Genomic DNA, 144,179 nt, shown 5'->3' with positions numbered 1-144,179 from the left:
CTTCCCCCGATCTATCCCCATCACTCCTGTCCAAGGTCTCTGAATGCCTCACAGCCATCTCAGCCTGGATGACCCAACGCTTCCTGAAGCTAAACATGGCTAAAACTGAACTTCTAATCTTCCATCCCCCGAACATCCCCTCTTCTCCCACTATCTCCATCAGTATTGGTGAAACCGAGATCACCTCCACCGACCAAACGCGCTGCCTTGGTGTCATCATTGACTCCTCCCTCTCTTTCACCCCCCACATTCGTGCTCTCTCACAGTCTTGCCGCTTTCACCTACGCAACATCTCACGCATCAGACCATTCCTCTCCACTGACGCGACCAAAATTCTCATTCACTCTCTTGTCATCTCCCGCCTTGACTACTGCAACATCCTTCTCTCCGGGCTACCTCTCACCCGCCTCGCACCTCTCCAATCCATTCTTAACGCTGCTGCTAGGCTCATCTTCCTCTCCCGCCGCTCTACCTCCGCCTCCCCCCTCTGTCTATCTCTTCACTGGCTCCCCATTCCTTTCCGAGTTCTCTTTAAACTCCTCACCACCACCTACAAAGCTCTCTCCTCCTCCACCGCTCCTTACCTCTCTTCACTGATCTCTATCCACACTCCCTCCCGTCCTCTTCGCTCCATCACTGACCGCCGACTGACCTCTCACCTAATCACCTCCTCCCACTCCCGTGTCCAAGACTTCTCTCGCGCTGCCCCCCTGCACTGGAACAACCTCCCGCCACCCATCAGGCTTTCTGATTCCCTTACCTCCTTCAAGCGCTCCCTCAAAACCCACTTTTTTCGACTAGCCTATCCCTCCTCCTAACCTCTTTTGATCCTCTTATCCTGCCTCCGTTCCCCTCCGTTCCTACTTATCCTATTGTTTTTCGTTCGTCCACCCACCTATTTTTAGTATGTTAACTCTTATGAGTAGGGCCCTCCTTCCTCACGTACTCACCCTACCTCTTTACCTCACCTGTGCTCCTGTCCTGTTCTTCCCTTCCTCTACTTCATCTTTAGTCTCCTTGACAATTTTGACACCTACTTCTGAACTGATGCTGATTTTAGTTCTACCAGCTATACCCCCATTTATACTGTATTTTTCAACACACCCTGTACGTTACCTCGTCATTTTTTTTTGTTTGCTATGTACGGCGCTGCGGACACTTTGCGGCGCCATATAAATAAACGTACTACTACTACTACTACTATCACAATATCTATTGATGGCACTACTATTTCCTCTAGCCCCCAAGTGCACTGTCTTCAGATAATCCTTGCCTCTGCCCTGTCTTTCAAACCACACATTCAGCACGTCTCACAGACCTGCAGATTTCATCTCAAAAGTATTGCCAGGATTAGACCCTTCCTCACCCAGGATCACCCAGGATGCTACTAAAGGTGGCCCTCATATGGGCCTCCCTACCAAATGCCTCTCTCCATTCCAATCTATCCACAATGCTGCATCCCGGCTCATCTTCCTCACCCAATGCACTACGTCCATCCCCTCTTCTACATGCACTTCACTGGCTTCCTTTCCCTTTCAGAATCCAATATAAGCTTCTCATGCTCAATTACAAATCTCTCACCTACTCCTTTCCCATTTACATCTCTGCCCTCATTTTCCTTTACACTGCTACTATCCACTTCTCTCTACTAATGCATTCCTACCTAATGATTACTATCTCCCACTACTACCTCTAAGATTTTTTCAGGTGCTGCTCCCTACCTCTGGAATTCTCTCCCTCTCCCTATCAAATGCTCCACCTCTCTACAAAATGTAAAACAAAATTTCAGGTACTTGTGTATTATAGCGGCGCCCCCGATGTTGGTCGTACAATGTTTTTATCGCATCGCATGCCATACAACTGATGGTATGCGATGCAACGTGATTTTACACCAGTATTCGATTACAAATTGTACAAGCACCCTAATGGGTGATTTTAAGCACCCTAATGGGTGCTTACAATGTAAAATGCACCCCCACGCCACCCCCCACTATAAACGTGAACCCGAAGCGTGGCGAGCGCAGCGGCGGTACGCGTCCTACGACCTTTTCATACCCCCACTATCCACGTCGGCATGGAGTTGATTTTATATAGTGTGGTGAGCGCAGCGAGCCACCGAGCCCGAGGCGTGGCGAGGGGACGCGTATACCTGTGAAGTTATGCGCGTCCGCTCGCCACGCTTCGGGCACGGTGGCTCGCTGCGCTCGCCACACTTTCTAAAATCAACTCCACGCCGACGTGGATAGTGGGGGTATGAAAAGGTCGTAGGACGCATACCGCCGCCCCTCGTGGGCTCGCTGCGCTCTCCACGCTTCAGATTCACGTTTATAGTGGGGGTGCATTTAACATTGTAAGCACCCATTAGGGTGCATTTAACATTGTAAGCACCCATTGGGGTGCTTATACAATTTATAATCGCATCCCATCGCATTGTATGGCATTGTATGCCATATACAATGTCATAACATTTTTAAATTGTATGTCATTGTACAACATCGCGCGATATCGCATCGCATACCATCGTATGCCTTATGGTATACGATGCGATGGGCGCCGCTATAATACACAAGTACCAAATTTCAAACAGGCTCTCAAGAACCACTTCTTCACAAAACCCAGCCAAATCTGTTCCATGCTCATTGTCTACCCCTTCTGGTTACTGCCTTTCTACCCCTCCCATGTGGAGTATACGTTCTTAAAAGCAGGGCCCTCTCTCCACATGTGATTTTCCTTCTGTCACCTACACCATTTTTGATGGCATCAAATCTTGCCACACTGATACTTATTCCAGCGTCCTCTGCTGATGCATCCATGTTTATGTACCCTTTACTTGTCCACTATCAGTAGCGCACGCAGGGGGGGTTTCTGAGTACCCAGAACCCCCCCCCCCAGGAGTCTAAGGGCCGTAGGCTGAAAGCTGAGGGTCCCCTCTCTCCATGGGTACAAGAATTTTAAAAATCGGCCCATGGGAACCGGAGATATCTGACTTCAAAGCAGTGGTCCCCATCCAAGCCTGTTAATTGCTCTTCCCAGAGAGATATTTCAGGTTTTCTCTGACGTAGAGTTTTTCTGAGGGTATATTCCAAAAGCTGGGATACTCCCCCTTTGAAGGACACTAATAGCTTGTCTCTACTGTGCCCAGAACCAGAGATATCAGCCTTCCTGCAGCTGGTTACTGCTCCAGCTCCACACACCTGGTATGTAGTTTTATATGCTCGTTGGCAGATTGCTCTGCCTCCTGAACTCTCATCCTCTAGTCCCCAATACCATTTGGTAGGTGGGATTCTCTAGTTTTTAATTCCATTAAAACCTTAGAAATCTATTTCTGATAACTGGAGATATCTGCAGTCAAACAATCTGTCCTCCTACCAGAAAATTATGAATAACAAGCCCACTCCACTATACACCCCTCCTCTGCATATTAAACATCCTCTACCAACCTGGAAGTTATGTATCAGGGCCCCTTCATTCAGCCCAATGCCCACTTCTCCCACCATCTGTCCAGTAAAGGGGTAATTAGTGGAAATGATCCAGGCCCTACATGCTGAGCGGTTGATATAATTCCCCTACCACCCGTGGGACATCAAAGCTTCCCCCACCCCTACCGCTGGAGGATCGGTAGGTGCCCCAATACATTGCTATGCCTAGGGGTGTACACTGCTGTTGACGCCCCTGTATGTATATATATGTATGGTATGTATGTGTATATATATATATATGTGTGTGTGTGTGTGTCTATATATATAATATATTTTATTATTATTTATATACATTTGGTCTATCTATAATACTTTAACTTACCCGGCATATACTGGGTCACTTAAGTGTCCATCTCCGTGCTTTGCTCCGCCCCTCTGGAAACCCCCTTCTGAAAATCCTGCGTTTGCCACTGACTATTGATGTAATTTGTTGTTGTTTTGCTTATTTGTGTATGTATTCTGTAATTGGACGCTGTGTATCCCTTTTGCACCATATAAACAAAGCATAATATTAAAGCTGGGTACACATTAGATGACATTTTAAACTACGGTACTTGGCCGATTCCAATGGGTTTGGAACAACAAAATAATGGCTTATTTCTTGCAGGACCCAATGCTCCCCTCCCCTATGCCTTAGCAGCACAGATTGAGTCTAGACAATGGTGGCACAGGGTGAAGTGGTGGGAACTCAGCTGGGTGGCATTTAACTGCTTGCTGGGCTCTAAACAATCACAGCCCAGGTCCGAATCCGGTCCATTGCTGGAGGAAAATCATTTACTATAAACCGTCCAGCTTTCACTATTTCACTAAGGGCCTTATTCTGATCGGTGCGGATTTTACCGCATGCGGACGTCCCGCCGATGTTGATCGTCTGCGCATGTGCAGAGGTCACTCTGCGCATGTGCAGGCGATTTCGCCGCACGTATTCTTTATACGCCGCACAGGGGGCGTAGAGGGGCGTGAGGGGCTACTTAGCCTCATTACCCTATGCATACGCCCCGCGTTTCATGGGCGTTCCCATGCAAACGCGGGGCGTATGCATGGTAATGAGGCCGTGACGCGTGTGTAGGGGGCGGGCATCTGACATCGCCGGATGTCAGCTGCCCGCCCCCATACATGATTTCACACGGACAAGTGTCCGTGTGGTCTTGTGTGGCGGGACCTGGTGGAGCGTGCGGCCCTGCATTCGATGTTCGGCGACCATCGAATGCAGGGGCTGCTCCCAAGACGGAGGAGGCGTATCCCCGTCCAATTTCATGCGGATCGCCACATATCCGCGTACGGACGGAGGTGGCGATCCGTATGGAAGGCGGGGATTCGCCTGCACGGAGATGACCGCAGATTTCTGATCGGGCCGCACCGATCAGAATAAGGCCCTAGGTCCGAGTATAGCTGGGTGACTATTTTACTATTCCCCTTTTACATATTGGCTTTTCATAATGGAGATTAATTGCATTCAGAGCTCATTACTCACAAACAGCATATTCTGTAATTACTGAACTCACTCTTTATCAGCTATATACTTTTTACAAAACACAGATTTTATTATATGCTGGATTTCATTTTTTCATAATCAATTAACTATTACGTAGCTTACAATAATTATCATCTCTGTCATGATATTATTCCATATATTTTATTGTCTTGAATGTTGTTTTTAAGTTGCTTTGGAAATGATATGTAATAAAATATTTAACTCTACCATTAGATAATTATTAAGTACTGTATGATGTTGACCGCACAGCCAAAATGTTTGTTTTGTTCTTATTATCCATTCTGGACATTCCAACAGTGTTCATGTGATTGGCACTATGGTTTCATGCTGTCACAAAATGGGTTACTCTGCCCAGCCACTGGGTGACTTACTTGCCTCCACATTCCAAGTCCCACTTCTACAGTGTTCCCCCAGCATCTCCCAGTGGCCATCCCCCTGCGTGCAGTGCCCATAAACCCTCTCTGTGGCCTAGGGCTGGTCCCTGGCGTTCAAGTTATGATTCCTGCAAGCGCTGGTGACTGGGTACCACCATGTCAATATCAGTCAGCTGACCACTGCACCACCAATGGGAAACCAGGATTCTTTTCAGGAACTGCTTTAGCCAAACACCAGCTATTGATAGTTATAAAAGGTACTTCCCATACAAGCAGCTGGCACCATTGCAATCTTGTCTACAGCCTAGCAATGTTCTTCCAACTATTGGTTTCCAAAGGCGGCAAAATAGGAACGGGACTTACCATCATCCACTACCTATTGGTCCAGGCCCACTGCATATTCCATTTATTAATATTGTTTTTATCTCACACCTGTTTTCATTACTATTATTTCTATTGTGTGCGCCATCCACTCATTTTGCGGACTGGGGCTTGGGAGGTGGTTTGCACGGGGCTGGGGGCAGCCCAGCAGCTTACCTTGGTGCTGGGCTTACCCCCAGTGCACCTGTCTGGGGCGCAGCGATCGGCAGTCCTGGCACTTGGAGATTATGTCATCTCCAAACGACGGCTCAGAAACCACCTCCGCCGGGGGGAGGCCTGCAGAACAAAATTTGCCGGTGTGAAATGTAAAAAAGGCCGGGTCGCGCCCAGATTGAAGCTGGGTCCAAAAATCCGGGTACGACCTAGCGTTTTGTTGTAAAAGGGGTATAAGATACACGATAATCCCCCCCCCCATCCTTTTTATTGTTTTAATAAAAGTAATAATTTTTTACACTTTGCCCATCCAACTGTTCCATTTAGCAAAAAACATAGCACCAGTTATCTGTAATTGTTTGGTAAGTGTGTATGCTTACCAAAATTGGTTGCATGGCAGCTGGGTCTGTTGGCCGAAGACACTGTCAGCTAAGTGTATTCCCAGCCCATACACATTGTTCACCATTTCATTGCATTAAAATATACACAAATTCACTGAGAAGAGAATTGCAAGGTGTGATTGATACAAGATTGTAACAATTGCTCTTCCATAACAGATATTTGTATCTATATGTATTTCAGCAAAACCAATGGATACTGAATGACTGGATCTTTAGCTTTAACTTTTATTTATTTGTTTTTTTTTATCTCTGTTGGTTTGGAATTTTCAAATTTAGTCAAACATTTGCACTTCCAGTATATTTCCAAATAAACAAAATTTTTGTTGGCTGTCACAATGTTGTATGGTGCTCCATTATGCTCGGTGACACATCTTCATCTTAATTGAAACTGTCCATCAAAGCGGAAAACTGAAAACTAGCTAAGAAAACACTGGAAGAGATATTGCTGACTGTGGATCATATTAGATCTGAGGTTCTAAGACCATATTAATATGGATGTAACTGACATATCTATTTTTCTGTGCTGTCATATTAAGTTTAACGTTATAGAATATTTCGAAAATCAGGAATCTGAAACTCCAGTAAGATAAATAATGTATCCACTACACTAAGGAATAGTATACATTACATGCTATACACTTTTGAAAAATGTGTCATTAAATAGTACAGCTCAAGTACACCTATTCACAAGCAGCAATGTTTGAAAATAGCGATATAACAGTCCCTCTCTCACTTCCTGTTTCCTGACATTAGGATTAAATGTTATTTATATAGGGACCCAACAAAAAATTAGATTGTATTGTATCACTAACCTTCCCTAAGTAAGATTACTGTGGGCATCTGCCATTTGGGTCTCATGGAACTTAAGGCCCCTCATACGCCAGTCTGAATTGGGCCGATCACCCAATCCCGATGGATCGGGGCGAGAAATTGGCCCAAATCGGAGGTATTTGACATCCCCTTTGGGGCCAATGCGTGGTCCCGTGTGCATCAGACCTGAGCCGGAGGTCGGACCTGAGCCCATCCAACTCCAAATCGCCCCCTCCTGGCAAAAGGGGGACTGGGTCGGATGCGATACATCGCATGTGAAAGAACTGCATGCGACGTATCGCATGCATTCCTACCACCCGGAAAGGTCCTGTACAGCTCAGTGGGGGACGGATGGCCGTACATGTCTGCGATACATCGCCGTAGTGTATGGTCACCTTAAACTCAATGTCACAAGCTAGGAATTATATGGATCCTTGGACCTCCTTCGACCTAGTTTATTCTAGGTGGTTTGAATAATTTAGGCCTGATATACTGCTTACACCCTGAGCCTAGCAATAGTGGTTGACATAGGTGCCGATTTATGTTTTTGCTGGTGGGTGCTCAAAAATATAGAGGAATGGCTTCATGGGGAAGGGGTGTGGCCACAAAATAATACCAATTTATATTACGGAGCACAGTTGTCTCCAATATTCAAATTATGGCAACAGAGTTCCACATACATAAATGCCCCCACAGTGCAGGTACATAAATACCCCACAGTGCAGGTACATAAATGCCCCCACAGTGCAGGTACATAAATGCCCCCACAGTGCAGGTACATAAATACCCCACAGTGCAGGTACATAAATACCCCAATAGTGCAGGTACATAAATGCCCCCACAGTGCAGGTACAAAAATACCCCCACAGTGCAGGTACATAAATGCCCCCACAGTGCAGGTACTTCGCGGACAGAATACACTCTTCCCGGCATACTGTTTCCCAGGTGGCGGGTCCGGTAATGTGGGTGCTGCAGCCGCAAATTAGCAAGTTAATATGGCGGCCCAGCAGCGGGACTCGGCCCCGTAGGTGTTCATCGGGCCCTTGAGCACCCACAGAATCGGCACCTATGGTGGTTGACATGACCCAGGACAAGGGTGCAGAATCTAAAATGCCAGGAGTGTTAACCAGGATCCCCCACAAGGAGGTATGGACTTCTGGGGCGCCTAATATCAAGGCCCACTGCCTCTATGCTAGATATATTACTAGAAGTTTTACTTCACTCTAGGGGCGGGATGTATTAAAATACATCGCCGCCCTTCGCGCCCCCCCCGCCGCGATGCCGCCGCATATGTACTAACATATGCGGCTGGCATCGCGATGCGGTGACGGAGGCGCCCCGCGATACCTGTACTGTGGTCTGCGGGGGGGTCTCCGTCACCTCCCAGCTGGCTTCTGCTGCTTTCACGCCGGGGACAGCTAAGCAAGCTGTCCCCGGCGCTTCCTCCTCCCCCTGCAGCCGGAAGGACGTCCGGCTGCGTTGCTAGGGGGAGGAAGGGCTTACCTTCCGGGGTCCTGGAGGACCTGCAAGAAGGTAAGCCCAAGGGAGGGGGGAAAGGGGGGGGTCGGCGAGGCGGCGGGGTTGCGGCGAGGCGGCGGGCGGCGAAAAGAAGCCCATAGGCTTCTATAGGGTATCGCCACCCAAAGGTGGCGATACCCTGCCCCGCGATATCGCTGCGAACGGGTTTTAGTACATAGGAAAATGCGGTAAAACGGGGGTTTTACCGCATTTTCCCTTTAGTACATCTCGCCCCAAATATTAAAGACTGAAGAATTGAAGAATATACTGGAACCATAGAATTAGCATATGGACTGGACCTGATGATTGAAGAATACTGTATAATAGAGAATATAATGCAGCCGGAGAATTAACAGATGACCTGGACCGGATGACTGAAATACTGGAGAAATGGGGACTGCTAGAATCCAGATATAAATTCAAACATTGGAATTGCAGGAAGGAAGCTGTTATGAGCCAACTCTGGTGGGTTTGTGTTACTGCAACCTGACTTTTTAGTCCATTAGCCTGTGTGTTTGTCCGACTATGGTGATTAGGACGCATGTCTTTTTTGGTTGTTTTCATTGGGAGTTGCTACCAATATTACCCAGCCTGCCCTAAGCTCTGTGCTGGTTATACTGCTAGTTCAGGGTTGCCTACCTTCCAGGATTAGCCAGGAGGGTCCCGGAAAGGTGGACAATTCTCCTGGATTCTGCAGGACCCCCTACATATGCAAATAGTGTAATTTTAGACCCGCCCCCAAAGTGCTCCAAACAGTCTCCTCTCCGGGCTTCTCCCAGAGAGGAGACTTTAAAAGTAGGCAACCCTGTGCTAGTTTCTAGGGTACTTGTTTCCTAGCAGGGCCACACTGATTTCCATCGGGGTGGTCGTGTCGGAAAAATCGCGTCGGTCGCATCGCATGCGACCAAATCGCATGCGATGCGACCGACCCGATTTTTTTTTTTTTTTTAAACATTAAATTTTTATTTCAAGAAATTTCGTCTGAAAGACAGTTTGGTATGGGAGAGGGGGTACAGAAAGCAAAAGGGGAGGGAGCATTTATACATGCTTATGGAATAACAGACAAATTATCACAGATAGATAACTCAGATATAGAGACAAGGAGAAAGGAAAATAAAAAATAATAATAATAATAAAAAAAAAAAAATATATATATACATATATATTCATACATACATATACACACACACCAGTCTAATAAACAGTAAGGGTGTAATAACAGTACAGGTACAGTCTGACTCTAATATCAAGTAAAGTAACATTAAGCAAATTTAGAGGCCGTTAGTACTCGAGGCTAGAGATGGAATATCAATAGGGTCACTAAGCAAATTTGAGATGCCCGCCTTGTCACAGTAAAGAGACCATCCGAGCCATTTTGTCAATATTGAGTTAGGCGCATTGGAGTATTTTGCGCCGGTAGTTTCAAAAATATAATGTTTGTGGACTTTCCTACGAATGGAGTCTATGATCGGGATAACGTCTGATTTCCACATTTTAGCAATCAAGGCTTTAGTAGCGATCAGCACATGCCCAACTACATATTTGTCAGCCGCAGAAAAATAGGGTGGGAAAATATGGAGCAGTGCTAGGGCTGGGTCAGGGGCGATGGTAAGGTTGAGTATAGAACCTATCAGGTGGAACACCTCGACCCAAAGAGGTCGCAGCAATGGGCAATCCCAGAAAATATGGAAAAGGTTTCCAACTAACCCACACTTTCTCCAGCAGGTGTTTGAGGTGGATGGCCAGATCTTATGCAATCTTGCAGGGGTATAGTATGCTCTATGTAGAAGCTTAAAAAACATTTCAGAATGGTGTAAACAACGCGAAATCTTGAAGCATGACTTGTAAATACCATCCCAATCATCCTCAGAGATGGACACGTTTAGGTCTCTTTCCCATTGTGATTGGGAAGTTGATGTATGTCCGTCTGAGGTTGAGAGGAGATGAGAATACCATCTAGAGATACCACCCCTGTGGGAGGTGGCACTTGTTAAATTTTTAAGATATGGTGGAAGAAAAGGAGAATGGTGTGATGCCGTTAGGTGGGCTTGGAGCCAGCTTCTAATTTGTAGGTAAATAAAAAAATCCCATTTTGGAATATTAAAATTATCTTGTAAATCAGTGAATGACCTGAGGTGCCCACCTATATTGAGATCACCTACCGATGATAAGCCCTGGTTGATCCATCTTTCTAACTGGGGTATAGGGATTAGAGTTTTAAGGGTTTTAAGTGACAAAGAAGGGGCTGGGAGGGTTGCCCTATCTATGGACTCTACCAATTTATGCCATACCTCTAATGTTACATCTATGGATTTACACTTAGCTGCATATTGGCGCGTGATCGAGGGAGGGAGCCACAAAAGATCAACCAGGGGGACAGGGCGGGAATAGAAACTTTCTAGGGCTACCCAGGGTTTTTGAGCGGCAGGAGACGTCCAGTCCCTAATTTGATTTAAAATACAAGAAGCAAGATAACGATCTAGATCAGGGAATGCTAAGCTCCCACCGGTTTTGGGCTTTATTAGTGTTTTTTTTGCTATCTTCGGTCTAGCTCCTTTCCAGACATATTTAGTTACAAGTTGGTTGAACTTTAGGAGAGTGGATCTAGGGGGAAGTCTTGGGATAGATCTAAATAAGTACATTAACTTTGGGAGAAGAACCATTTTGGCAGCAGCAATCCTCCCCAGCCACGACACATCATGCATCATCCAATCTCTAGTCAAGTCGGAGAATACTCTTAACATGGGGTTATAGTTACAGTCGATGATATGTTTTCCAGGAGCCAATAGGATTCCTAAATATTTCAGAGAGCAATTCTGCCAGGAGTAGTTATATGTTTCTCTTAGCTTAATAACCAGGTCTGACGGGAGGTCTAATGGGAGTGCTTCTGTCTTACTAGTATTAAGTTTGTAGTACGAGACTTCGGAATATTCTTGCAGCACCCTATGTAAAGCAGGGAGGGAGTTTACAGGGTCTAGGATACATAGCAGAACATCATCAGCAAACAGACTGATCTTATGGGGGAGGTTGCCAATTACCGGGCCTGAAATAGAATCATCGCTTCTAATGCGTTCAGCTAAAGGTTCGATTGCAAGTGCAAATATTAAAGGGGATAGGGGACACCCCTGACGGGTGCCATTAGTGATTTGGAAGCTTAAGGAGGTATAACCATTAGTAAAAACTTTAGCGGAGGGGTTGGAATAGAGGGCCAAGATGGAATCTAATATTCGTCCCTGGAAGCCAAACCTCTCCAGTGCAGATTGCATGAAGCCCCAATGGAGCCTATCAAAGGCCTTCTCGGCATCCAATGATAAAACTAGCAAGGGGATCTTCTCTGCTGAGCAATGCTCGATGACGTCTATTACCCTGCGCGTGTTATCTGGGGCCTGCCTGTTTAAGACAAAGCCCACTTGATCATTTTTAATGAGGGAAGGGAGAAGAGGGCTTATTCGATTTGCAACAAGTTTAGCGTAAAGCTTCAGGTCCGAATTGAGGAGTGCAATGGGTCTGTAATTTTGGACCGAGGTGGGGGGCTTACCTGGTTTAGCTATGGTGACAATACGAGATTCCAGCATTTCTGAGGGGAAATGCCTGGATTCAGAAGCTTCGTTAAAGACTTGGACAAGAATAGGGGATAGCTGGGATTTGAATGTCTTATAGAAATTAGATGGGAAGCCATCCGGACCAGGGGCTTTGTCATTAGGAAGAGAGTCAATAGCGCACTGAAGCTCTTCCAAAGTCCAAGGGGCGTTAAGGGATACACAGTCCACAGGAGACAGTGTAGGCAGGGTAATCTTATCAAAGAAATTCCTCATCCCCTCTGCACTAGGCTGGGGGGTAGAGGGATCCTCCCGCAAGTTATAGAGTTTAGAGTAATAAGTAGAGAAGACATTAGCAATCTCATTCGGATCATACACTCTCGCTCCATGCTCCGAATGAATCATATGTATCTTTTCTTTGGCTCTCTTTCCCCTCAGCTTTCTAGCCAACATTCTGCCCGCTCTGTCACCCAGAAGGTAGTACCTTTGATTCAACCTAGCTATATTGCGGTGAACATTGGCTAGATAAAAACCGTTAACCCTGTCTCTAATTTCATTTAGCCGTTTAAAAAGAGATTTGTCGGACGGGTCAGCCTTATGGGCAGCCTCCAAAGAGGCAAGGGAAGCCTCCTCTTGTTCTAGTGATTTTCTACAGTCTCTTTTAATTTTGGCCGCTATCTGTATCGCGGAACCACGAACCACCGCCTTGAGGGCGCACCAATGGGTAAATATAGAGGTGTCCCCGGGGAAGTTTTCCGAAATATAATGCTCTACAGACTCTTGAATTATTTTGCGGGACTCCGGCTGGGAGAGACTCTGAGAACCTAATCTCCAAGGGCCTGGGACGGTTTTCCTATTGACTATATCTCATTTCAGAAGCAACGGAGAGTGGTCTGACCATGATCTGGGGAGTATTTTGACCTGACGGAAGGAGTGAATAGACCATTTATCCGAGAGGGCAAGGTCGATTCTCGAATATGTACCATGGGGGTGGGAAAAGAAAGTATAATCCCTCACTGTCGGATTTTTAACCCGCCATAGATCAAACAGGTCATATTCTGAGAGGAGCTGCTTGAGACTCTTAGAGGGAGGGAGGGAATGACTACGAGACGTGAAGCGTGCTCGAGAGCTATCTAATGACGGTCTGGGACTAAATTGAAGTCCCCTAGCAAATGCAAGGCCCCTTTAGCTAATTGTTGGATCTTGGTGAAAAGTTTTCTGCAAAATGCAAATTGCTTAACATTGGGGGCATAACAAGAGACAATGGTAACTTCCCTATTCTCCAGGAGGCCCGTTAAAATCAAATATCTGCCTTCAGGATCTGAGAATTGAGACGTGAGGGAAAATGGACAGTGTTGAGATACCAAAATTGCGACCCCCGCCCTTTTAGCCGGGCCATTAGCTGTATAACAGTGAGGGAAGTGTCTATCGTACAATAGTGGAGGGGCAGAGGCCATAAAATGAGTTTCTTGTATAGCTACAATATTGGCCTTGTGTTTATGGAAGTAGTCTAGTGCTAGCCTCCTCTTGTTGGGTGAATTGAGGCCCTTTGCGTTAATAGAAACAACGTTAACCATAATCGCAAAATGGGTACTTAATAAAAATCATAGTCAGACAGGAAAGTGGCATTGGCTGGTATGTGGTAAATGTGATAAAATAGCAAAGAAGAGGGGAGGTAGGGGGAAGGAATTGGGTGAGGTAACGTCTCCCTAGAGGGGAGGTGGTAGGATGCCAAACCATGGCAACTCAGAGAATATGTGGGGGGTAGTGGATGAGTGGGCGGGGACCCATTACACCTGGATATTAGATCAATAACAAAGGTACAAAAAGAACAGATAAAAGAGTTGATACGTACTAACCTAACTTCGAAGAAGGTACTTTCAACAGTGAGGATAACTAAAGTAAGGAGACTCTAGGCCGCACAGATTACAACACCAAACACTGTGAAATAACTTCAAGCCGAGTATCCGGCGGCCATAGCATGTCCTAAATGAAGACATTTTTAACGAGAATATACTAAAACAATAGTAAAGCTAGCCAATGTCAGGTAAATACAAGAACTATATCTAGCTACAGCGAGCCAATAAGGGCATTAGAGAAAAAGCATTTCAAAAGATACCACTTCTAATGATCCGTGCCAGGAGCAGACCAGTCCGGCTGAAGTCCACTCCCAGACGGGTGGCCTGGGGAGAGTCTAGCAGAGTTCAAGTTGGAGAGAAAGTGCTTCCCTTCTTCAATGGTCGAGATTACTACTGTGGAGCCGCCTCTGTTAATCAGCAGTTTAGTCGGGTAGCCCCATCTGTAGAGGATGCGTTCTTTTCTGAGGGCAGCCGTGATAGGGTACATGGACCGTCTTTTGGCTAGCGTAGCTTGGGACAGATCCCCAAAAATTTGTAGGGTACCAAGAGCTTTAGCTGAATCCTCCGATGGTCTGGCTGCCTTTAGAATCGCTTCCTTTACATGGAAGAAGTGGATCCTCATGAGAACGTCACGAGGGGCATCTGCTGGGGCACCCTTGCTTTTGGGAAGTCTATGGATCCGATCTATCAGTAGATCTGAGGATGAGCTGTTTGGGAGGAGTTTCCGGAAGATATCTGTAGCATAGTCGTTCAAACTGCTATTAGAAATTGTTTCTGGGACCCCACGTAGTTTGATATTATTACGCCTTGACCTGTCCTCAATGTCGGAGAGTTTATCCCGCAGGACAGCAACTTCAGCCTGCAATGCTTCATGAGAAGAGATCAAGTCATTATGCGAAGCAGCAAATTCACCCATTTTCGACTCCATGTGATCTGTACGGTCCCCCAGATCGTCTATAGATTTCTGGCATTCTTGTAGTGTGCTCTTAAACTCCTCTGACACATCTTTCTTGAATTGGGACAAAAGAAGCTTCATAGTGCCTACTGTGAGAGCCTGATTGTCATCTAAGGCACTAGCGTCTGAGGGGAGGGTGTCCATTGGTGTTGAGGAGGGCTGTGCCGAGGGGGAGGAGGAGAGCAGTTTAGGTGAACCTGAGCCTGACTCGCCTGCTTTCTTAGAGCCCCGAGAGGGAGACTTAAAGAAGTCAACTTGTGACACCGGTTTGGGCGTCTTGCAACGCTTGCTAGGCATTTGTGAAACCTACAGCCCTTCTTCAGCTGAGATGGAAAAAGATCAGGATCCTATAGATAGAGGCGTGTAGCATGAAAGTGACAGGTCTTGCATCAACCAAAAACCATATCCAGGTATAAGATCGCCCGCCTAGGACATGGCTACTACAGAGTCATATAGGCTGTTGAGAGACACAACAATATCCAACGCCGCTAGATGGCGCTCCTGCTTATGGAATTGCTGAGGCAGTGAGAAAGTAATAGTAATAACGCAGCACAATGGAAGTTTGTTGTAATGGGGCAAGAAGGAAAAGGAGCCCTGGAGATGAGAAACACCACCTAGGTACACAGCAGGCACCTCACCAGGCCCAGGTAGGATCCATATAGGGTGCGGCAACATAAATCTCTGGGGTCCTTCAGGGAAGAATAGGAAGCCCTGGAAGGGCTATGGGTACAGGCAGGGGAGAAATACCTGGCTGGTTGCTGGGGCCTTTGTGGGTCCTTTTCTTGATGTTATGCCCTGGCCAGGGGTCCCCACTGGTCTGGGCAGGCGGCCGCTGCGTCAGGGAGGAGGCAGGAGGGCTTGGGGCCGTCTCTCTGTCCTTTTGGAGCCGCCGAGCGGCAACGGAGCCCGCGCGGCGGCCGCCGCAATAAATTTAGGCCCCGGCTTCAGCTGCAGAGTAGGCCGCGATGCCCGGATCACCGCCGAGCGGAGCGCGGGGCTCAGGGACCTCTCCGCCCGCTCTGAGTGACACAGGGGAGCCGGGGGGAGTCTCTAGAGCTGCTGGTAAGCCCCGGGAATGTTAAAAGTTGGTGCGAGGAGCAGGAGCTCCAGGGTTAACGTCCTTCCTCGCACGCGTCCAGGCCACGCCCCCCCGACCCGATTTTTTAATTGAATCAAATGTGAATAGGGTCCCTGGGACCTGATTTTACATTAGATTCAATGTAAAATATTCCCTACACCCCCAATTTGACACCCTGAACGCCACCCCACGATTGACGCAAACCCGAAGCGTGGCGAGCGGCGGCGGTGCGCGTCCTCCGACCTTTTCATTCCCCTACTATCCACGTCGGCGTGGAGTTGAGTAAAGTGTGGCGAGCGCAGCGAGCCCGAAGCGTGGCGAGCGGACACGTATTTCTTCACAGGTAAATCACGGGCATCGCGTCGGTCGCGTCGGGGGCAATGTTAATGGCCGCGACCGACGCGATGCCCGCGATTTTTCCTTTGCCGGCAAAGTGGACCTGATTTCAAAGGAAATCGGGTCCATCGCGGGCATCGTGTACCTTAACTTTAAGGTACAGGATGCCCGCAATTGTGGCCGTGCTAGGAAACAAGTTCCGTTTCTAGTGCTGTTGCTGGTCATACCTGGTTACTCCTGTCTTCTCTGAATATCTGTTTCTTTACATGCACCTATTATTGTCCATATCCTGTGCACTCCAGCCTGTATGTACCTGCTCTGGTAGAGCTCCTGTTGTGGCTCTGTGGATGCACCTGTTTCCCTATGTATCTGCTCTGGTAGATCTTCTGTGTGTGCCCCTTTGGACAGAGCCGAATTTCCCATTAGGCACGTGAGGCACGTGCCTAGGGGCGGCACTTGGATGCCTGTGATAGTACTTTCAGCCCAAATTGTACCAATAACTGCAAAATATCCACTGTATTGTACTATATTCCATCTTAAATAGTGTGTAAATGGGTAGGAAATGCAGATACTGCCCCTATAAACTGTCCTACTTAGTAAACATTATTGTTGTGCCTAGGGGCGCCCTCATCCCTAAATCCGCCCCTGCCTTTGGATGCACCAGCATCCTGCATGCTCCTGCTCTGATTGAGCTTTTGGAGGTCACAGGGGAACGATGTTTAGCTTCTGTGCATGTGCATAAGCATTTATGTGCATGTGCAGCTGCTTGGTGTGAGTGGGGAGGTGAATTGCTTATTTGCCATCCCGTTTGCACCTTGCAGTGCGGGCAGGGGGCGTGGAGCGTCGGCGAAGGGCAGAGCCCATGGGAATGCCCAGCATTTCATGGGCATTTCCATGGTAATTTATCAATGACGTGGGTGCCGTACAATGTAGCCACAAATCTAAGACACCAGAGAGTGTCTTTGATTTGCATGCACCTTAGAAATAATTAGATGGTTGGTGACCATCGAATGATTTCCTCCCCGACATGTGGGAGGGCAGCATTTGTGCGGGCGGCGTTTAAAACACATGCAAATCTGAGAATTTTGCAGCTTTGTGTGTGAACTAGAATGACCTCCTTTGTCTGTGACCTTTTGGATCTACCTGTATGTCCTGTATGTACCCGCTCTTGCTGAGCTTCAATGTATAACCATGTGTATATTCTGGTGTCACTATTAGCGACTAATCCACTTGCATATCCAGTCCTTTTGTCTGTCCTTATCCAGTGCAACTCCATGTTCCCATCTTGTATTTCTGTCTGCCTGTATCGGCGCTGTTCAGCAGTCCAGTCCGGCAATTCCATTTGTGAGTACCTGCATTGTGTGCAATCTGGTCCTGTTTTCAGTCTGCCTATATTGTATTTAGATGCTACCCGGTACTGCACCACTTACACCTCAACCATTGCGGTCCCATCTCCAGTACCATGGGCTAGTGTGTACCATCTGCTGCAGTGGCCCCTTGCCAGTCGCACATGGTAGTGCACTAAAGTTCTGTTTGTCTCATGTGTCTAGTTCTTCCTCTTGTGTCCCTGTCTGACTCCAGTTCTGTACGTACCAGTAGCGCACGCAGGGGGGGTTTCTGAGTACCCAGAAACCCCCCCAGGAGTCTAAGGGCCATCAGCTGAAAGCTGAGGGTCCCCTCTTTCCATGGGTATAAGAATTGTAAAAATCGGCCCTTGGGAACCGGAGATATCTGACTTCAAAACAGTGGTCCCCATCCAGGCCTGTTAATTAATTTCCAGTTTTTTTCTGATGATATATTCCAAAATCTGGGACTCTCCCTCTTTGATGGACACTAGTAGCTTGTCTCTACTGTTCCCAGAACTAGAGATATCAGCCTTCCAGCAGCTGGTTACTGCTCCAGCTCCACACACCTGGTATGTTGTTTTATATATTCGTTGGCAGATTGCTCTGCCCCCTGAACTCTGACCCCCTAGTCCCCAGTACCATTTGGTAGGTGGGATTCTCTAGTTTATAATTCCATTCAAATCTAAGCAATCTATTTCCAGGAACTGGAGATATCTGCAGTCAAGCAAGCTGTCCTCCCACCAGAAAATTATGAATAATAAGCCCACTCCACTATACACCCCTCCTCTGCATATTAAACATCCTCTACCACCCTGGAAGTTATGTATCAGGACCCCTTCATTCAGCCCAATGCCCCCTTCTCCCACCCTATCTCCCACCATCTGTGCAGTAAAGGGGTAATTAGTGGAAATTACTGATCCAGGCCCTAAATGCTGAGCTGTTGATATAATACCCCCTAACACCCGCCGGACATCAAAGCTTCCCCCACCCCTACCGCTGGAGGATCGGTAGGGGCCCCAATACATTGCTATGCGCAGGGGTCTACACTGCTGTTGACGCCCCTGTATGTATGTATGTATTTATGTATGTATGTTTATGTATGTATATATATATATACAAAGCAGGGTCCCAGGAGAATCCAAAAACAGACACGGCACTGCAGCTTCTTGATGAAAAAACAAACTTTGTTTATTTGCCTCGACGGGCCGTTTCGGGGCATACACCCCTTTCTCAGGAGAATGCAAATAGTACAAAGTATACATGCATCATACAGCGTTTAAAAAGGAACATTTGGCGCCACACTCACCTCATTACCTGCAGAGTCCACTCCCAGCCCACCGCAGATGACACGCGCGCCCAGCAGTGACGTATCTGGCTCACACCCATCTACGTCACGGCCATAGCAACGCGTCTCAACCCACGGTAGTCATGGTAATGGACGCCGCTACCTAACACCGCCATAGGACAGCGCACGGAGTACCCGCCACGGGAGGGCATACACGGAGTCTCTCACTCTGCCGCGCACGCCGCCCCGTCACGGACATCCATGAGCCATCCACCAACACCACAGCCAAGCCCCCGAATCGTCCCCCCAGAGACCTCACACGCCTCAGCAGGGACTCACCGCGGGCATGGCAGGCAGTTGGCCACAGCGATGTCGGTATTGGCAACCAGGAGGGTGCCGCGCCGACAATCCCACAAATACATAACCATCTTTACAATATTGCACCATGTAAGTATCACAAATACTGTATTCAATAATTGTAACGTGTATGGAAACTTTTACACCTGAAGGAAAACTGGGGAATAGGGCTACTGGCGAAACCCCCCCCCCCAAAAAAAACGACACTCAGCAGCCACCCCATGGGTGTGTTGGAAGAGCTGCCAATTATTTATAAATGATAACTGTTATATTCAACTCATTGATAATTTAATAACTCTAAGGGCAGTATTCAATGAGAAAAATTCGCTGTGATTTCTGGAGAGTTTGTGCTTTTCACGCGGTGGAGAGTGGTTTTTTTTCTCCAAAGGCGAGCCACCCTATTCAATGTGAAATATTCTCCGTCTTTCTAAGTGATTCTCGCCGTCTCTCTCCGTGTAGAAATTCTCCATCTTTTGATGGAGAGCAGGAATGTGAACTTTTAAACTAAAAGGGTGGTTTTTTTAATTTTGGTGTAAAAAAATCAGGTTTTTTTTTCTGTGAAGGGCCATGTTATTTTTATTCATGTGCCTATAGCACATGAATATATATTTAATTTTTAAAAAAATATTTTTTTACTTTTTTTTTTTTTTTTTTACACAGTGCAGCCAGCAGGGGGCCGGAGCGCTCGAGCCGCTCATTAGATATTCATATATTCACTGCACCCGAAGCACGTTCGGGTACAGTGAATACTGGGTCCCCCGCTGGCTATAGGGGGGGCAGCCTGTGCTGCCTGGGTCCAGGGGAGCCCTGCTCCCCACCCCATATCCCCTGCAGCAGCCAAGAGAGACTTTAATCTCTCTTGGCTGCTACGTCCCCCGGCTCCCTGACAGCTCCCTGCCGCGGACGCTCGTCCGCTGCAGGGGTTAAGACTCGCCGCGAGTGCAGCCAGCAGGGGGCCGGAGCGCTCGAGCCGCTCATTAGATATTCATATATTCACTGCACCCGAAGCACGTTCGGGTACAGTGAATACTGGGTCCCCCGCTGGCTATAGGGGGGGCAGCCTGTGCTGCCTGGGTCCAGGGGAGCCCTGCTCCCCACCCCATATCCCCTGCAGCAGCCAAGAGAGACTTTAATCTCTCTTGGCTGCTACGTCCCCCGGCTCCCTGACAGCTCCCTGCCGCGGACGCTCGTCCGCTGCAGGGGTTAAGACTCGCCGCGAGTGGCGGCGAGTCTTAAAAACGTTGAATAGTGGGAGCAGGAGTGGCAGCGAGCCCTCCGGAACACGGAGAGTGCACGGCGAGCAAAAAAAAATGCTCGCCGTGCACGGAGAATATTTTCATTGAATACTGCCCAAAGGCTTAAACCAGGACAATACCAGGTACGTCAGTCAGTTATACATAATGTGTGCTGTTAGTGGTTTTATTGTATTCTTGTTATGTAATACGATCCACAAAAAATTCCTAGTGTGCACAAGCACACATGGCCAATAAAGTTGATTCTGATTCTGATACATAGATCTTTTAATAATTATGCTAGGACACTACCAGTAGATGGGTGATGGGGCTTCATAGCACATTCCTGACAGGGGCCCCTATACATTGCTATGCGCAGGGGTCTACACTGCTGTTGACGCCTCTGTATGTATGTATGTATGTATGTATGTATGTATGTGTATGTATGTATATATATATATATATATATATATATTTTTTTTATTATTAATATTATTTATATACATTTGGTCTATCTATAATACTTTAACTGACCCGGCATATACTGGGTCACCTAAGTGTCCATCTCCGTGCTTTGCTCCGCCCCTCTGGAAACCCCCTTCTGAAAATCCTGCGGTTGCCACTGCGTACCTTGCACAGATTCCAATAGCCTTGTCTGTGGAAAGACCAGGCGGCATCCTGGTAATAAATGGACCTAATCACCGAGAAACGATGGCTGATATTGGTGAAGGTTTAAGGTCCATACACACTGGGCGACTATGCCCAGCGTGTATGGACAGTGATGACCGCAGTCATCGCTGCGGGGAAAGCCGCTGAGTGCATGCACACTGAACGGCTTTCCCCCTGCCCGGCGCAGACGGAGGGGGAGGATGGCGTTGCATAGTGGAGCGCTATGCAAAGCCACCCTGAAAGCCGCTCATCTGCTGGTATAACCAGCAGATGAACAGCTTTCCCGGCGATGATGCGGATAACGCAGCAGCGCTCACCGCTCATCACCGGGCCATATACACTGGGCGGCTTTGAGCTGAAAGCCGCTCAAACCTGCTGTTTTGAGCGACTTTCAGCTCAAAGTCGCCCAGTGTGTATGGGCCTTTAGTTAGCAGGAGGCTAGAAGACCACTGTGCAAGTGTAACAGTGCCGACTAGAACCATCTGGTGGCAATTATAACAGAAGCTCAGGACACTTGCACACATTCAGATTGTGAAAAGCTTTTCTCTTGCATCTGGGAGTGCTGGGGGTGTGGTATAACAGTCAGGATTCTGACAGTTATTAGCCCAACGTCGGAATCTCGACTGTGGGGATTCAGACTGCGGGTGGAAAGCTCCTTGCGGGCTAGCTGCGCTCGCCACGCTGCAGGCACAGTGGTACGCTACGCTCGCTACCCATTTTATTCTCCCTCTATGGGGGTCGTGGACCCCCACGAGGGAGAATAACTGCTGCCCGTCGGGCTTTGCGCTTGCAGCGTCTATTCATGCCCCCATAGTGGCAAAACCAGGGATGTGGCCTGACGGGAGCCTCACGAGTATAGGCCACGCCCCCTTCCTGTTAGGCCACGCACCAGTGTACCTCCTGCTCCTTCCCTTAAAGTTGGGAGGTATGCAATGACCCATACTCATTAAACACAGCAGCTCTGAATAGCCCCCTTTGTTTGTAGTCTTCAGATGTAATTGTGGGTTCTCATCCCTTAGAAAGGGAAACACAAATGTATTCTCTCAGCAGAAGCATCTCCCTGCACTGCAAAACAAACAGGAAAAAGTTGACATTTGTAAGTTTGGCTTATTTATGTTCATATAAATTCAGGTCAGTCTGCGGAAGGAGGAATAATAATCATTTAAATAGCATACTAATTAGCAGCCTTTGTTTTATGCATATATTAGTATTTTGTCAGGAACACTGACACCTCCAGAAAAGCACCCCCTTGTTCATGGCAGTCAGATGACAGAGGAAGCCCTGCAGCTTTCTGTCGCCCTTCTACCTAATTGGATGACAGATCTATGGGGTGCTCTAATTACTAGGAACAATTCCTATAGTGAAAATTAAGAAAATAATCTTTGAGCTCTTTCTATATCAGTAGTTTTAATAAAAATGCACATGAGTGAACTGAAAAGTGATGTTACTTTTAGATAGAAAACATACAAAAAAATATAATGAGTTCTGCAAAGTAAGAACTGTGGAATAAAAATTAAACTTTAAAATGCAATCTGCGCCCACTTGTATTTAAACCTCTGAGCGTCTGATGCTCCCGCCATTCCTTTAACCTTAAACAGACAAAGAAACCCAACCTTTAAAGCCCCCCCTCCCCCCCTTCACCTGGAATAACCAAACGGAGTCATTTATTTATGGCAAATTAAAGGTCACATTTATTAATCAGATTACAAATATAATCCTACTCTCTTAGGTGGCAAAGATAGCACTGCGGTCCACCAGCCCTCCAACGTAACTGAATCAAGCCGCCCGGGGGTGGGGCCCCTTCTCGCAACTGAAACCTGTATCCGCCCGAGGTCCCCAATTGCCCCCTCCGACGCCCGGCCTTGGATCTTGCACCCCCTCTTCTGGGGTGCCTCCGTTTCCTGGCACCAAACTTTGGCTGGCCCGCAGTACTTCCGCCTCTGTTAAGACAATCTCTGCTGTAACTAGAACCGCCCTGGGTCCCCCAATTGCCGCCTCCGACACCAGGCCAATCATGTGCTGTAACCTCGATGCTGTTTGGATGTTGCTCCTTCTTGGTCCAAGGGTGGGTGGGTGGGTGGGACAATCCTTACGGTGTGCACTCTTTGCTCTCTCTGAACCTCCCCCTATACCTGTCCTGTCCTTAAGTATGAGTCTACTCCCATGGGGAGGCGCCTACTACCTTTTTCTCTCTCTTTCCTTTCCCCTTTTATCACCCCCTATCCTTTCACTGCTATCTCCTTTCACTGCTATCTCCCTGCCCCCGTCCTAATACCATACAATGGTAGCACTTCATTGCCTTGGGAGCCCAGACTAATAGTTTACGGTCTCTCCCGGCTAGTCGCCACTCGCTCCTATTTATCTGCGAAGTGTTGGGTTGTAAAACCCAGTGCTTCTGATCGTGCTTATGCTTGATATTTAAAAGGAAAATGCGTTTGCTGGCTGCGTCTTGCTAGTAAAAGTGTTGCCTTTTTAAATATCGGAGTAAACACATTCAGAAGCTCCAGGTTTTGTAAATAGCACCCCAGGATTCTTTGGTTTATGGGCCTGATTCAGACCTGATTGCTAATCTGCAAAATTGCAGATGGCTGCAAATAGTTACATACCTCCCAACTTTGGTGAGGGAGGAGGGGCGCTTACGCTGGCCGAAGTCACGCCTATACCCACGATGCTCCCGCGAGGCCATGTCCCCCATTCTCGCCGCTGTGGGGCATAAATAGACGCTGTGCTTTACACGTGTGACAGGGGGGACTCCTAACTGCCCCACCGCGGGACACTGCTGTCCCCCAGGCGAGATGCGGGAACGTCCCCAAAAACCGGGACGTTCCCACGGAAAGCAAATCCATACGCATTTCAGGTACCATCAAATTACTTTACCAGTCAATGCAAATGTAATAGTAATGGTGGCCATTCACTACTGCGATCTATCGCAGCAGTGTATGGCCACCTGACCCCCCTTCCCCGAGCTGCCCGGGACCTTCCACATGCAATGTACATATTAGGCTGGCTTCATCTTTGCAGGGCTGGCGTTTTAAACGCCAGCTCCGCCATCACGCCAGCCAGGTGGAGCGCGCACATGAGACGCTCGCGCGCCCCCTGGGAAATGGAGTCTTCCTCCGGTCCCTGCCACCCCTCCCCCCCCCCCGCTGTCGCCGCCCGCCGCTCTCACCACCCCGAGCGCCCCCATAACCCTGCCCACCGAGAGACTGGGACGCGCGTGCGTGTGAGATGCAAGCGCGTCACAGTTCAGTGAAGCCCCTGCCGCCGGCGCTTGCCAGCGGGGAGGGTCTGGCAAGCCCTGGCCAAGGATGGCAGGGGCTCCATCTGTATCCCATGCAAATCCGTCCCGCCAAGGGACGGAAATCAGCCGAAATTGGAGTAGTGTATGAGCACCTTTTTTTCTGACCACTCCACAACTCTGTGTCAGAGACAGGCTGATCAACGCCACCACTGATGTCACACACATCTCTGAAAATGCCTGGACATACCAATGCGGGGGATTGCGGTTAAATCATTTTCATTTTGCTATTTTTATAGCTATTTTGGCTCGCACATGTGTGCTTTGCAGGGACATGCAGTCAGAGGAGGCAGGGGAGGCAGTGCTTCCCCTGTAATTTTATTTAAAATAATACAATGAATATACCTATGACACATATTTTGTATTTTCTTTATATTATTTGAGTATCTTAAGCTTCTATAAGTGCCATTTTTATCCGGCTCTACCCTCTCCAGTGGTGGCCGGGGGGTGGTGGCTGTGACAGTGCCTCTCTGTATACCGCCACCACCGCACGTCACTAGTGCTATGATCCATATGCATGTGCTGTCTTTTGATATTGAACACTCTGAGCCACTGAATCAGGCCCTATGGGGTTTATTTACTAAAATTGGATATTGCTATGGGCAACCAATGAGATTCTATCTATTAGCTTCTAAAAAGTGCTAATAAGAAGTAGATTCTATGGGGTGAATAAACTAAGATGGGAGTTCTATTGACATGCGTTTAGGTCGACATGGTAGGTCGAAATGCAGGAAGGTCGACATGGTCATTAGATCGGCACAAGCATTAGGTAAACATGGATAAGGTCGACATGGGGTTTTTCACATTTTTTTTGAGCCGATGTGCTGACAGGCGGTATTTCGTGCCCTACCATCCACTAGGGCAGTGGTTCTCAAACTCGGTCCTCAGGACCCCACACAGTTCATGTTTTCCAGGTCACCCTACAGGTGCACTCATTACTGACTGAGACAGTTTAAAGATCCACAGATGGAGCTAATTATTTCACTTATGATTCTGGGCCTTATTCTAGTTCACTCTTAAGGTGCCCATACACGTACCAATTACCCGGCACTTTTTGTGCTAAAATAGCATCGCATCCCATCAGCGGCGTAGCTACGTTTTGGGCGCCCCCCCCACCATTAGGGGGGGGCGCCCCCCGCCGCCCATTCAAACCCCCCCAATCCCCCGCAGCCTTACCTTTCGCGCTGGTCCCGTCGGCTCCGTTCTTCTGCTGAGGACCACCACAAAATGTCCGCCCCCATACAGCAGACAGTTTCAGAGAACTGTGTGCTATATGGGGGCGGCCATTTTGTGGTGGTCCTCAGCAGAAGAACGGAGCCGCCGGGACCAGCGAAATAGGTAAGCCTGCGGGGGATTGGGGGGAGGTGTATCTATAGCACCGCAGCTCCCGGCGCCCCCATATGCACAGCGTCCCCCCCCCGCGCGCGGTGGCGGGGGGCTGCGATGCTATAGTTACGCCAGTGCATCACATGCACAACAATGCTATTTTAGCACAAAAAGTAATGGGTAATTGGTACGTGTATGGGCACCTTTAGAGGCAAATTCCTTCTTAGCTGGACAAAACCATGTGCACTGCAGGTGGGGCAGATGTAACATGTGCAGAGAGAATTAGATTTGGGTGGGGTTTTTCTTTAAAGTGAGATCTATATTGCAGTGTAAAAATAAAGCAGTCAGTATTTTCCCTGCACAGAAACAAAATATCTCACCCAAAGCTAAATCTGTCTGCACATGTTAAATCTTCCCCCCTGCAGTGCACATGGTTTTGCCCAGCTAAGAAGGAATTTGCCTCAGAGTGAACTAGAATAAGGCCCAGAATCACAAGTGAAATAATTAGCTCCACCTGTGGATCTTTTAAACTGTCTCAGTCAGTAATGAGTGCACCTGTAGGGTGACCTGGAAAACATGAACTGTGTGGGGTCCTAAGAACCTGTGCACTAGGGCATGGCAAAAGGGGGCGTGGCCTCGAGAAAATGGGGCGTGGCCTCACGGGGTGACGCAAACTCCGGCCATGCCCCCGTTTTCGCCGCTCGTCGGCGCTGAATAGACGCTGTGCGCATGCGCACAGCGTCTATTCTCGGCAAGCTGGGGGGGTCTCCCAACTGTCCCCCCCACCGCGGGACAATGGCGGCCCCGGGCGGGACAATGGCGGCCCCGGGCGGGACGCGGGAACGTCCCCGAATATCGGGATGTTCCCGCGGTAATCGTGACAGTTGGGAGGTATGGCATGGTGGGAGAGTAAAATAGTGTGCTGAGCGTTGTGAGGCACTGTGCCCAAAGCATGTCGAGCGGAGGCGGTGCTACGTTTGAGTAGACTGTTGACTGTATGTCAATGTAACGACCCTGTCGACCTTTCTGCATGTCGACCTTAATGCATGTCGACCTAATCGTGTGGACCTAATGCTTGTTGATCCAATACGACACCCCCCCCCCCCCCCAACAAAACAATAAAAAAAATAACCTGATGTTTTAAGTCCCAGGTTTAATAAGCTTATCATTGTTGCAGTATGTTGCAGAGGGTCTTTAACTGCTAAAAATTATTTTTGTTTCCCCTCAGTTATCGCAGTGAGCTCATGTATTATAAACCAGATAATAATCGCGTGTGTTGTGCAGATGTAATAATAAGCCAGAGACTCCCCCTCAGCATCACAGTCTGTAGCGGCCACACTACTACTGCCGCTTCCCCGGGTTACTGCCTGCCGCCGGCGCTGTGCGAAGTGTCTGTGTGTGTGTATGGACAGTGAGTGCACCCGGCGCCTGGCAACCAGACTGCTCCCCCCACCACTCTCAATATCTCTCTCGCAGCTTCCTGGATACGGCCCCAAGCAACCAGCCTGTCTGACAACAAAGCAGAGAGCCGGGTACACTGCAGGCTGCTGCTACTGCAGGACGGCGCTATACTCCCAGGACTACAACTCTGTCACAGCAGCTGGAGACTGGGATTACTCCTCCTCACTGGTTAGTTACTGTCAGGGTGAGTAATGTGCAATATACTGCAGATACCACGTGTTACCCAAGTACAGATATTGTGCACTGTGTACATATTACCTTGTGTCACAATAAAACGTGAATGCAAAAACTGTTTTGTGGGTTATTGTTTCCCCTTGGTATCATTGCAATTGAAACAGATTTCTTACAGATGGAGTAGAGGTTATTGCAGCGAACAGTGCTCCTTCATTTAACACACAGTTCAGTACCTGTATACACCGAATACTGTATCCCTGTTTGGGCCCCTCGCTTACACACATATTGCGTCGGCCCTGCAGCACAGCCGATATTTAGCAGGGACTGGTGTCACAGCTGGGTGATAAAATTCAATTGCCTGCCCAGTTATGACGTGTCGCCTGACATATCAGGGTGCCGACAGGGGAATACATATGCCTGCCTGAATCAACTGTGTGTACCAGTGGTGGCACCAGGAGTCTGTGGCAAGGGTTGTGAAAGGCATTACCCAAGTCACGATTAGGGATGGACATCGCATCACTATGTTCCACTACCATCAATGTTTTTGTTTTGATGGTAGTAGTTTTGGTACTTGTTTCCTAGCACAGCGCCAGCGATAAAGATTGTATCCATCGGGACCCCCCGAAATCGCGTTGATCGCATCGCATGCCACCAAATCGCATGCAATGTGATCAACGCGATTTTTACATTGGAATCAATGTAAAATGGTCCCTGAGACCCAATTTTACATTGGCCCCAATGTTAAATGGCCCCCAGACCCCAATTTTTATTGTTTCCCAACCCTGATGGGTCAAATGCCCCTCCATTGTTAACGCCACCCCACGATCAACGCCAACCCGAAGCGTGGCGAGCGCAGCGAGCCCGCGAGGGGCGGCAGTACGCGTCCTCCGACCTTTTCATACCCCCACTATCCACGTTGGCGTGGAGTTGATTTTATATAGTGTGGCGAGCGCAGCGAGCCCGAAGCGTGGGGAGCGCACGCGTAATACCTGTGAAGTAATACGCGTCCCCTCGCGGGGCTCGTTGCGCTCGCCACGCTTCGGGCTCGCCACACTATATGAAATCAACTCCACGCCGACGTGGAGAGTGGGGGTTGGCGTTGATCGTGGGGTGGCGTTAACAATGGGGGAGGGGCATTTATCATGCAAAATACCCATAAGGGTGGGTATACAATGGAAAATCGGGTCCATTGCCCCATTTAACATTGTTCCCTATGTAAAATCGCGTCCATCGCATCGGTCGCATTGCATGCCTTAACTTAAGGCATGCGATGGATGCGATTTTTTAATTGTCGGGGAAAAAGCTAAAAATAGCCCTGAAATCGCGTCGGTCACGTCCATCGCATACTTTAACTTAAGGTATGCAATCACCTATGACGGGCGCCGTGCTAGGAAACAAGTACCGAAGTTTTATCATTTGTTGGCACCATTCCGATGTTTGCCTTCATTGAGTGGTAAACATTTAATGGTGTTCCGATGGTCCCGCCCACGATTCCAGCCACTCTGCAGTGCTTCTGCGCATGCATGGCCAGGCTGAGGGTGTTTGCGCATGTCCAAAACAGGGCTGTATTGCGCATAAGCCAATCATGAATTTTTTTCCTATCAAATTCTTTTGACCATCGCATCAAAATATTCCATGGCGGATGCCCAGCCATCATTTGATGGTGGTCTTTTCGATATCCATCCCTAATCACAATGACGCAGGTCATACCTAAAAGGAGTTGATTGGTGGGCACAGTAGCACTTGGGGATGACATCAACTTCAGGTGTCCAGTGTAAGCCGGAGGGTCGGGGTCTCTGATGACATCTGTCACTGGTACAAGTGGGAGCGAATGTGTGTGTGTGTTCCCTCCTGCCTCTCACTGTCAGAAGAGTATATAATACATTTTACTAGAAACATTATTATTGTACTGCAGGGTTGCCTACCCTCCCGGAATGGGCGGGATGCTCCCAGGTCCCCATCCTGACCCCCGAAAAGGTGTGCAACCCTCCTGGATCCTGAGGACCCCCTCGCTCCTGGCGCCGTGAAACTACACAAGTACCCTGTTCTGTGCCAAACTAACAACCCCAATGCTTATCACCCGCAGCGCCAGAGGCAGAACTCTGGGAGACAATAGAGTCATCTGCCGTTGGGCTCCTGCTCCCAAGGGGGCACCTCTCCTCCCCTGCAAGTTTAAATCACTTAATTAAAAGCCATTGATATCACTTCTGTGGCTGAGTTCTGAAATATATATGTGTTTTCACTATATATGTAGATAGTTAGATACTTCAGGTTGTGTGTGTGTGTCCTATTTCTCAATATATGACGCTTTGCTACTTATCTTGTCAGATCCTTGCCTCAGACCCATCTTTCCTAATGCACAGGATGCCTGCAGTAGTCCCTGAAACGCATACTTGCCTACCCTCCCTGAATGGCCGGGAGGGTCCCGCAAATGGGGTCCCCCTCCAGGCCCCCCGGGAAGGTGGGCAAGTCTCCCGCATTTTCGCTACAGCCCCGGCTCCCCCCTTCCCCGCGGTATAAAACTGAATTTTGCGGGTCTGCGGGGAGGGGCTAAAATGGCACGATTCGCTTAATTTTGCGTCATTTTAGCCCCTCCCACCATCCAGGGACCTGTAAAATTGTTTCAGCTGCCAGTCATGGGGGCGGAGCATAGTGACGTCAGCCTCGCCCCACCCCCAAAACGTAGCCTCTTCCCGCCCCCCTCTCACACTTCTCCCGGAGAGGAGTTTTAAGAAGTCGGCAAGTATGCTGAAACGGCAAGCAACAATGGAAGATATCGTGCTCCCATGACGATGGCCTTAATTTCACATTTATCCTCTCCTCCTATAGCTCTGCCTGCATAACTCTGAGTGTATTTGTTTTGGTTGTTTATATCTCATTATTGTTCCTAGCATTCATTTTGCTCTAATTTTTCTCTTTTTTACAAAGATTTCAAAAATGCCTAATAGAAGACCAGCTTCCAGCATCAGGTCCGACAGCAGCGACATGGACCTGGAAGGAATGGGTATTCATCTTTTTTTTCTTACTGGACTATAGAATAATGCTATTTCAATGTATCTTGTGACTTGCCATAGCTTGTTCACAGGAGTCTGCCAATGGGTCTATTATTAGTCATGTTCTCAAAATATTGCCTAATTCAATAGACCTAATTATGTGCAGCATCCCACCAGGACACTTCCATGTAATGGGACAGAGGCATGGGAAGACTTACACAACAGTACATTTCCCAAAATTGTGACAGGCTGCGTTGTTTAGTTTTTACGCTGTTATATTTCCTATCTTCCATTCCCTAAAAGGAACTGCAAATTGTGATAAAAAACTCCTATATAAACAAGACACAGAGTAGGTTTTCCATCAGAAGACTTGGCTCCAAGCCCGGATAAGTCACTGTTCTTGCCTGTGAAATAACCCATAAACCTAGCACAAGATACCTAGCTTGCAATTTCAGATAATGGTCCCATGCAAACACTTCTCTGTATTATTGTTTTGTGGCACAAATGAACCTTTAACCCAAGAACATATAGGATCCGTTTTGCAGAAACCATATGCAATTTAGTGTTATACAGGATGCCGTAACAATGGCTGGGGAATGTAAAGCTCTATTATGTGACAAAAATTATTGAAAGCTACATTTCTGTCTCCTTCATTACCTATGTGTATGTCAGACATGGCAGTTTATTGGCATATGCTAAATACATTTATTAACAGTTTCTTATATAGCGCACACATATTCCGCAGCGCTTTACAGAGAACAGTTGAACATTCACATCAGTCCCTGCCCCAGTGGAGCTTACAATCTATATTCCCTACCACATGTACACGCACACACAGACATTCTAGGGTTCATTTTGTTGGGAGCTAATTAACCTACCAGCATATTTTTGGATTGTGAGAGGAAACCGGAGTACCCGGAGGAAACCCATCCAAGCACAGGGAGAATATACAAACTCCACACAGTAAGGGCCATGGTGGGAATGGAACTCATGAGCTCAGTGCTGTGAGGCAGTAATGCTAAGCATTACACCAATCTCATATATGTAGCAGGTTATGCTGGCCACACATCAGACCGACTTTCATCTAACTAGTTGGTTGGATGGAATAAAAATCTGATACTGGATGGGAGCAAATGTAATTTGTCATTCAGTAATTTGCTCCGAAATCTGGAAACGGACAAAACCTGTCGCTTAGACAAAGTAGTTGTATCTGTTTGATTTAAATAATTTCATTGAATGTTTTTTCCATTTTCCTGGGTTTGTGAGCAAATTGCTCTTTGTCATTTGCTCCCATCCAGTACCAGATTTTTATTCCATCCAACCATCTAGTTGGATGAATGTTGGTCTAATGTGTGGCCAGCAATAGATAGTTCTGCCCAATCATTTTTTGTGTCTCTCCGATATTACGGAACCATTAGGCATTTTACTAATGAAATTGATTCCTAATGACCACTTACACTCTGTTGGGTTCTGGTGCATTGAAAGGATCCTCATAAACCTTAAATGCACAAAAAGGGCACTTGTGGGGAAACAGGAAAATCTCAGGGCTGCATGTGTATGAGAGCTTTTGCACATAAAGTGGGCGATTGAGACCTTTTCATTACGTCCCCATAAAAAATGCTGGGCGGTGGCGGTTGATGTCACATGACGTCTCGAATTCGGAGGAAAGCGTGTAAATGAGAAGTCAGTCCAGGATGACTTTTCATTATGAACATCAGAAATATCATTTGATGGTGAGTGAGCATCTAAAGATTCTAAGTCCATGCATCTGCCTGCAAGGGGATTCACACGCCGGGGGTGGGCCGGCTGTTCGGCTGGGTGGCGTTTACCTGTTCGTTAGTTAGAATAGTATATGAAGTGTAAATGGACAAGAGGCAAACGTGCCAGGAGGAAACGAAAAGCAAGAAAAAATACAGCAAGCGTACACGTATGATACCATGATTCAGTGAAGGCAGGAGGGAGACCCAGATTGGAAAACAGAATAAAGCAATTCAGACCCAAATATACATTAAACTGATTCAGCTCTGCTTTCCCTGCTCTGTTACTAAGGTTCTAGGTGTAGGATGATATTAACCCTAAACAATCAGTAACCAGATATGGGGGTCATCAATTATGTGTTCTTAAATTGAGAGTTAAACAGAATGCGATTTATATAAGATCTACAGGCAATGCTGGTTTTTGTAGTGCCTATGATTTTGAGCCTTAGGGTTACAGCCTGTTTGTTTGCCCTCACTTTTAAAAACTGCTGAATATCTGAACCAATATAGGTAGGCTCATTGTTTTGGGTTAGGACCATCCTGTTTGCATAAGCATCATGATGTGATGGATGGCATATATATATATATATATATATATATATATATATATAATATATTTCCACTTTTATGTATAAATAGGTGGTAATAAGTATTATCTACTACTATTCAACTACAAGCTACATACCTACACTAACTTTTGCATATGTTTTGCAGCGGACAGTGAACTGGCCAAGCTACAACGCATGTATCGCCTGAAGGAGGTACAGCGTCAGGCAACTACCTCATGGAAACAGGATCAAATCAGGAAGCAGTTGTATGTATACCTGTTACCCAAAAATGTGTTCTACAAATCTGCTACATATTAGCATTACTTTAACAGGCAGATTGCTGCCTGGGGGAGTTTTGTCATGTCATTAGCAGCTTATGGTGTTCCAGGACGTGCTGTCTGGTTACATGCAGCAGAACAAGACACCTGCCACTTCTGTCATATCATGTACTTGATGGAATAATATATGCAAGCATTTACAGTGTTATCTAGGCAGTGCTTACACATGGGGCTTAATAACCAGCAGTAAGTGTGACATTATTATTTAGGATTACATGCTCAGTAACATTATTCTTCATAATGATACAGCCTGTAGATACGGTGTCATCAGGTGGCCACAGTGCCACTTAAAATGCGGCCAATCGCATCACAGTATAGAGTGCAACATTTTGTTGCTCATACGGGATATGGTCAACCCTATTAAGGCCTACATGCATTAAGTTGAACTGACTGTTGACAGGTCTTAGGTCGATACATGCAATAGGTTGACAGTGGGAAGGTTGACATAAGTTTTTCACATTTTTTAGAGCCAACATGTGCCGACAGGCGGTATTTCATGCCCTACCATCCACTGCAGCGTGGCGGGAGGATAAAATAGTGTGCCGAATGCAGCGGGCACCGTGCCCAAAGCACAGCGAGCGCAGCAGTACACTTAGATGGTGTCCATGTCGACTGCGCTGACATTCGGGTAAAAAAAAATGAAAACCTCATGTCGACCTATTTGACTGTTGACCTTCCCATTGGCGATTTAATGCTTGTCGACCTTCCAACCCTATTGATCTGTTTCAGGTGTTGACCCAATGCATGTCTACCTAAATTGGGTGGACCCATCCCCGCCCACATCTGCTCCTTTCTGTAACAAGTGCAGCGATCAGATGCAGATTTATTTAGCACATACAGCGGGATCACATTTACTTGTGGCATGTCTCACAAATGAACATTTCTTCTGGAACTGTTAATAAAATATGTTTTTTTTTTTTTTATATATATATATATATATATATATATATATATATATATATATATATATATATATACTATCTGCTATCAACTGTGTAACAAGTGAATACAAGTTGGAGCTGTCCGTACAGATAACATTTCTTATCTGTTGTATAGTGCTGGGCACGTTAACGCGTTAATATCGCGTTAACGCGCCAGCACATTAACGGCGGTTAAATTTATTATCACCGTTAATGCGAGGGGGGGGGGGGGGGGGCGCGGCGGGTGGGGGATGCTGCAGTGTCAGGGATCGGGAGATGGGGGCTGACGGGCACGGGGAAACGAACGGTTCTGCAGCGCAGGGGTGCAGAGTCTCTGTCCACATGCTGACGGAGTCCCTGCGCCCCTCCAAATATGGCCGCCGCTGTGAAGGAGACAGACGCTAGAGGTGCTCCTTTACCTCTAGCGTCTGTCACGGATGTGCAGAGTGACCAGCGCTACCCGGAAGTGCGGATTCCGGGAGCGCTGTGGACCCTGCAACCCCTGGCAACGAGCAAGGAACCCACCACCCCCCTGGAAGGAAGCAAGTAACCCACCACCCCCCTGGCATTGAGCAAGTAACCCACCACTCCCCTGGCAATGAGCAAGGAACCCACCTTTCCCCTGGCATGGAGCAAGTAACCCACCACTCCCCTTGAATGGAGCAAGTAACCCCACCCCCCTGGCATGGAGTACAAAACCCCCACTGGTAACAAGCAAGTAAACTCCTGGCAACAAGCATGAAACCTACTATAGCAACAAGCATGCAATCTCCCTTGGCAACAAGCATGTAATCCCATCTGGAAATGAGCATGGAACCCCTGGCAACGAGATTTTAGGTAAGCGGCACTTATGTGCCTATCAGTGCGATTAATCGCAGTTAATTGCAAAAATTTCATGCGATTAATCGCGATTAAAAATTTTAATAGTTGCCCATCACTACTATTGTACTATCAGTCCATTCCTATTATTATTTATTTCTGTTTGCCACAAATTTGTTTGATGAGTAGCAACAGTGTTTATCAGTGGCAGCTTGTACCTTTTGGGGGAGGGGGGCTGCCTCTGGCTGTAACTACCACGAGGATACCGCAAAACAGGCCCCCCCCCCCTGCCGTCGCCACCACCGCTGCCTCTCCCCCCATCCCTGCAGAGTTCTCGACGCCTGTGCTATGATGACAGGTTCCGGGACTGGCGCATGCGCAGTACAAACCTCTGTCCTGCACTTGCGGCCAGCTTCTATGGCCCATAGAAGGGGAATCGTGGTCCTGGAGCTTGTATAATGCAGATGACAGGGATCAGATCTTTGGATTTTGCTCGGCAGCCCGTAGAGAGGCTCCCAATGGGACTGCCTTGGTGACTGACAGGTTGGACTTCCAATAGGAAGTCACTGCCAGTCACAGTGAAGCCAGTGCAGTCTCACAGACTGCATCTGGCTTCACTACAGTGGCGGATTGTACCTGGGAGGGCTGCAGCCCTGCAACCCATAGGTAAAAACTGCCACTGGTGTGTATGGAGGTGCTCCCAGGAATAATTGCTGGTACTGTAGCAGTCAATAGGAGAAAAAAAGTATTCCTATTTTGGGACACTCACTGGACTGATGTCTAGATTTACTCACATAGGGCCTTATTCGAGTTCACTCTTTCTGACAAAATCCTTCTTAGATGGACAAAACCATGTGCACTGCAGGGGGGCAGATGTAACATGTGCAGATAGAAATAGATTTGGTGATTTTTTTGGTGATTCTTTGCAGGGTAAATACTGGCTGCTTTATTTTAACACTGCAATATAGATCTCACTTTGAAGTAAAACCCCACCCAAATCTAATTAGATCTGCACAAGTTACATCTGCCCCCCTGCAGTGCACATGGTTTTGTCCATCTAAGAAGGATTTTGAGTGAACTCGAATAAGGCCCATAATCCTACAAGGAGTCAGTTACAAACATATAATTAATAATTGACTTTTATTATTGTTTATATTAAAATTGCTGAAGACCTGTGAGATATAAGATTTTTGAAAAAAAAAACAGTATTGTGAAAAAGGTTTGTGCTAGAAAAAAAAATACAATAAATGTGTAACATACCATAGCTGCCAATCAGCTATTAGCTTTTATTCATTTCCTGCAAGATACACAATGAATGCTTATTTTTGATTGGTTGCATATTTTCACTCCTTTGTTATAGTCCTATTTTTTTTTAATAAACAGCAAAAGCTGTGTAGACATACAAGGTACATGTACCTATTATACTATACAGCAGGTTTACATGCAAAAAAATAAAACAGATCATATTTGTACTTCTTTATGTATGGTCTATATTTGTAAATAAACAGTAATACAGGATGTTTGGACAACTCAAAGGAAGCCCTATCTACTAACTAGGGCTGTGCCACAACTGTGTATTCCTGAACCTGTCATTGCACAAGCCTGCTTTGCTGAATGTGAGTCCTTGCTTGTGCTGCAGGCGCTGACAAAATGCGTCAGGTTTCACAACCTACAATAGACATTAAATGCGATTTTTCACTGGTTCGCACTGAAAACAGGTTATGTTTACTTGCCAGTTCAAATAAACCCTATCTATCCAAGTAAATATTTTTTCTTGAATACTGGATACAGTATGTGCTTCCAGCTTTGTTTGCAGATGTTTAAATTGCTACATTCTCTGATAGTTTTTAAGAGGATAAATTGGCTGTAAATTAGACAGTGGGACTGATTTCAAGTGATTCTTATTGCCGTCTTACTAATTGGAGTTAGAAATGTAATGAGGGAAGAAATATTAATTAGCTTCTGGTATTTAAAAAAACAGCCTGGAACATTTCTGGAAGCAACACTAATTAGGGAGGTGGGGGATTCTGTTGAGGGGTGCTGTCTATCGAGGAGAAGATGGATCGCTCTCATAGGGTCTGATTCTGAAGTAGACACAGTTATATTTTTTGTTGTTGCTGTAGTTGTGTCTTTATGCTAATGCCGCTACAATGGCCTTCCTTGTTGTACATCTGTGAGTCAGAATGTGCAAGGACTGCGGCGCCTACCAGCAGTGTCTATAAACGTTGAAAGCATTCTTTGTGTTTTATTAGATGTCACCAGCCCTATGCTGGCTGCAGATCATCTGTCTTAGTATGGTCTCCAATGTTAGCAATTCAGTGTCTCTGTAAGAAAAACGCCCATACATATTTGTGCATACATTTGAATATGTACGGTGAATCTGTACAAACATCTGATGCATGAGCAGTGCAACCCAGATGCATGCGCAGACAAAAACATTGTACAAGAAAAAAATACATTTGCCCCCACAGGAAAAAATAAATAACATCGGCCCTCACATGTAAAAAAATAAAATGCATTAACCCCCACAGGAAAAAAATCGAATGCATTAGCCCCTACAGGAAAAAAAATAGATTGGCCCCTTCAGGAAACAAAGAAAATACATTGGTCCCACATGGAAAAAGTAAAATACATTGGCCCTCACCCTGTACCTGGGAGTGTGCATACAACTGTCATGGCGCCCACCTTCCCACTGTTATTTTGTTCTGGATCTGGCCCTGACCTAACAGCACCTAGATGTGCTTGCTATTGGCATGATAGTGCGTCAGTCAGCCTGGCAAGAGAAGTACTAAGCCCAGCTGACCCGGCTGAGGGCATAATGGGACCAGCTGAGCAAAACGTATCCCACTTTCCCAGTGACCAAGCTTACCTTACCTGTATAATTGCTGGCAAACGGTTCAATAACCCTGTTAGTTGCAGACCATTTGAAGTGACTAAGGGGCTTAATCAGACCTGATCGCTGCTGTGGGATTTTTTAGGGCCTTGAGGCCATAAGATAATCGTCATCCAGACAGGGTAAAAACCTGCCCTGTGCAAGGGCAAGGGTGCGATTGACTTGTGATAATATTGCTGATCTCTGTCCATCTGCAAATCCATACGCGTCTCACACACCTTCAATTGATTTGTCTGTGCAAGTGTGCGTAACACTGACCCTTCTACAACACTGCTATAGAAGCAGGCTGATGGAGGCCGGAGCTGACCTCTCGCACCCTGAAAACGGCTGGGCATGCCTGCATTTTTCCTGCACACTCCCATCAAACAGACAGTTACCACCACCAAACGGCGGCTTCCTGTCAAGGCGCAAGGGGATAGTGTATAAAAAAAAATCAGATTGGCCTTGTGCATGTGTTCTATGCTCCGTACGCATAAGCAGTCGTATGATAATCGATCGTGAGCAATCATCTCTGAATAACCCCAAAATTTATTATTCTAAAATAGTAATAAACTATCTGCAGAGTGAAGAAACTGAGATAAAGCAGGATGAATAGTCATACATGCACAGAGGGCAGTATTCAATGAGGCTGATTCGCCATGTTCTAAGGCGAATGTGTGTTATTTTCATGCTCTAAGGTGAATCTTTTTACTGAAAAAGTGGAATCACCCTATTCAACGTGCAATATTCGCCGACGGCGAACAGTGAATGACGCAATTCGCTGTGGTTTTTCAATGTGATTCGCCGTGAGTGTATTCAATGATCAGATGGCGAATTGCTTTCTAAGTGATTTTCGCCGTGTGTCACCGTGTAGCAATCGCCATCTTTTCATGGTGAACTGGAATGTGATCTTTTAAAATAAAGTTTTGTTTTTTTAAATTTGGTGTAAAAAAACAGGAATTTTATTATGTGAAGGGGCATGCTATTCTTATTCATACACATGAATATATATTTAATTTTTAATTATTATTTTTTTTTTACACATAACAGCCAGCAGGGGGCCGAGAGCCGCTCATTAGATATTCATGTATTCACTGCTCCCGATCATTACATATGCACGATCGGGAGCAGTGCAAGCGGCTCCCTACCTGCGTGCCCTGCTAGCTCTCCTGGGGGGCAACTTGTGCTACCTGGGTCCTGGGTAGCCCTCCTCCCCCCCCCCCACATACATTCTGGGGCAGGCAGGGAGACTTCCATCTCCCTGCCTGCCGCCGGCTCCCTGCGGTGTCCGCCGCAGGGGTTAAGAATCGCCTTCAGGGGCAGCGAGCCCCTGCGGCATTGAATACTGTGACAGCGAGGGCTGGCAGCGAAGGCTCCAGCCCTCCGGAACACGGCGACTGTGCAGCGAATCCTAAACAGGATTTGCTGCACATGCCGAGTATTCACATTGAATACTGCCCAAAGTCTGGCAGCTCCTACTAATGCTGACTGAGAATGCTAAAAGTAAAATAAGGGAACACGCCTTGTGAAAATAATCTAGAGCAGCCATTGTTCTTGGTCGTTACATTTTTTTGGGGAAAAAAAATGAGAGATAGATACATTTACATTGAATCATCAGCACCATTTCCTAGCACTTTACCAAGTATAAGTATCTCTTACTAACTGCTTTGGGGCTCATCTACATTTGTATAAAAGTAATTTTAAAAAATTCCTCTCATATGTACACACCCACGCTTCTAGGTGCCATGTTCACAATCTCTTTTCACAATCTCTCCATATATGGAGCCAGACACGCCCTTTGGGTGGAGCATGACACGCCCCTCAATGGGGTGCTGTGCAAAATTCTATTACCAACTATCATCTCCCTGAAACTAGTTTTCAAAAGTAGGCAAGTATGTACTACAGATCAGTTTACATTGTAATGATGGGCATTCATTGTGACATCGGGATCAATGGGTGTGAGTGGAGGTTATATGCACACACTGGAGCGATGTTAATGAAGCACGCAATTTATGTCCCTCATTATGATAGTACAGGACATTAGCAATATCGTTAGGTTTGATGTGCTGCACATGAAACCTGAAAACATTGCATGCAACTGCTGGGGCTGTATATTTGATGTAGACATATTGGGCCTAATGCAGTAAGCCCCGTAGATTTGAAAAAAAAGTACTTGACTTCTCTAAAATCCTGTAAAAGACCCCTCTGTCACAGGCTGGGATACAGTGGTATGCCGTGTTATACGCTCTGTTTACTATTTTTCACTAATGTCATGCTATTTTCCTTAATAGTAAGCTATTTTCACAAATGCTTGTGAGAATTTTGTGCAATTACAAGTGCTATGACAACTATAGTACAGTAGCGGCAACAATGCTAAATCACTGTACACTTGCAAAACCTTAAGGGGTGCACACATGGGGCAATTCTTCTTAGCGATTTTAACTACATCGTCAAAATCGCTTAGTAGGTCTGCCTGAATCACCCCATGTGTACACAGCAGGCAATAGTGATGCAAGCCCCCGCAGCATTACTATCGCATGGCAAAATTTGGCTGCGGCTCCCGGGACTGGCAGGATGTAGTTACTGTAGCTGTCTCTCTGACTGTCTAACATATTACATCTTGATACATATGGTGCTCAGTCCAAATCATCGGGACTGAGTCCTGTGTGTGCACAACTCTAGTGCTCTGGAACACTGCATGCGGATGCCAGGGCCAACAACATGATAGTTTTCCATGACAGGAACTTCAAATTCACCAATTCAAGAGGTTCAAAGACCTCTGATTGGAGAAACTGGAGAACCAGCAACAGATCCTGTGGGAGGTACAAAAGGTGGTTGAAGTCGCAACACTCCTTTAAGAAAAGTCTGCACCTCTGGTATCACAGCGAGACGTCTGTGAAAGAAGACTGAAAGTGCAGAGACCTGGACTTTTAGGGAAAGTGAATAAAGCCTTTGGATACTTCCTTGTCTCGCACCAACGGACATAGGCCTTCCAGATGCAGTGATAATGCCGTGAAGTGACAGGTTTTCTCGCACTCATCATAGTAGGAATCACTACCGGTGGAGCACCTCTCCGTTTCAACAGGTTGGCCTCAACAGCCAGGCTGTCAAACTAAGCCGAGGCAAATTTGGGTAGGCAAACGAACCCTGTAGAAGAAGATCTGTATGGAGAGGAAGCCGCCAAGGAGAGGCCGCAGGTCGGAGAACCACGACCTCCGTGGCCAATCCAGAGCAATTAGAATCACGGAACTGGACCCTATTTTTATCTGTTTGAGAACCTTTTGAATCAAAGGAAACGGTGGAAACAGATAAGCAAGATCGAACTCCCATTTGATTGACATTGTATCCACTGCCACTGCGTCCTGGGACCTGAAGCAATAAAGAGGGAGTTTGTTGTTCAGTCTGGACGCCATCAGATCTATGTGTGGCGTCCCCCACCTCTGAGTAACCTGCTGAAAAACTTCCGGATGCAGGGACCATTTCCCCGAATGATAATCCTGGCGACTGAGAAGGTCCACTTGCCAGTTCTCGACATCCGGGATGAAAATGGCGGAGAAGTTTTCTGAGTAAGCTTCTGCCCATTCCAGAATGGTTTAGTAGGAAAAAAGCGCTTGTATATTTTGATCATGTATCATAAATAACAGTGATAGTGAAAGTGCTTAGCTGCTAAAAGAAAGATAAAAGTGGTAGTAAAAATGTTTACAGCCCTTAACAGGCTTTTTGGGGGATTGCGGGTCCCGGCTGTGGCTGAAAGGTAGTACTAGATGTGAATATCCTCGGCAGCTCCAACTGTCCCTAAACTTACCTAGGTCTTCTGGCTTTTCATTCTTCCTCCACGCCGTCTGTGTTCCGGACCTCCGCTAGAATGCTGCGATCACCGGAAGTTCGGGTGTGATGACTTCCGGTATCGGCGGTGTGCGGACTTGTGTGTTCCCCGGCTTCCAACGTGTTTCGATAGGCTGGCTCTCTTTGTCAAGGATGCCTGATGCTGGTCTCTTCTTAGCTTTGTATATGTTTTTTGCTTCTTTCTTTATTTAAAAAACTTTGCTTAAAAACGGAAATGGACAATCTTTTTGGTGGCAAGCACATGTGTAGTATGTTTCTTAGGAAAAGATGCATATTTTTTTCAATGATAAATATGTGTTTTTGTGAAAGTGGATATCTGATTATTGTAAAAAAGCAGCCAGCTCGAAGTTGAATCCTTTCGGTTGTAAAGTATTTAGTTTGTATATCCATTTGGTTTCTTTTTGTTTAAGGATTTTTACTGTATTAAGGATTTAAGGAAGTTTATATTAACTTGTTCTATTGCATTTATTTTAAGTTCTTCAGGGTTCTTTCCATGTTTCTCGGCAAAATGGCTTGACAGGCTGTGTGTTGACAGTCCTTTCTTTATATTGTAGATGTGTTCAGCTGTACGATTTTTTAGTTCTCTTATCGTCTGGCCTACATACTGTAGCCCACATGGGCATTCCAGTAGATAGATGATGTTCTTCGAGTTGCAGCTTAGATATTGTTTTTGTTTGTATTCCTTTGATGTTTGGTTTGAAGTGAAGGAGGGCATTGGTTTTGTTGCATTTTTTCGTGTCGCTTTACAGCTTGCACAATTTAGGCATGGAAAGAAACCTTTAGATGTACTTGTCTTGGTTCATCGATGGGAATGAAACTCTTTGTTAATTCTTGTTTTAAGTTTGTGGCCTTTTTGTAAATGATTCTTGGTTTTTCTGGAATGAGTGACTTGAGTTCGTTACCCAATTGGATGACATGCCAGTGTTTGGTTATTATCTTTTCAATTGCTTTATGGTTAGAATTGAAAAGATAATAATCAAACACTGGCATGTCATCCAATTAGATCGAATTCTATTTGGTATCCTCGGAAAATAACTTGAAGAACCCAAGAATCTTTGCAATGTTCTGTCCAAGCCTCCAGGAAGGACATTAACCTGGCGCCCCCATTAGGATCCCCCAAGTGATGCCACGGATTTTTCCACTGGCTTGGTGTCCTGTCGGCCACTGTGCAATGGCTGCCCCCGGCCGCTGTCATACTTCATTTTATGCCGCACGTGGTGACGACCAGTCCCTTCCAGGGTCCCTCGATGCAGGCAGACCCTTGCTAAAGGGTCTGCCTGGTTCTTTGTAAAAAAATAAATAAATAAATTCTAAAATCAAAAATAAAACCTAAGCTCCATCGGGAGCTATTGCCCAGGAGACCGACTCCTCTGGCACTTTCTAAGACTGGGGTCTGGGTGGGGATAGAGGGGGGAGGAGCCAGCCATTACAAAAGATTTGAAGTGCCGACTCAGTACACCAGCCCTATCCCCATCAGTCATCCAGACTGCAGTGTCCCCTGCTGCATGAAGGGGAAAATTTGTTTCCATATACTGTAAATACAAAAAGCATTTATAGGTATCCATTTGCTGTCTGTCTTTAGTTACTTAAAAATTCTTTATAATACTGTTTTTTTGCTTGAGCTCACTTTGCTTTGTTTCATAATACCTTATACCAGTTATCTCAGCTCTTATATTTATTGAAAAAGCATTCTATTTTGGTGTACAAGTTTGCAGCATATACAATGATCATCGCGCAAATAAGCACAATAATGTACGCATGTGACAGCAGCCACATGTTTAACATTACTCACATGAAACATTTTTATTTTTTTTAGCAAAATAAGATATAAAAGTCAAATCTTGACATTAGTTTCTTTCTGTGATAGAATTAAGGGACTCTTATCTTGGGTGTGACCTTTTCTGAATAGATTCTTTGTATACAGTATCAGACTTTGACTAGACCTTGACTTTGGAAGTCCCCTGACTGCCAATTAATCTCTGCCTGAATCTTGATTATTTTCTTGTCTATGTGTTCTAGAACCTATATTGCCTGCTCTCTTGTGCCTTGGACTGTCTGACCACTCTGTTGTCTTTTCAATTTTTGTTTGATTCTTGAAAGATTCTTTAGTTGAAACCCGTGGTTGTATACTTAAGAAATGTGTGCAATTGAGTATTGGTTGCTCTCCCAGATCTACTGGAAAGGAGGCTGCTAAAAGTGTCTAAAACAGGTTAGTGCAGGGGTCAGGAAACTTTTTTATATATTACCCCAAAATATATTTAAATACGCAGACGTTGAAAGGAATAAAATCATATAATTGTAAAATTATAAAATGTAATACACACTGTACCCCTAGGAATTGATGATATATCCTGCTAATACGGTACACAGCCTGGCAGCAATTGATGATGATGATGATGATTACCATGTATGGCTGTGTGTGGTACAAAATTTGCACCGCACACCGCCATACATAGTAATCATCATCATCATCCTCAATGGCTGCCAGGCTGTGTGGGGAATAGCCATTGATAATGTGACGTCTAGGCAACTATTAGTGTCAGTATTTCAAGATGATATAGTGACAGTCTGTGCAGATTATTTTCCCTAGACTAGAAATGGATATAAATCTAGCTGACACTGCCCCACAGAATAACACCACCACCTCCATGCATTACTGTATCTATTGCACACTCAGCAGTAGAGGGGAGGAAGGCGGATAACTGACTTTAGGGAATCTGCTGCTGTGCAAGTTCTATTCTGCGCATTTGCAGAACATGCCTTGTGTTGTCACCTGCAGCTGCTCCCTGATTGACATGGAGTAACTTTGAGGGGGTGGGAAGGGGGAGGAGTCACCCCTGTATTCTAGGAGGGCAAGCCAATGGTGTGTGTGTCATTATGCAGGCTTCCTGGCCTTGCAGCCCCAGTTTCTGTTGGCCAGCTGTGTAAGATTAGGCTTAATCAGATGGCTTGTGTGGAACTGATGGTTGCGATGTGGGATCTCAGTTTACAACATCTATTGCTGGGATTACAGGTACATGAGTGAGGCATCTCTTCTACTGATATGTCTCCTGAATGTCCACCAGCAATGCCACCACAGTGACGAAAACGTATGGCCTCGCTGGAGTATAGCGCGTACAGGCCACGCCCCCTCCCCGCTAGAATATGCCTTCAAATATTCGGGCACGCTTTCAGCACGCAACAGGGTCCCTCCCTGTACCTCTTCAATGTTGGGAGGTATGCTATCAAAAGATAAATTATAAACAATCAGTGAGGTCACGTTAAATTCTAGACATTCCACGACCCCAAATATGAAGTAATACAATGTAAGTAGTTGAGGAAATGACGGCAATGGGTTGATAATTAGATGTATGGTTTTGGCGCTATGTAGTAAATAAGGAAAGGATGATATTAACATAGGCCTATTGTTCTTTGTTTTACACCTCTCAAAGCCAGAAATGATTACATTTGTGTCCTAATGAATATGTTTGTAATAAAGATTTAGTTTTCTTGTGCAGCAGCTTTGAAAATCCAGTCCAGAAATGATTAGTACAGTATAAGTGTACAGAAAGTAATGTAGTGTACTAGGTTATCACCCAGGAGGATAGCTGCTATGCAAACTCAATCCTTTTTCAGGTTCAAAAATTAAAACTGTGTTGTCATTGTCATAACGTATTTTCTCTACAATCTGTACAATCTCATAAAGCATAGTAGTAAGGAAGGAGCATTATCCTGTTATTATAACTCCATATACTGAACGTTGTTCTGCCCGTTATCATTTTTTCGGTACTTGTTTCCTAGCACGGCGCCCGTCGTGGGTAATCGCATACCTTAAGTTAAGGTAACCTAAGGTATGCGATTAACACGACCGACCCGAAATTTAGCTATTTTTAGCTTTTTTTTCCCCGTCAATGAAAAAAATCACATTGATCGCGACCACTGCATGCAATTATAATGGCATGCGATGCGACCAACGCGACCGACGCGATTTTCCATAGGGGACAATGTTTAGAGGGCCAATGGCCCAGATTTTTTAGTGTATAGGCACCCTAATGGGTATTTTACATGTGAAATGGCCCCCCATTGTAAACGCCACCCCAGTACTGACGCTAACCCGAAGCGTGGCGAGCGGAGAAAGCCCGCGAGGGGGTGGCGTTAGGCGTCCTCCGACCTTTTCATAACCCCACTATCCACGTCGGCGTGGAGTTGATCTTATAAAGGAGGTTATTCTGATCGGAGCGGCCAAACGTGCGTACGTTCACTATTAACGTACGCTAGCCGTACGCGGCCGTTAGGGTTAGGTCCACCCACAAATCAGCCGCTTACGTACGGGCAGAAATACCATAGAAGGGGAGTGGCGTACAAATGAGCGTACGGCACCGTACGCGGACGGGCCAGCCCTTGCACTCCGACAACAGGCGTACAACTGAGCGTACGCCGCCGTTTACGGACGTCTTTCGTCCGTCTTCCCACCGACTTCTTGCGGAGATCTGAGCGTACGCCAGCTTGCACGGACGGGTCCCTATTGTTTTCAATGGAAAACACAGGTTATGTCACCGCTCGTGAGAGTGAGCGTACGTCCGTGTACGCTGCCATACCCTTCACATATATGGACCTGCAAATCTTGCCTCTCAACTACTAATCTGACAATTGATTAATTAATCTATTTGTTATTCAATTATTGTTTTCTATTAACTCAATAGTCTACCTTAATAAAGACCTAATAAAACTACATTTTAACCCTCATTACATGTATATTTGTTATGTTCTAATGTGGCATTTTAATCACTATCTATGTGTCCCCATATTGCTGTTACTTTTACATCAAGTTATGTTGGTGTTTCTGTATATGTACTAAATTATGTCCATAATTACTTTGTCCACAATGTGTAACATGTATACCTACCCTGATGTTATGTGTGATGTTTTAATCTAACAACATTAAACATGCATGCATTTTCACTATGTGTTATTTTACTCAAAAACACACACATTCACACATCAATCATTACCCCTCACCTCAAATTACAAGTATAACGTACAGTACACATCTGTATGTACCTACCCTTACAAGCCCTCTAACATATTTATTAGTAAAAACACAGGCAATTTCGAACTGTACATAAACGTTTATTTTGGGCAAAAATAATAAGGGGGGGGGGGGGATAAAACAAAATTAAATCCGGGCCTCCAACAGTCCAAACAGTATCTGGAGGTACAGGAGGGTAAGTAGTATCTCCCTCATTAGGGCTGCCACCTCCTCCTGCTGCTGTTCAGTGTCTGTAGTGAAGGGATAAAAAAAAAAAATTAATATATAACATACACAAAAGTTTGTTGTATTTGTACATAATAAAAAGTTCAGAGTTATGTGTGAAGGCCACATACATTTGTAAACTACATTGAAGATGGGTCTGCTGTAAACACAGTACTAAAAAATAATATGTTAACACACACATACTGTACATAGTAAATAACATTAATTCAATTACTCCTTCATCAATGAATGTATGCTGTATCCCAATTGGTACTTTGGTTTTGGGGGACTGTCCTCTAACCTCACAATTAGCCTGTGCTATTTAAGGGTTATGACATTGTTGTGGCTTAAGCACTCCTTAGTATTTTAAATTTAGGACATTGCTGTACAAATTATAGGCCTACAGCTATGTTTGTAAAGCATGCATCCGCATGGCCTCACACACTATTACCAAAACAATCTCTACATTTAAGTTGCACCAGTGGCAGATTAAGCCTTTGGGGGGCCCGGGGTACTTTAGAGCGGGGGGCCCCCTTGCACTTGTCATTACTGGCCGCACACTGCATGGGCGAATATTATACTGTCAAAACACAGAGTAAAGGCAGAATAAACTTGGTCAATGGTTACCTGCAGGGGATATATATATATATATATATATATATATATATATATACACACACACCACATGAAAAGCCTGTGTTTGTCCCTCTGCCCCTTACTCTGGAGGAGACCTCACAGTCCTAGTGCTGCCTCTGATTAAAAACCCTCCTATGACTAAGCTGCTGCTGCTGTTCTCCATGGACCTGAGAAGCATGTAATGAGCTCCACCAATCAGAGCTCAGCACAAACTTCTCAGCCTCTGTCCTCTGGTGCAAAGTGTCATGGGACTTAGTCAACTCCCAGAAATGCACTGCACACTTGTGCAATCAGTGTGCCTTGGCTCCCGATGCTCAGCACCATAAATCATTGTCACATTGGCAGATAGGTGAAGCTGCAGCACTACCACACCCATGCACAAAACATTTAGCTAAAAAAAAACAACATAACTTAAACATTTTATTTTTAAAAAATACATGACAACCACAGGGGGCCCCTAGCTAGAGGGGGGCCCAGGGGCACTGACCCCTTGCGCCTCCATTATAATCCGGCCCTGTGTTGCACATCATGCTGGGAGCTGGAGTTACCCAACACCTGGAGCCACATAACTACCACACCACTAATGTCGGATATCTCATTGGATGTACTGTTATGTCAATTATTCAAGGGGTGAGGCATGGCCACACTCAAAAAAACCACCAAGGGGAGCCTTGTTCCTGGAGAAGGACAGGACACACCTCATGGTCGGCCTGCAGTGATATGTTGCAACTAATGTTGATGTTGGATACACATATGTGGTTGTTGTGATTGTTTATGTGTAGAAATGTGTAGGTCAACATTAGACACATTATTTACTTACGGCTACTTGAGCCATCCTGGTCGCCGCTGGTTGGCTGTGCAGTGGTTGGGGGGGTCAGGAGCAAGGGGGATGGTCCTGGAGTTTGGACCGAGGTAGTGGGTGTGAGTGGGGAGTGGAGAGGTTTGGGGGTGGGTGGTGGAGAGGTGTAGGGGGGTTTGAAATGGGGTGGGGAGGGGGTGGGGTGGGGGTTGGGGAGGGGGTGGGGGTTGTGGAGGTGGTGGGGGTTGTGGAGGGGGAAGGGGATGGGGAAATTGTGTGGGTCCAAGCTGCACCCAGTGTCTCCAGTGTTGGGGAGGGGGAGGGGGTGGGGGTTGGGGAGGGGGTGGGGGTTGGGGTTGTGGAGGGGGAAGGGGATGGGGAAATTGTGTGGGTCCCAGCTGCACCCAGTGTCTCCTCTTCTTCCTCCTCCTCTTCTTCCTCCTCCTCTTCTTCCTCCTCCTCCTCTTCCTCCTCCTCTTTCTTCTCCTCCTCCTCTTCCTCCTCCTCCTCTTCCTCTTCCTCCTCCTCTTCCGGCTGCTCCTGGGCTGCCTGGTCCCGGCGTGCCTGCTCCCGGGCTTCTCTGGCGGCTCTTGCCCGTGCTGAAATGTTCATGTTGATGGCATAGAAATCGAAGATTGGGTTTCATAAAAAAGGGGGAAAGAAAAATTCACATTAGTCATGCTCATAACCTTCAAAATTATCATTGCTGTGATATTTCAGACATTTATCATGCAAACTATTTGATATCCTACACCCAAAAACTGATCAACTACTTAAACCCCCCCTATACACCCCCTATACACCCATATACCCCCCATATACACCCATATACACCCATATACCCCCCATATACACCCATATACACACCCATATACCCCCCATATACACCCCCATATACACCCATATACCCCCCATATACACCCCCATATACACCCCCATATACACCCATATACCCCCCATATACACCCCCATATACCCCCCATATACACCCATATACACCCATATACCCCCCATATACACCCCCATATACACCCCCATATACACCCATATACCCCCATATACACCCATATACACCCCCATATACACCCATATACCCCCATATACACCCATATACACCCCCATATACACCCCCATACTCAGCAACATATTTATAAAAAGTACACAAAACATTGCTAAAAAACGCTGACATACTAGTAATCAAAACTTACATCGGGCAATATGGCGGCGAAGGGTGCTCAGCAAAACTGGCTGCCGCCGGCGCAGGTCTGACCAGCGCCGCTCAACCTGCCCCAGGCTTCTGCGGACGCCGGTCGTCGAGAAGATCAGGCGGCGGGCAGCAGTATACGCCCGCCGCTTGTCCGCATTGCTAACATATGGGCCCCTGGGCCCCAGGTGACGGTCCATGACGTCGACCAGGGCCAACAGCTCAGGGGTGGAAAATGGCCTAGCTCTGTTAGAAGTCATATTGGCAATGGCGCAGTTATTAATTGCAGGTACATATATCACTTTTGGTGCTTGCTGATTGGTCGAAAAAATTGTTTGTTTGGTATTAACTTTATTAATCCCTCTTACATTAACAAACTGGATGCGAATAGAAACTTACGCGGACCGTTCCGATATACACACACCACAACCAACAGCATGCATTTAATGAAGAGAGTACTGTATTTACAGTGTGTGGAAAATAATACACGCAACCCTCTACTTATAACTACGCTGCTTAAAGGGGGCACGATACACCGATATCCGTGGAGAGGAGTACTGTATTTACAGTGTGCGGAAAATAATACACGCAACCCTCTACTTATAACTACGCTGCTTAAAGGGGGCACGATACACCGATATCCGTGGAGAGGAGTACTGTATTTACAGTGTGCGGAAAATAATACACGCAACCCTCTACTTATAACTACGCTGCCTAAAGGGCCACAATGCAACATGCTGCTGTATGACAATTTCATACACATTACATATGTAAGGAAAGCATTATAACGTGATGTTTTGAAATGTGACTCACAAAGCATACACGAACTCCAACAGATACCAGCTGACAACACTCGTCATTGGAATGACAGGTGCCCACATTTCACGATGTAGCACAATGCTCCACAACCTGTGTATGTGCATATACAGGTGTTTGATCAGGTGCGTTGAGACCTGCGTAATTTAAGCGGGAATTATCGGCGGGAAATATCGGCGTAAATTTGCATCTACATTGCGTGGAAAAATATACGCCCCCTTGTTCATGGCGGGAAATTAACATATAAATATTCAGTCAGATGCAGCCCACAATTGCTGCAAACATGTCTGACTCAGACGATTCCGCAGCTGAGGACGCTCTGCAGAGAGCTACAGCACAATCCCTGCTTGATGCACTGAACAAGAGGGAACAGGAGCGGAGAAGGAGGGCCCAAGAGAGGAGTAGCCTGCAAGACCAAGCGGGCCCCTCAGTAACAGGCCCTGTTGAACCTCCACCAGCTCCACAAGGGCCAAGCAACCAGCCAGAACAAGAGGTTGCATCTCTCCAAACAGGTGTGACCCAGCAGGTGCATGGTGAGAGAACTGGGGCCACCAGAAAACAGGCTGCAACATCTAGGGTGAGGACTGAGCAGGATACCACCACCAGAAAGAGAAACCCTGCATTTGTAGAGGCCGAAATGCGAATTCTAGTGCCCAGGGCACGCGAATGGATTGAATTGGAAACCAGGAAGCCTAGTGCCAGTGCAAGGAGAAACCTTTGGGAGAAGATCACAGAGGAAGTGAACCAGGTGGCACCAGTGGTCAGAAATTGGGACGCGGTGAAGAAAAGGTTAGTGTGTTTGTCAGGGCAATTTTTCAGCAGTCTCCAGCAGGAACTGAGGCCCTTATTCTAGTTCACTCTTTCTGCCCAAATATTTCTTAGATGGACAAAACCATGTGCACTGCAGGTGAGGCAGGTGTTACTTGTGCAGAGATAATCAGATTTGGGTGGGGTTTTACACCTGCCTCACCTGCAGTGCACATGGTTTTGTCCATCAAAGAAATATTTGGGCAGAAAGAGTGAACTAGAATAAGGGCCTCAGTTCCTGCTGGAGACTGCTGAAAAATTGTCCTGGTCTTTGTCCCCCTGATGTCATATGTGTGTACATATGTTACATGTATGTTTTGAGACTAATAGAAAGGTGTGTTTGTAGATAGTGCTACACTTCAATGTCACATGTGAACACAACCATGTCTAATAACCCACATTGATATACGAAACATGCACCATTGTTGTGATGTGAGGTTATGGGCACAGTTCTGCTCATGTGAAGTATGTGATGGGACAAGAGAAAGTGTGTTTTGGAAAGAGTTGTTGTAACATGTTCCATATGATGCTACTGAAACAAGAATGACCAAACTGTGCACATGTAGCTGGTGAGAAACTACACATCCCAGTATGCCATTCCATAGTTAAATTACTCCATAATAACCACATTGTCAAGCTATGGTGGAATGTGTAGTTTCACACCAGGTGGAGGTGCCTAATTTGGCCATGGATGATGTCATTTCTGCATAGTGATGTATGTATGTGCATTTAGTGGCCTAATGAATGAGATGAGACACTGAAATGCCTCCTAATTTAGACATGAATGTGTGTGTGGGACACATATGGCAAAAAAACATAAGAGCACCCACACTAGGAAATGTCACGTAGCTAGGGGTACCACATAGTCCCTTTAATTCCGGACACATATTAATTACACAGGTTCTGTGGCTGGCTGACTTCAAGACTCCACTTCACCTAATTTTAAACTGCCACAGAACCTGTGTAATTAACATGTGTCCGGAATTTAAGGGACTAGGTGGTAACCCTACACGTAGCACAGTGGTGCACATATCTCATGGTGATATTTGTATTTTTAAACTTGTAGGTGGACTGACTTCAAAAGTACACTGAAGAGGAAGATGACTGATCGGTACAACCACAGCATGTCCACCGGGAGAGGTCCTATGCCTGACCATTTGGAGTATACCCCCCTGGAGCTGGACTCCATGGACGTGATTGATGTGGGGGAGATCAGGGGGATCTCCAATATGGACAGTGAGCTCCCGGCGGAGGTCTTTGCTGCTGCTTTTGATGGTAAGTCACAGTAATGCATTGTATTTAGAAAGATATTTTTTATTGCGTATGTGATGGTGACATTGTTTTCAATTCTTATCCTAGCAGAAGCAGAAACCCCGGATGTACCGGCAGCATCTTCCTCTGCAGAGCCACAGGTGGAGCAAGTGGTCCAGCCTCCACCAAGACGTCGCCCCCAGCCCCAGCCACAGGAGACATGGGATAAGAGCGTGTTGGTGACGCTGGAGAGGATCGAGCAGCAAGGGGTGGATGCTGCGATCCGTCAGCAGCAGGTGGCGGATTTTCTGGCGGAGTGGAAGGCCACAAACAAGCTGCAGGTTGAGGCCTTGAACCGCATTAATGAAACTCTGGCGGCTGGCATAGTAAGCATTGGCCAACACCTCAGCCGCCAGAATGAACTTCTTGCGGAGCAGCTGTCCACCGCCAGGTCCCTAAGGGACAATCCCCCATCTGCTGCCCCACCCCAAGCTGCTCCCCAACCTTCCACCTCTGCTGACCCTCCTGTGTCGACTAGGGGAAGACGCCGAAAGCCAGCTGAGCCAAAGGCCCCTGTCCCCAAGGCCCCATCTAAAAGGGGCAAAAAAGGGCCCAAATGAGACCTGGTTCACTTCCTCTGTGGTTGGAGGCCAAAGGTTTAAATTGCACTGGACATCCGCTTCCTGAGTTGGCCATCGATCCATTTGCGTGCCATGGGCATGAAAGTTCGTATTTTGACCTCTACAAATGCAGGATATTTTTTTTGGGTGGTGTGTATCTTGCTTAGTATTCACCCTGGTTGTTGCAGTACGTATTCTGGTGTCCCCATTTCTTTCACCATTGCATTTGCAGGGTAACACATGTTTGGAGATATGCAACCTCTTGTTCTGGCAGTTTTTTTATTTTTGTGTCTATTTTATTTGTTTATTTGATTTCTTACATTAAAGTGTGAAATAAGCTGTGATGCTGAACAGCAAATAAATTTCTTTTCCAAATTAAATCAAAATTGTGGTCTGTGTAATTTCTTGTGTGAAACAAATACTAGATTTATGTGTACTTACTGACCAGGGTATTTTTGAACATTTGATGAAGTGTGGTAGAAGTTTCCCATGTGTAACCCTCTCCATGGCCATTCCCATGTTCCTATCCAACTTTTCCCAGCTAATTAGTTTGTGTCAGCACATGTGCAGAGCAACTTAATAGGTGAGAAAGCAGTTTGTGTGCAGGTGAGGTAGCTCCTACAGTAGTAGGTAAAAGCAGGTCCAGAACAATGCTTTCCTCATGGAGTGGGTGAGGCAGACAAACAAGGGTGAAAAGGTACATTTGTGTAGGAATGCATATGTGTCCTCCCTAAAAAAAGATGTGTGAATGGGCCAAACATGATAAAATAGCTTGTGAACAAACATGCATAACTTTTTAAATATATATGATTTGACAGTGTCATAAGCAGATGTAGGAATCCTTTGTTAGAGAGATGTGAGTGCAATAATGTGATTGGTGGCATCTTACATCCAGAGTGTAGTCAAATCCAATTCATAGCAGATAAGATAGTGGTACAGTTCAGTATTTTGGGTACTATACAAAGATTGTGTGCAAAATAGTGGTCATGGCCTTCAAACATTGCTGAAACATCCTTTGTAGGTGTTAGATGTGGTTTATGTTATTGTATCCTAAATAGAAAACCTATGTTTGTATTAGAGTGAACACGTTGACACATGTCGACTTGTGTAGATTGAGTGTGCTACTGTGTAAAGTCTATGAAAGCACGTAGTGAATGTGTCTAACTGTTTAGCAAATCCCTACCTTAGCGTATATAAGCAGGTCTTAAAAAGATTCTTACCTTAAATTAAACAAACGTTTAAATGTGGAGAAGTATAGAAAGAGAAGCTTCCAATGTGTTTGCGTGCTGTGTGTGTGGCTTGCAGGTAGTGAAATCATGCTTTGGACTTAATAGACTGCAGCATTGCTTATTACATTCAGGTGTATGTGTTTGAGTAGTAATCAGCGTTAATTAGCAAACTCAGGCGCACGCTGGCATGCGGTATCTGTAGGGGTGGTTTGAGATGGCGGCTGGCAGCCGCCTGTTTTGTGTCCGAAATGAACGGTGCCTTAGTCGATCGTGCGGTAGTAGCACCGCTCATTTTTGGTGCACACCCCCGTGTACGCCCATATTTACGCCCATTTTCCCTCATTATTTCGGCCGCTCCCATCAACACGCCCCTATGCCGCCCCATTACCCGTACACTCGCGTACAGGTTTTTTCGCACGTTGAGACCCCGGCCGTAAGCGTTGTGGAGTGTTCGCGCCGGCGCATTAGCGTATCTGCACATGCGCAGATCATGAAAAACACCGGGACGTACGCGTACGGCCCGGCCGCTCCAACCAGAATAAGGCCCAAAGTGTGGTGAGCGCGAACCTTTATTTTGGCTGTTTCTATTTGGTTTCCACTTAACCTCCAACTACATCATTCTTTCATTGCCATCCTTCATTTCATTGTCACCAATCCCTACAGTGCGCTCTTCATTGCTACCATACTCATGCCTAGTCTATTACCTCAATCCCTTTAGCTCCTGTGGTGTACTGTAGTGGATTCTAGTAAATGTTTTTCTATACATTTACTTTTTTTCACACTATTATTCCAGGTGCACACTAGACAACATACATATGATGTTAGACGATTTCCCTGGAACTCCCATACATTGATGGGCAGCAGCATGTAACATTGGTAGACAGCAGTTTAAAAATTGGTTGGCAAACATTGGAGGGCAGCAGCATAATTAGGTGGGCAGCAGTGTTGGATCCATACATGGGTGTACAGTATCACTGGTGGGCAGCAGCATACAACATTAAGCAGCACTGTATACATACCAAAACGCACAGAACAATGGAAATCCTGGATCCTCTACTGCCAGTGATCAGCCCTGAAAATGCATTATGGGAGTGTCCTGGGAGGCGGTTGTGAAGACATATCGTTCCCTGTTGCAAACACACTGCTTTATTTGCTCCGAACCATTAACAACATTTTCAAAATGGAGCCGCAGACAACATAGGATGTCGCTAGCGAGAGCAGGACCACGCATCACTGTACACACTGAACGATTTTAATCATTTGTCGTATGTTTTTATCGGCATTTTCATTTAAATTGTTGCTTAGTCTGTACCCTGCTTTAGTGTTGAATGCTCACATATAAAAGGGATTAATTATTAGGCAAACAGCGCAGCATTTCAGCTGGAAGGTCTTACCCGACATGAAGTACTGTACAGTTTTTTTGCTTGTTCAGTCTTTTCTAAAATGCACAAATCCCAAGAGGTCACCTACCACATTTATCCCAATTAGACAATGATTGACATAACGTGTGATGCTGAACTTTCTGTCACTCCATCCTCGTTTATCTGTACAAGTATGACGGGATGTTTGGCTTAGTTTGCCAAGTCCTTACATTCCAGATCCTCTTTGTTCTGATGTGTGACATACACTGTCTGCCTTTGCAAGCACAGCACAATGCAGGAGAATTTAAATTAAAGAACACATCAGCACCAATTAAGCAGCACAAGTCAATCACTATGTCCCTGCTGCCAGAAAACTACCGAGGGGCAAAAATAGTGGCAGAAAGATTCTTTAGGGACCATGGACTATGCAATAAATTGTGTCATTTGTGATAAGATTCAGGAACCTCTCTGGCAGAATGTAATGCTGTGTACACACTGTTCGATTGTGTACACACTGTTCGATATAGTCCAAATCGAATAAAAAAATAACACTGAATCAAACAGTGCAAGCTGCATTCGATCAGATCCAACCCTGATGCGCGGTCGGGAACAAGAGCAGAAGTCGACTTGGCAGGCAAGTCTATTTCTGCTTCGATCTGCCAGATCAACTGCAGTTCCATGCAGCATTTCACCTCCCTCCCCCTGTGCACCGCAATCCCTTCCTCCCTCTTGGCCAATGTCGGCACCCAACGAGTCCATTGATATCGAAATGGTATTGGCAGCCGCCGGGTCCTGCCATGTGTACACGACATACACTAAGGTCTGGATTAAAAGGTCAAGGGTGACATTCTATGTGCAGCGGTAAAAACCGCATGATTTTTACCGCACCTAATCGCACTTTTGAAAATCGCAAGATTGGGCCGTTTTTCGCATATTTAATGAGATGCGAAAAACGGCCCAAATAGTGCGACTAGGTGCGATTTGATGCGATTTCTTTAGTCCTGAAAATGTGCGATTTTCAGGTCTGAAAATCTCACATTTGCAGGAAATCGCAATTAAAAAAAAAAAAAACTTCGCGGGGTCACCCCGCCAGAGCATAACCAGCCCCGGGCTCATTGAGCCGGTGCTGGTGACTCAAAATCACGGTCCCCGACAAATAGGGGTCCCCTTGATTTAATGAAACCAGCACCAGGCTCAAGGTCCAGCGCTGGTTCCCAAAATACGGGGGACAAAATGACTAGGGGTCCCCCGCATTTCAAGAACCAGCACCAGACCCAACCAGCCAGCAGGGTAATGCCACAGCCGGGGGGTCACTTATTATATAAGGTCCCGCGGCCAAAGCATTATCCCCCTGGCTGGTCAGCAGGGGTCCTGGGGAAGTGGGGACCCCCCCAAAGAAGGGGTCCCCCCCTCCAGGACTTACCAGCCCATGCTGAAAGTCCGGGGCTGTCCCCGATGCCCCTGGGCAGTGGGCATCGGGCTGATGAAAAGTGTAAAAAAAGAATAAAAACTATTGTCTTATACTGTAGAACTATGAGTCCCAGCAAGCCTACCCCACATGCTGGGACTTGGAGAACCACATGTCCCAGCATGCGGGGCATTAAAGGGCCCGCTGGCACTTGTAGTTCCACAGTACAAGAAATCGTTAAATAAAACACACACTGACACCCAGAAAAATAAACGTTTAATACATCCACAGCCCACACATACTGATACTGATACCGCCTGTCGGCACATGTCGGCTCAAAAAAACAGTGAAAAACCCATGTCGACCTTATGACCAGTCGACCTTCCTCATGTCGACCTTTATGCAAATTTTACCTTAAGTCGTGTCGACCTTGGCCCATGTCGAGCTTAAGTCAGGTCGACCTTCCTGCCAGTCGACCTAGTGGGGTCGACCTAATGACTGTAGACCTAAGTTCATTCTGACAGATGTACCGATTCCGTACACACGCGCTGGATGCTGGGGGATTTTGACTAAGCGATTTTGCTTAGTCAAAATCGCAATGACGATGCTGGAGATAAGCCAGCGGCCTTCCCCAGCAGCAGCCCGCATGTACAGCCAAATAGACACTGCAGTGTCTGGTCAAAATATTCTTCCCTGCACTGTCTATTTGGCCAGGCGATAGCGCCGCTGCGGAGTTGTATACTCGGGACGATTCAGAGGTACCCACACATTAGAACGATTTTTGGGCCGATTCGCGCTCCCGTGGATCTTTAGCTGAATCTTCTGATCTTATGTGCTGCACAAAAGATCAGAAGATTTAACAAAAGATCCATAGAAACGCACAGGGAATCTTAAGAAAAATCTTTGGTAAAGATGTGCGCTTGCCTGAAATCTTTTGTCCAGGACGGAAAAAAGATTTCAAGGCTAATTTATGTGCACAGAAAGGGCAGGTACCAGCAGCTGCAGGCATGAAGGTAGCGGGTACTGCACACATAAAGATATGGCAGGATAGCTTAGGTGCCAGCAGTTGCAGGAATGGGGGTAGCAGGTACTGCGCACATACAGATATTTCAGGATAGCTTAGGTGCCAGCAGCTGCAGGCATGGAGGTATGGAGGAAGTAGGTACTGCTCACATACAGACATGGCAGGATAGCTTAGGTGCCACCAGCTGCAGGTATGAAGGTAGCAGGTACTGCGCACATACAGACATGGCAGGATAGCTTAGGTGCCAGCAGCTGCAGGCATGGAGGTAGTAGGTGCTGCGCACATACAGCTTTGGGAGGATAGCTTAGGTGCCAGCAGCTGCAGGTATGAAGGTAGCAGGTACTGCACACATACAGACATGGCAGGATAGCTTAGGTGCCAGCAGCTGCAGGTATGAAGGTAGCAGGTACTGCACACATACAGACATGGCAGGATAGCTTAGGTGCCAGCAGCTGCAGGTATGGAGGTAGTAAGTACTGCGCACATACAAACATGGCATCCCTCCCACTTTGCTGCCACAGAATCTTCTGTGTGTGATACCTGCCCAAGTGACACAGGAGGTAGGACGAAATATAGATGCTGGTGTCCATGTTGCTGCAGCTACGTCACACATCTGTGCAGATCTGGGGACAGATGTATCAAGCTTCAGAAAGTGAAAAAGCGGAGAGTGATAAACAACCAGCCAGTCAGCTCCTAACTGTCATGTTACAGGCTGGGTTTGAAAAATACCACTATGTGGCATATTGGCAGATTGTTTATCACTCTCCAATTTATTACTTTATGAAGCTTGATATATCTAGCCCTCAGACTCACTTGCACACACATATACTGTACAATCAGTGCATTCTTGTGAAGATATATTGTCCCATCGCACTGTGATTATGGTTCAGTTATTCAATAAAAACGAAGCCTTTGGCAGCTCACTCACACCGCATGGCGTATTTAGGCAAGGTGTATGGGGCACACAGGCTGCATTACATTATAATATATAGTACTGTACGTTTCAGCCGCTGTCCTTCCTTTGTCTTGTGCAGGGCAGAGATGAGTGCGCTGGAGAAAGAGAGGGACGAACTACTGAAGAATTTAAGGATCTCGGAGAGTCGGAGCAATCAGTCCCGTGACCAGGACAGCCAGGGAAAGCTGCATTCTCTTCTAGAGCAGAAGGATGAGTTGGATGAGCAGCTAGCCCTGGAGAAACAAATCATTAGTAATCTGGAGCAGGAGGTAAACGTTTAAACAAAAATCATAAGTGTACAGGCTAAGTCCCTTATTCTGGTTCACTCGCAAATTCAAAATCCTTCTCAAATGGACAAAACCATGTGCACTGCAGGTGGGGCAGATGTAACATGTGCAGAGAGAATTAGATTTGGGTGGGTTTTACTTTAAAGTGAGATTTGGTACTTGTTTCCTAGCACGGCCACAATGCCCCCGATTTTCCCATTGAAATGCATTGAAAATAGTCAAAATCGCGTCGGTCGCGTCGTATGCGGCTAAAAAAGCCTTAAATGGTCCAGACGCGATGCCCACGATTTCCCCATAGGAAACAATGTTAAATGGCTCAATGTACCCGCGATGCCCCCGATTTCTCATAGGGAACAATGTTAAATACCTCAATTTCACCAAATCATCATAGGGAACAATGGTAAATGGGCCAGAAAGCCCCAAAAACACCCCAGAACAGTGAAATGTCCCCCCAAAAGTACTTTACGCCACCCCACGATCAACGCGAACCCGAAGCGTGGCGAGCGCAGCGAGCCGCCGAGGGGCGGCGGTACGCGTCCTCTGACCTTTTCATACCCCCACTATCCACGTCGGCGTGGAGTTGAGAATAGAATAGGATACCTTCACAGGTAAACGCGTCCCTTCGCGGGCTTCACAGGTATCCGCGTCCCCTCGCGGGGCTCGCTACGCTCGCCACACTATTCTATTCTCAGCTCCACGCCGACGTGGATAGTGGGGGTATGAAAAGGTCGGAGGACGCGTACCGCCGCCCCTCGCGGGCTCGCTGCGCTCGCCACGCTTCGGGTTCGCGTTGATCGTGGGGTGGCGTAAAATACTTTTGGGGGGACATTTCACTGTTCAGGGGTGTTTTGGGGGGTTTATGGCCCATTTAACATTGTTCCCTATGATGATTTGGGTAAATTGACCCATTTAACATTGTTTCCTATGGGAAATCGGGGGCATCGCGGCTAAATTGAGGCATTTAACATTGTTCCCTATGGGGAAATCGCGGGCATCGCGTCGCGACCATCGCACCAGATTTTTTAGTGCTTGCGATGGCCGCGATGCCCCCGATTTTTCCTCACGATGCCCACGATCATGATCGTTGTGGCCGTGCTAGGAAACAAGTACCTGAGATTTATATTGCTGTGTAAAAATAAAGCAGTCAGTATTTACCCTGCACAGAAACAAAATAACTCACCCAAATCTAACTCTCTCTGCACATTTTACATCTGCCCCCCCTCCCCCTGCAGTGCAGAGGCGGAACTACCATTGGTGCAGCAGGTGCATTGCACCGGGGCCCCTGAAGACTAAGGGGCCCATTTCTGCCACCCACAGCTGTGTCGCATATTGTGAACTTGGTTTGGAGTGGAAGAGGAGGGCCCAAAAATTTCGTTTTGCACCTGGGCCAACCACTCGTAAGTTCCAACACTGCTGCAGTGCACATGTGTTGTCATAGGGAAAATAAAAGCAGCATTTAATTCAACTGTGGTTAAAGACAGAGCAATCTATATAACATCAACGGTCTATATAGTAAACAACAAACTATTTTGTAGATAAAATCCTGGGAGAAAAAAAATTCTGATCAGAGAAAACAAGTGAGAGGTTCCTCTGGGTCTGCAAAGCAGAATGGGAAGTCCCAGAAAAATGTCAAGGTGATGGAGAATCGTTTGGACCGGGTGAGCAATAAAATGTGTTTTGTGTTCCAGGTCTTTGCAGTTACTGTATATTGTACACAGTGGCAGCTCCTCCCTCGGCGGAGGAGAGGGGCTGCCACAATGCCACACCCCCCCTGGTGCCGCAGGTCGTTACTGCTGCCACCACGGCCAGCTACTTGTGCCAAATCCTGATCACCGTTGCGGGACTATGGGCCTCTATGTGGCTGCTTCGTGAGCAGACCCATAGAATAGTATCTGGTGCATGCGTAATATCGTCAGCGGTACTGCGCATGTGCAGAACCCATTTTTTAGGGGCTGCCCGCAGTTGTGCATAGAGAGGCATCCCGGGGGGAGGGAACACTTCCCAGTGGGACTGCCTTGGCAGGTTGGACTTCCAATAGGATGTCACTGTGATGCCAGTGCAGTCTCACAGACTGAATCTGGCTTCACACTATGGCAGATTCTACCTGGGGGGAGGGGGCTGCAGCCCATAGGTAAAATCTGCCACTGATTGTATAGGATAGGACTGTACAAAAAGTGGAGAAAGTTATGATGGACTCTTATTGGGTCTGTCCCATCAGACTACACTGATCTTATTCTTCTCAAGATATTCTGCTCTTTGAAGCTTCATTTATATCTTTAATAATGCTTGAGTATTGGGGAGGGTAGCTTCAGGAATGTCTTTATTACAATTGTCACTATTGCCGATAACAATGGTTTGTTTTTGGTATACATAACACTGTAATTTACCTGCATTTATTTTTCTGTCTGCAATTGAATGATTTCCAAATGGTTGTTTAATATGTGAATTATTTAAAATCTCTGTAACGTCAGCCATCCCCACTGATGTCTGTAACATCAGCCATCCCCAATGCCCCTCTGCACAAGATTCAATTTCTTGACTATATTTCTAAGAAAAAAATAAAACAATATTGTTTCTGTCTTGTTTATAGCAGCAAGTAGATGATTACTGTCTAGTAACTATAGAATTGGTAGCAAGTGCTATCACTCACACTGTACCAGCGCTACAGAGGCAGCTAGCATTGTTGGCCGATACGTCTCCATGGAAACGCATAGCTCAGCCCCGATTGAGATGTATTGCATGGTGGTCCACCAGATTGAAATTTTTTTAGGTGGGCTTTATGATATAGTCACCCAGCAATTTTGTCATGCTGTCACGAGGATTGGAAACGTTTGAGGATGTGTGCGGACTGTTCAGTGGGGATGTAATTGGAAAGGAGAGTTTATGAGGGCCATGTGAACATTTTGGAATGTGATATGCTTGACTAAAGATGTGAGATTTCAGGGAACACTTAAAGGTTTGGAGACTAGCGGAGAGTCTTACTGTGCAGGGGAGGGGTTTCCACAGAGTGGGTGCAGCTTGAAGAAAGTCCTGCCATTGTCAGTTGGAGTGAGAACTTCTATTTATGACTGTTTTTTTCCCCTACTAATTGCTCTCTATGTAATAATTAGGCACTGACCAGGTTCAACCTACAGCTGTCAAAAAATGCCAAAATGAGGGAGGAGCTAGACATACTTAGAATCGAGCGGTCTCGTTTTGATCAATTGTACAGAAAACTTGAAAAGGTGAGAACAGAAACGAACAGAAAACACACAACACCCAGATTATACAAAAGTACTACACAATGGCACAGCATCATTTAACATTGACCTTATTATTATCTATTTCCTTTATTTAGGAACTGCTTCAAACTCGAAAGGAGATTAGTACTGTAATAGACGAGTCATCTGCAGCTTATGATGCCAGGTATATCTTGATTATAATGCCATAACTTTTATGTGTTATTCCTTATAGTTCTATAGTTATACTGCAATCGTTATTGTGCTTGTTTTGTGTCACTGTTGAATTCTGCATCACAACAAACATACGCCAGGCCTCAGAAAGTCTTTTCATCTTCCCACATTCTATTTTATGTGAAGAGATGAGGCGCAGACAAAGATGCTGCAGATGAAGGAAAGAGCAGAGAAGGACCTAAACCAGCACACGGCAGAGATCAAGGAGCTCCAGCGCATTATTGACCATGACCGCAGACTCAAGGAGTTTATGGGAATCAAGACTCAGGAGCGCTCCATTAGTGAGGAAGTCCTTGAGGCCCGACGCAGGAGAGGTATTGGTCACGGCAGAGAGTTGCTTAGTACACATTCCTCAGGGAACCATGGTGATAATCAGCAACCAGTGTGTCAGCTGTGGCTGTTGCAAGGTCTTGTTGACTTTGGAAACAGAAAGAGAAAAGAAGAAACCAACTTTAATGACATCATTTCTTTTTGTGTGTCCAAATCTTTAAAAGTATCACAAGATAGAAAAATACATTAGGTAGAATTTTTGGAACCACATTGTTATAATGAATATATTACATAGGAGAATTGTGTGAATGTTGTAGAACATAACATACAATTATTGGTATCGTTTGGAAATGTTGTATTATTCAGATATTATTCAGCAAAATCATATAGCTGCAGAGTAACTAAACTTAACACTATGGGGGGTATTCAATGTCCTGATGGCGAGCTACAATGGCGAAAAGTGCTGATAGCTCGCCGTCGGTGTATTCAACTCACTCCCCTTCACTTCGCTTGTTCCCTGTGGCGAAGTGGAAACGGCAAGTGTGGCCTTTAAAACGGCGGGACTGTCCTTTCACGGCAAGGATTTGGCACTTACATTGAATACGGCGACGGGACGGGTAGGGAGTTTGATGGCGTACAAACCCCCTTGCTGGCCGCATTGAATACCCCCCATTGTTTCTCTATTGATGCATGGCCAATTTTTATTCTGATTGATTTCTAATATGGGGATAGATTTATCAGACCTTCTAATGAGTGGAGTAGTTGCCATAACAAGCTTTCAGCTAGCTAGGACTGCAGAGCTGCAGGTCCCCCACCCCCTTTAAAATCCACCATCTCTGTGAGCTCAACTTAACCGGTTGCAGTCTGTGACTGCACTGGCTTTACTGGGCCTGGCAGTGAATTACTATTGGAAGTACAAACTGCCTGTCACCCACAGGACAACCAATTCCATTTCAAGGTATTGCCTCCCACTGGGACACGAGGCTGAACTGTGATTAGCATAGAGAATGTTTCCTGTAAGAAGCCACCTGCCTACTTTTGAAATCTAGTTTCAGGGAGATTATATTTTTGCACATCGCACTGTTGAGGAGGCGTGCCAAGCTCCACCCAAAGGGTGTGTCTAGTTCCACATACAGATGGAGCCGGCTCCATCCTTGCAGGGGATGGCGATTCTATCGCCATCCCCCGCTATTGGGCGGCTACTGCCAGGGGCGCGCGTGCACGAGAGGCTCGTTCGCCCCGCGGCAACGGAGCTTGGCCGGGGTCCCCGCTGCCTCCCCCGCCGTCGCCACCGGTCCCCCTCGCCGCCCCGACCCCCCCCTCCTGAACTGGGCAGCATCTCCCTGAAGCGGGGATGGGCAGGGAGACGCTGTCCAGCCGCCGTGATAGTGGGACGCGCGTGAGACGCACGCGCCTCCCAGTGTCTATTGCCGGCGCACGCCAAAGAGGAGTCTCTGGCGAGCACCGGGCATAGATAAAGCCGGCACCATCTGTATTTCCACATGTGTATGTTTAAATTCTGGTGTAGCAAATATTGATAGTAACACAGCACAGTATACAGTACATGCTAATAAATGTGATGCCAATCCAATACATTCCAAATGCAATTTACCCTCCGGCAAATTCCTTCTTCTATGATCATCTCTTGGTAAAAAATGGATTTAGAAACTCTGTAGTCCTAATTTGTGTTTAACTGAAAGTAGATGGTTCATATCTGCCATACAATTCTATATTTGGATATTCCTATTACTAAATAAACAGTCTCACACTAAGGTGAGCAGTCACTGAGGTAAGGTGACTGCTGTTACTGTGTTCTCTGCTGCAGGGGGGCTAAGATGGGGGTCACTGAGAGTCGACATTAGGGACTACTGTGCCCAAATAGCAGTCACAGTGACTGTAGCGAATAATGGCTCTTGAAAACTCTTTGGTGGCAGTAAGCAGTCCACGGGATTTAATATCATACAGTGCAGCAGGAGATCCGAACTTCAAAGTGGACATGCCCCCCCCCCCCAACCGAGCGAATACCCGCAACACGCTTACACACCCGCTTACATGTGGGCAAACGGAGGAAGAATAATTGGATGTTCGCTCACCATCAAATTATTTTTTTTCTCCCTTCACAGATAAAAGTAAGTCTGTAATTACTTTTATCCTGCACAGTGATGGACAAAATGGACCCCTGCGACCGGGTTGGGATCGTTGGGTTGACCACAACTAGGTCGAAAAGCATTGGGTCGACACCACTAGGTCGACATGGGTCTAGGTCGACACAAGCATTAGGTCGACAGTCAAAAGGTCGACATGGGGTTTTCCACTGTTTTTTGACCCGCATGTCGACACAGTCGACATGGACACACTTTGAAGTGCACCGCATCCCCTCGCATCGCTCGCTTTGCTCGCAATGCTTCGGGCACACTATTTTATTCTCCCACCATGCCCTAGTGCAGTGGTTCCCAACCTGGGGTACTAGTACCCCTGGGGGTACTCTGTAGACCAGTTGGGGGTACTTAAAAATAATATTGGTAATGGCGGAAGATGAAAAAGTCTTTTGATGGTAGAAGAAGAAGACCCATTGCTATGGAGAAGAACCATGTTGTGTCACTTATGGTTCTGTCTTCAGAGTCATCAGCATCTCATTGTGCTTTTGCCCAACCAGCAATCCACTGGGAGCTTCCCATGCTGCCCTCAGACATCAGCGGTCATCTGCCCTGCACTGACACGGGTGGAAGAAGCAGCGGCATTAATCCTACAGGTGTCAGTGGGAACCCTGGAGACAATACATAATCAGTGGCCAGACACGGAAGCGCTACTCCTTAATATAAGGACATGCATAAGGATACGCATACCGCTCACTTCCACTCCACTCATAAGTATTGTCTATATTTTACATTGAGAGGAGGGGTACTCATCAATGAAAAGCCTAATCAAGGGGTACACAAGAGAAAAAAGGTTGGGAACCACTGCCCTAGTGGATGGTAGGGAATGAAATACCGCCTGTCGGCACATGTCGGCTCAAAAAACAGCGAAAACCCCCATGTCGACCTTTTGACTGTCGACCTAGCCCATGTCGACCAAATGCGTGTGTCGACATAATGTTTTGTCGACCTATACCCATGTTGACCTTGCTGCATGTCGACCTAGTGGTGTTGACTTAATGCTTGTCGACCTAGTTGTTGTAAACCTAATGACCGTATCCCCTGCGAGCACCCCCTGTCTGTCAATCAAATTGCGGGCTCCCTGTCCTAACTTTCCTAAGGCGTTCGCTGTGGGGGATTGCGCATGCACATGAGCTACAATGCGTATGCGAGGACCCCCACCATCAGGGGTGGGCCGAATTCGGAACTGTGCGATCAGGACTGAATCCTCTCCTATGAGCTATGGGCTGCAGCTGATGCAGTCCTTAGAAGCCGGTGGTTTGTGCATGCACAGTCAAGCCACCTCTTGCGTGCAGGCACTGGTTCTGGCGCCTTTCAGGTCCATTGTGCAGGTGGCAGGACCTGGCTGTTTCCTCACCTCTTCCTCCTCTTTGGGCATATGTAGCAGCAGCCCCCCTACCCAAAACTGGTAGGAGCCACTGCTGAGTACAGGAATAAGCTGATTCTCTGCTTTGGGCAACCTCTCCACTTCTTTAGAAAGCTTGATACATCTCCCCCATAATCTTATGCTGTTCCAAGAATGTTTAGATTAGATTATAACTTGATTTATTTCATGAACATTCTTTGTGTAATTTGTTTTGGACATGGATTTTATAACCTAGCTAGATATACTGTATATTGTTACATAATACGCTGTGATGCATCTGTGGCACACACATACATTGTCTATTGCTGTGTATGCAGAAAAAGAAGAAATAGAAAGGAAAAAGCGCGACCCGACAGAAGAGACTATTGAAACCTATGAACAAGCTTTCCAGCAAATACAGACTGTCACTGGTGAGAACAACCTGGACATACTCGTCAACAGGTTTATTGAAGGTGAGTGCCTCAGTATGTATTAGGTTCCTATTTAACCAGTGCAATGCAGAGTATACAGAAATGTTACAGTACTGCATGTCATTGGTTCTGAAATTCGCCAGAACTGTCAGTGCATTTTCCACTCAATTCATCAGGAACTCACGCTATAAAGTGTTTGTTATTATTGTAACATCAGGGACAATACATTGTTCTTTCCTTGGACGTCAGAAAAGATGCTCACTTCGGAAAAAAGTTTATTACTCAAACTTTTAAACTTTGAAAGTATTTTGTAGAAAAAGATATATTACATCTGTTCCAAGAATATTACCACTTTAACCCATTTGGTCTTGGCCCAAGTGGAGTTCTCTTCCCGGCACTTAAAAAAAAAATTATTATATAAAAAAAAAAAATCTGCCACATATTTTTTATTAATTGAATTAAAATTAGCCATCCCTCAAGAAATGTTTTCACTTAATCCAAGGCTATTGCTGGGGTAATTCGGGGTGCAGCTCAATTTGAAAGTTCCCCAAATAATGTGGGTCCAGTAACCCTGAAATCCAGCCCAGGTAGCTTTCAGGATTTATCTGGGAAGGACCTAGGTTACGTGGAAATGTCATTGGGTCGCCATTAAATCCCTATGGAGAGCGGACACACTGGCGCTTGGATATAACATCATCTAAAAGCTGCGGCAGTTTAGAAGCCCTGGCAATAAACTGAGTCTAGACTCCAGTTGAACGGGTTTTCAGTGACCCAGGCTTTTGGTCTGAAGGGGTAGACGGGGTTTCAGATCGGTAGCTTTGACTGAGGTTTACTATGGCAACAGGAATACAGCTTGATGCATGTTGGAAAAATATGAATATATGATATAGAGGGGGCATGTCACATGTTCATATACAAAGACAGCAGAAAGTAAGTCTGCTCCGCTGTTAAGGTGGTCATACACTACTGCGATGTATCACAGCAGTGTATGGCCATCCAGCAGTCCTATCACATGTGATATATCGCATGCGACCCCTGTTCCCCACCGCTGGGAGGGGGGGTCCAAGTCGGAGGTCGGACCTTCATGCTGGTCCGACCTCCGACTCGGGTACAATGAGTATGGAACCCATGCATCGGACCCGATGGGACATCAAAGGCATCTGATTTGGGCTGATTTCTGAATCCATCGGGAATGGGTGAAATTGGCCTAAATCAATTAAGTACTTTAATGTATACTACAGATTTGGATGAAAAGCAGATTGAATTACTTTTCATCTTGTAATTTACCTTAACGGGATCCGGATGATAGGTTGACAATGTCTAAGTCGAGAGCCAATAGGGAAACACCAAAATGCACTAGGTCGCCATTGACAAAAAGTTGATAAAAGCAAAAGTCGACATGGAATGGTCACCACATAAATAAGGTTGCCGTGAGTTTTTCACTTTGTTTCTTAATTTTTTGGAGTTTTTCGCACTTTATCATCCATGTGGACTCCGACTGGGAGCGGAGAAGTGTGCCGAGCGCAACCGTAGCCGAGCGCAGCACCTGTCACAAAGCAGTGATACAAGTGAAGCAGGTCATGCAAGGCTAAGCTCCACACTAATTGGGGGGCTCCATGTGCTCAGGTGTTGACATTGACACTGGAAAACGTGAAAACTCATGTCAACCTTTTATCATGTCGACGCTGCATGTTGCTTGTGTCAATATACTGTATGTGGTAATTTACTGATAGTCTTTCCAAACACGTATGCGGTAAATGTGTATATTTTGTGTATAAAACCGGATATTAGCCTAAATTCACATTTTTGATGCACATTTTAATAAACCCAAAATTCTTAAAATCCAGACAGCACCCATGGTTAAAGTATGTTTACTTGTCTTTATAATTTAAAGTGGCAGATTCCTCTTCCTGTGAAGAAATGCCTCAGGCTTATTGCAATGTCTGTTTTTCTCTCACTTATAAAGGTAGCACCCAAGGGATAAAAAGCAAAACTGTCTTAGAAGATTTAGATTATAACACTTTGGAGCAAGTACACTGTTAAATCTAAAGCGCTCTACAGTAACGATCTCTTTGGCGTTTAGCAGAATGCATGCAGGACAAGCTAGACAACAAAAATATGATTGTTGTTTTCTGTACTACAGCCTGTCATGTCTTGCAAAACAAAAGGCTTAAACATTTTGATTCACATTGCAAAGGAACCTTAGATTTGGGGGGAAACAAGTATTGTACTCCCTGTATATTTCAACTCCCTTTATATTACACCTCCTTCGCTGATAACCAGTTCACAATTTGTATTGAAAATGTACTTCCATCATATGCCACCCCATTATAACTCAATGCTTGTTATCAGGGTTGGACTGGTCTACAGAGGTGCAGGGTAAACCTCCAATGGGCCCCACTGCCCTCTTCCCCCTAATTATACATTATACTTATGTTACCTTATACAGGTTGAGTATCCCTTATCCAAAATGCTCGGGACCACAAACATTTTGGATTAGGGATTTTTTCCGGATTTTGGAATATTTTTTTTTCCCATACTTACCTGGTCCCCTGGTGGTGCCCCGATGGTGTCCACGGCGGCCTTCAGGATCCTTCTCAGCGGCATCTCAGCAGCATCTCTGGTCCCAGGGGTGTATCAATGCACCTCTGGGACCGGAGATGCCGCTGAAGAGGATCCGGAAGTCTGCCGTGAACATCGGGGGATGAGGTAAGTATGAAAAAAAGGACAGGGGGGGGGTACAAAAAGTTTTTGGAATATTTCGGGTTTTGGAAAACACGGATAAGGGAGACCCGACCTGTAATGCAGCAATTTATTTTTTACAGTGCATTGGTGCTATTAATTTTGTTCATTGCATGTGCTTTCAGTATTTACTGTATATTTATCAAGGGTCCAGACCATGCACTCCCTAATGTTAGCTGGCCACACCCCCTCTGTAAATTGGCCACACCCCTACACATGGGCCCTTCTTGCACCAGTCCGGCACTGCTTGCTAAATACAGTTTTGGTGCATGTTGTAAACTGTAGGCGAGGTATAAGGAAACTGTAAAGGTGTTCATACACGGTGCGACTGGGTGGTGCGATGCGATGTGCACTCCTGCAACTGCGCATGTGCAGCTGCTTGGTGCAAGCGGGCGCAGCAAACTGCTTGTTTGCTGTCCCGGATGGGGATCGGCAGGAAAGGGATGCGTTTAATGGGTGTTCCCATGAAAACACTGGGCATTCCCATGCTAATGTGTCCGTGATGCGGGGGCGGGACGGGCAGCTGATGTCAGCGAATGACAGCTGCCCGTCTGCTTACTGTATAGGGCGCCTCAAACCTAAGACACAACAGAGGTGTCTTAGGTCTGTGAGTCCTTGCAAAATCATTCGGGTAACAAGCAAGCATGCGAATGGGTGTATATGCAAAACATCCATTCGCATGCCTGCATTGATACTCGGCCAGTAGTGCAAGCAGTGGGCGGCATTTGAATCATACGCAAAGCTGCGAATTTCGCAGCTTTGCATGTCAGCCAGAATAACCTCCTAAGAGAGGGCCTCTAAATACAGGTTACACTGAATAAGGGCCTCGGTGTGATATCTAGACGGTAGAAGGGTTATACGAATGTGTGTTGGCGAGCAGATATCCTGGATATCTTAGCTGGTGATACCGCTTTGTGCCATGGATAATTATTAATGCAATCCTTAATATGTCTAAAAATATGTACATTAAGAAATATTGTCTTCTTGACTTTGTTCCTTTAAGAAACACCCTGTAAGTCTTGTCATGTCATCTGTAAATGTCAAGAAAATCAATCAATATTTTTAATGCAATCTGTCTATTTTTCTGTTTTTGAAAACTCAGCTGTCATTTAATTTCCTGACATACAGTATGAATATAAAGGAGACAGAGATCTATTGCTGCTGACCTGCAACAATATGTTCCGTGGAAGAAAATGATTCTTCTTATGCTTTGCTTAGCCTCCTTTCATTTGCTAGACCAGCATGGCTGCGAATGTAGCGATACTACCATTTCCTACTCGCAGAACAGAGCATTCATTGAGAATAGAAGTTGTAACAGGTTATGACACAAATTTGTGTGAAAATTCATTTTTCTTCCTGACATATATCTTGGTGCTTCTTACTTAGCAGCAATCTGACGCTCTGCAGTAGCATTGGAAATATAACAGGAGTGTAAAAATATTGCTTGTTTGTTCTTGTACGTAAAGGATTTCATACAATATAATAGTCTTTTGTTTTGTGTCTATTTAGTGGAGGATCGCAACTTTGCCTTATTTAATTATGTCAATGAGCAGAATAATGAGAAAGAGAGACTGACGGAACAGATTACAGAGGTGAGAACAAGCAATATTGTGATATCCCATGTTCTCAATGTGTAAAGGGATTTTTTACCTTCACAGCAAGTTTTGCTTGCCCCGGACTTGGTCGTTGGTGTAGGACTCGCATCATTACCCCTGCCATTTGTAAGCACGGAGACTTTTATATCGCATCCGTGCATAGAAAGAACGACAGATAGTTCATGATTTCACAAAAATAAATAAATATGATGCTACAGGTGTTCACAATACACAAATCAACAATGCAACTGAACAACTATACAAAGGATAACTATACAACGAAGGCGAGTGGAATGAATGAAGGAAGTTGGGGGATGGTAAATCACCTCATAATAGCTAGTGAAAGCAAGTGACAATTCAGTTGGAGGAAGTAAATCACCACTCAGCAATCCTGTGTTCAAAAAATGGGGAAACACAAACTCAGATCCACTAGTGGGGAACCATGGAACAGAGAAGCACTGGTGACAGGAATAGTGAGGGCAGTCATTATAATGGGAGGTGCATACCCAGAAGAGTAGGTTGGAAGCCAGAGGCGTATGGAGTTATAAGGGGGTTGATAGGTTTTTATGGAAAGGTGACTACTCAGGGCCCATTTGAAGTGTGGTCATTTGAAGAGAATCTTATAGGGAGAAGTGTTGAGTTCGAAAGCATTGGGGGCAGCACAGGAGAAATCTTGGATGTGAGTGTGAGAGGAGGTGGACAAATTTTTGGTGGTATGATACACAGTAGTAGATCAGTGGTCAGAGAACTGGGGTAAATTACCCCAAATGGAGTAAAAATGAAATTCCTGGGGGTAATGGACGGTTGCGCTGCAGTCCCCTGGAATCTCCAGCCCTGCAACATAAAATGCGGACCATGTGCGTGTTTAGCCGCGACGGGGTCAGAGCTTGATTTATGGATCAGAGCAAGCAGCGTAGCCCAGGGGCGGATTGGCCCACCGCTAGCCGGGTGCAGAGGATCCACCACGGGAGAGGACAGCGCTTGGCAGTGGGCATGGCCTCAGCGCCCATGTGCTGCAGTCTGCCACCACTGAGATGGAAGACCTGGCCACTGCTGCCGCTGACATGCTGTGCCCCTATGAGGTTGGAGGTACTGTATGTTCTGTTTCACTCTTGATCTCTGCATATGGAAGTTTTGGCTTGGTGAAACTGGTTCCTTCTGCAAACAAAGACATCCATCGCTTTCCTTTGTGGTGGCATCCATCCACCATTTGTCCCTTTGGTTGCACCTTAGTACCTGTCCTTGTTTAGAGGGAGTCCGTGGCTGCTGGAAAAAAATAGTAACAATTTAGCGCCTAGACTGTCTCCAGGCTATACCCAGTGTTCCCTATGGAGTTAAAGAAAATAATTTAACAAGATAAGAACAAAAATCCTCTTTTTATTATATTATTCTGCACCATTTTTAATGAATATATTAATGCAAAAAAAAAAAACTCTAGCTTGGCTGTTGCTGTAGGTTTTGTACTGTGTTCCAACTTTAAAAATCTGCAAATATGCAGGAAGGCAAATCTAGATGAAAGACTAGGGATGTCATATGCCAGATATCACTAAAACATGACAGTATCTGTGAACCTTCCCAGGATATAGCTTTGAGCAAGGCCGTTGGTTTAGACATACAAGCATGTGAAGAGTGTCTGTATTTCACAGATAAAAAGAGATATTGAAGAATTCAAAGCACAAGGAGTATGTCTGGAGCAGGAGCATCGGTCAATCCTTAAGAACATTGAAGATAAAGAGGAAGACGCTGTAAAAAAAGCAGATGTCTACGAACAGCAGCTGAAAGGTGTCATGAAAGTTTTGGATCAGCTGAAAACAGGTACTTGTTGCTTTGTTTGTTGCTGGACACTATGGGGGCACTTTATTTACAGCGGTGGTCGCAAAGTGTTGCCTTTCTGCCTGTTTCTCTGGTACCACGCGGTCGCCAACATTATGGAGCTGCACAAACATTGGTATGAGCACAGCTGAACAACGCGACTTGTCCGGAATTTAATAGGGTCTTCTTAAGATTAATGTAAATTTTATTTTACTTAATGTAAATTTTATTTAATGTAAATTTTATATTGCTCTCCTTGTGATTCAGAGCAGCTCACAGTCCGCATGCAATTCTTAGGGTCACGTAGTTGAGCAATTATTTGCAACTGAGCATGCATGCAAAATTCAGTTATCATCTATGGAGCATGCGTTACCCAGAGTGTACACACAGAGGTGCTGTTATCATCAATTCCTGGGCAGTGACTCTCAGTACCAGCATTTACGTTCCCAGATTTACAGCTGCAAGCATTAGAGGCTGTGGTCATAAAGGCTGCACCTGCCTTATGGCTGGTGAAACTTTACAAGCTGCATTTACATCAATGCATTTACTGTATACACCATATACCAACTGCGGGAAGGGGAAACCGGGATGTTGTATAGGGGGCATGGCCGGAGGGAGAGATGGGTGGATGCACAATCCCATCATCATGGCTCTGTCTCCCAGCTATACAGTGCCATAAAGGCAGGCCTTATATGGTAAGGGGGCGGAGCTACAATGAAATGATTCAGCGCAAATTGCATCATAGCGTCCCCCTTGGACCACCCACTTTGTGTAACTATTGTGCCCCACAATCCCACTTTGTCTGTGACATTTTCCCCCACTCCTGTTCTTTTCCTCTTCTTTTTCTCTCTCTTCCTCCATGATTTCCCATTTACTTCCACATTGCCTCTATTTCTCTCCTTTCTTTTGCAGCCATCATTAGTGTGTTCCTTCGGCTCTTGCCACTATGGCCGCTATTACTGCAAGGGCTCTAAGAGCTTCTTAGATGGAGAAAACCATGGGCCTTATTCTAGTTCACTCTTTCTGACAAAATCCTTCTTAGAGGACTGCAGGGGGGCAGATGTAAAATGTGCAGAGAGAATTAGATTTGGGTGAGTTATTTTGTTTCTGTGCAGGGTAAATACTGGCTGCTTTGTTTACACTGCAATATAGATCTCACTTTGAAGTAAAACCCCATCCAAATCGAATTATATCTGCACAAGTAACATCTGCCCCACCTGCAGTGCACATGGTTTTGTCCATCCAAGAAGGATTTTGGCAGAAAGAGAGAACTAGAATAAGGCACCATGTGCACTGCAGGTGGGGCAGATGTTACTTGGGGAGAGAGAATTCGATTTGGGTGGGGTTTTACTTCAAAGTGAGATCTATATTGCAGTGTAAAAATAAAGCAGCCAATATTTACCCTGCACAGAAACAAAATAACTCACCAAAATCTAATTCTCTCTGCACATTTTACATCTGCCCCCCTGCAGTGCACATGGTTTTGTCCATCTAAGAAGGATTTTGTCAGAAAGAGTGAACTAGAATAAGGCCCTATGTGTGTGTACTGTATATATATATATATATATGTGTCTCAACTACTTACCGGTGCCTGTCTCAGCTCCACTCTTTGGCCCTTATTCTGGTTGGTGCGGTAATATCCGCGTGCGTTCGCGCCGCCGATGTTTTGTGTCTGCGCATGTGCAGAGGCGTCTCTGCGCATGTGCGAGCGGGGCGTACGGCCAAATCCCGCATGATATGTGAACACACCGAACAGGGGGTGGAGAGGGGCGTGAAGGGCTATTTGGGCTCATTACCATATGCATACGCCCCGCGTTTCATGGGCGTTCCCATGCAAACGCTGGGCGTACGTATGGTAATGCGGCCGTGACGCACGTGTAGGGGGCGGACATATGACATCGCCGGATGTCAGCTGCCCGCCCAGATCCTTGCTTTTGCACGGAAAAATGTCCGTGTGGTCTGAGGTTGCGGGAGCTGGTGGACCACTCGGTCCTGCATTCGATGGTCTGCGACCATTGAATGATGGGGGAGGTTCCCTGAGATGGAGGAGGCGTATTCCATGTAAAATACACGTGCGGTCCGTTCGGCCAGCTTCTTACCGCGTACGGACGGAGTTGGCGATCCGTATGGAAGGCGGGGTTTCGCACGCACGGTCCTGGCCGCATATTCGGATCCGGCCGCACCGATCAGAATAAGGGCCTTTGCCGCAAGTTATACTGCTGTAGTCATACTGCCAAACCAACTCTTTCCTCATATCTATCCAGTATTCTGTAGTTTTGGGGAAAGAGTTAATTTGGGAAGCACAGAGACATGATCATGAGCTCCGCTATATAAATGATTCAGGAGGGGAGGGGAGGGGTGCCTAGAGCAGAGTGTGTGTGCGCAAAGACATGGATCACTTTTAAAAGTAATTTAGTATACTTTAGGCATAGAGCTCCAAATTGGATAAAAACCCTTTAGTGTGGAAAACTCTTAGTTCTAAGCATTCTGCATAATAGATCCCATCCTGTTTTTCCTTTCAAAAGTTCTAAATTCAATTTGAAAATACAATGTCAGCAAGCTGATATTGTGTCTGTTCAGTTGCCCCTACAGTGCCAAAGGTACACATTTGAATAACTTTTGTGTTGTAGTCAAGTCATTTGCATTCATAAAGAAACACAAGGAGCATTAAAATCACTGGCATGAAACAACGCTTTGACCTTCAGCAGTTCTTACTGTGAATGGTAAAACACACATTTGAAATATGTATTTTGTTCGGCATTGTACTGGAATTGTAATCCTACTCGCCCTGATTACTAATAAGTGATACAGCCCTGTTCTGCTGTCCCTGATTATGAGCCATGGAAATTGTATATCAGGATCTCAGTGGATCAGTAGAAAATTACGAGGAAGAGACTTTCGCAAACCTTTCCCAGCTAACTCTGCATCTAAAAAATTATTCAAGCATTCATTTAAGGGGCATTGTACGATTTCTTTTAGTATAATAGGATAAAGAGATATACTGAAAATGATGCTTACTAGAATTAATTTTTAGGCTTAAATAATTAAATTATGCTATTACTCAGAAATATTGTGTAACACATGGCAACTGCTGAGATGCTAGTTGTTTTTTGTATTTATTAAAAGCTAAGATTGGTTGCTAAGGGTTACTTTACATCTGTGTACACAGTATCATGGTAGTAAATAATGGGTTACATGACTCTTACAAATTAGAACAAGAATAAGTTTTATGTTGAGACATTCAGAATTTTGTTTTCATTTCTGTATAAGCCGATCTAGTCATTCCGATGGTCAGGCTGAACAATACAATCATAGAGGGCGATTCAGCTATGGCTAATAAATGGCATGATAAGCAGGGAGAGAGATCTTGCTTGTATAGCCTACACATCGTAGCGGTACAAGCAAAAAATATAATATACAGTGATTTACAACTAAAAGTATACATAGTAGCAAAGCAAGCTCCATGCAACCACTTTATGATACAGTCATGGTAGGCACTTTGCTTATAGCTTGTAAATTGAGCCATGGAGTAAATCCACTCTCTAAAATTTTTTACAATATTGATGGCTTTGATGGGTTTAAAACAGCAACTGTATTAGATGTTAAAGAAGACCGGTTTAGCAGTTATTACAGTTGCCGTTTTAAATCAAACTGTCAAAGTATAGTCTTCCCCATAGTATGGACAATGCAATGCTGTAAACATAATACATTTTATTTGGTTTAATGTTTTTCACCGCATTAGGCAGGTATCTATAAAGCTCTCTATCCATACATGCTGACTTTTCTTCCCTCTCCTATGGCAGGGGGTAGAAAGGTGTAGCGGGAGGGAAGATGGGTCGGCTAGGGGGAAGACGTGGTTATCGTGGTTCTGCCCCCACTATATAGTGCTGTAAAAAATGCACTGTAGAGCTGGGGTAGGGCTTGTGGTCTATATGTGGGGGGGGGGGGGGGGGGGGGTGTTGGTTGCGGGGGTCAGCAGGGATGTGGGGGATTTTCCCAATCTTTTCCAGTGGGCCAGGAAGACCACTCAATATTTGATAGCCTCCTGGTCATTCCAGGAGGGTAGGTAAGGTTGCCTCTCTGGCAGCGGCAAAGCTCTGTATACAATGGCTTTGTGCATGCAGAGATCTCCGAGAACACAGAGCCTGCGTCTCTTTCCCAGGGACATCTCTATTGTGCATGCGCAAATCACTGGCAAAATGGCTGCAACTCAATTTACCTTGCAAGTTCTAACTGCAGTGCCATCCGCTGCGGGATCCTGGAGGGGTAAATATTAAATGGGTGTGCAATGTAGGCCTCCCTGTACCTCAGAGCCCTTGTGCACAACTTGCACCCATTATATATATATATATATATATATATATATATATATATATATACACCAATGGCTAATTTATCCATGTCTAAAGCATCTTCTCCTATATCACATTGGCCACTGTAAACTTATCTATGCATGCATGACACCATCGTACCACTCTGCTTGAGTGCTATGGTACTACACAAACATATAGGGATGAGTTCCAGGCTGACCCCACATATATTCTGTATTTGCCTGCAATCATGCATGAATGGCTGGGCCATTATATGCTCCATCTCTGCTGCCTGTATACTCTCTGTAACTGAGTACGGCTGCAACAACTGCACTGCAATACGCCCAAACTCATGTTTTAGTCTATCCGATTAGTGTGTTTCCTACACTATTTTTTAGTGGTGCCTGCTATTATCAACTGTCTACACCACAAAATAATACATGCTTACAGTGCCGGATTATCCATGGGGCAAAAGGGACGGTCGCCCCTGTGCCTCCACACATCTAGGACCCCACACCCATCACCACACTGCTGCGGCGGTGGCGGGTGGGTGGCAGGCAGCGGAGTCGGGCAGTGCGGGGTGGGCAGGGGGTCCCTGAGGCGGATGTGAAGTCAGCGGCAGGGTCCCTGCGGAAGATGGGAACTAGTAGCGCTACTAGTTCCCATCCATTGCACGGACCCCGCTGCCCAGGCACCAGGAGGGGCAGATCTGCCTTTGTTTGGTGTGGGGGCTGCCTCCGTCTGGGAGGGGGCGCTGCCTCCGTCCAAGAGGGGAGGCACACAGACCATTTGTTGACCAGGGCCCCCACAGACCTTAATCCGGCCCTTTTTTGGTATATGTGGGCTTGGACTGATTCAATTCAGATCTAACAGGAACAAAACTGATTTTTTTTAGTTTCTGGATGTATCTATGGGTTCTGTAGATTGAGTACAGAGGGAGGAAGTTCCTGCATGATTGACTGGTAAAATTGCCTCATTAATCTTTGATTAAAGAGTTCTTGCTAATGCTTTGCATACATTTTTATTTAAAAAATAAAGCTTAATTACTTCCAAAGGATCGTGTTCCTCATCCATGTTATGTTGCACATGGTTTAGTTATTAATTGAAATCAATGTTTCCATGGAACCCCATAACCATTAATATTAATCAAGTTGTTGTTTCTTAATCTGTTGTTTTTTTTTATTTCTTTTTTTTATTTTGTATTTGTGGTTGTTTTTTAGCACAAATATTTGAATAATGCATTGTGTCGGGATGTATAGTATTGGTTCTTTTGAGTTAATTATTTCTGTTTGAGTAATCTATTTTATATACAGTATATTGTGAAAACATGAAACTCATTCATATAAATTGTTATATTATTGTTTTATATTACTTTGTCAGTTACTTGAGCATTGGTACTTGTTTCCTAGAACGGCCACAACGATTTAGATCGTTGTGGTCGTAAGATAAAAAATCGGATCGATCGCATCGCATGCGATTTGGTCGCATACGATGCGACCGATCCGATCGACCGATTTTTCACCCGATTTTTTTTTTTTTTTCACCAGATTTGTTTAAATTGCCCCCCCCAAATGTTAATAAGTGTGCTAGACCCCACGATAGACGTGAACCCGAAGCGTGGCGAGCGCAGCGAGCCCGCGAGGGGCGGCGGTGCGCGTCCTCCGACCTTTTCATTCCCCTACTATCCACTAGGGCGTGGAGTGAGAATATAATAGTGTGGCGAGCGCAGCGAGCCACCGAGCCCGAAGCGTGGCGAGCGCAGCGAGCCCCGCGAGGGGACGCGTCTAACTTCACAGGTATACGCGTCCCCTCGCGGGGCTCGCTGCGCTCGCCACGCTTCGGGCTCGGTGGCTCGCTGCGCTCGCCACACTATTATATTCTCACTCCACGCCCTAGTGGATAGTAGGGGAATGAAAAGGTCGGAGGACGCGCACCGCCGCCCCTCGCGGGCTCGCTGCGCTCGCCACGCTTCGGGTTCACGTCTATCGTGGGGTCATGGCGGGCACATAAAAAATGTGAAATGGGTCATATTGGCCCATTTCACCTTTTTTATCATTTTTCCCTATGTGAGATGGACTTAATCAAGTCCATCTCATCTTGTGCCATTATAATGGCACAAGACCGACCGATTTCAATGTTAAAAGATTTTTTAACATTGAAGTCTATGGAAAAATCGGGTCAATCGGTCGGTCGCATCGCGGCCGATTTTAATTGGTCGCGACCGACCGATTGACCCGATTTCTGTCAATCAAATGGAAAAAATTGCAAAAAATCGGCCACATCGTGAGGATCGTGTCCCTTAATTAAGAGCCACGATCACTCACGATTGTGGCCGTTCTAGGAAACAAGTACCTGAGCATTTTTTGAGCTTTCTAGTGAAGTACATGACTATTATATCTCTGCATTTAAGTGTAAATGGCTAGGTTTCGCATATTCTGCTTTCTATTAAAACAATGGCTCTTATTACTTAGGAGTTGATTCTTTGTTCAGGAACACAAATTGTGACCGCTCTGTTCTGGACGAAATGCTTGGCTCTTCTTCCAGCATACGCGAGGCAAACATAATGCAGTACCTTGGCATCATCGAGCAAAAAACTAACGAGCTGTTGGCCGCTCAGTCTTTCCTGGACTCCAAGGTAAGCTGTATAACTTCATCAATGTACACAGAAACACCAATGAGGCCAAGGCATGGTTAGAATAGATAATACTGTATCAAGCACAAAGCATGTTTTACAAAGTGTTCTTAGACTAATATATTCCCCAGTGAGATGTATCCGTGGCACAAGAATCCAATCTCAGACCAGTTTTAGAAACAATATATAGAAGTGGTGTCACTGTACAGTGTTCCGCTCTTTGCCAATGTTAAAATAAACTTTAGATTTTTTACTTTCATTACCTTCAACCTACATTGATTGGACAAAGGTGAGTACATCTCAGTAACATGCATGCAGAGATTGGTAAAACCTAGATAACACACGGCATGAGCTGTGCATGTACTCCCAAATCCCTCAACACTCCTGATTACTGCCGTCCTGATCACCGACACAGGCCGAGAACTTTTGCATTCAGGAAAGGCTCTTGGCAGATTATTAGCAGTGTGATTTTGGCCAAAGAATAATTTGGCCACAATGAACTAAATCATTACACGTGTACATGCTGTGTTAATACACTGGATAAAACACAATAACAAAATCCAAATGGCTTAAAAGAGAATTGTCAGCAGAAAAATAATCTGGCACGTCATTGTATGTTTAAAGGCCCATACACACTGGGCTACTTTTGAGCTGAAAGCAGTTTACAGTAGTTTACTCGTTTGTGCTGCTTTCAGCTCGAAAGCCGCCCAGTGTGTACGGGTCAGTGATGAGCGGTGATGCGCCACCCCGCATCATTGCTGGCCCAGCCGCTCATCTGCTGGTATTACCAGCAGATGAACGATGGGGTGGACAACTTTCCATAGCTTCCTGCCAGTGGCGTAAGTTCATCCCAGGTGCCCGGAGGCAAGAAAAATATTAGTGCAGTCCATGGTCCTGCTAGGAGGGGTAATCAGCCTCGGAAGCAATATTGAAGGCTTTCAATTAACTGATGCAAATTTGCAGGGGAGGAGAGGTGCCCTCTTGGAAGCAGGAGTCCGGCGGCATATGGCTCCATTGGCTCCCAGAGTTACGCCTCTGCGTCCTGCTGTGGAAAGTCGTCCACCCCTGGGAAAATCGCTAAAACGGGCAAAAATCACTCAGTGTGTATGCGCTGAGCAATATTCAGCCAAGCGATTTTCCCCATTATTGTTATCCATACACGCTGGCCAAAATCGCTCAGTGCGTACAGTAAGTATTTGAGGCATTTTGACAAATATTGCTACATTCATAATTCAAAATTGCGTTTACATTTCTAGCATATTATTATCTGTGTTGGAGAATTCAAAACTATTGCTTTTTTTTTTTAGAACTATGACAAACCGTATGATCCTCAAGAAACAGCCCGCGTCCTCCTGGGCCAGCTGGAAGATATGCAGCCGCCAGTGTTTGACATCCAGCCCCCGACCACAGGGTGAGGACAGGGTGTAACTTCCATAATCTGCACTCGGAAGTTTGCGGACATCTCATTTTTTTTAAACTTCAGGACAGTTGGTACTCTGTTGCAGGGGATTCCAACATATGGTCCTCCAGCTGCTGTGGAACTACACATTCCAGCATGCCCTGCCATAGTTTTGCTATTACAGGAGGATAAATCTGGCAGGACATGATGGAATATTTAGTTTCATAGAAACTGGGGGGGGGGGGGGGGGGGGTTCGGGGGGCTGTAAATGAAATACCATAGATTTTTTTTATACAATATACATGCTTTGATAGCAATAAATAGGATTTAAACTCTGCTACATTATCCTTACAGAATTAAACAGTACAATAGGTGCTGCTGAGAAGCATACCAAGAAAAACACAATTAGACGTGCTAACAAATATTAATATACCATAGAAATAAATGAATGATCACGCTGTTAGTGCATACAGTATGCATGACTGTACAATCACAAAACTAATAACAGAATTAATCATATATGGTGGTGTAATGGTTAGCATTACTGCCTCACAGGGGTGTGGTATGTGGTTCCGACAGTCGGATCCCGACAGTCATTAGCCCAACGTTGGGATCCCGACTTGCCGGACTCAGACAGCGTGGGCCACGCAACAAAGCCCCTTGCGGGCTCGCTGCGCTCACCACGCTGCGGGGCATGGTGGCTTGCTGCGCTCGCCACCTATTCTATTCTCCCTCAATGGGGGTCGTGGACCCCCAGGAGGGTGAATAGCCGACGGCCATCGGGAACCCGGCTGTTGGTGTTTTAACAGTCGGGATCCTGACGTTGGGTTAATGAGGTCACCGTGAAGCTGGTTGGTGGGCAAATATTTCTTGGCCAATTAATATAACAAGAACTTTGATTATTGATTAATAATATGGAGTGTGCATGTGCACCATGTATTTTTCTTTGCAGAACTACAAGTCCCAGCATGATGGCACCTCATGTATATAGGGTGTGCATTCTAAGATTCCCCCCCCCCCCCCCCCCCCCCCACAACATACAGCCCAGCAAGAACCTTTGCAATCTGGTGGATCATTAATGCCTAATCATATGAATGCCTATTTTCCTATAGATTGGAAGCTTGTGATCAGGGCTTTCCTACTCCTATTACTGTCTATAACCTACCCAGTTTGTTTTCTCACTGTGGTTTCCAATTGTAAAGCTCAAGAGAATAACCTCACCATCGGGTATCCTTATGCATTCACTTTAATAAACTTAACACTGTAATACAAAAGCAAGAAACAGACACAAGTGCTGGCGTTTCAAAATTAATGTAAAATGTATTGATTGACGATTGACAGTTGACTGAACTATGATCTGACTATAGATGGTGGCGGCACTAAAGAATGGTCAGGGGTGGCATCACCACACACAATCCACACACCGCTGGTAAACAACTCTCATTCGGCAACCCACCCATGCTGGTGGTGTAACCCATCTCCCATCCTGGAGGATAGGCTAATGAACATATCCATGTCGGGAGAGCGCACCCACTATCTACTTAACTACTCAGGGCTGCCATCAGGATCCATCAGGAATTTTGGGGCCCAGGACTCATTTCCAGTCTGGGCCCCCCCATCCTCACTTGACTTACCATAACCCGGCTCCTGCTCCCCATCTCCTCTTCCACTGAGCTGCAGCCCTAAGGTCCTGGAGCGCAGGCTTCTTCAACTCAGGATTCTGTCGGACAATTAAAAGGCAGTGCCGGCTGGTGGGCCAATCAGAGCTTGCGTACCGGCAGCCGCTATGATTGGCTGCCGCTAAGCGAGCTCTGATTGGCTCAAAAGCCTGTGTAGCATATTATTTGCCCACCGGCTTCCTGGGTTGAATAAGCCTGCGCTCCGGGACCTGCTTTGTTCAGCGCATTGAGCGCAGCACAGCAGAGGCAGTCCGGGGAGTTGCGGTGAGCAAAATGAGCTGCCCGGCCCCTTCCAGAGGACAGGGCCCATGACAGCTGTACCCACAGCACCCCCCTATTGGCGGCCCTGTAACCACTACATATAAACAAGTGACCTTCTTTACCACTGCCGAAAATAAAACATAGGGATGGGAGGGAGGGGAAAAACTTCACAAAGAGGCCAATCACACCACTTCCTGTCCTGTCCAAGACTGCCCACTCCTCCCCTCTTACCCCTACTGGCTAAGCCCTTCCTAATCAGATCTCGCAGCAACTAACCACAGGCTTCTTAAAGTGACAGCATCACAGAACAACCCTGTGCTTAGTCAGCCATCGGTTTTCTTTTGCTGCACTATACAAGAAACTGTTAATAAATAAATAATAATAAATTATACTTCAGCACGAATAAGAAAACAAATCTGTGCTAGCCTTTTAGTTCATTATCCTGTAGTACTTGATGGGCTGGCAGTAGTGATTTATGAAGCTTAGAAATTATTGCTGTGTAGACAGAACATAATTATAGTTTATGTTTAAGCTTTGCACATTTGTGGACCATAGCTGTCTATAAAATTAATTACATTAATTTTGTACCTCGCTGCTTTTTTATAAAGCAAGTGAAAATATATTGAGAGTGATTTGCACATGACTATCAGAGTTAAGTATTCCAAATGTTTTCTCAGTATTTTATATCCACCGTGAATAATGCCGCTACATCCCAGCAGCCTTGAGAATAAAATTTGAACCAGGGTTCATAACAGCCATGGACATAAATTTAACACAGTCCTAAAAGATATAAGACTGTCTTTGTCCTTAATTGCTATTTTAACTTGTCCACTGTGGTAGGGGTTCTCCAGCTCTTTAATGACTGTCATTATTATTTTTTGCCTGCTCCCCTTGTCTCTTCCTGTTACTCTTGTCTCTGGTATGCTGACATCATTTTCCTCATCTCATAGCCTTTATTCTGGTTCACTCGCAAAGGCAAATTCCTTCTCAAATGGACAAAACCATGTGCACTGCAGGTGTGGCAGATGTAACGTGCAGAGAGAATTAGATTTGGGTGGGGTTTTACTTCAAAGTGAGATCTATATTGCAGTGTAAAAACAAAGCAGTCAGTATTTTCCCTGCACAGAAACAAAATGATCATCCAAATCTAAATCTATCTGCACATGTTACATCTGCCCCCCTCAGTGCACATGTTTTTTCCATTTGTTGCCATTGTCTCCCTTGTTTCTTGCCTGCTAACCTTGACTCTGGTATGCTGCCATTGTCTCTTGTTTCTTCCCTGCTAGCCTTGTCTTTGGTATGCTGTCATTGTTTCCCTTGTTTCTTGGCTGCTAGCCTTGTCTCGGGTATGCTGCCATTGTCACCCTTGTTTCTTGCCTGCTAGCCTTGTCTCTGGTATGCTGCCATTTTCTCCCTTGTTTCTTGCCTGCTAGCATTGTCTCTGGTATGCTGCCACTGTCTCCCTTGTTTCTTTTCTGATAGCCTTGTCTCTGGAATGCTGCCATTGTCTCCCTTGTTTCTTGACTGCTAGCCTTGTCTCTGGTATGCTGCCACTTTCTCCATTGTTTCTTGCCTGCTAGCCTTGTCTCTGGTATACTTCCATTGTCTCCCTTGTTTTTTGCCTGCTAGCCTTGTCTCCAGGGCCGGACTGGGACCAAAAATCGGCCCTGGCATTTTCAGCACACAGGCCCACCTGCTATGGCCACACAGGCCCACCTGATTGTGACCTTCATTCATGATAGTGTGGCACGCTGATGGGGCAGTGTGGGTACAGTCACTGGTGAATCTAAAAATGGTAATGGGTGGTCCCAGATCCAACCACTCCAGGCGGCGTAGCCGCGCTGCAAAAAGGGGGACATGGCCTCATGGAAAGGAGTCATGGCATTGCAAAAAGGGGACGTGATATTACACATTATACCACTACAAGTCCCTTCAGTGGGGCCAGAGTCTGCCTAACAATGTAACAGATCCCTAGTACAAGAAGAATCAGCCTGGTACTGTGGTTTAACTAAATACATTAACTTATGGCAATCATTCCTGGCTGGGTGACACTGTCAACCAACCAGGAATGATTGCCATTAGTTAATTTGGTTAAACCACAGTACCAGACTGCTTCTTCTTGTGCTAGGGAACTTTTAAACAGAGTTGGTGTAAAACTGTAAATGTACCTCATGTGCTGCCTGAGTCCTTCTCTCCTCAGCAGTCTGCAGTGCAGGCTGCAGCCGCCATAGCCAGCTAGTCAAGATGGGAGTCAGTCACTGGGTCACTCCAAGGCATCCATGCTGCACTTGATGGCGCCCACCCGCCGCCCGGCCACTCAGCTCTTCCTACACAGTTAAGGTACTTGGAAGGCAGGTGGGCTTGCGCCATGACGTCTGACGTCAGACAGTAGGTCTAAAGTCCACAGATTCCTCTCAGGTCTGCCTTTCCTTTCCCCCACGCCAATCAGCCTGCCTCTGCGTCTCCCTGCTCAAGCCGGAGCTACTCAAACTGGAAGCCGCCGAAGGGGGGCTCAGTACGGTCGCACCATGACGCCATATGCAAATGAAGGCAACGTCCGCTCAGCACAGTGATGCCCAGGAAGCGGTGCACACTGCTGCTGAGCGCTCAGTACACACTACCACTTTAAGTAAGCAAAATCGGCCCAGCTGGTCATCGGCCCTTCTGGCATTTGCCAGAAGTGCCAGATGGCCAGTCCGGCCCTGCTTGTCTCTGTTTCACTTGTCTTTTGCCTTCTCATTGCTGTTGTTCCCCCATTGTTGGTTTTCCAATGCACTTGTCTGGTAGTCTTCTCCCTTTGTACATACCCATTGCTTGTCTTCCTTCTCTATTGTCTGCTGCAGTTATCTATTGTTAGTTATAATTGAATGTAATGCCTGATATCTGATTTCTGCACTGGTATAGTTTGCATGGGAAGCATAAACATTTGATGATATGTGGTATATGTTGGAGCCGCATATATAATACATAACCACATGTAAGGACATATAGTTGGTATTAGCTAACTGGAAATATTCACACAGTAGGTGGATAATCTTAATGGATTGATTGAGAAGTCCAATGAATGAAATTGAACGGAAATTGAACGATTTCGATTTGATCCCGATGCACAGCCCAGTGGCATCGAAATATAATCGAAAAATATACTGTAAAGGCAAGACTATATAGTCTAAATCTAATGGGTGCACCACGCTGTGCGATTCGATCCAGGATTGAATAAAAAAAGGAATTGCACCGTGTGTGCAGCTATTAACTTTCTAGACACCAAGACAGGACCCCTGGCATTCTATACTGTAGTTCTGCAGCTGATCAAATAACCCCTATAAGTTATATAGAAATTACATTTGTTCAGGTATAACATTTTGTGTTTTTTTTTTGAATGTAGTAGATATATACAGTAGCTGCTATTGGGGAACAATTGTATAATATAATTATACTATAAAAGCTACTGATGTATATATTTGCACACGGTGTTAAGAGTGCAAATTTCAATGAAAAATGATGTAAAAAAGAATATAAATTTGTAGAGTTCTGTGCTATATAGAGGACGTAGCTCATGTTCTTTTTTCCTGGCTTATTTCAGTGATGAATATGACAGTGACAGTGAGACCCCAACAGCAGATGAAGATGAGAGACCCCTAACTCATGCGGAACTGCGGGAGAGAATCATGAGGGGGGTAAGATGTATTATGCAAACATGGCCTTCCCTGCAGATGTACAGCAAGTATAACATTAGGGATTGCTCAGAGGTGCATGTAATCCGCCTAGTAGTGTAACTGACAAATGTATGATTCAATGACATATACAGGAAATATTGAAGGTACTAAGTACAGTCATTTAAATAGAGCAAAAAGACAAAACGGCAGAAAAACAAGTGACCGTACACAGTGCTAGTGCTATAAACTAATGGCGCCTACTTTCTACAGTTTCCAATATTTTATTTAAATTTATCACACATTCTATTGAAGTGCAATTGTGCACCGTGCCAAAACCATGTTACACTGCTAAGGGCCAATTTAAACTATGTGGGTAGTAAATGATTAGGGCTATGGCATCCTAGTATAAATGTAAATCTCAGTGATAAAGCTGCACAATGGGGCCGTTACTGGTTGACTCAGTAAGCCGACCATCGTATGATATCTCCTTGGCTCGCAAATAAAAGTCGGTGAAAACTAACTTTTATTTGCGTGTGCCGGGACAAAGACAGGCGGGCGGCTGATGTCGTATGATGTTACCCACCCGCCCCTGGCACACCTCGTCCTGCCCGCATTCCCATGGCAATGGCCAAAGTTTTCATGGGTATGCCTACGAAACGCTGGGCATTCCCCTGGGGAGACACCTGACTCTGCCGCCACATGGCCCTGGCTCCATGCGAATGGATCGGCGACTACCGGTCACCAAAGCCGTTCGCACAGGAATCCTGCACATGCGCATAATCTATTATGCACATAATAAAATGGTCTTGTTGCGAATTCGCTGGGGACCGAATTAATTAGAATTACCCCCAATATGTATATACTGCATGTGAAAGCAGGCTGTGTTTTCCCTGCATGCAGATAAAAATTGCTATAGCACCTCTGCATGTAGCATGCGTTACAGTATCCTGATGCATTTGTGTCCCTCCTGCTGGATAACTTTCAGTAAGACCTACAGTGACTAGAAGGGGGTTTATAGCGCGCCGACGGTCAGTATATATTTTTACGCCTCTTATAGTTTTAAAAACACCATATACCTAAAACTAGGACATTGTGTAGTAAATGTTAAAATGGTAGGGCGTCTTCCTTGTCCCGGTGGTCATGTATCTGTCACTTCCTGGTCCTGGACTTCTGAGTCAGACGTCTAGCATTGAGTGTTTCTGAACTAAACCTAATTCCTTCCCCGAACTCTAACCCTTGCTCTAGTTTCTAACCATGTCCTCTGCCCCACCCTCAGCCTAACCCTAATCCTTACCATCTGCCCTTTCTCTAGTGCCTACCCCTAACCTCCTGCCTCCCACAGCCTAACCCTAACCTCTCCCATCCTGCAGTCTAATCCTAACTTCACTTGTCTAGCAGCATAACCCTAAATTACCCCTTCCGTAGCCTAACCCTAACATGCCTCCTCCATTAGCCTAACCCTAACCTTCCCCTCTCTCAGCCTCACCCTTATCCCTACCCCTCCCTAAAGTGCTTAACCCTAATCTAACAACTCCTGCAGCATAACACTAACCTTCTACCTCCTTCAGCCTAACCCTACTGTAGCTTAACCCTACCCTCTCCCCTCCCTCAGCCTAACCCTTATCCCTACCGCTCCATCAAGTGCTTAACCCTAATCTACCAACTCCTGCAGTGTAACACTAACCTTTTACCTCCTTCAGCCTAACCCTACTGTAACCTTCCCCCTCGTGTAGCTTAACCCTAGCCTCTCCCCTCCCTCAGCATAACCCTTATCCCTACCCCTCCATCAAGTGCTTAACCCTAATCTACCAACTCCTGCAGTGTAACACTAACCTTTTACCTCTTGCAGCCTAACCCTACTGTAACCTTCCCCCTCGTGTAGCTTAACCCTAGCCTCTCCCCTCCCTCAGCATAACCCTTATCCATACCCCTCCATCAAGTGCTTAACCCTAATCTACCAACTCCTGCAGTGTAACACTAACCTTTTACCTCTTGCAGCCTAACCTTAACCTTCCTGCAGCCTAACCCTAATATTGACTTTCTGCCAACCTAAAAAAAGTTGTCTGTTGACATTTTATTAATGTTAACATCATAACTGACGACATTTTGGTGTTAATGTAATGAATGTCAATATTGTCACTGTTGACCTTTTGACTACATCGTGGAAGTTTGAAATAATATAGCCCACTACAGTCAGTCAGACTAGTAAGCATAGCCCATTTCACACATGCAGCTACATAAAAGAGCTATTTAATATTTCACAGTGAAAGGGCCCAAATAACTGTGTGATTAGAGTAACCTACAAACAAGAAAAGGAGGAAGGCAGCAAATATATTTAGAAGTGACGGTTTATTAGAGTCCCAGGAGTGGGAGCCTGGGGCGCCGAAGCTGCTGTCATCTCCAATAAGGAACTCCTTTGTGTTTCTTGTTGACCTATTTGTCTTTATTTCTTAGGGCATCTTATCCTGATTGTCCCATAGAAATATAAACGGATTTGGGAACTTTTCAAATAAAACAAATGCGTCCTCCCACAACTCTGATTAGCCTTGGGCTGTAAAAGAAGCCTTGGGGCTGTCCTACTTGCACTCATGCAAAATGTATTACAAGATATCAAGCAGAAGTAAATACATCACAATATGAAGAAAAGGTGGATTTAGTAATTCTGGGTCAAAAATTACTTTCCCACTAATTATATTTAAGTGCTAAATAAAGTTACTAACTCAGAGGGACACGAATGATATGAAATCAAGGTCATAATTGTTCTTACTGAAGAAGAGATCAGGGTTTTGACATGTGAGAGATGCCGTCTCAATATATATTATATGGCAAACATAGGGTTTGTTTTTTAATCAAAGTATGCATAAAATGAATTACCATTGGTGTCTCAGAAGTTAAATTACATAAGAATTCTATTCTTGCAAGAAAAATAAAAAGTATATTTCTAACAGTTCAGGTGGGTATGCATTAGGTGATATGTCATCCAATCCAGTATGCGTGTAACCCATACTGCGCGCTCCATTGGGACGACCTGGCAAATGATAACGAGCACCCTGATGATGATGACGAGTGTCAAACCAATTCAACAGTCAACAGTCGGATGATTCAAAGGATGCATCACCATGCAGCCCGGGGCTAGAGGTTTTAAAACCACCATAATGTATATCACAGGCAGTTTGAGTCTTCAGCTTCCACCCAGCTCCAATATATAACACTTTCCAAACCCTATGCAAATCGGACCGCTAGTAAATCCCCTCAGTGCCTCAGTTTCTTTCCCAGTGGAACTCATATTGACTCATGAAATGTATTGTATGGTATATTCCTTGGTAACACAATCGTAGAATATCTGCAGGTTAGGCTAACCTCTCCTATCATAGTAAATAAACATATCTAATTTAATTTGCATTAAAGAGTGAACTCACTCTTTTGCTCTCTCTCTCTCTCGTTCTCTCTCTCCCGTTCTCTCTCTCTCTCTCTCTTTCTTTCTTTCTTTCTTTCTCTCTCTCTCAACTGGTTCGGGTTTCTGACCAATAATGTTTATTATGATTTGAACTTTTTTTTAACGCAAATACAGTGACTTAACTAGGTATTTGTGAGCCCCCTACCACCCACCCAGTACTGTAGTACGTACACCTTTGGCACTAGACTAGAACATGTACGGGAAAAAAAAACAGCAAATATGCTTTAGTGAAAAAACTGTTTAAAAAGAAACATCAATATGAAATCAACTACGATGTAGAATAGAATTCCTTTCCTTTCAATGTTCTGTTCTGTTATACATTCATATACCTACTGATCACTGACTTCTTTCATACAGGGACATAAATAAATGTAACTATTTTGTTAGGGTCCCTATGTGATACCGACTGGAAAATAAAACAATATATATCAGGACTGACTCGCCCCACCCTAGTGCAATCTATTGGTGGGTTTACCATCGATGGTCACCAACAATGGTATAGTTGGTGAATAATCTCAGTTGTATGAATATGAAACCATTGACAAGGGTCATCCTTGCTCTATTACTAACCAAGCAAAGAGTTAAAGTGGGAGGGCTAAGTGGGTCACATGGGAGGGGGGGGGGGCGAAAGCGAGTCTGTGGATCCTAGCTCCTAGGTGAAAAAAAAACATAAGGGGGCACATGCTACTAGAGTAGTTAGGTCTCCTTAGCTTTTATGCCCTGACTCAAAGATGCGTTTACATTTCACAAGTGAAAAAAATGTTTAAAAGACCACTTAACCTCAACATTTACATCTTCAGATCTAAATCATAAAAATGCATTGTCCAGTCTTAGCATTACATTCCACTTAGTAAAGCATTATCCTCCCATTTTAGTCATTTGAGTTACTGTGACTAGCCCAATATACCATACAGTACTGGCAATTCCACAAAGCATACCTGCCATGCTGACAGTCAGTCTGTCGCACATCCTAAAGGGCGATTTTGAGCTGAAAGTATCTCAGTATTGTTGTTTGAGCTGCTTTCAGCTGGAAAGTCACCCAGTGTGTATGGGGCAGCAATGAGTGGCATCATTGCCAGCCACCGCCGCTCATCTGCTGGTATTACCATCAAATGAGCAACGGGTTGGGCGGCTTTCCATAGTATCCTGCTATGGAAAGTCTTCCACCCTCTGGGAAAATTTCTTGGATGGGCTAAAATAGCTTAGTGTGTATGTACTGGGCAATTTCCTGCCCAGCAATTTTCCCCATCATCGCTCTGCATACACGCTGGGCAGAAACGTCCAGTGTGTATGGACCTTAACATGCTGCTTAAGAGGAGTAAAAGAGAACATAATGGGGAAAAAATAATAAAATTCAAATGACTTAATGTAATCTATTTTTGCTCAGCCTTTGATACATTTTAATGTAAGACATCGGCTATACTCTGTTTAAGGGGTCAGTGAATACTTTGTTCTTTGTGAATTCGCACAACTATAATTTATCCAAGAAGGTTAAAACAGAATGGAACTGATGTCATTTAAATAAATCAAAATTCCTCATCCAAGACTGAGTGTCTCTTTCTACTGCAAGAAAGGAGAAGTGACAAATTGGTGATGTGGCTTCATGCTAACCTGTCTCATTAGCAGCTGATGGCCTCAGTCACTGAGATCTCAGTCTGACACATCGCACCCTGAACAAATCTTTATTGTTGGATCAAATAGGCACCTACAAATTGGTTTACGTTTCATGGAAATAGGAACTGACGGAATGATACAGAATGACACAAATTGGGTATTTTTATTATCTTTTTAGGTTTCCAACGTTAGTATTCATTGGTCATTTTCGTTTTGTAATTGCTTTCAAAATTCACAAGAACTGTAGCTGCATCTTGCAAGGTAAATGTTACATGCACACCACATCTCAGTATTCCACATAGGAATTTATCATTGATTTATTAGACCCCATGCTGATAGACATCTCTGGAGATATGCCAGCATTTTATACTACTACTACTACTACTACCAGTGGCGTAACTACTGTAAGGTAGCCCCAGCAGCCGCTTGGGTAGAGCAAGCAGCAGCAGGCTCTGTGTGGGCGCCAGCACCAACTCGACGCACTGACATGCTGCTGTCTGTCGCTGCCTGCTGCCTGATTACCATAAGTAAATGGTCCAACTGAATGCATACTGTACTGTATCAAGGAGGGACGTACTGTACTGTATCAAGGAGGACGTATTCAAACACATAATGGTTTCTTTAAAGACAAAGCATTTCCCATATCCTCATGACACATGCGTGATGCGATCTGTACACATGAAGTGTCCATCGATAATTGGCCACCTTGCAAAATCGATCGGTCTGAATAACCCACTGTTGCGGTCACTAGTATGCACTCTACTATATGGTGGCCAATATGAGCCCGACTAAGACCCGTTTGCTGCTGATTATCAAAAGACTGCCCATTGCGCACGGTCCCTTTGCGAAGGGACCATGCGAAGGCTAGCCTAGCAAGGTGATTGACAGGCTCCTGGCATTTGGGGCGGAGCTCTGGCATTTTCAAGGAGTGTCCCGGAAAATGCAGGTGTTCCCCGGCTGTTAGGAGGGAGGGCAGCTGATGCCAGCAGCGACCTCCTTATCCCTAAGGACTTCACAGCGCCAAGTGAGTCTAGACTAAACGCTGCGAGCAGGGGGAATATCATTTGTTGGTGAGTGATTTTCCCTCTGTGTGCATGGCTGCGAACGCGGGCAGAGGGAGCTGAGTAGGGCGGCGTTTACATGCTCGGTGGGCTCCGAATACTTGCAGCCCAGTCAGCAGGTCTGATTCAGGCCCTATGATACATCCAGGGTTGTATAGACCCCCAGGGGAATAGTGAATTTATATATAGTATATGGAATAGTATATTACCTTATACTTATACATATAATAATTGGGTACATGATTGTGCATGCACTAGCAGCATTTACTATAACTTACCATACTATTTACTGTCTAATGATTAGAAAAGGCAGCTGATCCTGCCACCTCTGAAGACTGGCCACACCCCTAAACATGGACCCTTACCACTACATTTCCTGGTGTGCCCTTCATGCCCCAGTTCAACACTGGATACATTTTCTACTGAATGACAATGAATTTGATCTAGTGAATTGAACGTGTACACTGTGCCTTGAAAAATAGAATGCAAAAGTGCAGATCGAATGGAAAGCAAAGGCCAAATTGAAAGGGGGTGGAATTGGGGAAATCGAAAGAAAATCAAATCAAAAGTAAATCGATGCGTCTGTACACACCTTAAATTACTAGATTACTAACTACTTATTCTTTTGGATCGCTGCTGCTTTTGTTACTGTTGACCATACTCTTCACGTACAAACAGTGCAGCCTTTAGGTGTTCAGCCCTTCTCAGTAGCGCACGCAGGGGGGGTTTCTAAGTACCCAGAAACCCTCCCAGGAGTCTAAGGGCCCTCAGATGAAAGCTGAGGGTCCCCTCTTTCCATGGGTATAAGAATTGTAAAAATCGGCCCTTGGGAACCGGAGATATCTGACTTCAAAGCAGTGGTCCCCATCCAAGCCTGTTAATTGTTATTCCCAGTCAGATATTTCAGGTTCTGTCTGACTTAGAGTTTTTCTGAGGGTATATTCCAAAAGGTGGGTCTCTAATGTACCCAGAACCAGAGATATCAGCCTTCCAGCAGCTGGCTACTGCTCCAGCTCCAGCTCCACACACCTGGTATGTAGTTTTATATACTCGTTGGCAGATTGCTCTGCCTCCTGAACTCTAATCCCCTAGTCCCCAATATCATTTGGTAGGTGGGATTCTCTAGTTTTTAATTCCATTAAAAGCTAAGAAATCTATTTCTGGGAACTGGAGATATCTGCAGTCAAGCAAGCTGTCCTCAAGGCAGAAAATTATGAATAATAAGCCCACTCCACTATACACCCCTCCTCTGCGTATTAAACATCCTCTACCACCCTGGAAGTTATGTATCAGGGCCCCTTCATTCATCCCAATGCCCTCTTCTCCCACTCCATCTCCCACCATCGGTGCAGTAAAGGGGTAATTAGTGGAAATTACTGATCCAGGCCCTACATGCAGAGCGGTTTATATAATACCCCCTACCACCCGCAGGACATCAAAGCTTCCCCATCCCTACCGCTGAAGGATCGGTAGGGGCCCCAATACATTGCTATGCCCAGGGGTCAAACACTGCTGTTGACGCCCCGTATGTATGTATGTATATGTATGTATATATATATATTTTTTTTTCTAATTATTATTATTATTATTTATATACATTTGGTCTATCTATAATACTTTAACTGACCCGGCATATACTGGTTCACCTAAGTGTCCATCTCCGTGCTTTGCTCCACCCCTCTGGAAACCCCCTTCTGAAAATCCTGCGTTTGCCACTGCTTCTTGGTTCTCATCCTACCTATCTAACCGCTCTGTCAGTGTTTGTTTCTCTGAACATGGATTATACTCAAATCTACATATCCTCCACAGATTTGTCACCATCGGTCACTAAATGCCTTACATATCCTCCACAGATTTGTCACCATCGGTCACTAAATGCCTTTTTGCCCTGTCATCCCGTATGTCATCTCTCCACCTCATATTTAATATGTCCAAAACAAAATTAATTATGTTAACCCTGACCAATAGTAGCTACCAACCTGATATCTCCATCTTTGTTAAGAACTTGACAATAAATCCTGCCCGACAAACTCACTACCAAGGTGTCGTCTTTGTACAGGTCGGGTATCCCGTATTCGGGCATCCCGTATCCAAATTATTCCAAAAACCGTGTTTTGTTTTGTTCCCCCCCCCCCCCCTAACCCTCTTTTAATACTTACCAAGTCCTCCGGCGTCCACGGCAGGCCTTCAGCATCCTCTCCGGCGTCTCCAGTGGTCCCAGGAGTGCTTTGGAACTTGCGCAAAGCACTCCTGGGACCGCTGGAGACACCGGAGACGGTGCTGGTGGCCTGCCGTGGACGTCGGAGGACTCCATGGACGCCGAGGGACCATCGGGGACCCACCAGGGGCAGGTAAGTATAGCTAAAAAAAAATTATTCCAAAAACCGGAATATTCCCTTATCCGGAATGCTCGTGGTCCCGAGCATTTCGGATAAGGGATACTCAACCTGTATCTCCACATTTAATCTGTCACACAATCTTATATGCATCTAAAAACACATAATCAAATGATGCCCATACCTTACACAAGAGACTGCAAAGACCCTAACCCATGCTCTTATTGGGGTTTATTTGCTAAGATGGGAGTTCTATTTCAGATGGGATGTTGCTATGGGCAACCAATCAGATATTGGGCAAAATCACTAAGAATATGACTACATCTCAGTCGCATTCGTATTTTGGATATGACTGGCACCGGTAGTGTATTTGTATTTGGTAGTCGTATTCTTTTTCCAAATTTATTAACCTGTCATATTTTTACAATTTGTATTTTTTGATGGCGTATTTGGACTTATGGAGTCATATTTTTGTTTGCATATTCATATTTTGGTCTCCCTATGTATTTTTGCAGATTTTATGCCTTCTATGTGTGTGTTTTATACATATGTATTTTGAAGAATACGCAGGTAAATGTTGCTTAACAGAAAGTAACTTTGTGCTAAAAGTATAAACTTGGGAGTGTTCTCTCAGCCATATAACAAAAAACCCATTACCTCCCTAGCTCCTTTTGGGTTAGATAGGCGTGGTGTGGAGTGCAGGAGAAGTTGGAGTTTGCTGAATTATCTAGTGATTGTTGAGTGTTTTATTTGTTTGAAAGTTGTCATGTGGTTTGTGTTGTAATTTAATTTTGTGATTCTTTATTTGTGAGTGAAGTTTATATGTATATGTGTGTGTGTGTGTGAGAGAGAGAGAGAGAGAGAGGTAAGGAGAAGGAGGCATTCTTTGTTTGTCTTTTTATTTTTCAGTGTGTTGTATGTTCTTGCGTGTGCAATGTCTATGTCTGATAGTGAGAGTAGTCAGGTGGGGGTGTTTCAATGAGGGATACGCAGCCTCCAAGGAATCTGCACAAGTTGCTGCTGATGTTCTGTTTCATGACACCAATGTCTTCTTTGATGCATGTGTAACAAGCAGAGAAGTGTCTTTGTGTACTTAATGGGCTTTTATAAGGCACTCATTTGTTCATGAGAGTACCTGTGGGCCAATATCTGAGTAATTTCACATGTGAAAATATTGAAAATGTGAAATACGCCTGGAAACCATAGTTTTACTCACACACAAGACCTACACAGACGAACATCTCTTCACTTATCTTCACTTATCTCAAAAATATTTCCCAACTGGACCTCTTTAATCTTCACAAAATCTATGTCACTCATTCACACTCATTACTCGCTCCCATTCATGATTGCAGTTCTTTTTTTGGGCTGCACCCACACTGTCGACTGCCCTCCCACATACAAGAAAAGTCTCCAAACCTTTAAACATTATCTGAAACCCCACCTCTTCAGTCAAGAAAATTAAGTTCCGTAACCGCCCACATGACTCTCATAAACCTTTCCTATCCAAGTACATCCCCACCAAAAGGTCCCCACATATCCTCACTTATTTTCTCTTTCTTCACATTTCCATCCACCTGACCCCTGGCCACCATTGCTGTGTGACCATATCATACAGCCACGAAAAACCTTTGCAATCTGGTGGACCTCTATGCAATACATAACACCTATCCTTGTGTATTAATGCCTATTTTCCTAGAGATTCAGGGGTAGATTTATTATAGCGGCGCCTATCGTGCCGCTATAACAGTTCCTGCTTCGCCTCATTAGCGAGGCGAAGCAGGAGGGGACACCGACAAGATCTATTAAGATCTTGCCGCCGGAGTGGGGGAGCGCTAACTCCCCCCTCCGGCGATGTCCCTCCTGGAGACAGCGCATCAGTTAATACTGATGCGCCATCTCCTTTACCCCCGGCCGGCTCACTGCGCATGCGCGGGATCTCGCTAGTCTCGCGAGATCCCAGCGCAGCTCAGCGCCAGCAGCAGGGACAGAGCTGTCCCTGCTGTTAGGTATAGGGCATCGCCACCTGCAGCTGGCGAAGTCGACAGCTGCAGGCGGCGGAACGGTCAGCGATGCTGACCGTTCATAAATCTGGCAGGAGGCAGGGGCGCAGTGCAAAATATCGCCCCTGCGCTATGCCTCCTGCCCCACACCGCCGGCGTTAGAGTAAACGCTCGGCGGGTGTGATAGATCAGGGGAAGCGCTATCCCCTGCTATAACGCACGGGGATAGCGCAGATTCCCCTGATCACCATATAATAAATCTACCCCTCAGTACCGTCCTTCCTCTATGACTTTCCGTTAGTACCTAGTTCTGTTTTATCATTGTTGTTGCCATTTGTACATCGCAATGGAATTGACTGCACTATATCAGAAACTGTAAATATATAAATAATACATTTACTTTTAAAATTACAAAGATGATTGTTAAAAAAAACACCCTCGTTATCAATTTATTAATTTGGGGCAGGTAACTGCAACAGTCTTAGTGGACAGCATGGGAGAACATTTTATACCAGCTGGATTGGGGGGGTCTCTCATGTGGGGTATCAATAATAATGATTGTTTTATGTCATTATATAGATATATCTGCTGGGGTTTGTGCAGAGCACTTTACATCAGATTGCACTCTTTAAGGGCCAGATGTATCAAGCTTCAAAAAGTGATAAAGTGGAGAGTGATAAACAACCAACCAAACAGCTCATAACTGCCATTTTGTTCAGCCCAGTCTGTAACATGACAGTTAGGAGCTGATTGGCTGGCTGTTTATCACTCTCCATTTTATTACTTTTGAAACTTGATACATCTGGCTAAGTGTCTGATTCAGTAGTGGACGCAGCATCCGTGATTACATCTTTATACTGAACGTAGCTATGAATACCACTTTATGCTAATGGCATAGCCAATGGTCTTCCTACTGAGACGTCTACCGAGTGCGGCTCTAATCAGCCTCTGTATGTAATAATTTGCACCGTTGGTCACATCATCAGACACTGTATCAGCCCTGTGAGGGAACAACATATTAGTCTGAACATGGCTGCTGGTGTCAGTGCAACTGTGCCTTTAGATGCATGTCCAGGACATGCACACTTCTGACTAGCCCCATTCCCTTTCCATATTTACCACCTGGAAAAGCCCAACCTCTGCGGTAACTATGAAAATGCATGTACAGTGCAGCACAGATCCATGCACAGACTGAAACCTGCGTCTGATGCTGTGAATGCGCCCACCACTGATCGTTTCATTCTTTGAATACCGTTGACAGATTTTTCTTAACCACACAATACATTAAATAGAGTTATGTATAAAATAACTGCAATATTACAGAATCCTGTGGAATTCTTTCTGCTCAATTGAAATAACAAGCTAGCACCTTGCCCTCTCCAGTCCAGCTATGACAAATAAGGGGGGTATTCAATCCCCACCACTATCTCCGATGGGGCAAATAGCAGCGGGCGCCTATTCAATGATGTCTTGCTTGACAATATGTAAGAGGCAGATCGACAGAACGGGCCCCACTTTGTAAGCTGTCGGGCTCGTTTGGTCGTTAACGGCCAGGAAATGTTGCGATAACGGACAAATCTCGACAATCCATGGCCGTTTACATGGACACGCCCCCTTTTCGATGATTGCCAGGCGGGACATAGAATCCCGGCTGGCAATATGCATTCGAGCAAAATGAAAACGGGTCAGGGTCAAGGCTGTTGGGACGGATCGACAGTCCTGATCGGGGCTTTAATACCCCCCCTAAGAGTTTAAAAATGGGATGATCGCACATCATTTAAAATCTTCCTTGTCCAGCTCTGAATTCCCTGGGATTATCTACCATAACATTTTTAGCCTTGTAGCTCATATTAACAATTCACCCTGTCATACGATATTAATGTGACAATGACACCGATGAGCTGGCTGATAACTGTTATCTATCTGTTTCCTTGTAGCCTGGGGGAAGCCCCCGGCATTACTCTTCCACAGCTTGATTATGTGATCCTGATGACACTGCAGTTCAATTTAGAATATTGACCATTTTGTCACCTAATGTAAAATAATTGCACAGCATGTATCAGAAGCCCTGTACTAAAATAATCATATTACAGTTAAAGTATTATTTTCACAGACCACTATAGAAAGCATCAAAGTAAAATAGCGTTTGAAGCCGGGAACAGCTCTTGGGGACTTTCATGTTTTCTCTGCATGCGTTATATTGTCAATTAGACTTTTGTCATTAAGTTCTAGCACATGACTCTGTTTGGTGTTCCAATAACATCTAGTTTTATAACATGCTACATATTTTGTACTGCTTTTGTGTTATTGATTGGACACAGCCATTATCGACCATAGCAAACTAGTTATGTTTTTCCAAAACACCTTATTCTGAGCTATGCAAGACTTTCCTCATTCAGTCCGGTTAGCAAGGCTGCAATTTTTACCGATGGACAAATCCATGCTGCACTGCAGGTGGGGCAAATGCAAATCCATGCTGCACTGCAGGTGGGGCAAATGCAAATCCATGCTGCACTGCAGGTGGGGCAAATGCAAATCCATGCTGCACTGCAGGTGGGGCAAATGCAAATCCATGCTGCACTGCAGGTGGGGCCAATGCAACATGTAACTTTTATCCCAAAGGAACCCAAGGTCTTTTACATTTCACAACACAAAATACATAATAACCTAACAGAATAAGAGCTGAGCATGTGGGTTAGGTGCTTAAGGGTCATTAGTGAATTGTGCGAGTAAACAGGAAAGTCTTGAGTCTGTTTTGGAAAGAATTCTAGAGCATGGACCTCTCAAACTGACCAGGGAAACGAGATCCACAGGAGCCACAGAGCTAAAAGCTCTACCTCTACATTAAGCCAGGGAGATTCTAGGTACTTTCAAGTCCTTCATCTACAGATCATAGTAACCAATGAGACTTGGCTTCAGGTCATAGTTGCCTACCCTCCTGCATTCTGCAGGAGACTCCCTGAAATAGTAGCAATCTCCCTCTCTCCCTCATTAGTCTAGCAATCTCCCTCATTTCACCTTGCCCCCCATTACACTGTTACATTTTTTTGGAGGAAAAGGAATGAGAGACAGATACATTTACATTGAATCATCAGCGCCATTTTCCAGCACTTTACCAAGTATAGTAGCTCTTACTAACTGCTTTGGGGCTCATCTACATTTAGATATAAGTCTCAGATGTAGCAGTACACACCCACGATTCTAGGTGCCACATCCACAATCTCTTTTCACAATCTCTCCATATATGGAACTAGACACGCCCTTTGGGTGGAGCATGACAGACCCCCTCAGTAGGACGCTGCGCAAAATTCTATTACCAACTATAATCTCCCTGAAACTATTTTCAAAAGTAGGCAAGTATGCTTCAGGTTCCTTGGGACCTTGTCGTGTAGGGCTTTGAACCAGTTAGTAAACCAATCTTGAAATAGATTTCCCATATTACAGGTTGAGTCGTGAGGTCGTCTTATTGAAAGTTCCCAGAGCTCTTCAATTGCAGACTTGAGATCAACTACCAAGCAGCCACAGGGTAGCACTTTAGAGAGAGGGAATTAATTGGCAACCATAATCTGAATGGGGAAGTCACCTATCAGGGAAGTGATCAATTCTAATATGTCAGACAAAGCATAGTTTGATCTGAGCAAAATCCACATGTTGGAATTTAGGAGGTTATTTAGGTTGGTGCGTAAATTTCCGAATTCTTTCGGAGCGGTCCGCACGCCACGCTGTGCGGACATCGTACGAAGAAACGCCCACCGGTCCTCCTCATATGGATGGACTCACACTTTAAGAACAGGGCTTGTTTACGGACCACATCCAAACCTTGCGTGTGCGGTGGACACACATATATTCTGCACGGTCTTACAGCATTTGCACGGTCTTACCGCGTCAGAACGGACAGGAACCTGACCGTACGCACCGATGTTATTGGTGAATGTAAAAGTGACATGGATATTTATATTAGTGATAGCAAGTTCTGTCCATTGCTTACAGTGTAAATGTGTGTAAAAAATGCAGCCATGCTTTCAGCATATATTTGTGTGTTTTGTAATGGTCCATTTAAGCTGCAATGGTTCCAATTAAAGCACTGAAAAGAGTGTAATTAATGAGTAATGAGTAAAGGAGTGGATTGTATTGTGTTCAGCTGACATTGGTTCAGGTGCGGGCGTACTGATTGGGCGTTCCGAATGCCTAGCGCATGACCGAGTGGTGTCCGCAAAGCAATACTTGCTTATGAAGACCGCATATTTCCTGCCTTTTTGTTCGTGTGCAGTCGGTGTGCTGTCCGAATGCACGCCTACCAGAATTAGTGCACTCCCTCGTGTACGCCCATGTTTACGCCCAGTTTAGCCCACTTTGAAACTACGCCCCGTGTAGTTCCGAATGACGCCCATATTACGCCCATATTTCCCGAGTGAATACGGTACACTTTTCTGTACAGTATTAGTGAGAACGAGTACGGAGACCTTGCGTGGCACATGCGCATAGCGTTGCCCACGCATGCGCAGACGGCTAAAAAATGCCATCCGAGAGAATTCGGAAAATTACGCATCGACCAGAATAAGGCCCTTAGTCTTAATTTTTGAAGAGCCAAATTGATTTATTTATTGTGTTCTTGTGAAGCATCAATTGGTGGTATCTGAGGGGGATCTGATTTTTGGGGGGAGGAATAGCAATACAGAGGAACGACGTGGAAGAGAATCAATGCAAGTGGAGATGAATTGAAGGAGACAATGTGCCAGATTTAATGCCGCCCGAGTTCAGCGGCAGTGCGAGATGATCACCGAACTCGGACGTTATTTTAAAGGGGAATTAACTTACAAGGCAGGGTTTTGCCTTGTAAGTTAATTCCCCTTTAAAAAAAAATGTCAGAGTTCGGCGGACATCTCGCACTGCCGCTAAACTCGGGCGGCATTAAATCTCGCCCTTTACATGCGGGTGAGATTTTGTACTATTTGCAAAACCTGGGGCATTACTGATGCAGGGGCATGACAAGGAATATATTCCTACCATGCACTGACAGGTGTCTCAGGTCCATAAGATGCCCCTATTCCTTGTCTCGGAAGGTATGCAATTGTATTTTATTGTCATCGTTTTTGTTGTTTGTGCTGGCAATGCTACTATTTATAAACCGATCTAATAGGCCTTGTATGATGCTCATGCTCATAATATGTCGCATGTCAGAAGTATTCAGAATAAAGTAGCGCAACACAAGTTAAAAACATCTCTATGTTCTTATGGGGTAGAACGTTTATTTTCACATCTTTTTAACAATAATTTAAATTGCATTAAAAATGGATGTTAAATGTGTCATTGTTACTCCTGTCGGAATGCAGTCGTATGGTGCATGCAGTCCTTATCTAATGCATGGTAATATATTCTCTTCAGTGCGTCTAGTTTCTCCTATGTATATTTTATAGTTAAATGTTCCATTTAACATTGAGGGGAGAATTTATTAGGATGAGAGATTCAGAAAGTGAGAGATTTGGTAAGAAATCTCCAGGTTTTTTAAAGCAGCAATCATTTCTACCCCTTTTACACCAAAAACGCTGGGTCGCACCTGGGTTTTTGATCCCCGCTTCAAGCCGGGTGCGACCCGGCATTTGCTCCCTTTTACATCGCCGCATCCCCCAGCCGCCGCTTGGAGATGACGTCATCTCCAAGTGCCGATCGCCGCCGCCGGGACCCGGACCGCTGCGCTGGGGGCAAGCCAAGCACTAAGGTAATCTGCTGGGCAGCTCCCGTGCACCCCCTCAGCCCTCGTCCGGGAGGTGAATGGATGCCACACACAGGCATCCATTCACTGCCTCCGCTGCTGTCTGCAGAGTATAGCAGACAGCAGCGGAGGCTGTGTGTACCCCCCCGCCCCACCTGTGGACGCTACGGTCCGCAGGTTGGACGTCCCCCATTCATGTAAACGGGAGCCGGGTCGGATGACCCGGTGTACCCATTTACACCGTCCTCTACCCAGGTCCTAGCCGTGTTCTACCCAGGACCTGGGTAGAAGTCCTGTGTAAAGGGACACGGCGTGACCCATTTACACCACTGCGGACCCGGGTCTGACCCGCCGATGACCCGGGTTTTGCGGCAATGTAAAAAGGGTATTACACTGCAATACCAGTTTGATTTTGAAGTGTAAATGATTGCCGCTTTAAAAAAAATGGAGATTTCCTACCAAATCTCTCACTTTCTGAATCTTTCATTCTATTACATTTCACCCTTAATATCGTGTTTTAGAGAATTAAAAGTTTTAGTACAAGCACTATTTTTAAAATACATTTTTCATTCTTATGTAAATAAAAGTTCCCAAAGTAGATACATTTTGCTGAATCGTAATAACGGGTGCCGGACGGCTCCCCGATAGTCGAGATTCCGACAGTCATTCCTCCGTTGTCGGAATCCCGACTGCTCCCTCGTGGGGGTCCACGACCCCCATAGAGGGAGAATAAAATAGGTGGCGAGCGCACCATTCCCACAGTGTGGCGAGAGCAGCGAGCCCGCAAGGGGCTTCATTGCGCTCCACACGCTGTGCAGTCGGGATTCCGACGTCTGAGTAATGACTGTCGGAATCCCGACTGTCAGGGAAATATACCACACCCGTATCAACACATGTCTAACTGAATCATCCTGTAAATGTTTGTGTACTGTGACAAGGAATCACATGTACACTGAATAAGTTTTGGTCTTTGTTTTCTATTAGGTAAGCAGCATACCAGGTAAACAGCATAGTCAAGGATGGTTACAGCATTGCAGCATACAGATGTCACAGCATAGTACAAACTCCTCAGTATGTTCCAGTAGGCCCTACTGTAGCCCACACCTCCGGCCGATCACCTGGGCAGCTATTCCAACACCAGGAGCAATGACACCCTGCCCTGGAAACACTTATATCAAAAAGCTCAAGGTGCTGCTAATTATCCCAACCCTGATCACATCAGTTAGGAAACCTTGACTAGATCTGATTTTCCTGCTGCTGCTCTAAAACCTGGAATGGATATTTTGCACATCTCTCACAGAGATGTTGGCACTCAAAGGGTTAATGACAAAAAAAAAAAAAATGATGGGTTGCCCATCTTAACAGTAGAAACAGTGGTGTAAATTATAGATAGAGTTCCCTTACCTAGCAGACTCACACCGGGGTACAGGGGTCCTGCAACCCTGATTTGGAAGGCACAACATGTATTAGCATGCAATTCTGAGCTTAAACCGCAACGGTGACCTTCATTTCTTACAACACGGTTATACGGCAGTTTGTGTTAGGAGACCCTCATGTTTATCATACGCTAATGACATGCTCAGGCAGCCACTGTGCTACGTATTACTAATGTAAGTATGTCTCTTACATAGCAGTTTTGTGACAGTCTCCTTCCCACACAACTGTAGAAACTACTGACTTCTGTTTGCAAGAATCTGCAGAATTTTCCAAGAATTATCCACAATTATCCAAGACTCTTTGATTTATTAGTTCTACCATATGTCAGCAAGTGGGTATTCCAATACTATTAATCCTAAGGGTGATACTTGTGAGAGACACAATCTACACACTTGATACAGGGAATGAGTGAAACAAGTAAAAGAAATATATATTTTTTGGACCAAGTTTCAAATTCAGTCATGATACCCAAACCAAATATAGTTATAATACATATACAAAATGTCCCACCGTGCAGTACAGCAGACATAAATGAACTCATGTCAAGATCAATAGCTTGCAGAAGCAGCATGACATAACATAGTTATAGATATCCAATTCTTGCACTCCAGAGAAAAAACAAATGTAGCACATATGAGAAAAACAAGAGATTACATATCTCAATTTAGGAAACAATAATAATAAAATAAAGACTTAAAAGACAAACACAAACAAAGCAAACACGGTGCCGATAATAACAAAGAAAAATAAACAAAATGGAAGTGGCGAAACCTCAGTGTAGCAGATCCTTTCCTGTCTCCCAGACATACTAACCAATCAGCTCCTAACTGCCATGTTACAGGCTGTAGGGGCATTCTATCACCCCAAAATAGTTTGTAAATTCTAAATTCTATACACCTATACTTACAGAAGAACTCATCTCTTTAGTTATCCTTAGTTATACTTTTCATGTACATTCTTCAAATTTTGCATCAGCTTGATAATATTTTGTTGACCTTCACAATCCAGGCTTGGAATTTGTCTAGAAGGTCCCTCAAACTTCAATGCTCTTGTTCTTTCTTTGCTCCTTTAGTAGGCAATTTAGGCTTTAAGAATGGTAATGCCTCTTCACCTTTCATGACTTATCGCCTTTCTTGCAACATGCTAATTAGGCCTTAGGCCTCAACATAGGTTTTCATACTTTCATTCTGTCCGTTATCTAAAATTAAAACCCCTAAGATTTTGTGAATTCCTTTGACACGCTTACTCAAACTGGCTCATAGTCCACCACTTTTTATGCTTGGATTCATATGGAACTTTATTCAGAAGTTAACCTCCTGGAAATTGGTTATTTGGGTTTCCCAAGTGCCCTCTTTTTTTACTGATGCAATTCTAACCACTTTTTAAATCAACCTAAAAATCTGCATAGATCATATTTGTCCACTAAAAAATTACATTCAACCGGCCTTAATTACATCGGGATTCTCTAAATGTCTGGTTGTAGAAGCAGACATCATGCACTGCTCCTGGGAGTGCTGCCACATCCAACAATTCTGGAAGGAGTTTACTCCCCTTTTGATGCACTGCATCTTGGGTGCTTTTTGTGTTATTTTGCAGACCAGCCTGTTGTCAACTAATTGGACAAGAAGTTGCCTTTTACTACTGGCTGCAGTGGGCACAAATGGCTGTATTGTAACAATAAATCATCACTCAGCACCTATTGTAACTTGCACAACTTCTAGATTGTTTATATGTTTACTATGGATTGGCTTGGTGCCCCTTTAAAAAAAAAGAGTTTTTAACACCTGCATTTTTTCGATGCTGGGGTAAATAAATTCAGATATCAATGCTGCTTTCAACACACATTATTGTATTCCTGCCAGTTATTGGATGCTCAGAATCCTATTCCCCTCTAACGCCTCCTCGCTGTTTTCTATTCTCTTTTCCACTACGTTTTATTTTGCCGTCCTTTCCCTCACTTCCCCTTCTTATTGCTACCAATCTGCTCCATGGATGGACTGACGACTCATGGACTCTGGGTAGGCAATTATTGTGTTTGATTCTGCTTTATTCTTTTTGTGTTTTTCTTTTGTGTTGTACTTGTAACCTTGTCAAAGTGTAGGTGGAAATAACTGGAGTATGCTCTTTCACCATGTTTTATTTTGCCGTGTTCATACTCCATCATACTCCATCTAGCATGGTGAAGTATGTCCATGCTTGTTTTATACTGTTTTATGGCTTGGTCACTTCTGGTCTTATCAAGGTATGTTGTGTTGTTCATTCTGTTTTATCTTATTCAAATGTTATGCCTCCTGTATCGCCACATGGTATTGTATTGTATTGAGCTTAAAAAAAATTATTTGGCATGCCTACCAACATTTATAGAATGGGAGTCAGGACCCTTGCATGCAGTGGAAGCCATGCACTCCCAAAAAAGGGGAGTGACCTCGCCGACAGGAGGCGTGGCTTTGTGGGAATGACGCGATTGTGAGCTTCTTTTATTTAAAGCACACATTTCCATTTTGCAGTCACACACCTTACTCAGTGAGCTACTTGTCCCTGTATGCGAAGCATGAGAGTTACCTAAGTTGCCTAAAATAAGAGTGTGTGTAGCTGATTAGGGATGTGAGGGGAAGATGGTGGCAGTCAGGTGATGCTGGGGACTAAAGAGAATTGACAGGTGCTGCAGAGCAGTGCCCTCTGCCTTGTGGTGGCACACGTGGCACCACCCTAGTTATGGGCGGCAATGGTCTGATGCACCAGGCAAAGTTCAATGAATCAATACGTTTATCTCTATTTTCCAAAATGAGACAATTTACTTCAAGCCATATTATAGACTTTCAAAGACCTTTTCAAGATATATCAAGTCATAAGAGGATTCAGATCATGATAAGATGTCTTAAAGAGGTCTTTATATAGACAGAAATATCCACATGTGTGTTACTTTAACGGATTCAAGTGTACTTTCTCATTAGTGTTATTGTAATCCTACCATACAGCAGTGTTTGACTTGAGGTCTGTGACTTCATATTAGAAGGTGTTGCTGGTTCCTTATTGAAGGATATAATGTGCCAATCAAGGATGATTAACTAAAGGAAACTTTGGCATGCCCCAATTGTCTCCTGCCTAATATCACCTATTCTTCCAGCTCATTATATATTGTATTGTGAAAGTGTGTAAAGGGTGAGACAGTGATACTTGTACAGTGTAATATGAGGCATACTTGCCTACTTTTGAGAAATAGTTTCAGGGAGATTTTAGTTGGTTGTAGAATTTTGCACAGCGCCCCATTGAGTGGGCGTGTCATGCTCCGCCCAAAGGGCATGTCTAGTTCCATATATTGAGATATTGTGAAAAGAGATGGTAAAACTGGCACTAGGTGAAATGAGGGAGATTGCTAGACTAATGAGGGAGAGAGGGAGATTGCTTCTGTTTCAGGGAGTCTCCTGCAGAATGCAGGAGGGTAGGCAACTATGATATGAGGCACTGAGCACCCTCACTGCAGGCAGGGAACCACCTTATTAACTTGTATTTATTGTGTTCTTCCTAGGTCCTAAAAAAAGAGGAGAAAGCCAGCAGGAAAGGAGCTCTGAATGGAAGTGCTCTTGCTAAGGCAGCAAAGAAATGACTGTAACCAGAGTAACTGGAAAACTACAATGAAGCATACACAACATATCATTATTTCACTAGTGCAGTGCCCAGTATCTGGTCATGGAGCAATACCAAGCAAAAGCAATCGAGCGCAAAACTCATAAAAGGCAATAAAATGTTTTAACACAAGTTTGTTTTTTGTAATCTTATTGAGTGAGAAGTACCTCACCTGTAAGGTCAGGGCTACTCTGAAGCATGCATGGGACACAGCGAGTGATTCTGGTTTACCCGCAATATAGCGAGATTGGTCCCGTCCTGATTTTTTGGGACTGCGAATTATGGTCTATTATGTGTGATTGCAGCCTCCCTTTGTGAATGGCAAGTCGCCGAGCCGTATGCAAGCATTAGGGCGGGCCGAAGGCTGATGGTGGTGGGAATGGGGCTCACCCAGCATTTTATGACACTGGACGTTCCCATGGGTATGTGAACGGGCCGATGCCTCCCAGGGACAGGCACCTGACATCACAGGACGTGAGCCGCCCGCCCCATCTTCGTCCAGGTGCACACAAATAAAAATCAGTTTACACTGACTTCTAATTGCAAAGGCAGGAGAAATGCCTTGTAAGTGATTGCCCCTTTAAAAAAAATGTCCACGTTCGGCCGGCATCCTGCATGGCCACCAAACCCGGGCAGCTTTACATTTGGCCAAATATGTTGATAAAAACCAGAGATATTTCAATTTTAGAAGTGTCATTTATTTATTACATATTTAGTATGTTTACTGCTAGAGAGATTTCAGAAATCAGGCGTGAAATTTAATAGGATGAGAGATTCATAAAGTGGGAGATTTGGTAAGAAATCTCGAGTTTTTTTAAAGCGGCAATCATTTACACTGCAAAACCAGTGATTTCTTACCAAATCTCTTACTTTATGAATCTCTCATCCTATTAAATCTCCCCCAGATAGCTCCAGTATATTAACATGTAATATAAATATGTACTATAAGTTTGTTAGTTAAGTCCTATATCTAGCTAATACGTTAAGATTTATTTCACTTGCTCTTAGCTTTTATATTGTTGTATCCACCCCTTGTTATGTCTGTACAGATGTGTCCACGCACATCTAACCTCCCTGCACTTTAGACAGCCCTTCTAGTCACATGATGCTGTGGTCTAACTGACTGTGGTCACACGTATTGTGCGTCTTATTAACAAAACATGCAAATAGTATATAAAAGCTTATGCTGGTTACAATTATATCATTGTAATCAGCATTGTCTGTTTGTGCATCTGATTTGCATAGTGATGCAACTAACAAAGTTGCATGTGATATATGAGCTCATTTGCACCAGGCATCTCCTGTTGCATAGATTATTGAGGCTAGATGTATTATTTATTATATATTTATTTATTTACAGTTTCTTATATAGCGCAGCAGATTCCATTACAGTTTACAATAGTAGACAGTGATAAAACAAACTGGGTAACAACAGACAGACTTGGAGGTAGGAGGGCCCTGCTGCAAGCTTACAATCTATAGGGACATAGAAGGGAAACAAAAGGACAGGCACCAGTAATAACATAGCAGTCCCAACAAGTTACAAGTCCAGAAGGGAAGCTATATAATACATAAGTGCCTCAGAGGGTTATGTGTATGTATACCTCCCAACTGTCCCACTTATCGCGGGAATGTCCAGGTATTTTGGGACATTCCCGCATCCCTCCCACCGCCGGCAGTGTCCCGCGGTGGGGGAGTGGGCAGTTGTGAGTCCCCCTGTTGTCCGTGAATAGACGTTGTGTGCATGTGCACAGTGTCTATTCTTGCAGGCAGAGGGGCTGGGGGCTGGCCAGCAGCTCATAGAGCTGCTGGGCATGCCCCCACAGCGGCGACAAATGGGGGCGTGGCCTCACGGCAGCCCCGCGATTATAGGCCACGCCTCCTTACGATAGGCCACACACCCCTCCGGCGCGCACCCTGTCCCTCCCCGGCATCTCCAAAAGTTGGGAGGTATGCGTATGGAACTTAAATATGATAGGCTTGCCTGAAGAGGTGAGTTTTCAGGGAACGCTTGAAAGTTTGGAGGCTAGTGGAGAGTCTTATTGTGCGTGGAAGAGCATTCCATAGGGTGGGAGCAGCCAGATAAAAGCCCTGTAATAGTGAATGGGAGCTAGTGATCCGTGCAGAAGACAGACGCAGATCTTGTGCAGAGCAGAGAGAGCGAGATGGGAGATATTTTGTGATAAGTAAGGAGATATATGCTGGTGCAGTATGTATGAGAACACACATCTGAATAGCCATTAGCTTTACAATAATATTTATTAGCTCTTTGCACTCAGTGCTCTAGAGAGCTTTGCCAGGCTAAAAAGTATTTGTAGCACTGCTAAGAAACAAGCGGGGGAGCGCCTTCAGCCCCTCAGCCAAAGGCATTTCAACGGGGAGTGTGATCAAGGTGATCATTCCATCCTTACCCGCACAACAGTGGCGTAACTATAGCACTGCAGCCCCCGCGGTCGCCGGGGGGCGCTGTGCATATGGGGGCGCCGGGGGGGCTGTGGTGCTATAGTAATCCCCCCGCCCCCCATCCCCCGCATGCTTACCTGTCCGCGCGTCCCGGCTCCGCTCCTGACTTCAATCAATGCTATGGAGACAGACCATGATAAAATGGCCGCCCCATAAAGCAGACTGTTCTCTGAAACTGTCTGCGGTATGGGGGCGGCCATTTTATCGTGGTCCGTCTGCATAGAATTTATTGAAGCCAGGAGGGGAGCCGGGACGCGCGGACAGGTAAGCATGCGGCAATGGGGGGGGGGGCACCCCCTCATTAACGGCGGGGGGGGGGCGCCCCAAACAAAGCTATGCCGCTGCCGCACAGGCAGATACTGCTGCTGATCAACACCAACTATAACATTTGTGCGAACACAGCCGGGGTATATTTCGCCCATGGTTACATTTTATTTGTGACCTCAAAATATCCACTATAAATGCCAGCATCGCTCACAGCCATTTTGAGGAACTCTCACAGCAATGTTGACACTCAAAGAGTTAATGATGTTCCACTGATGGGTTACTTATATCTATTCTCTTGTTTTTCCCAGCTTATTGTCACATGTCAAATGAATCAAATATTCACAGATCCATTGTATCACTGCCAGGACTTCTCACAATTGCATCAATGGATCAAATCAATTAATTCTCCCCGGCACATGAGGGGGGGAGTTGACAATGTGACAGTGTGTAACCACTGACAATGGCATCGGAAATCGCTCTTCTTGTAGCCTGCACTCGTGCCAGACTTGCACATTGTTGCTGGCAGCCATATGGGGCTGTGAAAAAACATCTGCAAGTCCAGCGGTACAAAGTGTAACGGCACCTACGATTGAATACCCCCACCCCCCCGTCATGTCATGATTGAATTGGAAATAGAAGCCAAAGTAGAATTATTTGCTGGATTTGTTTTGGAAAATGTGATTTATGAGGTAATTTTGAGACAAACGTATATAAATGATAAATATCTACTCAAACGTCTATCTGTATGATTGTGGCAGAGTACACAAGCTAAAGAAATCATTGAGCTGCAGTTTCTGTAAAGGGGATACGGTCATTAGGTCGACATGCAGAAAGGTCGACATGGGTCTAGGTTGACATAACATTAAGTCGAAACAAGCATTAGGTCGATGTGGGCAAGGTCGACAGACAAAAGGTTGACATGGGTTTTTTCACAATTTTTGAGCCGTCATATGCCGACTTTTGTAAAATGAATGGTTCCCTCTTGTTTTAGCATTAAAAGGAAATAAATACCTACTGATACTGAGTGCAGGGTGTCTGTAAAGGATGTGTTTTATACTGAATAAAAGGTGCAATGTGATGAAAATGCTCCAGTCACTTATTAAAAGAAAATTTAATTCATAACACTGAAGATTTCTAAACGTAAAAATGCATTATATTTATTCACAATTCACACAGTGAATCAGAAGATCAAACAACCAGTTTGCCACATATTAATAAAATGTTGATGCACTCTTAGAGTTTGATTTATTCTGAATATAATCCCTGTTGTATTTTTTGTTAGGACCAGCAGCACAATTTCATTTTGAGGATTTAGGATTGAACCAAAAATAAAAATTGCACGGTGTGATGTATACACGGGGAGACAGTAACATCTAGTGTACAAACTGAGACGTTACATTCCCTACAATGATGCTGAATAGGCTTGCTAGTTTCTGTGAAGATGTTTACTTAGCTTTGCTTTGTAAGACATGTACAGTGTAGTATATTATACTACATGGGGTATCTGCATTCTTTACTTATGCCTGTTTTATATTTTGGCTTGTGCTCACTCTCAAGCTAATGCCAAATAAAAGTTAATGATTAGATTACTTCAAAAGTCTTATTGAGAAAGGTTATTTTAGGGATTGTGTAGTAGATTAAATATTAAAGTCTACCTATGGTAATGCTGGGGACATACGTGAACGACGTTTGGAATGAATGCCCGGATTGTGTGTACACACTGTAGCAACTTTATTAACAGGTAGATCGATGATGTTTAGGACACCAGACACTGTCCTCTGTATGTAATTAGAATTGGTACATGTTACGGTACATGTTTGTGGTACAGCAATTAAACAGTGCCAGGCAGTGCCATAACTAGGCATTTTGGTGCCCTGTGCTATAAAGGGAATCTCCCGCCCCCCTCCTTCAATTCCCTAAAATATGGACATTGTGTGCCAAAAATGTAGGGGCATTGCTTCATGGGGAAGGCGCGTGGTCACAAAACAGTACAAATTCATCACCACACAGTAGTGTCTGTTATTCACATTACACCATACAGTGCCACTTATACACATTGCACCAAGTAGGGCACCTTTAGCACTTTGTGCCAGCTAGAGCCTCTAGGACACACTGCGCCAGGTAGACCCCCCATAGACACACTGCGCCAAGTAGAGCCCCTAAGACACACTGCATCAGGTAGAGCCCCTATGACATTGCGCCAATAGCCCAGAGCGCCCGTCGCTCCTCACCCAGCACGAGGACACTGTGTACAGCTCCATCAGCCCAGCCCACCTCAAGCCTTGTCAGTATGCCCCGCAGGCCCATGTGTTTGTTTCCTAAGCAGTCACTGTGTGTTACGTGACACGGTCTGGCTCCACAGCAGGGTCGGGGAAGAGAGGCGGAAGATTTCAAAATAGCCGAGGGTCTGCTCTGAGTCAGATTAGACCTTGGAGCTCGGAGTTTGGGGGCGGGGCTATCTTAGTATTGGGGACACTCTTCAAATCCCCTCCCTTAAGTATACTGAAAGTGTATTCTTAATGATTATTGACAGAGCATTTTAGCCAATATTGTACAGTGGTTGCCACTCCTCTAGGTCCAGCCATCAATGAGATGAGATGTTATCTAGGCTGATCCCTCCTTTAATCCGTGTCCAACTTCCTGACGAACAGTAATGCCCAGACACCAGGTAAATTTTACTTATTTAAATTAGTGTTTACATACCCTCCAACTGTACCGGATTTGCCGGTACAGTACCGTTTTTTAACGGTCTGTACCGGCAAATAAAACCTGTACCGAATGTACCGGTTTTTGTGCCCTTAGCCGACTCGTCACTCCCCCAGGCTGTCAGTGGTGCGCCAAGCACCCGACTCACCCAGGATTGCCCAGTGCGAAGTGCAGCAGAGATAGCTGCTTTAGGCTTAGTGAGGAGTGAGGACTCCCGGACCAGCGTGTGTGTGGCCGCGGCGCGTCATGACGCGTCGCACACAGGGGACAGGACACAGGGCTCCGGGCGCGAAGAGATAGCTGGCAGCTGCTTCAGCTATCTCTTTCTGTTACACAGCGTGGAATACAGTGGCCGCGGGACCCGGGTCATCAGGTGCAGCCAGCGGCGGCCGGAGGCTGGAGCACATACTGTAGGTTAAACTTTTATTTAAATAAATCTCTTCTCATTCTTGTGACATGCTGCAACTCAGTCTTATGACATGTGATGGCTGCTGACATATTAAATAATGCATTTATTTTCAATCTTCTGCCTACAATATTATGAATAATCTAGAATGTAAAAAAAAAGATTATTCATAAGTTATTGTAGGCAGAACATTGAAAATAAATTCATTATTTAATATGCCAGCAGCCATCACATGTCATAAGACTGAGCTGCAGCACGTCACATTAAAGGAATTTGCCCCAACAGCACGCTCCTAAAGTTAAGAGTATCCCCTTATAAAAAAAAAAGCCCAGTACACATTTGGAAAGGAGGCATGACCACGCCCCCATTTACCCATGACCACGCCCCATTTAACCATGACCACGCCCCCTTTCTAAATGTGTACCGATTTCTGCCCTTCAGATGTTGGAGGGTATGTGTTTACTTATGTGTGTGTATATATATTAGGCATGAGTAAGTTCAGTTCCTAGAGAACCAACCCCCAACTTTACCTGACATGAGGCAGCTCAGGTCAGCTTTGATCAGATTAGCTGTTTGATCCTTCCCGCCATTTTTTGGATCCAAATCTAGGCCGAATGTCATCTTCCCGCTGTCGGATTCTCGCGGGACCCGGGCTCTATATAAGTTCGGGTGTCGGTGCCATCTTCATTCTGCAGTTAATTCAAAACAGTACGCATGTGTCCGTGCTGTCTGCTGAGTGGGGGCTGCGTTGGGGGACACTACTATGGGGGGGGGATTACCAGGCTATTACTATGGGGGGCATTACCTGGCTACTACTAAGGGGGACACTACTACCAAGGGGGACACTACTATGGGGGCGTTACTAAGGGGTACTACTATGGGGGCACTACTAAGGGGGGTTATAATATGGGGACTGCTATTTAAAAAATATAGATTTTTTTTTTTACTGCAGGGCTGCCCTGTGTCCCATATTAGACTAGCTGTGCTGCCCAGTGTTTCATATCAGTCCAGGGGTGCAGGCAGGTGTGCTGTATAATTCCAGGGGTGATGCCATGTGTTGTGTATAATTCCAGGAGTGCTGCCATGTATGATGTATAATTCCAGGGGTGTATAATAACATGTGTAATGTATAATTCAAGGGGTATTGCCATGTGTAACGGATAATTCCAGGGGTACTGCCATGTGTGAAGTAGAATTCCAGGGGTGCTGCCATGTGTCATGTATAATTCATGCGGTGCTGCCAAGTGTGTCGTATAATTGATGGGGTGCTACTAAATCCACAATTTAATTCCTGGGGTGCTGCCATTTTTTATTTAAATAAAGAATAAAAAGCTTATTTTTCTTTACTGCCATGTGTCGTGTATAATTCCAGGGGTTCAGCCATTGTGTATAATTCCAGGGGTTCAGGGGTGCCTCCATCTGTGCCGTATAATTCCAGGGGTACCGTCATGTGTGCTGTATCAGGTATAGGGGGCTGCCATGTTTGTTGTATCAATCCAAGGGTGCCTTATAATTCCAGGGGGTATAATTCCAGGAGGTATAATGCATATTTATCAAATATGTATGTTTGCTATAGACCCTCTTATGTACATTAAGTTTCTAGCTTGATGAATTTAGGTCCTAGTACTTTTGTATGCGGACAGCGAGCCAATCAGGACTGATATCTGTGCAGGAGATATTGGTGATATCTCCTGAAATGCCTTTCTATTGAATGGCAACGATACTTCATTTTTCCAAAAGTAGGTGGAAATAATTATATTTCACTTGTTGGGTGTAAGTTGTAACAAGCAAATGAGATGTTCCGGCCGCATTGCGGTGTTTGAGTGTGAAAGCCAGAATTAAAGATTGAGGTGTTCCACCTGAATAAGATGCTCCGGCCACAGAACCGGCGATTGAGTTGTTTCGTTTACTGGAAGGTGCTTAAGGGTGAAAGTCAAAACCAGCAAATAATATGTTTCAGCAGCGGCAGGGTGCTTGGGGGGTGAAATCCAGAACAGGAGAATGAGATGTTCTGGCTGCATTTAGGTGTGTGGTAGGTGAAAGCCAGTACTAGCGAATTTAAAGTTTCATCCTTGACAAGCTGCTTGGACGATGAAAGCTGGAACCGGTGAATTTGATGTTCTGGCCGTGACGAGGTGCTTAGGGGTGGGGAGCCAGGACTGTCGAATGAGATGTTCCAGATGCAGCAAGTTGCTTGGGGGATGAAATTCAGACCCAGCAATTGAGCTGTTTCTAGCCCATTGAGATGCTTGGGGGTTGAAAGCCTTATATATTAGCCGGGTGCCCGGCTATGCTACGCTGATAATGTACCTTAGGCTACGTTGTCAGCGTAGCCATTGCTGGACGCCCTGCTAATACTGTATGTCACTTACGGCGGGCGGAGAGGGGAGATACCGGTGGCCAGCCGGAGGGAAGAGATCCTGGCGGGCGGGTGGCCGGAGGAGACGCTGGGGCGGCAGCAATGTATGTAATTCACTATAATGCCGCAGGGGGAGCATCACATCCCTGCTCTCCCAGCGGCACTACGCGTACATTGCTGAAGGCGGGGACTGTCTTGGCAGACGCAAGCATGGGGATCCGAGTGCCAGAGGAGGGGAACGCTGGCGCCGGGAACATCATTGAAGTAAGTATAATGCACTACACAGGCACACACACACACAACACCCACTAACACAAAAATATCCCCACTATCCACGTCATACCCCCATTATCCACGTGGGCATGGAGTTAATTCTATAAAGTGTGGCGAGCGCAGCGAGCCCCATGAGGTGATGCATATCCGCATCCGCTCGCCACACTTTATAAAATTTACTCCACACCCATGTGGATAATAGGGGTATGACGTGGATAGTGGGGATATGATCCGTTATGTATTAGCACAGCTCCAGTTACGTAAGTTACTTAGCCAGCATAGTGGTGTATTGGTATTCTCAATACACTACGCAAACTATGTAATGGGCACCCTGCTAATACATAAGTACCGCCGGAACCCTAACCATATCCCCACACAGCCTAACCCTAACCATACCCCCCACAGACTATTCCCCTAACCCTATACACACACTCAGCCTATAACCCTAACCCTACCCCCCACAGCCTATACCCCTAACCCTATACACACACTCAGCCTATAACCCTAACCCTACCCCCCAGCACACACAGACTATAACCCTAACCATATCCCCCACAGCCTATACCCCTAACCCTATACACACACTCAGCCTATAACCCTAACCCTACCCCCCAGCACACACAGTCTATATCTAACCATATCCCCCACAGCCTATACCCCTAACCCTATACACACACTCAGCCTATAACCCTAACCATACCCCCACAGCCTATACCCCTAACCCTATACACACACTCAGCCTATAACCCTAACCCTACCCCCCAGCACACACAGCCTATATCTAACCATATCCCCCACAGCCTATACACATACTCAGCCTATAACCCTAACCCTACCCCCCCAGCACACACAGACTATAACCCTAACCATATCCCCCACAGCCTATACCCCTAACCCTATACACACTCAGCCTATAACCCTAACCCTACCCCCCAGCACACACAGCCTATATCTAACCATATCCCCCACAGCCTATACCCCTAACCCTATACACACTCAGCCTATAACCCTAACCCTACCCCCCAGCACACACAGACTATAACCCTAACCATATCCCCCACATCCTATACCCCTAACCCTATACACACTCAGCCTATAACCCTAACCCTACCCCCCAGCACACATAGACTATAACCCTAACCATATCCCCCTCAGCCTATACCCCTAACCCTATACACACACCAGGGACTTGCAGGCAGGGGAGGCAGTGCCTCCCCTGTCATAATGATGTGAATAATAAAAAGAAGATATTTATATATCTTCTTTTATTATTTTCATCATTTCTACCTCTCCCCCTGCCTCCTACCATCTTATACTGCTGCATGTGAGGGTGGGAGGCAGCAGGAGAGGTGCCTCCCGCTGTTAACATTAAAACACCGGGCAGCGGGGGGCGGGTAGGGGAGGGCAGGGGGCAGGGTGCAGCAATGGGCTGTATAAGCCCATTGAAAATGAATGGGGAAGCGGCACTCATACTGGTGCCGCAATGACAGGGGCACCAGTATGAATGCACGCCCCCAGATGGGATTGGGTCAGCGGATCCAGTGATGGATCCGCTGTCCAATCACACACATGCAGGGCCCACCTGGATAGGATGCAGTAGCGCGACAGCGTGGAGTCCGGCGCCGCTGGGAGATAGCCGCTGTCACCGCCGAGGAGAGGTGAGTCCGCTGGGGGAGGGGGGCGCATGTATGCCCTGCTGCCTGTGCCCGGCCGATGCATATACCATATAGCATGGTATGCGGCAGGCGAGCGGGGGCGGGAGCGGGGGGGGGGGTCCCGTGCCTGTGGTCCCGTGCGGTAAGATCAGTGCCTCCCCAGGCAATGACCTCACTGCACATCACTGACACACACTCAGCCTATAACCCTAAACCTACCCCCCAGCACACACAGTCTATATCTAACCATATCCCCCACAGCCTATACCCCTAACCCTATACACACACTTAGTCTATAACCCTAACCATACCCCCCACAGCCTATAACCCTAACCCTACCCCCCACAGCCTATAACCCTAACCCTACCCCCCAGCACACACAGTCTATATCTAACCATATCCCCCACAGCCTATACCCCTAACCCTATACACACACTCAGCCTATAACCCTAACCCTACCCCCCAGCACACACAGTCTATATCTAACCATATCCCCCACAGCCTATACCCCTAACCCTATACACACACTTAGCCTATAACCCTAACCATACCCCCCACAGCCTATAACACTAACCCTACCCCCCACAGCCTATAACCCTAACCCTACCCCCCAGCACACACAGTCTATATCTAACCATATCCCCCACAGCCTATACCCCTAACCCTATACACACACTTAGCCTATAACCCTAACCATACCCCCCACAGCCTATAACACTAACCCTACCCCCCCACAGCCTATAACCCTAACCCTACCCCCCAGCACACACAGTCTATATCTAACCATATCCCCCACAGCCTATACCCCTAACCCTATACACACACTCAGCCTATAACCCTAACCCTACCCCCCAGCACACACAGCCTATATCTAACCATATCCCCCACAGCCTATAACCCTAGCCATACCCCCTGACACATAGTCTAACCATATCCCCCACAGCCTATACTCTAACCACATACACACCCATGCACCCTATAACCTTACAAAAAAACGAAAAAGAAGTAGCGCTGGTAACACCAATGAACATAAATAATATTTAATGACAAGAATTAAAAACAAAATAGTAGTAATAAATAAAACCACAGGATCCGTTCCTATAAATGCCACCGCTGGAAATAATGGTTCCAATAATATCCAAAGGAAGGTGTATAATGGGCACCAGTTAGTGGTATGCTGGTAATAGATGTATTTGAATAGTTACCACAGTCGCCACAATTGGATCACCAGGAGGAATTGTTCCATTCGGAGTGCATGTCAGCACTATCTCTCCAAAGTAGGTGAAGGTGCCACTGGATCCGGACCAGCCACCACTTGCGCCATTACTGCGCACCTCTGCAATTTATTTCCACTGGACTTTGGCACCTTCACCTACTTTGGAGAGATAGTGCTGACATGCACTCCGAATGGAACAATTCCTCCTGGTGATCCAATTGTGGCGACTGTGGTAACTATTAAAATCCATCTATTACCAGCATACCACTAACTGGTGCCCATTATACACCTTCCTTTGGATATTATTGGAACCATTATTTCCAGCGGTGGCATTTATAGTAACGGATCCTGTGGTTTTATTTATTACTACTATTTTGTTTTTAATTCTTGTCATTAAATATTATTTATGTTCATTGGTGTTACCAGCGCTACTTCTTTTTCGTTTTTTTGTATGTATCTTGTAAGGGATTGCTCACCCCTATAAGTAGCTGCTTCGCACACGCACCCCATACCAGCGCCCATTTTTGTTGCTTGGCAACATTTGTTCTTCCACCCTATAACCTTAACCATAAAAATCCACGCACCACGCAGCCTAAAATCATAACCACACACCCTATAACTTTAACCATACACACCTACTGTAGGCACCCTAAAATCCAAACCATACAGACCCATGTACCCCGCATTGATAGTGCAGCTCCCCATAATCAGGTTTCCCTCCTGTATTGTAAGTCTGCAAATTCACACAATGGTAAAACACACACAAAGCACTTTTAAAAGATGTGCACTAAAAGACGTGTTTTTATACCATTGGGTGAATTAAACTTGTTTGTTAGGTGCTGTCACCATTGTGCTCCTCTTCTTATACAATTTGCAGATTTATATAGTCCTGTAGTATAACAATGGCACTTATTGCTTCAAATTCAACACACATTCAGTAGGCCCTTATTCAGATCAATACAAATTGGTTCTCAAAATAGGCAAAGCCATGTGCACTGCAGGGTGGGGCAGATGTAACATGTGCAGAGAGAATTAGATTTGGGTGGGGTTTTACTTCAAAGTGAGATTTATATTGCAGTGTAAAAATAAAGCTGTCAGTATTTTCCCTGCACAGAAACAAAATAACTCACTCAAATCTAACTCTCTCTATACATGTTACATCTGCCCCCCCCCCCCCCCCCCCCCTTCCCCCCTGCAGTGCACATGGTTTTGTCCATTTGAGAAGGAATTTGCCTTTGTGAGTGTACCGGTACTGTATACTGTGAATGCTGTTTTTTATCACAACGTCCTTCTGCACATTATGATTGTCATTTACAGAACATGGGATATTTCTCCCGTTTGGATGCAGAAATCAATTTCACATACCTAGAACCAGTCGCCTTTGGGATTTCATGGCTGGATAACAAATGTCAATGGGCCTGATTCACACCTGATTGCAGTTTTGCAAAATGTTGTAAAACTGCAGCCTCAAAGTGGCCACAAAGCACAAGGCAAGACCACCGCATACATCAGATCTCTCCCACTACATAACAAAGTGCTTGCACATGACTGGCACACACACACACCTGCTGTGGGGCAGTGCTGGCAAGAGGCGGAGGGCCCTTCTGTGCTAAGTGCCCCTGGCCCACCAAATGCTTAATTCGGCCCTGGGTCAGATACAATGTGGAAAACAGTGCATGCTGGGTACAGTGTGAGATGGATACAGTGCAGGTCGGATACAGTGCGGGATATAGAGCAGGTTGGATAGAGTGTTGGGTTAAGGGGCCGATTCTGATTCACACAGAGTGAACCTAATTCGGGCCCTGCTCCGATGGTCGGGATTTCTGTGCATGTGCAAACCCCGACTGTGAGCAGCCGTGGTGATTTACACAGAAGGGAGGGAGTTATGGGGGTGGACAGAGGCGGTGGTGGCACCACCAACGCCTCTGCCCACCCCCTTCCCTCCCTCCTCTCTGTGTAAATTGCCATGTTTCATGCCCAGTGTTTTGTGGAATAAGTGGTCAGACCTATGCCTACTGTGGGCAGGCAGCTGACTTCACATGACGCCAGCTGCCCACGCTGTCTTTGTACCAACAGCCGCAAATATAAGTCAATTGAGACTGACTAAAATTTGTGAAGCCAGGAGAAATCATCGAATCATTTCTCTTGCTGTGGGCACATGCGAGGGGATGTGTCTTCGCAACGGATTCAGTATTGAATCCCGGCGGTCGGGATCCCGGCGTTCAGAATCCCGACGCCGGAATCCCGACAGCCGAAATGCCGACAAGGGGGGGAAGTGGATCGCCCCCCCTTGCGGGCCCGGTGCCTCGCTACGCTCGGCACGCTAATTTATTCTCCCTCCAGGGGTGTCGTGGACACCCCAGGAGGGAGAATGTGTCGGTATTTCGGCGGTCAGGATTCCGGCGTCGGGATTCTGAACGCCGGGATCCCGACCGCCGGGATTTTAACTGCATCCCTTCGCAACACATAGGGCGGTATTCAATGAGGCTGATTCGCCATGTTTTTATGGCGAATTTGTGCTGTTTGGCGAATTTTTGACTAAAACGGTGAATCACCCTATTCAATGACCACATGGCGAATACATTTGAAGTTTTTTTCGCAATGATTCACCGAGTAGCAATCGCTATCTTTTTATGGAGAAGTGGAATGTGAACTTTTAAAATAAAGTGTTTTGTTTTTTTACATTTGGTGTAAAAAAATCAGGAATTTTATTCTGAGGAGGGGCATGCTATTTTTATTCATGTGCTGTAAGCACATGAATATATATTTAATTTAAAAATATATATATATTTTTTTACACAGCAGCCAGCAGGGGGCGCCGGAGCCGAGCCGCTCATTAGATATTCATATATTCACTGCACCAGATCGTTACGATCGGGTGTAGTGAATATACGGTCCCCTGCTGGCACCCCGGGGGGCAGCCTGTGCTGCCTGGCACCCGGGGAGCCCACCTCCCCCCCACATACGCTCTGGGTCAGGCAGAGAGACTTCCATCTCTCTGCTTGCCACCGTCCTCAGGCTCCCTGCGGCGTTCGCCGCAGGAGCTCATATTCGCCGGTCAGGGGCAGCGAGCCCCTGACTCGTTGAATACCGGAGCCGGCGAGGCTCCGGAACGTGGCGAACAGGGCCGGTGCAAGGGTCCTTGGCACCCTAGGCAAAACCTCTGCCAGCCCCCCCCCCCCCCCAATTATTTATTTATTCCGTGAGGGCGCGCGCGCACACACACACACAGCCATTCAGGGACTCATCATAGACACATAGATTTTAACCCACTCCCCCAGGCAGTTAACCCCTTGAGTGGTGAGTTTTGCTGGGGCAGGACAAACCTACCAGGGCAGGTTTGTCCTGCCCCAGCAAAACCCACCACAGGAATTTGTAGGCTTCCCCCCTCACCTCTGCTCCAGCGTTAGCACGCCGGAGCTTCCATGCCGCCGCTGCGCTGTCCCCCTTGCCTTTGCCGGCGCCTGTCACTTTCAGCAGTGACGTCGGCTGCAGGCTGGGGGATGATTGCGGCGGCTCGGAAGGACTCGGGTGCCTGAGCGCTCCCGAGTCCCCCCGAGCCGCGCCGACCATCCCCGAGCCTGCCGCCGACGTCACTGTAATATGAGTGACAGGCGGCTAGCGGGGCGGGCGGCAGGGGATCGCCAGACCAAAGGTGATGGCGAGGATGGGGGGGATCGGGACAAGGTTTGTGGCGGGGGGTGGGCACTAGAGGTGCTGCGCCAGTGGTGCACACCTGGACACCACTGGCGTGCACCTATTGTATGTAGGTTAAGTGGTTAAATGATAAATAAGTGGCGCCCTCCAGCGGCCAGCGCCCTAGGCAGCTGCCTAATGCTGCCTAGTGGTAGCTCCGGCCCTGGTGGCGAATGTGCAGCGAATCCTAAACAGGATTCGCTGCACCTCGCCGGTATTCACATTGAATACCGCGCATAGCATCGCATGGTTGCGAGGGTAAACGGTGGCGAGGGCCGTCACATGGACATGGTAAGCTGGGACCTATGCAGCTTACTGACTTAATTAGACCCCCTTAGTGTGGGTTGGATACTGTGCACATTGGATACAGTATGGATACACCAATAGTACACTTAATGTGATATGGGGTGTTGGCAGTGCAGGTGTGCTGGTGGTGTCCTCAGAGAAGTGTGTGCAGTGGTGGCAGTGCAGGAGTGCCAGCTGTGTGTACATTGCGGGGTGGCCTTGTGTCGTCAGTGCAAGGGTGCTAGCAGTCTCCTTAATGTGCGGGTGCTGGCAGTGTCAGCAGCGTATGGATGCCAATGGAACAGTCCTCAGTGCAAAGGAGGGGGAGGGTAGTGATATTCTACTGCAGCCTGGCTACGGCAGAGAGAGAGACCAGCCTGTCGCCAAAGAGCAGAGGAGCGGCGGAGACAGGCAGCCACGGGTAGGCAGGAGATTACAAAAGTTGCTTTGAAATCAAAGAACAATCTGGGAGAATTAGTTAAATTTGGAACAGAACGTGGCATCAAAGTATATGATAAATAAAGATCACATAATAAATATTCAAAAAAGTTTTTAAGCATCCCATCGTCTTACCTGTCACACCTCAGCATGTCAAACCTTAACACTTAACTTATTACTATAAAAACCTGAAATAACGACTCAGAGACTTGGATTGGCAGAAAATTGTTAACTGATTTATTTATCGGAAATTTTATGCTAATTTGATTATTTAAATTAATCGATTAATTAATTAATGGTGGCCAAGAAAGAACTGCTATTAACTAGAACTCCACCCCAACTACCCACGTGACTTTCCTAACTCACAACATAGCGGTATCCAACTCAACCTCACTGCATTGACTGCCCACCCAGCCGGGTGGGGTCACTGACCCCGACACAGGTGTTACAGCAACAGGCCTGAGCCAATGAGAGGTGAGAGCACCGAAACAAGCCATATACTCAAGATCAATAACTAATGTAAACTTAATTTTACTAAAACCTGCCGTTCTTTCCCGCCTATCAGCTAACGCGATGAAACAACCTCTCCACCCCACCAAAACTCCCAAAATTGGGGAAGGGCGGGAGGGAAATTCAGCAGGAAGAAGAGGAATCCTCCTCCCCTTCCTGCCCCTATACCTATCCCACAGTTAACCCATGTCCAACCCACCCAGGCTATTGGGTCCCCGAGTCACATGCTTATCAGTGTGACACAGACTGGGGACACTTAACCCACTACATGCCTATTGCAGGCACTACGTTATTCTAAGCATCCCATCGTCTTACCTGTCACACCTCAGCATGTCAAACCTTAACACTTAACTTATTACTATATAAACCTGTATCTTGTTGCTCCACTAGGGAGCTAGTTGCCCACCTGCACACCAATAAATATTGTTTTTAAAGGTTTTTTTGGAGAACCCCAATTTTTATATATATATATATATATATATATATATATATATATATATATATATATATATATACACTGGGGGTGCTGTTCCTCACGGTCAATGGTATACATTTTTACAAAAGGAGAAGGAAAGGGACTGCTTAGAGGGGAACGCACTGACAATTTTCTTTTTAGATATAACTTTTATCAGGTTATTTCTAAAATTTCCTGTTTTTCAATGCAGGAACTAGATCAACAGTGAAAAAATAGAGGTAAAATCACATACAAAGACATAAACATTTAATGTGTTTCAAAAAGAAAAGAAAAGTGGTGTGTTTAAAAATTACACAGAGGCCAATCCAGAAAATGTTTATGTTTGTAACGTAATCAGGTAGGTTGCACAAGTGTTCTATCCCCTCACTGAGTGTGATATGCAGCAACTGGGGTATATATCACACTAAAACAGATGGTTCACTGATCCACAAGAAAATGTATTGAATCAAGAGGCTGTCTTATGATCTGTATCAATTATTTGGTGGTTTTTCAGTGCCATTTTGTTAATTAATCAAAAATTTTTTTATATAAATATATATTGCCTCCTATGTTTTTATATTGGCAGGCAAAAAAGTTGGCTTATGATGCCAACATGTGAGGTCTCTATTTATCAGGGTCAGGGGAGTATTGGTTTTAGAGACCCACTGTTGAGTTCTCTCCAAAATAGGTCCCTTTATGACCTTAACCTCACTGGGATCATACTATGCAACACTGATATTAATTTTAGTTAATCAATTTAACATTTCAATTATAAGTCAACAAAACATTCTGGTATTGGCCTGTGCCAACACATGTGTTTCACTGTATCAAAACAGCTTTGTCAAGGCCTCTATTTTTTCACTGTTGATCTAGTTCCTGCATTGAAAAACAGGAAATTTTAGAAATAACCTAATAAAAGTTATATCTTAAAAGAAAATTGTCAGTGCGTTCCCCTCTAAGCAGTCCCTTTCCTTCTCCTTTTGTAAAAATACTATATAAACCTGAAATAACGACTCAGAGACTTGGATTGACAGAAAATTGTTAACTGATTTATTTATCCGAAATGTTATGCTAATTTGATTATTTAAATTAATTGATTAATTAATTAATGGTGGCCAAGAAAGAACGGCTATTAACTAGAACTCCACCCCAACTACCCACGTGACTTGCCTAACTCACAACATAGCTGTATCCAACTCAACCTCACTGCATTGACTGCCCACCCAGCCGGGTGGGGTCACTGACCCCGACACGGGTGTTACAGCAACAGGCCTAAGCCAATGAGAGGTGAGAGCACCGAAACAAGCCATATACTCAAGATCAATAACTAATGTAAACTTAATTTTACTAAAACCTGCCGTTCTTTCCCGCCAAAGCGGAGGATCCCGCCGGATACCCCGCCCCGCCACCACCTAAACTACAGACTCAATACCCAAAAACAGATCCTCCAGGAAAATAAACAGGCCCTCATCGTCAAGATGAACCCCATCCGGCCGGAAGAGGTGCTGGCACCCAAACCTAATCCTATCGTGAGAGACTACAGCCCCCCCAGAGGACAGCACCCACCGCGCTATTGCAGCGTTAAGTTTCTTCCTGGCCTCATCGATCGCTCTGGGATTACTAACCCCCCTCCAGCTCAACCTGGGAACCACAAAGGACCAGACAATGGTGCAGCCGGGCCAAGCTGTATTAATGGCAGCCAGATCACTCAAGATCAGGCTCCGAAGCTCCAATTGGGACATTTTCCCAAGGTCATTACCCCCCAAATGAAGCACCAAAACCCTGGGCAGCCCGTATTTGCGGACGTTCGACATAAGGAACCCGCGGAGTGCTAACCATGACATACCCCGGACTCCCAGCCACCTAATTAAATTGGTGTACGCAAAGGAGGGACCCCTACCTGCGCCAGCTAATCTGGCCGCCCAATGGATAAAGAAGTGGCCGACTACCCACACCTGGAGCCTATCGATTCTCAGACCTACAAAGAAAAAATATAAAGCTTGGGGTTAGGATTGGTTCGCTGTATGCGGGCCTATTTATATATAAGGGGAGGATCTGCCAAAAAGAAAAAACAACAAATTTGATAACATTAAACTAAAGGCACAAAGTATTGGTGCCCGATAGACATGCTCCAATCACAATTGGAGCCATCCAGGACACAATGGGGAAGCGACAAACAAGGGAGGGTCAGGTAATGGAAGGTAAGGAATGAAAGGTGTACTCGGCCGGAGAAAAACGACTAGACCTGCTGAGGGACTCTTAATTAGACTATAGCCAAATTGGTAGAACCAGATTCAATCCGTCAGGTCAGGCAAAAAAGCGACAAAACTCCGGTCGCTGGCCCAATAGCAGAGCGTAGATAAGTAGGGTGGACATAGGGTAGGGAAAACAAATGACCATCCATCATCCAGACAGACAGACAAGACAGGCACAGCCACGCTCAGGGCAGGAGATGGGGCCTAATATATTTCCTGTAGCTCGCAGAGCGCCATCTACCTAAGGATTTAATGTCCGCCACTGACCAGCCAGCCGCCGCGGCCGCAGCAGCGGCGCCAATGCGGAACGAATGAGTACCAAAATCACCTGGAGACAGCCCCAATCTCACTAAGCAGCGGCCCAGCATCCATCTGAACTGGTACACCGTCATGGGCGAACCGTCGTAATGCAGGAGCCACGAGCCCCCCGCATGTGGCCTCACTTGAATATATAGGGATGCCAGCGACACCGGGCACACCAACTCAGGGACCACTGGGCCCATGGAGGACCATCTGCCCCTGGCTGACTGGTCAGTCTTGGATCGCCTAATCCTGAACCATAGTGCCCCGCCCTCTAGCCGTACGTCAGATTCTAACAATACCGCATCCCTGGTCTTAGAGGGAGCAACTAACTCCGATATCCTAAACGCTCCGTGAAAAGCCATGGAGAAAGCCAATCTAAACAATAGGGATTCGAATGCAGAGCTCGCGCAATGTTCCACTTCTACCAGCAGAGCTGATAGGAGCGAAGCATCGATAGGCCGGCGGCAGTCAGGAGGAGATGGGGACATCCGGGACCAGCCCTTCATGGCTTTGGTTATAAGAAAACCCTTAGTGAAATCAGGTAGACCCTTAAGCCTAGCGAAGAAAGATATGCCTGCCAAATAACGCGCGGCTACTGCCCTGGATTTTCCTGTGCTGTATAGGGACCAAAGAAAGGATAGTAACCGCTGTTGACCCTGCCTACCTGGCTGCGCTTCCCCTCCAGAGAAAGATTCCCATTCTGTCCAGGCGTGCCGATACATCCGCAGCGTAGCGGGGGCTAAGGAGGACTCAGCTAACCCCTCCAATCCAGCCCGATCACCTGCCAAACATAAGAGGGGCAGGGCACCCCCACAACATCAGCCCGTGGAGCCAATTCTCTAAAACGCTGCCACTGGCAACGGGACAGTGCATCCGCTATCTCATTCTCTACGCCCGGTACGTGCTGGGCCCTAAACAGGATGTTATACCTTAAACACTGCAGAGAAAGCTGGGCAAGGACCCGCAACACCAAGAGAGACTTTGCCTTTTGGTTGTTGATAGCATGGACCGCGCTAAAGTTGTCGCACCAGAATAACACACTTTTATTAGCCAAGCGCGGCCCCCAGATTTCCATTGTGACCATAATGGGAAAGAGTTCCAACAACAACAGGTCCCTGGTGAGCCCGGCCGTGGCCCAATCACAGGGCCACGTCCCGGTACACCAATGTCCGGCCAGGAAGCATCCAAAGCCGGCCGAACCAGCAGAATCCGTGAACAGCTGAAGTTCATCGTTCGCCACCACAGGGGAGAGCCAAATCCGCACACCGTTGAAATCCTCCAGGAAGGAGGACCAAACTGACAAGTCACGCCGAATCTCGGTGGACAGTCAAACTAGATGGTGTGGTTTGTTCACCCCGGTGGTGGCCCGCTCCAACTTCCTACAGAAGAGCCTACCCATCGGAATGACCCTGCAAGCAAAATTGAGCTGCCCTAACACAGACTGAGCCTGGCGCAGTGTAATCTTACTCCTTCCACTGCACAGCTGGATCGCCTCGGCAAGCTTAAGGACCTTGTCTTGTGGCAAACTACAACAACCCCTTACGGTATCAATTTGGATGCCCAGGAATGACAGACAAGTGCACGGGCCCTCGGTTTTGTCCTCTGCAATGGGAACGCCAAAGTGACGGAAGAGCACCTGCACCCTGGACAGGAGGCTAACACAGCGGTCGGAACCAGCCGGTCCGACGCACAGGAAATCATCGAGGTAGTGAGCGAGCCCGCTCTCCCCCGATGAATGTTCCACACACCAGTGCAAGAAGGTGCTGAACTTTTCAAAAAATGCACAGGATACCGAACACCCCATCGGCAAGCATTTGTCGATGAAATACTCTTCACCTATGTGAAAGCCCATGAACCTAAATGCACTGGGGTGCAGCGGAAGCAGTCGGAAAGCCGACTCAACATCTATCTTCGCCATGAGTGCCCCCCGTCCAAACGACCGTACCATTTCCAGGGCATCGTCAAATGACTGGTAAGCCACCGAACAATATTCCGCTGGAATAGCGTCATTGACGGAGAACCCCGCTGGGTAAGATAGATGTTGTATGAGGCGATACTTCCCTGGGGCCTTCTTAGGGACAACCCCCACTGGCGATATGACCAGGTCATCCAATGGGGGATGGGAAAAGGGGCCGGCCATGCGGCCCAACTGAATTTCTTTGTAAACTTTTTTCTTCAACACCTCAGGAAGGGAGAGGGCAGACTGTAAGTTCCTGTATGAACCCCCACGTACTTCCCCTCGAATTGGTAAACAAAACCCCGCACTAAAACCTTGAAGCAGGAAGGCCGCCACCTCCCTATTCGGGTACTGGTGGAGCCACTCAGACATGGCCTCCACCCGTACTGGCGTCTGTGCTCTAACGAGGGTTCCCGGCTCCCCCTGGCCTGGGGGCAGAGGCTGCACCCGCCCCTCTAGCGGGGCGGGTACCCCGAAAGCAGTTAATGGCTGGGTGGTTCCCTGAGCAAGTGATGCAGATGTGCCGAAAACGACACCGCAGTCCCAACTGGAAGGAAGAATTATTAAAGGCATAGCATTTGCCCTTGGAGGCCCCCATGGGCCCAGGCCTGTTTCCTGTCGGGAACCGCCGTGCCTGAGGGGTCTCTGACACTGACTGGGTAGAAGCGGGAGCCACCACCGCGGCCGCTGGGGACGCGGCGGGGGCCCCCCCCGCATCCGAGCGAACCCTTGTGAGCCCCATCCAAATCTCCACGTCCTTGCATCCCATATCTAAAATGTGTAAGCAGTCCTGTTTTTTCCTAAACTGCTCATCGTATGTCCGCCAGGCAGTCCCCCCATAGGTACGCTGCATCTCATGAACCATATGAAGGTAACGGATCACATTTATGTGTTCCTCCGGCCTATCCTCCAGATAGCAAGCTGCAAAGACGCAGAAGCCGGCCAACCAGTTATCATAAGACCGGTACGCTTCCGACCCAATGCCCCCTTTTTCTTTAGCCACCTTAAACGCCTTTTTGGTATCCTCGGTCAGACTGAAAACGTCGACATAGTCACCCTTTGCGATCTTGACTCTACAGCTCTCGCGAAGGCCTCTCAACACTGCTGTGTAGTCGCAGTGCACCACCCCGGGTTGGTTACGCCTCTTTCTTTCCCTGCGCGACAACCTAGCCTTATGCCTCCTTTTCTTGCCTAGCGCCTGCCTCCCCGCCTCCCTCCTAGCGTATTTGGCGGCCCTTTTGCGAGCCTTGGTAGCGCTCCCCGCCTCAGACCCGCCTGCTGAGGAGGATGAGGAAGAAGAGGAGCGGCTGCTGCGAGACCCTGTGGAAGAATCATTAGAAGAGACCACATCGGTCCCGGAGGACCCCTCACCTGACGGCTCTGGCGGCTCGGCCCAGGCATCATCATCCGAGTCGTCACCTCCGCCGACATCTTGCTCTTCTGCGTCCATGGTGTCGCTCTCGTCCGTGCCACCCCCGGCAGGGACAGGGTACTGTGGAACGGCCTGGTGCCTCCTCGAACCACGGGCCCTCCTACGGCCCTGGGCAGCACCCGAGACCCCCTCCGCGGAGGAGCCTCTGCCCTCCATAACCGCAACTGCGTCGCCCATGGCCCTAAAAGCATCCATGAACTGGGAGCACCCAGGGACGGGTTCCCGGGGAGACCCAGAAGCTCTCCTCCGGCCCCTGTGTCTCTCTCCCGAAGCCGTGGGTATGCTGTCGGCCAAAGGTGCAAGGGCCCCCGCTACAGATGATAGGGCAGCGGAGAGCAGGGAAGGGTCGAAACCCGGGGCAGGGGACCCTGTGTCCCATCCATGCCTGTGCCCAGTAACAGCCGGGCTGCGGGCAGGCCCCTCCTTGCGTCTCCCCCGCCCCCCACCATCGCGCGGCGATGCTCCTGTCACCCCGGCCGGTGGCGGGGCCTCCCGACCCCCAGAGCGTATATCCCCTCTGCCCGCTGCCTGTGCCGGGGACTCCCTACACTGCCTACCCTCCGCGCCAGCGGCCTGTCCCTGCCGGGCGGCACCCTGGCCACGAGTGCACGCGCCGGAACGGGGGCCTGCTGCGGGAGGCGTAGAGCTAGCCCTGACTTGTGCGCTCTCCCTACTTCCGCCCGCCTCCCCCCCGCGAGTCCTAGCCGGCGTGCCGGCACTCTGAGCCCGGCTGTGAGACCTCGCTGCATCCGGACCCCCCCCTCCTGCCGCGCGTCATCCGCCCGCGCCGGCTAATCGCCGCCCGCCGAGAAGGCCGCACAATCTCACCGGGCGCAATGCCCGCATTGAACTGTGCCTGCAATCGGGAGCGGCGGCCGGGGGCAGGTGAAAGGACGGCAGTATCTAAGTCAGGGGGTCCAGCAGCGCCATCAAGACCGCCATCAGGCCGGAAACGCGCCGGCTGCCGGGCAGAACGCCGCGGCTGGGACGGGAGGACGGCTGGGGAGCGGGACATTGGGCTTATGCAGTACCTGCCTTCACACGGTAACTATAATTCTCCTAACAGTGCAGTTATCCCGCACCAGCAGCTCGACAGACGGGGAGCTCTCAGGAGGCACAACCAGGCACACCAAATTCAGCAGGAAGAAGAGGAATCCTCCTCCCCTTCCTGCCCCTATACCTATCCCACAGTTAACCCATGTCTAACCCACCCAGGCTATTGGGTCCCCGAGTCACATGCTTATCAGTGTGACACAGACTGGGGACGCTTAACCCACTACATGCCTATTGCAGGCACTACGTTATTCAATAATCAGATGCAGGCATCACATATAAACCAGGGTCCAGAACTCCTCCTACAGCGATCAGACGGCGAGGGAAAGTGTGTACAAGGCAACACCTCATTTATTGTTATTGTTATTTTTATTTATATAATCATCAGCTCTTGTATTCTTATTTATTTATATGGTTTTTATTAAATTTACTACAATAGTATGACGATGATCACATTTATGCTCATAATTTTTTTTTTCATCTCGCCAGTCCGTATTTGGCCAAGTTCCCAGCTGAGTTACAGGATTTGATATTCTCCACCAAGCAATACTGGGCAAGAAAAAACTTCTTCCTTCCGGCACACTGAATGGCATTATTAACACTACATGATAATAGAATTCAGAGATATTGGTTACAAATATATGCAGGCTGCCGCTGCAGCAGCCTCTCTCTCTCCAGCCCAGCATGTGCTGCACAGTGATGTGTGCTGAGCTGGGGAGAGAGGCAGCAGCAGCTTGTCCTCTCTCTCCCCGAGCCAGTGTGCTATCACACCTGCCTACTAATACCCCTTTCACACCAGAAATGCAGAGACAAACCCGGGAATTAAATTCCAGGGACAAGCAAGGACATTTCCGGGTTGGGACCCATTCACAGATGCTTTGGAAGCAGGGACAACCCGGTTCAGCACCTTTCACACTGAACCTGGGATGACCCTGCATTTCTATGAGAATAGCATTGAAAATTGCCTTTTTTAGGCTCACATTAGATTATTGATTATTAATAATTAAGACACAAAACATTTGTAGTGTTTCAGCCTTTGTTTACTTGTAAAAAACTAATTAAACTTCCCCTCTAATGATTAATAGCTCTCTCACCTCCTCATTTGTACAAGACATGGCACCCTTGCAGGCTTTCAGGGGTTAAAATGAACTTCTGGGGTCTGTGGTGCTACAGAACATGCACAGTGTCTCCCTGCACACTGTATGCTGTCTCTGGGCGTGTCTGTGAGTGTCCACCACAACAGGAAGTTGCCCTGCTAGCAAATCAGCACTAGCAGAGGCAACACGGGAAGCAGGGACATGTCCCTGCACCTTTCACACCAGCCAGTAACCCTGGAAGGACCCGGGAGCAACCCTGCTACCTATCAGGGTTGAATTTCTGGCAAATTTGTCCCTGGAACCTTTCACACCAGAGCTAGTCCCGGGTTTGTTCCCGGACCCAACCCGGGATTTTAGGCTGGTGTGAAAGGGGTATTAGGTCTTCAATAAGAAGTTAGATTTATTCTACCAAAATGTCATGCATTGTGTACCAGTGCAAAGCTAGGCACCCTGCATAAATAAGTGGATTAAACCACACTTTTGTATGATGAGATAAAGTACAGTACTAGTGAGCCAGTATTTCACTATTGGTCCATCCTGATTTGGACCAGAAATAGGGAAAAATGAAAACGTTGCCAAATCCCTAATTCTCCAAACATGTAAGTGAATGGGAAATGTGAGCAGATGTTGGCGCGGGATATAATGCTTGCTGACATCAAACAGATGTTAGATGAAAATGGGAATTAAATATATCCAAGTTTTCATCTTCCAGTGTCAGTAAATTAAGAGTGTGATACAAATGATCTTTCATCCAGCAATTGTTGCTCCCTTCCCCCCTGACCTGTATAAACTCTCATATAAGCAAAGCAAACACTTTTTTTTTTAGGGGGGGGCAGCTGTGTAGAGATGAGAAATGAAGAGACGAAGTGAACCAGGATCTCCTACTCTGACAGTAGTTTGGCTACTGCAGCCTGTTGCTGTCTCCGGGGAGTGAGCAGATATCCCAGCAATGCAGGAATGAGATGTAAGAGAAGCCAGCATATAAATTAAATGAACAGACTTGGAAATAATTGCACAGTTAGAACAGAACATTCCATTTGGAGAATCTCAAGCAGTTTTATTTCTGTCTAGTTCTTTTGGCAAGTTTTAACCCTTTGGGGTATGTCCAATGCGTTTTTGGCGAGCTACAGTATGACAGCGAGGAGTGCCTATTGCTCGCTGTCATAGCCTGTCCTCAGTGTTCACCCCACCCCCCTGCACTCGCCGTTTCCACCAAGCTGTTTATAAAAAGAGAGGTGGAAACGGCGAGTGCAGCTGCCAAAATGGCGAGGACTGGCATGTTAGGACGGCCGTGTGGGTGCGTTCCTGTATGTGCTTTCTCCGTTAGCCACACCATTAACCTCAGCGCCTGAATACACCTAGCCCTTCTAAGGGCTCTTATGTGATTTACTATAATTGTATTTTTGATTGTCTGTTGCCTTATGAAGTGACAGTGCTCTTGCCGTTCCCCAACGTGTTGCACTGTCACGCTACAGGTCCTTCCGACCAGCTGTTACATTGCACCACCGAGTGGGTATACCGGCTACAACCACTACTGCCAGAGGTGTTATACCCGGCACTAGTGTGTATATTCTGATATTATCCGGCATAATTGTAACACAGTGATCGATTGACACATACGAGTGACCCTATAGTTGCCAGTCATCAAAAGAACGCCCCCATTTCCTCTACCATACTGTTATATTTAAATAGGTGTTACATTCATCCTAGCACAGTATCAATGAGTTGGTACCAGTGTGCTTTGTAACACACCGCTGGCAATATTTGTATCCACATGGACAGATTTTCTAAGCTAAAAATGTGGTAAAAACCACTGCACTAAGCATCCCCTGCCTGGTTACCGTGGCGGGGTGCATCGCCAGAAAAATCTGGCGATGCCCCATAGAAGCCTATGGGCTTCTACCGCAACCCTCCGCCGCCCCGCACCGACCCACCGCCGCCCCGCACGGACCCCCACCGCCCCGCATCGCCCCCCCCCTCTCACCTGTGTCTGGGCAGCACAGAGCTGTGCTGCCCAGACCTGTGACCTCCTCCTCCCTGCACTGATCCTCTTCCGGGTGCAGGGAGGAGGAGAGCCCGGCGCAGCAGCGCCGGGTAAGGGAGGGAGGGGGGACCCGCTGACTCTATCGCAAAGGACAGCTCTTAACGCAAGAGCTGTCCTTTGCCATAATTATCGCATATGATAGTGCATATGTGATAATTATGAATGCGAAGTGCGGCAATAGGGGGCGGAGCTGGGGTGCGGATGTTAGAGCATCCCCCCCTCAGTCTCCTACTTACAGACTAAGCAAACAGCACATATAGCTGCCAATTGATTTATCTACTTGAGATATAATAAATTACAGAGGTGGACTTCCACACTATCTGTGTCATCTAAGACTGTTACATGCAACACACAATCATCTGTGACGCTGAGCCCCTGCTAATATAAGAGAGACCCTAAAGCGCAGGGCCGGCCTTAGGCAAGGGCAAACTAGGCAATTGCCTAGGGCATTTGGAATGCCTAGGGGCATCAGCAGATTCTGCTGATTATAATGATTTGCAGCATGCCTATATTCTGTGTATGAGCGAGGCTGTATCTGCATATGAAATGTAACATAGCAGGTACAGCCACAGTCGCACACAGACTATAGGCATGCTGCATATCATTTTAATCATTGGAAGCTCCTTGTGTGTGCTGGTCATAACAATGCAAATAAGACGAATTTTCAGCAAAAAAGGCCCCCAACGTTAGCAGAACTGGCCAGGAGCTGCATGGCTTATTGAGTCAAGATGTATGAGGAAACATCTGTATCCAAGCAGAGGCAGAGGTCACAGTGTTAGCGGCTGTGCGAGTGCTGTCTGCGGGTGGGTTGGTTGTGCAATAGTGTTCCCCATATGTGTAAGGGGCATTATGTGTGTCATGTGTATAAGGGCATTAATAATGTGCGACATATGTGCAACAGGCATTATGTGTGTCGTGTATAAGGGCAGGGGCGGATCCAGGATAAAATGACAGGGGGGGCACCATGATAAAAAAGAGTTTGGGTGGGGGAGGGGCGGCGTTAGTGGTGCCAGTGTACATGCTAAGAGAGCGGCAGGAGAGGGTGGGAATGGAATTAAAAATAGGCCCTGGCATTTAAAGTACGCAGGCCCACCATGGCGACAAAAGTGAAGGATGTAGTTGTGCGCGCGCTCCGGAAAAGGGTGTGTGGCCACTCAACAGGGGGCGTGTCAACACCATATACAACTTCTACACATTATGCAACAAAATACTAGACCCCATTATACTTGCCCCTTACACATGATGCCAAATGGAATGAGCCAAAATTCAAATAATGCCACACGGATTGAGCCAAATGCATAAAATGCCATACGGATTGAGCCAAAATTCACATAATGCCACACGGATTGAGCCAAAATTCACATAATGCCACACGGATTGAGCCAAAATTCACATAATGCCACACGGATTGGGAAAAAATTCCCATAATGCCACAGGGATTGAGCCAAAATTCCCATAATGCCACATGGATTGAGCCAAAATTCACATAATGCCACACGGATTGAGACAAAATTCACATAATGCCACATTGATTGAGCCAGAATTCACATAATGCCACACAGATTAAGCCAAAATTCACAATACGTTTCATAAACAGGGACATTGTCCACCAAAGGCACGCATTAAACATTTACACCATAACACCATGTCCATTACACGTTAAGTTACATGCCATTATGTCCATTATGTGTTATGCCAAACACCATAATGCCTATTAAAAATTATGCTACATAAGTGCTGCTTCTCTACATGCTCATTGCCAAGGGTTCCATGCTCATTGCCAGAGGTTCCATGCTCGTTGCCATGTGGGATTACATGCTCATTGCCAAGGGGAATACATGCTCGCGGTAAATGGGGGACAGCCGCCAGGCAGAAGTGATAGCCACTGACAGTGGCAGAGCCTGGCTGTATTCAGAGCACTGCAGGTCCCGGCTATTTGAAATAATACCCCTTTCACACCAGAAAATGCATTCCCAGGTTGGCCCCCTTTACACCAGCCTAGTCCCTGCATTTTCTGGTGTGAGGGGGAGAGAAAACAACCCCTCCCCCCCCCCCCTTTAACCAGTTATCTCATTTAACCAGCTATATCTTTGGAACCAACTGACTCATTTACATGAGACAGGTATCATATTGACGAACTTTTGAGTGGGCTTTGAATGATTTTAGTCCAGTGAAACTGGAACGTTTGGTTCCAGAGTAATCTGCCCTCAAAGAACATGAACAGCCATGAAATTACATTTCAAAAATAAAAAAAATCGGTTTACACGCAATATCTCTGGAACCGATTGACTGATTTGGACTAGCCTGGTATCATATTGAAGGCCCAGCGATTTGGAATTGAATGAAATCAACCACAAGCTTCTGTGATGCCAGGGCGGGAACTGGCAGCCGTCGGAACCGGGTGGGGTCGGAATTGATGGGTCCCATATTATCCTATGGGGAAAAAACGTTACAGGTTTGCCAGGCGATATCTCCGGTTCCCGGGGGGCTAGAGACACGGGGCTGGGCTCGTTGGAAAGCCCTGGTCCTCAGCTACAAAATAAACGCCCCCCCCTGAATCTGCCACTGTATAAGGGCATTAATAATGTGCAACATATGTGTAAGGGGCATTATGTGTGTCATTATGTGTATGAAGGGCATTAATAAAGGTTGGCATAATTTGTAAGGGGCATTATGGTTATAAGGACATTAATAATGTATGGCATGTGTAAGGGCATTACTGTGTGGTATTATCAGGGGTGCCGAGAGAAAGGGGTAGGGGGTACAAATTACCCAGGCCAAAGTCTGATGGAAGGGCCCAGTGGGGGCCCCAGGCCCCCTCCCGTTAAGTGACAGTAGCAGCTGCAGCTCTTCTCCTCTGCCCAGCACTCACTGCTTTGTGCTGGGTTGCAGTGTGGCCATGGAGGTGCTTAAAATACATTATTTTCTCAGTATTCAGGGTATAATGTGAATAATGTGAGGAGTAATGTATATAAGGTAAAGTGGTACTAATGTGTGATGTAACGTGAATAAGGGACACCATCGCATGATATAATGTGAATAAAGTTGCACTACTGTGTGGCATAATTTGAATTGGGGGTAAAATTGTGTGGCCATGCCCCTTCCCAGCAAGAACACACCCCTGTTTGGGCTGTGCACCAAATGTGTGCGCTGTTTCTAGTTAAAATATTGTGGGTAGGAGCACCAAAATGATTACTGCTATGATGAGGGTTGATGGTGCTGGAAAAGGGGAGCAGGGTCAGAGACGGAACTAGTGGCGGTGCTAGGGGGCACCAGCCAAAATCTTGCCTAGGGCATCATTTAGGCTAGGGCCGGCTCTGCTATAGCGCATATGGAGAATCTCTGCACGTGCTGTTTTTAAACATGCACTACTCTCACTTGTTTGTGTCATTATATGTATGTTTTTAATATTTTGCAGTTTTAAAGATACATTATAAAGGTTATTTCTTATTGTCGCAATTAATTGTCTAGAGGTGCACCACACCCTGACACACTGTTCTTTTTTTTTTCTAACCGCATACTTTCACTGCACTGTGTGTTATTTCTGTAATGTGTACTTTCGGGATACGGTCACTAGGTCTACAGCTTGATGGTTGACATGGGTTAGGTCGACAGTCAAAAGGTCGACATGGGGTTTTTGACATTTTTTTGAGCCGACATGTGCCGACAGGCGGTATTTCATGCCCTACCATGCACTAGGGAGTGGTAGGAGTATAAAACAGTGTGCCCGAAGCCTGGATGAGTGTAGTAAGCCATGCATTGGGACACAGTGCTACGGTTCAGTGTCCATGTCGACTTTGTGGAAATTCAGGACAAAAAAATGGGTACTTGTTTCCTAACACGGCGCCACCGATTTTAATTGTATGCAATCGGGTTGCAAAAATCGACCCGACCGACCTGATTTTTTACATTGGAACCAATGTTAAATGGTCCCTGAGACCCGATTTTACATTGGCCCCAATGTTAAATGCCCCCCAGACCCCATTTTTCATTGTATGCCCCCCATTGTTAATGCCACGCCACAATCAACGTGAACCTGAAGCGTGTCGAGCACAGCGAGCCCGCGAGGGGCAGCGGTACGCGCCCTCCGACCTTGTCATACCCCCACTATCCACGTCGGCGTGGAGTTGATTTTATATAGTGTGGTGAGCGCAGCGAGCCACCGAGCCCGGAGCGTGGCGAGCGGACGCGCATTACTTCACAGGTATTATGCTTCCCCTCGCTACACTATATAAAATCAACTCCACGCAGGTAGTGGGGGGTATGAAAAGGACGGAGGACGTGTACCACCGCCCCACGCGGGCTCACTGCGCTCGCCACGCTTCGGGTTGGCATTCATCGTGGAGTGGCGTTAACAATGGGGGGGGGGGGCATTTGACATACAAATTATCTATCAGGGTGGGTATACAATCAAAAATTGGGTATGGGGGGCCATTTAACATTGGTTCCTATGTAAAATCGGGTCCATTGCATTGGTCGCATTGTATGCCATTATAATGGCATACAATGGACCCGATTTTACATAGGAATTTAACAATACATACAATCCCCATAGCAAAATCTTGAAAGGGCCCCCCCCCCCCCCCCCCATTACTATTGTCACTATGCGACTTAGGGGGGCAGAAGAAAGAGTGAGCAACAAGGAGGGCAAGGAAAAGAGAGAGAGAGTGCTCCATGGGAACGAGTAAAAAATAGGATTTTGGGTACCTACCGGTAAATCCTTTTCTCGTAGTCCATATGGGATACTGGGTTCACTACTATGGGGATTGAGACCTCCGCAGGAGAGACAGGCACATAAAAGAACTTTCAGTGTGGGTGCACTGGCTCCTCCCCTCAATCTCCCTCCACTAGTCAGTTAATGCAAAAACTGTGCCGAAGGAGAGCATGTGAGGAGTATGTGATAATGTATTGTGGTGAGATTCATCCAGCACACCCAAACGAACAAACAACATATAAAAGGTGAATCCTAACAACTTCAGAGGACACCTGTAACTAGAAACAAGTCTATAGACATATCCATCCTATAGAGAACAAGGCAATAAGCCTAACAATGAAGTAGGATCTGACAGCAGAAAAGCCGCACCGAGGCGGGCTCCCAGTATCCCATATGGACTACGAGGAAAGGATTTACCGGTAGGTACCCAAAATCCTATTTTCTCTACCGTCCAATGGGATACTGGGTTCACTACTATGGGGAGGTCCCAAAGCTACCAGAATGGGCGGGAATGTGCGGAGTCTGCTGTAGAACCGCATTCCCTTAACTGGGAATCCTCCCTGGTCAGGGTGTCAAACTTGTAGAACTTCACAAATGTGTGTTGTCCTGTCCAAGTTGCGGCCCTGCCGAGTTGTATTGCCGACACCCCTCGAGCAGCTGCCCAAGAGGTACCTACAGACCTGGTTGAATGAGCCTTTACTGAAAAAGGAAGCGATAAACCAGCTGATGCATAAGCCTGTTGGATAGTACATCTTATCCACCTGGCAATGGTACGCGTTGAAGCAGGTAAACCCTTCTTCTGCGCATCATAGAGCACAAAAAGGCTGTCCGTCTTCCGGATCCTTGCTGTGCGCTTGACATACCCCTTAAGGGTGAGGACCACATCCAAGGAATCTGGTATATCCGGGTGTGCTGTGCTAGAAGGGACCACAATAGGTTGGTTTAGGTGGAACCCTGACACCACCTTTGGAAGGAATTGTGGTCTAGTCCTGAGCTCCGCCCTATCGTTATGGAACACAAGGTAAGGGCTCCGACATGATAAGGCCCCAAGCTCGGACACCCTCCTGGCCGAAGCTAGAGCCAGCAGAACAACTGTCTTCCAAGTGAGGTGTCGCAGCTCAGACTCCTCCAGTGGAACAAACCGGTTTGATTTCAAGAAAGTAAGAACTACTTCCAAATCCCACGGTGCAGTGGGAGGCACAAAGGGGGGCTGGATCCTCAGAACCCCCTGTAAGAAGGTTTGCACTTCCGGCAAGGCCGCAATCTTTTTCTGGAAAAACACAGACAGCGCGGAAATTTGGACCTTTAAGGAACCCAATCTGAGTCCTTTATCCAATCCAGCCTGGAGGAAACGTAGCAGGTTGTTTAAACGAAAACTGGCCGGAGGCAAGTCATTCTTCTCGCACCAGGCAATATATCTACGCCATATTACATGATAATGAGAAGCCGTCACCGGCTTCCTGGCTTTGATCATTGTAGTGACGACAGAGGGATGGAGACCCTTGTGGGCTAAGATCTGCCGCTCATCCTCCAGGCCGTTAAACGTAGCCGCTGTAAGTCCTGAAAGACGAACGGGCCCTGGAGAAGCAGATCTTTTCTTAGGGGCAGACGCCACGGGTCTTCCACTAGCATGGCCTGAATGTCCCCGTACCAGGCCCTTCTTGGCCAATCTGGTGCCACCAGTATGGCCTCCGTCCCTTGATGCCGGAGCCGCTTTAGCACCCGAGCCAACAATGGGAGAGGCGGGAACAGGTACACCAATTGGAAATCCCAGGTCCAGGTGAGAGCGTCCACCGCTATCGCCCCTGGGTCTCTGGTCCGTGCACAGTACATCGCTACCTTGTGGTTCAGTCGTGAAGCCAACAGTTCGATCTGAGGGAGCCCCCACAGATCCACTATGGCGTCGAACACTTGAGTGTGAAGGCCCCACTCTCCCGGGTGAAGATCGTGACGACTCAGGAAGTCCGCCTCCCAATTGTCGACCCCCGGGATAAAAATGGCAGACAGGGCCTGGACATTCTGTTCTGCCCAAGACAGAATCTTTGACGCTTCTCTCATGCAAGGCATGCTCTTGGTACCACCCTGCCGATTTATATAGGCCACAGTGGGGGCATTGTCCGACTGGACCTGGATCGCCTTGCCCTGTAGCAATGGAGCTGCCTGTAACAGGGCATAGTAGACCGCCCTCAACTCCAGCTTGTTGATATGAAGACCCGACTCCAGTGGAGACCATCGACCCTGGAGGCGGACTCCCTGTGTCACAGCCCCCCAGCCCCTCAGGCTGGCGTCCGTGGTTACCAGAATCCAGTCCTGGATCTGGAACCGTCTGCCTGCCAACAGATTGGATGAATCTAGCCACCACTGTAGCGAGATCCTGGTTCTTGTTGCAAGGCCAATCCTTCTGCGCATCTGCAGGGGGGAGCTGGACCACTTTGTCAGAATATCCAATTGAAGGACCCTGGAATGGAAACGGCCAAATTGAATTGCTTCGAATGAAGCCACCATCTTGCCTAGAAGCCGGAGGCAAAGATGGATCTGTACCAGGGGAGACTGTAGGACCTCCCTGACCAGCTGTTGTATTGCACTGACCTTTTCCATCGGCAGAAAGACTCTTTGTTCCGATGTATCCAGGATCATGCCCAAGAAAACCATCCTCAGTGTCGGAACCAGCGATGATTTGGACATGTTCAGGATCCACCCGTGGTCTCTTAGCACTTGTATGGACAGATTGAGAGCACTGCTCAAAGCCTCTGCTGACCCTGCCTTTATTAGCAGGTCGTCCAGGTATGGCACGACATTCACCCTTCGAAGCCTGAGTAGTGACATCATTTCCGCCATTACCTTTGTGAAAACCCGCGGGGCAGTCAACAGGCCGAAAGGCAAGGCCCGGAATTGGTAATGGTCGTTCCCCAAGGCAAACCTGAGATAGATTTGGTGTGGGGGCCAGATAGGAATGTGTAAATAGGCGTCCTTGACATCTATAGAGGCCAAGAACTCCCCTCTCTCTAGACTGGCGATCACGGAGCGCAAGGACTCCATCCTGAACTTGAACACACGCAGGAAGGGGTTCAGTGATTTTAGATTCAGGCTGGGCCTTACTGAGCCGTCTGGCTTCGGTACCAGGAATAAGTTGGAATAATATCCCTGGCCCTGCTCCGTGCTTGGCACCGGTACAATTACCTGAGACTGAAGCAGCCTGGTAATGGCCCCCTGAAGGAGAACCGAATCCTCCTGGGATGCTGGAAGGGCCGACCTGAAGTATCTTCTGGGAGGGGGTTTGTCGAATTCCAGCCTGTAACCTAGAGAAATGAGATCCCTGGCCCAGGAATCCAGACCAGAGGCGTCCCACACATGGCTGAAATGCAACAATCGCGCTCCCACCGCGAGAGAGTCTCGTGGCGGGAAAACCCTGTCATGCTGCAGGTTTAGAGGAAGCCGCGGCATTGGGACGGTCCTGGGTGCTGGAGGTGTTAGGCTTCCTAAACTTGCCTCTTGTGCCTCTGTTGGCATTGGAGGCGCCCCTAGCCTTGGGGCGAAACCTGTTCCCACGAAAGGACTGCTGGGAAGTACCTGTGAAGGTACGCTTTGCTACTGTGGGAGCTGATGGAAGGAAGGTAGATTTTCCTGCCGTGGCCTTGGAAATCCAACTGTCTAATTCACTTCCAAAAAGCCATTCTCCTGTAAAGGGAATACCCTCCACACTCTTCTTTGCATCCACATCCGCAGACCACTGACGTAGCCACAAGGCCCGTCTGGCTGAAACCGCCATGGCTGAATTGCGCGCGTTTATTGCGCCCAATTCCTTTTGCGCCTCGCACAGGATCTTAGCGGTATCCTGAATGTGACGCAGGCTGTCGCCTATCTGGGCCACAGTCATGTCACCCAACAACCCTTCCTGAATCTGGGTTGACCAGGTATGAATGGCCTTTGCCATCCAGCAACTGGCTAAAACTGGGCGCTGGGAGGCCCCACTAGCCGTGTATATGGACTTGAGGGTAGCTTCCAGCCTCCTGTCCGCCCCGTCCTTAAGGGTGGATACACCTGGGACTGGTAGTAACACCTTTTTAGAAAGGCGGGAGACAGATGAGTCCACTACCGGTGGCTCCTCCCACTTCTTCCTGCCCAAAGGTTCAAAAGGATATGCATTAGTGAACCGCTTTGAAAGAGTAAACCTCTTATCAGGGTTTTGCCATGCAGCCCTGAAAACAGTTTCTAACTCTGCCTGCTCAGGGAAGTATACTGGCTGTTTCCTCTGAGTCATGAAGAAAGGATCTCCTTCTGCGGATGCCTCCACCGGGAGATCTAAAACATCCCTAATGGCCCTGATAAGCGGTTCAGGACCATGTACTGCTGCCTCAG

At 46.3% G+C, this 144,179-nt stretch overlaps 1 protein-coding gene across 3 annotated transcripts; it reads left to right on the top strand.

Moving 5' to 3' along the window:
* Positions 1-26,664: 26,664 nt before the first annotated feature.
* On the top strand, positions 26,665-108,369 carry ODAD1 (outer dynein arm docking complex subunit 1). 3 transcript variants are annotated; one of them, XM_083162605.1, is made up of 16 exons: positions 26,665-26,782; positions 27,368-27,520; positions 30,455-30,530; positions 32,991-33,090; positions 59,042-59,231; positions 60,785-60,907; positions 62,360-62,473; positions 62,587-62,654; positions 62,828-63,015; positions 66,811-66,945; positions 71,155-71,237; positions 72,887-73,055; positions 79,834-79,997; positions 81,302-81,405; positions 86,917-87,010; positions 108,140-108,369. In XM_083162605.1, the coding sequence occupies exons 1-16, from the start codon at positions 26,687-26,689 to the stop codon at positions 108,215-108,217; spliced, it is 1,935 nt and encodes a 644-aa protein (XP_083018731.1). In that variant the 5' UTR covers positions 26,665-26,686; the 3' UTR covers positions 108,218-108,369. The 3 variants fall into 3 exon arrangements, with proteins under 3 accessions (XP_083018731.1, XP_083018732.1, XP_083018733.1); XM_083162606.1 differs by lacking the exon at positions 108,140-108,369 and adding an exon at positions 90,561-90,588; XM_083162607.1 differs by lacking the exon at positions 26,665-26,782 and having other exon boundaries at positions 27,383-27,536.
* The last annotated feature ends 35,810 nt before the right edge of the window (positions 108,370-144,179 follow it).

The sequence above is a fragment of the Crinia signifera genome, chromosome 19, assembly GCF_055691185.1.
Source record: "Crinia signifera chromosome 19, ASM5569118v1, whole genome shotgun sequence".
Taxonomy (NCBI): Eukaryota; Metazoa; Chordata; class Amphibia; order Anura; family Myobatrachidae; genus Crinia; species Crinia signifera.
This window is presented reverse-complemented; position numbering and strand designations above follow the sequence as displayed.

What these genes read in the sequence shown, in the direction of transcription:
- ODAD1 (XM_083162605.1), top strand. Translation starts at nt 26,687, where the DNA reads ATGGCGGCCCCGGGCGGGACAATGGCGGCCCCGGGCGGGACGCGGGAA. An exon ending in CATGGACCTGGAAGGAATGG is followed by an intron (nt 30,531 to 32,990) that starts GTATTCATCTTT and finishes TATGTTTTGCAG; the next exon opens with CGGACAGTGAACTGGCCAAG. An exon ending in TGACGGAACAGATTACAGAG is followed by an intron (nt 71,238 to 72,886) that starts GTGAGAACAAGC and finishes TGTATTTCACAG; the next exon opens with ATAAAAAGAGATATTGAAGA.